The sequence below is a fragment of the Pelecanus crispus genome, chromosome 5, assembly GCF_030463565.1.
Source record: "Pelecanus crispus isolate bPelCri1 chromosome 5, bPelCri1.pri, whole genome shotgun sequence".
Taxonomy (NCBI): domain Eukaryota; kingdom Metazoa; phylum Chordata; class Aves; order Pelecaniformes; family Pelecanidae; genus Pelecanus; species Pelecanus crispus.
This window is the reverse complement of record NC_134647.1, coordinates 61239155-61361050: the sequence shown is the minus strand read 5'-3', so window position 1 is coordinate 61361050 and position 121896 is coordinate 61239155. Positions and strand designations below refer to the sequence as shown.

General features: G+C 41.5%; 4 protein-coding genes across 9 annotated transcripts; 2 read left to right on the top strand and 2 right to left on the bottom strand.

The window, feature by feature from the left end:
• Nucleotides 1-702: 702 nt before the first annotated feature.
• LRRC40 (leucine rich repeat containing 40) lies at nt 703-18494 on the bottom strand. The gene is made up of 15 exons (XM_075710920.1): nt 18329-18494; nt 17481-17662; nt 16938-17011; nt 15862-15991; nt 15415-15538; nt 14428-14570; nt 13163-13335; nt 12777-12867; nt 10230-10275; nt 7688-7796; nt 6650-6757; nt 4932-5042; nt 2947-3024; nt 2007-2192; nt 703-994 (listed from the first exon to the last, which is right to left on the bottom strand). The coding sequence occupies exons 1-15, from the start codon at nt 18477-18479 to the stop codon at nt 889-891; spliced, it is 1812 nt and encodes a 603-aa protein (XP_075567035.1). The 5' UTR covers nt 18480-18494; the 3' UTR covers nt 703-888.
• A 2461-nt stretch (nt 18495-20955) lies between these two features.
• On the top strand, nt 20956-42769 carry SRSF11 (serine and arginine rich splicing factor 11). Of its 6 annotated transcripts, none has more exons than XM_075710105.1 (12): nt 20956-21158; nt 27505-27638; nt 31637-31746; nt 33189-33281; nt 34779-34828; nt 36324-36451; nt 37456-37537; nt 38194-38325; nt 38890-38979; nt 39616-39705; nt 40359-40497; nt 40608-42769. In XM_075710105.1, the coding sequence occupies exons 1-12, from the start codon at nt 21031-21033 to the stop codon at nt 40800-40802; spliced, it is 1371 nt and encodes a 456-aa protein (XP_075566220.1). In that variant the 5' UTR covers nt 20956-21030; the 3' UTR covers nt 40803-42769. The 6 variants fall into 6 exon arrangements, with proteins under 6 accessions (XP_075566220.1, XP_075566219.1, XP_075566218.1 ...); XM_075710104.1 differs by having other exon boundaries at nt 20957-21158; nt 39610-39705; XM_075710103.1 differs by having other exon boundaries at nt 20957-21158; nt 39610-39705; nt 40605-42769.
• Nucleotides 42770-46123: 3354 nt separating this feature from the next.
• ANKRD13C (ankyrin repeat domain 13C) lies at nt 46124-72752 on the bottom strand. Its single transcript, XM_075710950.1, has 13 exons — nt 72407-72752; nt 66107-66148; nt 62073-62177; nt 61015-61100; nt 59615-59660; nt 57801-57867; nt 56187-56331; nt 55259-55390; nt 54145-54306; nt 53325-53404; nt 51691-51789; nt 50974-51074; nt 46124-49829 (listed from the first exon to the last, which is right to left on the bottom strand). Exons 1-13 carry the CDS (start codon nt 72750-72752, stop codon nt 49699-49701), a joined length of 1542 nt encoding a protein of 513 aa, XP_075567065.1. The 3' UTR covers nt 46124-49698.
• Nucleotides 72753-77301: 4549 nt separating this feature from the next.
• CTH (cystathionine gamma-lyase) lies at nt 77302-94618 on the top strand. Its single transcript, XM_009489818.2, has 12 exons — nt 77302-77463; nt 79126-79207; nt 79750-79845; nt 82789-82898; nt 83568-83699; nt 85709-85766; nt 86566-86643; nt 87847-87999; nt 88213-88334; nt 90153-90205; nt 91408-91546; nt 94002-94618. The coding sequence occupies exons 1-12, from the start codon at nt 77302-77304 to the stop codon at nt 94020-94022; spliced, it is 1206 nt and encodes a 401-aa protein (XP_009488093.2). The 3' UTR covers nt 94023-94618.
• Nucleotides 94619-121896: the final 27278 nt, after the last annotated feature.

The window sequence follows — 121896 nt, the reverse complement described above, 5'->3', positions numbered from 1 at the left end:
TCCATCTGGTTTCTGCTTCAATTCCATTCCCAATTCATAGGCCTGGAGCAGTCTAAGAGCGAAGCAATGGATCTGCAGTCACAGGGCAAGCAGCATCAAGCAGCCCTTCCTTTTATATTATTAATAGCCCTGATGCATTACTATCATTAATAAAGGTATCACTTTCAGGATGTGGAAATGTGTTTAAATAAAAAATGAAAAGTATCTAAATGTTACTGGGTAGAAAACTGAGTCATAGTGTAGTCTTAAAAAACTCAAAACATACATCCAACAGGAAACATTTATTGTTTCAGTGCAGCTACCAACATCAACCACATTTTGCTTACTTTTATGTGAGATATGCAGAGCCTGCAGTACATCTCGTACCCCGCCTTTATCATCACCACACGGTGTAAGGGTTCAAGCATTTTATCACATACAGACCAGTAACCAGTTTTTTGAGGCAGCAGTGAAGAGAGATTAAATACCTTATGGGAGATATAAAACAGGCACACAAAAAGCAAAGTGTCTGCTTCTGCCTTTCGCTCGAATACTTTGATGTTGACAATTCTTTTAAAAATTAGCTTAATTGTAGAAAAAACATTGTCACTATTACTACAGGCAGCTTTCAATGGCATTCTTTATTACAAAAAGTGTAAACATACGTTGTGGTGTTTTAAAATGCACTCTTGAAACATGCAGCCTGGAAGAGAAAAGAGTTCCTAGGTGAGTTCTTTCTTAACATGCACACTACAAACAGTATTAGAAATGCTTTATGGCGCAGGCCAGGTTAACAAAGGGTTGACGAAGAAGGAGGAAGGCAGTAAAACCATACAGCATCTGGTCGGATCGGGTAATACTTCGCTTGTACTTTGACTCCTGAGTCTGCCAAGGACGCAGGCTATCGTATCAAGTAGGAATGCGGCTTCTCAGATATTCCAGCACTGCAGCTGTTCCTTTTGCTAAAATGGCTGCTCGGGGCGTGCGGAATGGATTTCCTTCTAACATAAGTGTCCTAGAAACAGAGAGAGATTTTGAGTTACTTGCAAAAGACTTTTCCTTGTACCGACACATTCATACACTGCATATAGATTTTTGATTCTTTTGAAATTCGTAAGTAATTCCTCTTCTGTTCTGCTGAAAGAATTTTAATTTCTGCTTCCCTAGTTCACACTAACTTATCTTCTTTAGAGACAGCTGAATTTTAATTTATGCTAATAAATCAGTGGTGGTATAGCATTGTAGACACACAATACACACGTACCCTACTTCTTCAGCAAGCCTCTGCCAGAAGAAAAAGAACTTCTGAGATACAGAAATGGCACGATAAAAGGAGAGAACGATGTTAAATCGTAACCCTTCACTTTCTAACTTAGCTGCTAGCCCTCTCTTCTTTGGTACGCATAAACCTCTGCGGAGGTTTTTGCTTGGGGTGGTGTTTTATTTTATATTTTTGAAGTCCTTCTGGAAAGTGTCCTTAAAGGGGAAAACCACAGGGACCTATAATTTGTTGTCTTTGACATGACAGACTACTTACGCATAACTGTCGTCTTTGAGGCGAATTATGTAAGGATATGCACAGTCATGACTCTATACGTTATTTAGAGAACGTTCTTCTGTCTCTCTTGTAGCAACGTGAGTTACACGCACAGGTAAGGAGCTGAGCGTATTAACTGACAGACAGTGCTATGGCTCACCTACCTGGCTTGTCTGTAGGTGCACCAGCAGTCTGCCTCTACATACAGATGAGGTAACTGACCTAGGCTCTGAACATTACATTTACGCAAACCAACAAAGCCTTTCCATTTTTTTAAAAAATCATGAAACAACTCCCCCAGTTCTCCACAATATTGAGGAAATACGGAAGAAATTGCATTGTTTTAGAAATGGTAAGAGACCCTTTTTGTGCATTGAGACCTACAAACAAATATGCTGCCGATTAGTACTTTTTCCTCTGACAAAACCAGCCCTGAAGACATCAGTCGGAATATATTTTTATAAAACAGGTCATCACTTAAAACATTCACCTCAGAGTTTCACAGTTTCCAAGTTCTGGTGGCACCTGGAGGAGGTCATTGTTCTGAAGGTCCAGTGTTCCAAGCTTGTCCATCTTCTTTAGCTGCAGAGGGTCTATGGACCCAACCTGATTGTTGCTGAGCAGGATAGTCTCCAGTGCTATGATGTGATACAGGACGCTGGGAAATACTTTAAATCTTCAGGAAGAAAAAGGAGGCAAACCAGTGAAAGTCAGAAATAGGGCATTCAAAACATTAGCAGCCTTTAAAATCAGACAGCATTTTAGCTCTGTTTATTTAAGGTCAATGTTTAAACATGCTGCTCTGAAAGGAGAAAGCATCCATTATTTTACCTTGCACACAGTGAGCAAGCTGAACGAAAGCTGCTCAGTGAGAGCTCAGCACCTCAGGCCAGCTACGCTTGTTTGACGAGGCTGGCATGTCACACAAACGCGACTCACCCGTGCAAAGAAGGAGAACAATGGCCAATTCTCTGCGTACTTAAGAAATGCCCCGCTGAGTCAGAGGAAGGGTGCTTCCAGCCCAGCGCCGTGTCCCCGCTGTGAGCACCAGCAGCAATAGCAGATGCTCTTCAGAGACATGGCTGCTTCCTGCTGACCATTCCCCTCGTATTTTTCCATCATTCGGAACGGCTGTATTATGGATGCCAAAGGGTAGTCCTGTTGGTATCCATTTTTTGATATATTGTTCATAAGATTGTTTAATCTCTTTTTTAACCAATTGCCACTGTCTCTCTCCAAAACTTTTGTGGCAGAAAGTTCCAAAAATACACTACCCATTGTGTAAAGAGGCACATGCACTTCATCTGTTTCAAGCTCACAGCTAGTTGATCGAGTGCGTCCTCATTCCTACATCACAGGAAAACCATACTGACTTCAGCCCAGTTCTTTTTATTACTGTATATAAAAAAAAAATCTAAATAGTTGCTCACCTATTAAAAGAAAGATTTATTACTTGCAGTCTTGTCAGTGCCTCCATTTCCTCAGGTAAAGATGTCAAAAAATTATTTCTGTGTGTCAAATGAAGACAAACAATGATCACCAACTTCTACGAAGTTTTAGTTAAGAATCCACAGAGACAGAATATGCACATTTATCAGTGCTAACATGCTGTCTTAAACCAATTAATTGCTTCATAAATGGGTCAAGACCATGCTCAAGTACGGATGCTTGCTAATGCAAGCCAGGTTTGCAATCTCATTTCTGCCAGTAGGAGATTAAAGTCTGTCCTCTACAGATTCCCAAGTGTTTCAAAGCATCTAACAACTCCACAAACCCGCTTGGCAATTCAGCTCCTTGCGTTTCAGAGGAAAGCTTATGAAACTCCCCAGATCTTGGTGCCAAAGTAAATCTGTAGGATAACTCTAAACTTCTTCAAAATTCATTTAGCCTGGTATCCAATTGCTGTAACAAACTTGTTTATGGCTACTGTTACCCTAGTGTTTCCCACAATAGGAAGCCATTCAGAAGCTTCTTAATACAAGGAAGACAGGGGTTTGTAAGGGCAAACAAGGTATGTCTTGAGTGTGACACGAAGAGCCTTAATGACTCTATTCTAGTTTTTCTTTCATTAAAAAATAATCCAGCCACCAAGCCAGGAAACATGAAATTAATTATTATGCTACCCTTAATTGGTTTAGTGGTGGACTTGGTAGTGTTAGGTTAATGGTTGGACTTGATGATCTTAAAGATCTTTTCCAACCTAACGATTCTATGATTACAGGAAAATAAAGACCACTCACTAAAAGATGCCCAGACTTAGACTTAAATTCCTAATCACTGACATATTCAACCTTGTTCCCTTATCAATCTCATGTTATCATCCATTTCTGCAATCTTCAGCCTAACTCCTCCATCAGCAGCATGTATGGCACTGCGTCGCAGACTGGCTGAGGTTGGCAGGGACCTCTGGAGCTCATCTGGTCCAGTCCCCTAGAGCAGGTGGCCCAGGACCATGTCCGCTTGGGTTCTGGGTATCTCCATGGATGGAGACTCCACCACCTCCCTGGGCAACCTGTGCCAGCACTCGGTCACCCTCACAGTGAAAAAGTGTCTCCTGATGTCCGGAGGGACTCTCCTGTGTGTCAGTGTGTGCCCATGGCCTCTGGTCCTGTCCCTGGGCAGCACTGGGAAGAGCCTGGCTCCGTCCTCTGTGCACCCTCCCTGCAGGTGTTCGTACACATGGGTGAGACCCCCTGAGCCTGCTCTGCTCTGGGCTGAGCAGTCCCGGCTCTCCCAGCCTTTCCCCATAGGAGAGATGCTCCAGCCCCTTCTTCTTGGTGGCCCCTTGCTGGACTCTCTCCAGGCACAGGCAGATTACTTTAAACCAAACCGAAGTAAAAACCCGTTTCTGCAACTGTGCTTTGCTATTTTTCATTTTGTGAAACACCAAAGATAATAAATGCCAGCAAACTGATCCTCATGTCGAAACAAATGCCATGAACATTTTTCAGAAGTAGAGAAGGTAAAATGACAGTAAGTAACTATCTATTGCAAATAAAATACCTATAGACAGCTTCAGTTTCAGGCAGCACAACAGGGTTTGTACCTTCACTGTACTACTTCCCAGCTATCCTGCAGGATTTTTTGGTGTGGGGGTTTGGGGTATTTTGGGGGAGGAGGAGGGGCTGTTTTTAGACAGCAACTTAACATCTCTGAGACCCTTTTATGACTGAAGCAAGACCTTTCATCACAGTAAGTCTCAGAGCTTGTTCACTTGTTTTTTGTGTTTTTCTTTAACCAATGCCCACATCTAGGCCACTTGCTATTTCAGATCTGCCAGTCATTCAACTCTCATGGAGGCATTTTGGGAAATGAAAAATTATTTCAGTACTGCTATTCCACTGTAACAGATGGCTGGTTTAAAAAGGCATGAAAGTAAGTTACCAAGAAAGGAAGTCCAACACACGTCACAGACCTGATATCCAAATGTGTCAATTTATGGAGCATGCAAAGCTCCAAGGAAATAGATGAGATTTTATTGAAGCCAAGGTTGACATCACAAACCGAGTCTTTCAGCTCCACAATCCTGAAATCAAGTATGAATATACTTCTATTATTATGTAAGCTCATGTTTGCATTCTATCTTCTAAGTTATTGAAAAAAAAAAAACCCTGCTTTATCCTACAAATCAAGCACACTCTTTCTTGACATTTCAGAAGCATTTTTGTGGAGTGAAGATAATGGAAACTTCACCTGTGAAAGCTGCCTGTCCTGGAGTCTTACACTTGATGTAAAGACAAAGCTCAGAATCACTTTTCTAAAGTTATTAGAAGAGTACATTTTCTCTCACTGATGAGGAGAGTAAATTTTACTACAGAAGCCTACTCACTGAAATGCAGTTAAGACGTATTTCAGAAACCATGGCACAGATGACCATCACTGCCATCTCCTGCCCTGGAAGTGTTTTAACAACAAGACTATCCATCTTCTTTAGCAGCCAAACAAACAGAAAGACATTTTTATTTTATTTCCATCTTTCACTTCTGTTCCACTGTTCTGCTATTACAAATTCCAGGAAACACAGCATTTGCTGCTTCTTGTAGAAGGGTATTAAGATATTTTGATGTAAACTATTCAACAGCTCAAAAAGTTAGCTGTTGAATCCCTGTAACAGAACCTCTGTTTTAGCCCTAAAACCAAAAAGATAATTAAATGAGCTAAATACTCATCTCTCCTATCTGGATTGCCACTGAATCCTCTGGCACCTAGCAGCTGCACACCTACACCTTCCTCCTCAGTGAACGCAACAGCCTCTAATACAGTGAAAAAGCATGGGAGGCACAAGCATTATCTCACTAAATTCATTTTCTACAAATTGTACTGAAAAAAGATTTTTTCCTATGAGGAAGAGATCGCACCTCTTCAAGTTGTATGTGCTAAAGGTTAAATGTTCAGCATGCTTGGGTCCAAGAATGGAAATAAGCTACCCCCACAAATGTGGTGGTATCCTTAAAAATCAGCTTTCAGGATTTTCTTGGGCTACTGGAGATGCAGTAACCTTCCTCCTTACACAAAAAAGACTACTTATTCCCATTAGTGTCAGCAGAAAGCTTTTCCTTGGCTGTGGATGAAGTAACAAGTGCAATAATATCAAATGCTATGTGATGGGACACAAAACCTATCAAGGAAAGAGGCATGGAAATTGTTCAGGCTTTCTTAAAAAAAAACCACACAAACAATTATGCTATCTGAAGAAACCAAATTTATATAGAACCCCAGCTATAATACAAAGCTATCACCCAATAAAGTGGTGAATCCACACAGATTATCTTCATATGGGAAAAAGACTGCTTTGTAGCGAAAACAATACCACACTGTAGTTAAGTACAGCACTTCATTATTATGAGAAGTCACATCAGTCTCCCCTCATTCACTTCAACAATGCTTAGCAAAGCAAGATGAAAAACAACATGTAATGAAAGCACCACTGAGTATAGCCAAGCTTCTTTTTACTGCAATATTCATGCTAATCAATGAACCCAACTGCATGCTAGTCATACTAGAAACGCAAGTGTATTGTTCATGCATACATAGCAAAAAGTGTAAATATACTTGATTAGGAGAAACACATGATGCTGAGGAACAAAAGTAGAAAAGTAAGTAACAAATTGAGAATGACCTTTACAAAAGTACCTTGGAGGAATTTCATTCAGCTGATTCTTGCTGAAGTTGACGGTGGTGACAGGATTGCTTCTGACTGCATTGAACATTTCGTCAGGAATCACAACTGCCTTTTTCTCACTAAACAATGAAAAGCATTTAGCTGAGTAACACAAACAAGTTCATTTCCTATTTACTAACAAGACATTTTCATCTTCTTTTAGAAAATGAGTGGTAGAATAGATATTTATACATCTAGAATTTCAAGTCTTTGAAGGACTGTTAATCAGAAAGTGACCTATCACTGCACCATGCTACACGGCATCTGGGTGATAATATCATTTCACACTGGCACCCTGACCTGTTGTCTTGCTTAAGAAAAATCAGTAAGAGATGAGTTATGTCACTACCTCAACAAACATGTGAACGCTGCATACTGGGCCAGAAAGTGTACCAAGATTAGCATTAAACAGATTTCCCCCACTCAGCTTAGAAAATATCCCCAGCACAGTGACGTGTAACTTGGGTAACTACTCAGTTTGGAGCTCCTGAACATTTGTGGTGACCAAAGCCATCCCAGGCCTTTCACCACAGTGAGGTCCTTTCCACATTCCAGCTCTCAGCAGGACTATGCATTTCACCCGGCAGTTCTCAGCAAACAGGGTTTTCTTCCCCTTGCCCAACATAACAAGTGACATTGTTGGTTACATTTAAGAAATAACTGAAGAGATACTCACCTACTACAAGATGTTCTGAGACTTAATGAAAATTTAATTAATGAAAAAGAAGTTTAAAAGGTACTAAAAGCACCTGAAGCTATTAAGCATTTCAGTGAGTTAAAAGGAATGTTACTGCAGAATACTTGATAATACAATGAAATAATTAAAAAAATCCTTGCAATTCAAATCTGCCTATTCCTGAGCACACAAATTAAAGTGAAAAATGCACAAATGCAGCAGGATTTGCAGACAGTTTGGTAACATCATGAAGGGGATTAAAAAAAAAAAAAAAAGCAAAAAATAGAAAGTGTTCTTACAACTTTAGAAATAGGTAATATTTCAAAACACTTACCTATATTCCAATAATTTTAGTGAAGTTATGGCATGCATATTAATCTTTGACTCACTTGGAAGAGTCATGGCTGTCACAGGAGGCTCTTCATTTGGTCTAGTTACATCATCTAGAGATAACAAATGTATATAGTCACACAAATGACAGGCTACAGTCTGATGTGGTGTTCTGAATGACCTAGATGGAGGTGTTTAGTGTCCATAGCCACCTGCCATCACCCTTTTTCATTCTTCCTATATTCTGGCTCAATGAAATATAATCTGATTCAGATTATTTCTAGAATTTTCTCGTAAGGGGTTTTTGCAATCTTGGGTTTCTGGGTTGGTTTTTTTTAGGCTGGGTGGAGGGGAGAGAAGTTGACTTGCATTTTGAAAAAATAGGTCAGGAAGCCATAGAGATGTTACACTAGCAGTAGCTAGCTGTTATGTTAGGCAGTAGCCTCCAAGGGGTGGGGAGCTCAAAACAATGACAAATGGAATTGGGGCAACAAGTGATGATCCCGATCACGTATATCCAGAACAGCAAATCTGACCACAATTTTAGTTAAAACATTAATATTTATAAACCTTCACCATACCCTCCTCTGTAGAGTTCCTTTTGATTACTATCTACAATCCACACAAAAAAGCTATAGATGTTGCAAAACTACTTTGAATGTTTAAGAAATGCAGATTAAAAGCACTGTTCTGCACATCTGAGGTGTGGCATCACACCCTAGGGATTCACATATGCGTAAATAGGGTGAAGCTTAGCTAGAAGTCCAAACATATGATAAATCCAACTCCCACTGAAAGAAATTGAACAAAACTCTACGGAAATTCAGTAGTATTCATGAATTCATGTCTACTAACAATTGCGCCTAAACGCAGCTAGTTATCCTTTCATTAAGAAAGGTCAAAAGGGTCAAAAACAAGTTTAAAAAAAAAAAAGGGACTTTTTCCAGTTTAAACCTCTACAGAAATAGGACTGCTACTGGTTTAGCTCCAACTTAGATGCTATAACAGGTAGAGTAAAATGATAAGCATTGCTGTACATGCAAGACGTTAGCTAATTTTATTATCCACCATTATATAATCATTATAGTTCACCAGATAAGCTTCTGAGTATGTACTCTAGCATCCAATTAATTTTTGTGAAGTTAATAATATGTCAGATTTGCATGGAATCTGACATTTTGAAGCAAATTTATACACTGCAGTAACCTAATTAATACTGCCATCCTCTGGCAGATGGAGAGAAAATCCACATAACAAAAAGGAAAATTCACACATACCATTTTCAATAAAAGCTGCTCGCATGTATTATCAAGGCCCCTTCTAAATTAACAGGTTAAGCATTTTTTTGCCATTTAAGTGCAGCATAATAATTTCCATATTATATTTAACATGACCAGTGAACTCTGTCAGTTTGCCTACTTCATTTTAAAATTTAAGAAAGATTTCTAAAGATGGTAAACTGAAGTCCTGTTTTGAAAGGATTTCGTCTTCTCAGCATGCAAGTTACTTAAAGACTCTGACAGCCTGTTTCCTATACAATAAAAAAATAAACTGTCATCTCCACTATTTTGGTTAGAAAACACAGAACAAAAAGAAAAAACCCACATGCCAATGTATCTCAGTGATTTAGAAGCCCAGGTATCAATGTACAAAGTGACTTGAGTGCACAGAAGCAACTAGCAACTTTTTGCCTGCTTTTTTAATACTATTGGTCATTTGTACAAAGTACTGTATCTGTTAGAGAAATGCGATACAGAATCATCTAGGTGCTTTTTAATTCACAGAGGCAGAGCTTTGAAACCAAGAGAGTATTCTGCAAAAAACATACATCATTTGTGCAGAGAAGTAATCCCTTTGAAATATTTCATCTGATTTTCTGCCTTATGACTTTTTAATTATTTCTATAGGGAACGTTGGGATCAAGACTATTAGATAGTAGAAAGATGAATTCTAACAGGCCAGGATTAGAATGATGTTTAAAATAATCAGTTACTTTCTCCCCCAAAACTTTATATTCTTAGTCAGCTATGTGGTAGACTTCATGGCATCACTGAGACTTTAAGGCAGACTTTTTTATGCACATACTTTCTGGGAATCACAGGACTGTACTGCTCATGTTATTACATGAATGAATAACACACAGTACCTTTGCAAAATCTCACCTATTCTTCTATACTGTGACCATGCCAGCAGACAGATGGCAAGCTTAAAAAGAATAATCCCTTATGTAAACTTCCCATGATGTTCAGGGGGAAAATAAAAAAGCTACTGGAATTCCTCATGCAAAACTCATAAAGGGATCAGGGAAAAATACTTAAAATTGTTATTCTAAATTATAATCCTCAACAATGTTTGTTATTCAGTATTATCTAACGGAATAAGAAAACGGAACAGCACTGAAATGAGAGAGCAAACCGTTGAGCAAAGAAAACTATTATTGCAGGATAACTGAAGGCAACTGGATTGAAACAGCTTCCGTAGGTTCTACTTCATTTTAATTTCTTAGAAAGATTTTCTTTAAAATGCAATGCAATAGAGCAACATACCTTGCATTTTGCTTCTTAGATATTTCAGAAGTTCCTGGGTGCCTTTCTTTAAAAAAAAAAAAAAAAAAAAGAGTCAATAACCTTTTGCCTGCCAGTACTTACACAGCCGTTTGACAATGAAGAATGACAGTTCCAGTCACACAGGTGGAGCCCACAGCACTGCTGACTATAAAAGCCATCTAATGCTTCCCATAGAAAAACCCTCTTTGTAGCAACTTATGAACTTGCTTATTTACAATTTTGTTTATTTATTCCAGATGAAAATTTCCAATCCCATGTCACTACCTCAGGCTCCATGTTTTTAGCTTTTTCTCTAAAGCAGTTAGCCAGTTCCAAGAGCAAGGAAAAAATGTTCAAATAAACTTAACTTTCTCTTTAAAAAGGTCTAAAACAATTATGCTTTGGAGAAGAGACTTAAAATTTGTCAAGGAAGCTGACTGTTCAGTGTTCCAGTAACTGTTTATGTCCAAAATTATAAACTCTGGGAAAAACACTGCAGTTTACATAATTTGCATGGATTTTTAACAGCTGGGTTCTCCAACGATTTGACTTTCAGTCCTCTCATAGAAACTTCTACTGGTCAAACACAGTTACTATCTGCATAATCTAGGAGTAATTAAGCATAATCTCATCCAGCCTATTTGTTTTAGGATAAAGCTATTTTTTCCTTACAATTTTACATGTTTCTTCATGCTTTAAAGCCAGGGACTGACCTGAAGCACTGAATATGAATTAACATTTCTCATTCTAGCTGACAACTATATTACACACAGTAAGAGGTTGACTGATCTGAATGCAGAGGAGGTAAAGGAAGTGTGGAAGTGGGAAAGGAAGGAACTCTCACAAGGAACCTGGTGAGACAACAGAAACAGGAAAGACTGAGAAAGAGAGGCCAGAGGAGACTGGGACTGACTTCAGGCATGGCTAGGCGTGGCATGAGCTGAGCTGAGCAAGACAAAAGAAGCCAATATAGAAGAACCTGGAAACTTTTAAGGAAAAGGTGAAGGTCAAACAGAAAGCTAAGTAACAGTCACCTGGCTTGCATGGAGAGGAAAGCAGACAGTAAGACAAAGCTCAACAGCCAGGTGATGGTATGTTACGCAAGAAGGAGAGACTAGGATTTAACAGATGACGACTGGAAATTTATCAAGAAACAAGAATGGGTTTGGGACTTGAATAAGAGGTCTGAGGAAAAGGAAAAGATGAGATGGAGCAGGGATGGACAAGAGAAGAATCTGTGCCTGCTAGACTACCCTTACCCCCTGGTCCTTGCCAATCCTTAATCTCAGTATTCACCTGCTGCTAAGAAGTGCCTGGGGAACCCTACAAGCTTTATCAATTACTCCTCTAAATCAAGTGTAAAAAAAATCTAGATAGGCATGTAACATTCCAGTTACGTGAATTTATAGTGTTGGTAAGGGATCAAGACAATTTAAGTATAAAATGTCATAAGGGAATCCTTGTACCTGTCGTTTGCTACAAGTTTGAAATATACACAAGAAATTACACACATCTGTGCTCTTACATTTGAAAGACAGCAAATCCTTAGAAGCTAGGGAATACCAGAACTAAAGTAGCCAGGCAACCCTAACTCAGACTCCTTTGCATGTACATTTTAAGCCAGCTTTGAGCTCTGGAATCACATATGACTTCCATCCCCTGCTCATTAATTTAGTGCATACAATGTTCACTTAATCAGACACACCATGTTTTCCCTCTTCTGAGAGATGTTACAAAATTTCATTTCAACAGTCTTCACTGTTGCTTATTTTTAGAGAATTCCCAGTGCTTTGTAAACATTTATAACACTGGCAAAAGCACAGAAACAAGTAATGTATACCACCAACAAGAAGAGAGGGGCCTGCTGGGGGAAAAAATAAAAGGGAATTCTATAGCTGCGGTACTGCCCATGCTCCAGCCTCCCTGCTGCCCTATGTACTTGTTTTCTCATGCACAATTCACACCTTCACTTAGCTGGTCACCTACAGAGAGAACGCAGATCTGAGGTGTAGGTTATCTGTAAGAAAACGTAGTACATCAGCTTGTCATTGCTCAAAATGCATCTGCCATCAAATACGCTTTGGAAATTGAATCCTAGATCCTTAATTCAGGCAACTAGGAAATGAAAATCAGAAATCCATCAGAAATCCACGCTCATCTAGGAAAAGCCTGATGTAAAGTACTTGCCTAGCACTGTGATGAACTGTGACTGCAACAGGATTAGGCAGCAGACAGCTGCCTTATCCTTTTCTCCCCAGACATCCATTGCTTCATTTGCAATATAAAACTTCTGTAGCAAATCAGAAATGTCCTGTAACACAACAACCTCCTTTATTCCACTGTCCTCATGATCTTATGCACTGCCTCAGACCCCAGTGGAAACAGTACCCAAACCACAACACACAGGAACAAGAGAGGGATTAAAGTTGCACAGGCTACTTGAAATCTGGATGTTTTCTATTTTTTTTTTAAATGTTTTGTCTACACAATTTGGATAATGTACATATGCGACATAACCAAACTTTATATATTGTCTACAGCGCTTACTTGCAGAAGGTCTCTTCGAATGGTTCTCAAAGGATTTCCCTCTAATGCCAGGAATTTCAACTGAGGAAGGTTCCCCAATGTGTAAGGCAATCTGCAAATGGAAACAACTCATTTCAAAGCAGCTTCAAAACAAATTCTAAAGAATTTGCAATGGTTTGTCGGATGGCCTGGTATTCCGAAGCTCAGGTTCAAATAAAAAGATACAGAAGGTATTACATTTAAGAAAGGCAGTTTGATCATAACATTTACACAATATAGAAAAGGTTCCTTCATTTTATGATTGAGCCTTTTTTTAATTACATATTACAAAGTGAAATACATCAGCTATACAATTAGGTGTCATTAGCTATGCCTCATCACAGACATAATGCAGTTTTTCATATTACCTACTGATATCATTGTTGGTGAGGTCAAGTCGCTCCAGCTTCTGAAGCAGAGTAATTTCATCAGGAACTGATTTTATCTTGTTGTCTCTAAGTTCCAATACAGAGAGGGAATTCAGATGCTTCAGATTCTCTCCATTTAGTATTTCAATCTGATTTTCACCAGCATGTAATTCCTACAGAAACAAAGACCACCTACAATTATGCTACTCTAGTAAAATTACTTTATAACTTAGTAATGTCCTAAATCATGGCACTGGCAAAAACGTATGGTGACATGGAGAAAACAAAGTTCTTGATTCCCTTTCATCTGTGTATGAAATATCAAAGCCTCCAAAGATCCAGAGACATGAGTCTGAACTTAGCTTTTTCAAAACCATCACAGAAACCTCAACTTTGAGTTCCATTTCCAAGCTAGGAATAAATTTGCTCTGCATTTGTCAATGACGACTTTGCTCAGAAGTTTCTTAAATTCAAAGTTACAGGAAGTTGAGAGGGCAGCTCTCCATGTCCCTATTGGAAATGTTCCACTTAAAATGGGAAAACTGAATGGTTCTTTAGACCAAAACACATACACATGCTGCTGGACACACTAAGACACTGAATTTCACGTACCAACACAAATTTTGTTAGAAAATGCTGAAATAACTTGGGATTTTAACTGCTGAGTTCACAGTTATGCAGAACTAAGAAGGCATCTGCATTCTTTGATGGATTTGGTCATTGGAAACAACACAGCAATACAGGCATTCAACTGGCCCAATCCTTTTTCTCTTAGTTGAGTAACAACTTTCTGATGTTCTGAGGCAAGCGATTTTCAATTTTAAACATATTAGGAATTAAGGGTATAAAATAGTTGGACGATCTGACTACGCCAAAAGGGGGGAAAAAAAAAGTATACTTTCTCTGCAGTTACCAATAAAAAAAATGATAGTGAACAAAGTAAATTTATCCAGAAAATGGTCCTAGAGATAAAAAAAATAACTGTTGCAGGCAATATTAGATCTAGTTTTTTAGTCATTCCTCTTCTGAATAGTTCTTTTATTTACCACATCTGAAGAGTACTGCTGCAAATTTGTCTTCCAAGTGACCTTAAGATTGACCAGTGTGGACAGTAATTGCAAATGGGGATATATCAGAGTTCTACACACAGAAATAGAAACTTTTGATCACAGCAATTCACAAAAAAATGTGTTTAAAGTAACAGCTATTGTTTTAAAAGTTTACAACAAATACATTTACAGTATACCAACCATTTCAAACCTTACCTTCAGTAATTTGCATGAGGGAAATTCTGGTAAGGAACGTAATTTATTTTTTCTCAGATAAAGTTGTTCCAAAGATGCCATAGTTGCTAATTTAGAAGGTACAGTTTCCAGGTAGTTTTTAGTACAATCCAGTTGTCTTAAGCCTACAGAAGTAACCGTGCAAGTGACAAACGGAAAAGAAAGAGAAAATAAGTCGTTTTCTACAGAAGCATAAATATCCTGGTTTTTAAAATAAATGTAACAACATTTTGCCAATCAGAAGTTTAGAAGAAATCAAATCAGTTAGCATCAACATTTCTGAAAGCAAGGCATCTGCTTTTCATTTGTTCTTCATAGGGCATTTTGGAATGCTTTCAATGACACTGCCAGATACTAGCTCTTGTTTAGAGTACAGGACTGGAGGGAACAAGAAAGGATCCAATATTGTAGACCATCTCAGAAAGATCTGCAGGTAAGTTCTACAGCATTTATGAAAGCTGGCAGTCTACCACCTGTTCCTGTAGATCTTCCACAGCTATTAAAATACATGTTTCGTATCAACCACTGGACAGCTTGATATTTAACATTCAAATATTAGAATTCAATTTTATCACTCTCTAATTTATGGGGTTTTTGGTCTCCAGTAATTTCATCTCCCTCTCATTTATGCTTTATTTGCCACTCAAACCATGCAATAAAGAAAAAACAATTATCAAATTGCTTATTGCAGTCTTAAGGCTAACAAGTTCTAAGCAGAATAATATTAATCGTTACACTTTTCTGATCATTCCATGTCCCATTTATCAAGAAATGTGAACCATAAGAGAAGTCAAGTTTGATATACAGTAGCTGTAGCTGATTTTTTAAAAATAATTCTGAACTAATATTCTTGAGAATACAGGAACTCTTTAAGAATATGTTTTTTAAATCCTGAATAATATGCACATTTCTGAACACAAGTACACAACTGGCTGTATGGCATTTAATAATCTAAGGAAACTAATTTACTTTTCATTGCACTGATATCTGCAGGCAGGCTCTTGAGTTGATTACAAGCCAAACTGAGTCGCACTAAGTTAATGAGCAAAGCAAAACTTGTTGGAATGTCTGTGAGATGGTTGTTGGACAGATCCTGAAGATTAAAAAAAGAGAGAGAGAGGAAGAGAGAGAGGTTAGAAATAGAGTTGTTTAAAATATCCCACGAGTACTGCTACTGCAAAGTTAATTACTGGCAGAACATTAAAATTGGATGGCTGACATCTTCAGGATCTCCCTGGTAGAAATGTGAATGGAAGAAACAAGTCTCCCATGACTGACAAATCACAAGGGATCTGATTTTTCTCAAAATATGTGGCAAACCATCTAAGCTATGTTTTTTTCTAATTAGCAGTAGCAAAACATGGATAAATCAGCCTTTCTGCACAAATAAGTATTTTTCAAAAAGTTGTAATTTACTAATTCTTCTAAATTGACAAGCTGTCCAAATCCATCCGGCAAGTGACTCAGCTCATTGTGATGAAGAAGAAGGCTCTTCAAATGTGACAACTGCATCAACTCTTCTGGGATAGTTTTCAGTTTGTTGTGGCTAGTATTAAAACATGGAACACAAAGGGAAAAACCAATTACTAAGTAGCTTTAAGAACATAACTGCATAAAGAACACTTGTGTTACATATGATGCTATCCCAACTAGAGTTACAACACTTTTATCAGCCAGATTATCTTAGCCACACATGGCCTGTTGAAACACAAACTCTTCAGACCCTGGAGCAAGTACGAAGCACATCCAGCACCAGATACACCGGATATTCCGTGCTGGCACAGACTAGCTGTTAATTACCTCTGCAGTGAGACAGGCTTTTACAAAACATTCTCACATTGCAGCATGCACATATGCTTGCTGTTCAGAATACCGTCACCTTTAAGAAAAATCTGTCTCCTACAACTGTTACAGCCCTCTACAACGGATTAGTTCCCTAGAAGAAATTAGTTATGTTTGTTTATTTGTTCACAAATACTTTTAATCCTCATCTGAATTTACAGTATTCCAGATGGATCTTACATTCTTCTATGTAGTTCACACGCACAGCGGCAGCATACCCTCTTTCTCCTTGTGCACAAATTTACAAAAATTACTCCAGTAAATTGAAGAATATGAACTTTCCAGCACGAACAAGATCTATACAATTATTTTTGAATATATATTATTCATGACAAAAAGTATTTTTGTTCCTTTAAAACAAAACTGCCAGACTGAGGCACATGAATGTAGATACTGCTTTTGTGTGATTATTCAAAATACCAGTTTTCACCTTCCAAGCAAGACTGTGACTTCGAGTAATAGTGAAAATAATTTTAACAAACCCAAGACCATCAGTTTTGATCCAAAAAGTACGATTCTCAATATACTAATATCTCTAAAAATCTGAAATTAATTTTCTGAAAGAAAATTTGATATACTGCAATCTCTTATTCACACTGTGAAAGTCACTGCAATATTTCTCATGTTCCACTTTCGCAACATGTACTTACCTGACATCAAGTTTCTGAAGATTTTCTAATTGTCCTAAAGCAGAAGGAAGCGTTGTCAGTTGATTATCATGCACCTGGAAAATAAAGTTTTTAGAATACAGTTACTAATTTGTACCATGTATGTTTTCTTTCCCTACTCCAGAAACAAATCAAGCTAAGCTAATACACAGAATAATTTTGCATAAAATAGCTATGTACATACCTCAGTGCAATTACCAATAGCAGCACTGGAACTGCCAATCTGTCAAAATTCTACTGAATTGATAGTAAATGCTAAGATATGGGAAAGATGGTTGCATCCCAGTAGTAGCTCTTCCTTCAGTGTCCATAATAAAACTTCCTAGATCTTTCTACAGAACAGTACCCACCACCAGCATATAAACTTACTATCGATAACAATCTTTTCTTTATCCTGAGAATACACCAATGCCACTTCTACACATCCACCACTGCAGGGAAATGGAAAACCAAGAGCTAAGACCATGTTTTCCTACCTCCTACAGAGAGGGTACAGTCCTACTATAACAGGATCGTTGGACTTACATCCAGAACAGTGAGCGCAGGCAGAAGTTTGACATCCTCTGAAAGGCACTGCAGTTTGTTTGAGGCGAGTATCAGCTTGGTCAGATCTGTTTGCTCCCACCAGCGATCCGCCGCGCCAAAAGAGAGGTTTTGATGAGCTTCCTCTGGAGTATCCAAATTTATCCGCCACACATGTTGAGGCACTACATACACAAACACACACTGTCAACTAGATTATTCTGATATTTACTCTCAAACTTCCACTCTCATCGTGCTTTTCATATACACATATACACACAGTCAACTGGTTTTCTAGAGAGGTTTTTCTAGAGCTGACAATAACAAGCTGATGGAATCTGCTAGCAACAGCCAAAAGTAAGCTGAGCTGCAAACAGATGGCAGCAAATATTCATTGTTGCTGCTCCCTATTTTTGCTGTCCTGCCTGGATGACACTGCAAAGCACAAACCCAAGGCACAGGAGGAACACGAAGCCCGCGGAACGGGCCAGCTGCAAACCACCTGCAAACACGGCGCCTGTTCCCCCAGCCGAAGGGTCGTGCGGTTTTCAGAGGAGCCGAGAGCTCAGCACAAGCGCAGCCGCCTTCCCCAGGCTCCCGCCCCGCCACGGGAAGGCAGGGGCGGCAGGCCCAGCGCCGCCCCGCCCGCCCCGGCAGCACCGCCGCGTCCAGCGAGGCAGCAAGCCCGGCTGAGCGTGGCCGAGGTGCGCGGAGGAGCGGTGTAAGCGCCAGCTATGGCGGAGGGCAAGGCGCAGCGCGTCCCCGCCGGCACCGCGCTCACCCACGCTGCTCCAGGGCGGCGGCGGGGTCTCCACCGCCCCGCGGGTCCCGGGCCGGCTCCCCGCGCTCACCCTCCGTGAGGCTCCGGCCCGACAGGTTTAACTGCCCGCTCTTCCGAGCCGCCCGGATCAGCCCCTGCGGCACGGCGGGGCCTGGCTCCGCCGCCGGCCGCCTGAAGCCAGCGCGGGGGTCCCCCTCCCGCGCTTTCCGCGCCGCCGCCATCCCTCGCCAGAGCCGGGCCGGCGCCGCCCCGCCGCCCGCCGAGCAGGCGGGGCCTGGCGGGGCCCCTCAGGCGGGGCCCCGGCTCCGGCAGCCGCCCCGCGGAGCGCTCGGCGGGCCGCCGCCTCCCTCGGCGCGGCCCCGGCCCCGGCCATTTCCCGCCCGGCGCTGCAGGGCGGAAGCCGAAATGGTGCCCCGAAATGGGAGCGGGGCCGGCCGGCAAACCCCCCTTTGCCGTCCCGGAGAGGGCTCTCCCCAGTGCCCGGGGCTGCAGGCCCAGAGGGGGCCGTTCGCACCTCCCCGAGGGGTTTTTGGCGGTGTGCGAGCCTGCTCCGACTCCTGCAAAACTTAAGAGCCAGACCGTCAGCTTTGTGCAAGATGAAACCTGCCATTTCCATACTGATCTCAGCTCACAGCTGGACCGTAGATGCTTTTCATCATCCAGAGCAGCTTGCCGTTTCGGCCGTAGCTGCCTCCAACACACAGGAGGACAAAGGAGAAGCCCTGTCCCCTCAACAGCGGCGCTTCCCTGAAGAGCAGCCTGAACGCTTGGTACAAACCCACACAGCCTGTGAATGAAGCGAGACTAGAAACTGTAGTTGATGACACAACTGAGGACATCAAATTCTTACTAATTATTAGAAAGCGGACTCGGCCACAAAACGGCTGCAGCTGTGCACACTGTATCACACCGACCTCGCTTCGCGCTATTCCTCTCCCCCATTTCTTTTTGCTAAGCTCTTCACCTTTGTCACAAGTGCGAATCCAGACCAAATAACCTGGGAATATTTTATATGTACACACGAGGTATACTAAATAAAAAGGCACTTTTACATCAACTTACTGTTTTTCCTTTCCCCTTTAGCCCAGAGTTTGCGAACTAAATGAAAGATTATTACAGACTGAAAAATTCTGGCTGCCTACCAGTACTTGAGATTAGCAGGGACCAGTCATGGCTTCTACTGTTTAATCTGTGAGTCAGATCGGAGTCTGCCGGATCCTACCAGCAGTTCCTGGTGAGAAGTAAATTATGAAAAAGGCGCGTTTCCCCCTTAGTCATTGAAGTTTTTAGCTGCAGCTCTCTACACTTTCAAACACCAGGTTTGTGTTTCAAACATGACCCTTTTTGAAAAAAGCTTCTACAAGTAATGGCATTGAACTTGATTAGTTAAGGACCAAAATACCACTTTAGGCAAATAAGCATGTGAATCACATCATACCTCAGGCACTAGCTCTTGACTAAGGATTTTGGCCTCATGAGTTTTTTACCACTGTTCTTTAATTCCCCTTTTTTTCTGTCTCCTCTCTCTTTGGGAGTCACCAGGCACCACTCTGTAAAAAAATGCTAGGTATTTCAACTGAGTATTAAAAAAAACAGTGCAGGAAATCCCAGAGTCTTGTATGAAGTCTTCAAGTTAGGTTTATGTTTGTTTCCATAAGAGGAAGATGTATTTGGAAGGGCAGGAGTTAAGCAAGCCGAAGCTGGTTCATAACAGGCAGAAATCATGACAATGGATGGGAAGGGCTGGGGGTAGGGCTGAACTTCCTGGAATGATTAATATTCGTTACTTACAAATGGCTTTTATGGACTTTGGAAATAACCGACTGCTATATTTACAATCTGATGCCAGGAGCAACAGAGCAGAAAATGTAGACAGCACTCATAAAATATATTCACCTCAGTGAACCCAGGCAACAAAATACCTATTCCACTCACATCTACGTAAATCCAATTAATTCATGTACCAATTGATCTAGCCTGTCTAAAATGCGGCAATTTCAAGCTTAGAGCTCTGAAGGAGCAAGCAGCAGTACCAAGCCCACCAGGAACACCTCGGGCGGGGCACTATTAGCAAGGCACCAGCCCAGCTGGGGTCGAGGCCCATCCGCCCCTCTGAAGACTGAGGCGAAGTACTCTGGAACCCCAACCGCCACCTGGATGGGCTCTCGTGCTACCGGCAAAAAGGACAGCTCGGCTCGCTGCTCTCTGTCAGCAGCAGAGTCCTCCCGGCCCCGCAGCCCCTGAGGCGAGACGCAGGCCGCGCCCGGCGGCGCCCACAGCCGCCTCACGCCTTCCCGCCCTCAGCCAACCGCCGACCCCGCTACCGCTCTGCGCATGTGCGGCCCGTCCCGCGCGCACGGGGCGGGCCGCACGCGTGCGCGAAGGCGGGGCCGCCCCCCCCGCCCTCCTCGCGGGAGGCGCCGGGGCCTGGCTGCGCACGCGCCGCCTCCGCGCGTTCCCGGGAGAGGCCGGGGACACGCGCATGCGCAGGCGCCGCCGCTCGGCGCGGGCCGCGGGCTGTGAGCCTGCGTGGGGCCGCGCGCTGCGCGCCGTGCGCCTGCGCGGGGGGGCGGCGGCGGCGGGGGATTGTGGGATACTGCGGCCCAGGCAGGCTGGTGAGGCGGGTGGCCGTTTGTGCGCGGCGGCGGAGGCGGTGGCGGCTGGGCCGGGCCGGAGGCGGCGGCAGCAGGAGGCGCAGCGAGGAGCTGCTCGGGCCTAACGCGCTCTTCCTCTCCCCGATGTGTTTGTAGCAGCGGAGCGGACGGCAGCGCAATGGCTTCAAGCAGCGGCACCGACGTGATCCAGGTCACCAACGTCTCCCCCAGCGCCAGCTCCGAGCAGATGCGGACGCTCTTCGGCTTCCTCGGAAAGATCGAGGAGCTGCGCCTCTTCCCCCCCGAGTGAGTGGTGGCCCTCTCCTCTCCTCTCCCCTCCCCTCCCCCGCGGGGAGCGGGCCCTTTCCTCCGCCTCTCCGCGGCCCGGCCGCCGCCTCCGCCTTCCCCTCCCCTCCCCCAGCGCAGGCCAGCGGCCCGCCTCCTGCCTCCATGGCGGCCGGCAGCGGGCTCCCGCCGCGGCGAGGCTGCCAGGCCTCGGGCTGCCCCCGCCCCCGGCTCCGGCTCGGCGCTGACTCGCTGAGGAGCTCGCTCGATCGTGAGGCGGCGAGATCCGCGCTAGCCCACGTCGGTCAGCACCGTGTGGGCGTGCGCGGGGGAATCTTAGGGAGACGAGTCGGAGGGGCTGCTTTCTGTGCCTCTGCAGCCTCCTTTCTTCACAGATAGGATTGCTGTAAGAGTTTACGTGCTTATTAGAGTTGTAATTATTCACGTAATTACGTTATGCACGTATGCGGGGAAGAGACAGGAATTTACGGCATGCAGTTACACGCGGGATTCCTCCTGTCAAATGCACATTTTTCTCTAGGAGCTGTTTGTTCCAGGGCTGTATAGCTAACCTCTGCTGTCTAGCAGATCTCCAGAAGTGTTGGCGGTTTATGGGCAGTTGGCCATAAAACTAAGATTTTGACGTAAATATGCATTCCTTGCAAAGAATTCTGTGCAAAACGGGCAGGTAATCACTAATATACAAATAATACACATTTATTATGTTAGTTAGGTGATAACATTGATTTTGACCGTGCCAATTTGATTTGTTTTACAGAACCTAATGTCATTATATGTTGATCTTTTGCATATGTATTATGTAAGTAAAAAAGTTTTTTTCTGAATGAGGATTGTTTGATTGGAGAAAAACAAGAACACAGTCAATTATTTTTAATACCCAAGATTATTTGGATTTTTTTTTATTTTAGGGAAAAAAAATATCCTATCGCAAAGCATTCTTTTTTTCACTATTCAGTCTTCATCCCTGCTAGCACAAAACCAGGACAATTCCCCTATCTGCTAGCTGGTTATATGTGCAACAGTATTTCTGGTGTTCTTTCAGTTTCTTGCTTTGGGTTGGATTTTGGCAATTTTGTGTTGGAAATTGAAGCATGGAAGGAAATGGAATGTGTGTGTAACTGAAATTGAGGGACAGTTCCAGACATGAAAGTTACATTGTTAATAGCTGGGATAACCATACTTAAATGGCAGAACCATTAATGCCTGGCAGCCAGCAAAGTAACTCACCTTTAAACAGGTGCAGTTATTTGAGGTACTGCTCTGTATTTTAATATTTTGTCCAGTTTTTAAGGAAAGTTGTTTTAGGTGAATTCTATTTCGAAACTCTGTGGTTTTAGATACATATTTAACTAATCTCTTAAAACATTACTTTTGTGGTATCACAATGAAGCGCTCTACAAAAAATCCAAAGCCCAGCCCAGCAACTCTCCTTTTATCATACCCCAGACTGTCTATACATTCTTAATTTGTCTCCTTTGCGCAAATGTGTAGTGAAATACTGGCCCCATAAGACCCTACTCAGTGCAAGCATTGGATCTGTCTTGGGGTTGTGTACTGGAGAGAAGTCTGTGATGGCTATGTTGTAGAGCTGGGCTGTGGGAAGAGAAGAGATGGCTTCAGGGGGATTTCTATTGTGCCCTTGTTTCTGTAATGTTTGATACTAGTAGATACTGGTCTTTAGGGCAAACTTACTGGCTTGTATCCTGGTGTAAGTTTGTTTCTGCAAAAAGGCTGGGCTTCTGCATTTGACTGCTGACTTCTGCCTCTTTGTTCTGGCACTGGTGTTCTTGTCACTTCAGCTGGGTCATTTGGTTGGTATAGAAAAATACCGAGTTGACTACCTTTACAGCTGTGCTGGTGAGGCTATGTGCCGAGGGGGAAAAGGCAAGAAGATGCAAATAACTCCAGTAACCCAGGTGCCAGATATCTCAAATTAGATGACCAAAAATTACTTAAAACGTTAGGCTTAAACATCTTTTGTATTTCAAAGCCTTAAATGAAAGAGGAGGATAATAGGTCTTCATCTTGTAGGGATATTGTGAAGATTTCTTAGTATTTATGAAAAAGTTGTAGCTATAGAAAAGCCACTGAAGAAGTTAGTGAGGAACAGGAAATGTAGTGTAACTAAATAGGCCTTGTGCAGAATACGTAGAAAATACTGAATAGCTGTTGAAATGAACATATCATCATGCTAGAATGTATGTCTAGGTGGAAAACCAGCATTTTTTAAAATTGTATATAAAGGTTGGGTAGTTGATACTAGACCAGGCACTTTTTGGACTGGGTTTAATTTTTAACCTTACTATTTTAAGGAGGTTTTGTGTCATTTCCTTTGTGTTGCTGTCCATACAGAGATGCCAAGGGCTCTGGCACATCTAGATGCCCTGCAGGTTTCCGCTGGGGTGCTCAGGGATCTGATCTCTGGATGCTTTAGAGTCTCCAATTTCATTTAACACCAAAGAGGGGTGTATTTTCTAATAGCGGCAGGTTCTTTTAACTGCTTCTTCTAAAGTCTTTTCTGTTTCTACTCCTTTTAACTTCAGGTCCTGACTTTTCCATGCCCATGTTGTTCATCCATTTTCTGGGGGGTACAGGGTATAAATTATAATCTGTAAATTCTCTCCATAATCTGAATCTCTTTATGTCCCAGATTATACTGGGATTCTTTCTTGCGTATAGTATTTCTGAGTAACCAGTCTCATCTCCATTGTTCTACCTCCTTATTTGATCTTTTGGTCACCAAATCTGCTGTCCCCTGTAGAAGTTTATTGTCCCAGGCTTCCAGATCAGATAAAACTTCCTGAGCTTCTCTACATTTCCGTTTCTCTTTCTCCCCCCTCATCCATCTCCTTATCCCAGTTTATTTAATCAGCTATTACACATTTTATGTATACCTCAGCTTCGTATTACATCTTTAATCCACAACTATCTCTGTGACTTCTTCCATTTTTCCTCCTCAAACCCTTTCTTCCCTCCTTCTGCTTTTCCCCAACTCCATTGCCTGGTTCTTGTCTTTATTGTATTCCATATAGCTTCATCCTCCATGGGAGGCAAAACTGAAAGGTGGAGGGAATGGATTTCCAAGAGTGTGGGGTTTGTTTTTTTTTTTCTTGCTTGCTTTTTTTTTTTTTTAAGAGGTGTATGTGTATACACGTGTATGTATATAAGCTGATTTCAGCATATTCTGTTTAGCATATGAAAGCTGCATTTCCGTCAAAACTTAAGTTTCTGCTCTGAAACTTGGACATAAAAGGTCTTATGTCACTGGTGTTTGACAGAGAAAACAATGTGTTCTCTGGTCTTGCTCTTTAGATAGGAATGGTCCAGTCAAGTATTTATGGACAGAGAATTTTACCAAGAAAAAAACCCACATCTGATGGAAAATACAATCTACAGAGTTAAAATTTGATAACATTAGGCACATACTTAATAATAATTTCGTATGTTGGATGGCAGAGTAATTGGCAAGATCTTTTGCTGTCTCTAATAACTGCTGATGACAGCTATACAAGGACTCTATCAGAACACCAGCATTACTTGCAGTTGCCACTGGTCTGCTGAGAAAAGGATGGCAGCTTCTGTTTCAAAATGAAGCGCACGCATTGGTTCTTTTTTCAGGGTTTGGGGTTTTTTTTGTTGTTTGTTTGTTTGGTTTTTTTTAAAAAACTCTGTTTCTTCCCATGCAATGAACATGGTAATGTTGAAGAACATCTCTTGCATGGACAATCTATTCACTCCAGCCTGATTCTAACCTGATTTTTACATCAGTAATAATGTTTATGTAAGTGGCAGAAAGACCCCTGAAAAAAAATCAGATTTCATATTGAAGATGTTGATTGCAATATGAGGGAACTGTGGTGGAGTGAGTAGTTAGAGTTTATGATATGAAGGTTGGATTTCCCTGTTTATGTGGTGTATTTCAGAATCTATTGTACTTCAGAATGGGTACATTGTTCAGACACCAACCACGGTAAATTGTCATGTGTCTCAGCATTCATTGGCACGATGTCTGAGAGAGAATTACTAAATCTTTCGATCGCTCGTAAATTAGAGTAATGATGGCCTTTTTTTGGTAACTGTTGAGAACATTCTGTTCTTAGTGAATTTTGCTCAGCCACAGCTTGGATTTTACAGTGACTGGAATTACATTTATAAAAATGAAATACACTGATTTATATGAAATGTCAGGCTGCATAAGCATAGTCTTACGTATTTTCAGTTGTTTTGTAGATTCAGCTAGCTGTACAGTTTAGTATGTAGTGGTGCTCATGTATATAAACAGTATCTACTCTGTTTCATGTTTCCGTCTTATCACAGACATTTTAAGAATGTTTGAGAATATTGTACTGCATTTATGTAATAAATGGTTTAATTTTTTAGAACCTGGATTAGTATACCATTCAGGTATGCCATAACTCCTTGATTTACTTTTCTTTAAAAATTTACTACTGTGATTTTGTTAAACACTGGCTGCTAATGCTTCTTTGGTTTTTATGTTTTTATGCAAATGGATTAAGCAGAGGCACCATTTTGGCAAGCTACTGTGTATTCATAGATACAGAAAAGCTAATAGTTTAAATTTTTCTATCTTTATGCCATTTATCGCTACAATGTTACTTTCCAATTTATTAAATCTGCAAGATGTTGGATGAAGTGGATGTTTCTAATTTTAATATTTTAAAAGCTGCAATACGCTGGCTCCAGTCTAGTTTTTAACATCAGGTTAAATATAAAGTATATTAAAGTGTGATCTGATAGACGTTTAAGGCAGTTCTTGAGTTCGTGTAACTTGCATGTTAGACTGAGCCTATGCTCAGTGGTGGTGAAGGTTAGATAGTTTTTGGCATTTGCACTAACAAAAATAGATCCTGGATGTCTTGTTGATGTCAAAGTCATTCTCCTTTCTTCTGAATTCTGACAACTCTTGCTGCACTTCAGTGCTTAAGGACTTGATCAACATTCTTCAACGCAGATGAAATTGTTTTGGCAGTGGGATGCATTTTGAAGAGCTAGTCTTATAACTGTTCCTGGGAATCTAGTTAGTAAAAGTAGATCTTTGTCATGAAGAACTAGTGAATATTTTTCAGAGCTACCTCTTTAGGTTGATTTGTACCTCTGGTACTCGAGGGCAGAACTGAACAGCAGCACATGTACCCTGGCCTTGTTTACAAACTGAGGTTTTGGGACTTGCTACTACTTTCAGTACCTGCCCTGTGCCTTCTGGAGGCAGCTTTTAACTCATCTGCTGCACACTTGTGTCTGCATAACAATTTTTCTTGCTGTCTTTTAGTTTATACGTCCAATATCCTGCACTGTTTTCAGGATATATGGACTTTTGAAACCCATTCTGGACCTTTACTGGGTTGATTCTGCCTCTGGTTTTGGGGGGTTTGGTTTTGTTTTGTGTCAGGGAGAGGGAGGGGGGCACAGGTGTATGGCCTACAATTCTTTCCTATTGTAGGAAGTAGATATTTCTGTTTTTTCCAAGTGACTCAAAACTTCTGCATTCTCTTTTGGATTTTCCGTGTCTGGGATTTTTTACACAGCTCTGCTGACAGACGCTCATTTTGAGCTGTGGAGTAGCTACAGATCTATCTTGTAAATAGGTCTGTGTTTACTGAGTGGTTGTTTAGCAACTTTTCACCCATTACTGAGATTTCAACTGTGATGTTGCTTACCTGAGCTTCTTGAATTTCTTTGTGTTTAGTTCTGTTACTGCTGAGTGATAGACACATGTTTAGCAGTGTACAACCCTTCAGAATGAACTTGGCAGTTCTGTATGTGTGAGAAGAAACATGGTGGAGTTTGGTCTAGAAGGTTTTATGAAGTTGTTTTGATAAGTAAAATCATAGTGGCCTTTTAATCATTACCCTCTTTGTTTCATAATTTACCTTAGTAAGTAATTTGGGGCCTAAAGCAGAAAGTGTAAAACTACTGGGTTTGTTAACTTATGCAGTATACATAGTAGGTAACTTTTTATCTTTCTTGAGCAAAGTTTTTCGTTGTCTCCTTCCCTTCTCACAGACAGGTCATGAAAACTAATTTGCATTTAGGTGACTGGTCATAGATATATTGTGCATAATAGAATTAATGTCCAGTTGCAAATGAGGCAATAAAACTATTTTTGCAATTTTATAGTTAATTGGCTTCATTCAGTGTAATTTCATATTTGTGGTCATGCAAAATGATGTTTGATACAAAACCTGAAATTGTGTTCTTGCGTAGAGAAGTACCCCATAGCGCTCTGTGACTTCCTAGTTTGATGAAAGTGGGAGACAATAGAAGTTACAAGTTTCATACTGTCAGACTTGCTTCCATCTAAGTAATTTCTTTCTTTCTTTTTCAGTGATTCTCCTTTGCCTGTTTCATCGCGTGTCTGTTTTGTAAAGTTCCATGATCCTGACTCGGCAGTTGTGGCCCAGCATCTGACAAACACTGTATTCGTTGACAGAGCGTTGATAGTCGTACCATATGCAGAAGGTTTGTGAATTGTTTAATGGCCTATGAAGCCACCATATGATGGCATTTTATTCCAGTATAGTACACAAAAATGAGGATTAGTAAAATGTCAAACATACAAGATATGAACATTTTTAAACCCTTGGTATATTGCCATTGGCCCATGGATTAAAATTTTTTTTTTAATCTAGTGACACTGAATGAAAGGGGAAAGTTTACCTCTTACTGGTTTTGTGTGTCTTTAAGTTTAGAATATGAACGTTTTAGGCAGAATTATTTGCAAATTTTGCTCTTTATCAGTCTCAGTGAGACATTTTCCTAACAGACTTATGCAAACAGGTCAACATTTTAAGGAAATTTTGCCTTAATAATTAAGTGTTTGAGACTTTCATATAGGCGTAAATCTCTTCATGAGAATGGTTTCTCCCTCCCTGATAGTGCATGGGAGAGTAGATTAACATTTCTTTGAGATATGTTGCCACTGCATTTAGTTGAGAACTTCCCTGAAAAGGCACTCACTCTGATTGTGAAGTCCAGTATACCAAGGGTTTGAATAATTACGGTTTAATTTGAAAGTGAGATCTTCCAAGAGGTGCCAAATGGGCACTGGTACTAGTTTTTTATTCCAAGTTTTCTTGTTCATCCTTGATATATTTTATAGAATTTCACTAAATAATAAACTCTTCTCTCTGTTATTTGTGTGTGTGATTTTTGTAGTGGAGAAGGCAAATGCAAAGCCCTTCCAGATGACTGAAAAACAGTGGGTCCTCTGCAGCTACAGGGGATTCTAGACATTAACTAAAGGCCAGCAAGCACTCAAGTCCCCAAGTGTTTTCCTGGTGTAACCACTTGTTAACTACATTTTCTCTTCTTCTTTTTATTTTTACATTTTAGGGTGTTACAGTAATTTGAAAGGCAATGAGCAGGGTTTTTGGAACTTACCTTAGAAACAAAGTGCTGAGAAGACACCTCTTCTTACAGAAGTCTTATTAAACTCTTCTAGACTTGCTTTAGAAGTAATTGATTTCCATTGTACTGTTTCTTGATTTACTTCTGAAATAATGGATTTTCCCAGATCACTTGAATTAAATAAAATCTCTGCAGATTAAGTCCTACTACAGTAATAAATTGGTACATGGCCTGGGTTCAGACCTATAATCAAGACATTGTAATGCTGTAGGCTGTCTTTGAGGCCTGGGGAGCTGTCTTATCTTTGTATTCCTTAAACTTAAAAGATATGAAAACTTAATTTCTGGAATGTAGGAATCTGCAGCATGACCTTGATTGAGGTGTGCTGCTTTTTGAGAGTACAGAACACATTCTGAAATTGCCTTTGAGTTACTGCTTCTGCTTTCACTAGTCTAGGTATAATAGCATAGTTGAAAGGGATCTCGTACTCGTCTTTGTATTAAAGCATGGTATAGCAGCAGTCCATCTAAGTTAGTACTGAAATATTCTCCAAGGCCCATGGTGAAGAATGTTAGTGTTTAACTTCTCCAATAAGGATAAAAACATTTTTCTCTTTGTCAGTCTGACTTTGTCCATTGTGCTTGATGGTGGATAAATCTGGCACATAGAGAAATCTGCCCAGTAGTTTTGGTTCAGATTGTGTACAGAAAATAAAATTAATAAAGTAGAATATATTAATGGGCCTGTTTAAATAAAGGAGTTCCTCATGGGCTGTTTCTTGTGGTGTTCTAGCAGTTCAGAATGTTGATGTTTTTGGCATAATGATGTGGCATATCACAAGAGATATGTTCAGCCAATAAAGTTATGCCCCCTGGTTTTGTAATCATATGCTTTTGTCCCTGTACTGGAGTATAGTTTTCCCTGCAAATGCATACTGCCAGGGTCCCAATTCAACAAGCTATTTAAGCACGATACAGCAAGATTCTTAAAAACATAGTGAAATTGCTCATGTGCTTAAAGCAAGGCATATGCTTAACTACTGTGCTGAACTGGGCCCTTTTATCTTTTATTTTCTATTGTGATAATATTGTATTAATATTGCCTGTCACTAAAGTAAATGTTTATTATCTGTTTAGTGGAATAATTATCCCCTATATCACAAGCGCACTCCAGTCTTAGCATACACAGACATTTTGGTGTTGGCTGTTGCTTTGTGTTATAGAACTATACACAAAGTCTACGGTAAGGTTTAGTATTTGTAATTTTCACTGTGATATTCCTAGATTTGGAAGGAACTCTAAGGTTAAAGATGGCTGGGGGGGTATTTAGGTTCTTTGGTTAATGTTTGTTTCTTTTGTCTGTTTCTTTTTCTTTCATTTCTACACATTCATGCAGTATTTCATGGTTCTAACAAAGCAGCAGTAAAAAAAACTCTTGAAGCATGAAAATTAACTGGTGAGGGGCCTCATTGCTTTTTTTAAATTGTAGTTTATTTATTTCTAAATACTTTTTTAAAAAACAATTAGAGGATCAGATGCATGATTTTTTTAATGGATGCAGATCTTCTATGAGGTGTCTCAAGATAAGTCTGAGGATTTGTATTTAGATGCCAGAAATGTTGTAGTTGCGCTAATTTGAAATGTTTAGCTATAATTTATAAATATCCTCTGAGACATAATTTTGCATGCAAAATTACCCCATAATCTCTCTGTAGGTATGTTAATATATTTATGCATTAATGCCCTTTATCTAAATGACCTTTTTCCCCCCCTCTCCCTCCATAACTTTTGGTATCTAAATTGATGACAGCTCAATGACACAAGCAAGATAACAGTGCTGTGTATTATACATTTGTTTATATTATCGGCACTTCTCAGTATAGGTGGAAGGAACCATTACCTTTATTTAACAGTGGTTTTTCTTTTTTGTTGTTGTGTTTTACAGTTCTTTTCCCTGGTTCAGCCTGAACTATATACCAGGCCCTGCTGAAAATACCACCCAACAGTTTTCTTCTGCAGCTTATCCAGTTTCTCTTAAGTGCCCTGTACATATTGTATGTTTTATGATGAGATGCAGTTTCTTAATATGTATTACAGAAACACTACTGGTATTTGCAAATATATAGTAAAATTGTTTTATTGAACTCTCATTTTGGGGGCTTGGGCACATTAACAAATTAATCCATCTGTATAGGGCTTTTGCTGTTGGATAGAATAAAAATACCTACATAATTACTTGTTTCATGGTAGGACCCTTAAAATTATATGTGCAGAGCAGGCAGTAAAATAAGACACTTGTCTTAGTTGGCTGCAAGATTTTGGGCCAGAAGTTTCTTCTGAAATGGCAGTATGTAGCAGCATTGTTGGTACAATAAGCATGGCACATAATGGAACAAATGCATTTTACTGCACAGGTAAGGAATGTGCCGCAATATACTGTATGTATGCACCCATCCACCCATAGACACACATACACAGCGTGTATTTGAAGATCTGCAGAGACTTTCATTTTTATTTGACAAGTCAGCAAAAGCCCTACGCTTGATTCAACAAAAAAATATTTCCATACCTTCTCTTAAGTATTACAAAATTTGTATGGTAGGTGTAAAAGAAAACATAGTGAACTGTACCATATTATTAACCCCTAAATCAAACTTTTTTTGTCTTGTGTATCTTGATTTTTCTGTGTGCTTTATAGTGAAGCAGCCGACACGAGTCGTTGTTCATAAAACAGCTTTTGAAAGTTGAGAGCACACCCCTGGAGAACCGACTGTGCTTGCTTACGTTTGGTTCATGACTTAAAAATCGAGTACAGGTGATGAAATCTTGGCAGTGTTAACAAAAAAGTAGTGTGTATTGTGCTATTTTTTTGCTCTAGAAACTTAACCATTTGTAGAGAAAAAGGAACAGTCAAATTTTCACACGTTGAAGTTTCATTCTGACAAAAAAATTAATGATAAATATTAATAGACATCAAGCTTTGTATTTTAGCCAACATAAGTACTTTCAACAAACTCAGGTGGTGTATCAGGGAGACATTTTCTGGGTGTATTTGTGTATTTTCTGCCTTTGAAATGGAATGCATTCTAATGCAAGGCTATTTCTCTGCAGGAGTTATTCCTGATGAGACTAAGGCTTTGTCTCTCTTGGCACCAGCTAATGCTGTGGCAGGTCTGCTGCCTGGAGGTGGACTCCTGCCTACTCCCAACCCACTTTCTCAGGTAGGCTTTCCAGTCAGACTGAAGTCAAGCGAGGCGATTAGATGTATTCTGTTAGGTTCTAACTCACTTTCTGTTGTTTTTTTCAGGACAAATAGGCTGGTACGCTAATGAGTGTTTTAGTTTGTATACCTTGATGGATTGTTACAGCTATCTAATATGAATTGTGGCAAAACGGTGATAAGTTGCTAGATGGGATACTTGTATTTCCTTAATATGATGCTTCTGGTATCTCAGACCTTAGTTTTAGTTCTGTCACTCTGAATCCCAGCCTACTCCCAATCCACTTAATGGTAGAATTTAACACATCCATTTTATGGAAAATTGTAGTGGATGGTCATTTTTTTCAAACACATCTTGAAAGCTTATTATGTAGCTTCTTTTGACTGTTTCTGGGAGTTGGGCATCTAACTCAGTAAAAACAAATTAGAGCTGTAGTTTGTTCACAAAATCAGTATGTGAGAATGTGGCTTTTTCTTTTCAGACTGCAGGGAGAAGCCTATACAGTTTCAAGAGATCAGTTAACAAAAAAACTCATTGTTAAAAAGTGGAAGGTTCTGCTCCCTTGCTCCTGACTACATGCTCTTGCTGCTCTTCTGTGCTGGCTGTGGAGCTCATCAGATCCTTTTGTGAACTGTTGTGTTAGCTTGATGCAGACAGCACAAAAATAAGTTCTCTGATGGCTCAGTGGGTTGAATTGGTTGACAAATGAGTCTCAAGTGCCAGAGCAGTCAGAAAGGAGGCAGTGAGAAGGAAGGGAGAGCAAGACCTTGTAGCAACAGCACAGCATTTGATTAACATAAGATCACGTGGTTTTTAGCACAGTGTGTGGGTTTTTTCAGTGTATGTTTTGATCATCTTACATCTGGCCAAAAAATGAGGTTCTTTTATGAGTCTTCTAGGTTAATATAAGGAATTCAGAGCTGTGCCTTCATCCGACACATTCTTCTAGTAGTTTTTCAATCCATTTGTCAGTTTTAACCAAATTAGAGATGTAATAATATTATATTGTCTTTTAACATAAAACATGTTAATATCAATCCTAAATTGATTTAGGTATGTGGTAGTTGGCTCAGAAACTCATAATGAATTTTCATTCTAACACTGGAGAAGAATATAATTTTAAACTATTCATTGAATGTAGTGGAATGCTTTACTTTTTACTTCCCCCCAACCCCGCCCCCATCCCCCTGTTGGGATGCGTAGGAAACAGAATTTCGTTTTAGAATACTTATAGGAATTTTTTTTTTATATATATATAGTAAGCTTTGGAATACCTGAATAAGGAAAACTGAAATAGTCTCACTGACCTTAGTATAACGTTTCCTGTAGCTAGAAGTGTAAAACCCAGTTCAAGTTTCCACATGTCTAATGCTTGGGAATCTTTATCTAAGAGCTTTTTATCAATTGAATATGGCTTTGTCTAATTGCTGTCTTTGTTACAGATTGGTGCTGTTCCTTTAGCTGCTTTAGGAGCTCCTGCTCTTGATCCTGCCCTAGCTGCTCTTGGGCTTCCTGGAGCAAACTTAAACTCTCAGGTATGTCACACGTTCTAAAATTTTCTTTATTGTTCCTAGTACATATGTAGTTTGACTAGCATATGTGATGCTCTTAGTGTTCACTGGTATATTAAATAACAAGCTGAAGATCTGGAAATACTATACTTAAGTTTGAAGAAGTGTTACAAAATATTACTTTTTATTAAAGGCTTGGCTTAATGTAGTCTGCACAGGCTGCTGGTTCTTTAAATTTAGAATTGTTATAGAAGGCAGTCTTTGTTTCTTGGCATAGCAGGTTTATATACAAACACTTTTCTTTTGCTACCCTCTTTTCTGTTTTAAAAGTAATTTTCATTTATATCAGTTTAACACCCACTGTTTGAAAAATCCAGTGATTGCTTTTTCTGAGCACCTGTTTGGAATAAATAGTACCTGTAGGAGTATCAAATTAAATGCCGGAAGCACCCCAGAACTAATTTGGCACTAGTAATGAAGTATTTCAAGTATGTGTCATTATCAAGCTATGAACCTGTCTTGTACTTACAGTAAAAAAAAAATTGTTTGACTTTTTAGTTTTGTAGGTGTAAAAAATACTAAGGAGACGTTGGTTGACTGTAGTCTTTTTAAAACTGAATTTAAAAAAAAAGACTTTAAGTCCTAAGTAATAGTGAGTAGAATACTGAGTTAATATTTAAGATATAAGAACCAAATACTGTACAGAGAACACGTTTTACAGGTACAAGAAGTAGTAATAATTTAATGCATTGCTAAGGAATCCATCATTTAGCATTCTCTTTATGCATGCCACGGGTATTAACAAGCATATAATGGTGATAATGAAATAATGAATCAAAAAAAAAAAACATTCTAAATACATACTAGAAAACTACAAATTTGGTATGGTGAAGGATTGTTTCCTTTGTCCGTTAAGCCATCTGATTGTAACAAACTGTTTGGGTTCAGCACATGGCTGCCTCTGTATAAAGAAAATTAGCGGGGACTAAACATTTTGTTGTTAATACACCACTGGTACAGGAAGTGACCGATTGTAACAGTATCTGGATTTTCCTAAGAGCTGTAAAATATATTTTTTCGTGGAATTTTTAGAGTAAAGAAGCTTTTGCTTATTGTTCATAAATTGACATTGAGGACTTCCCATGGACAGGCAACTTAGTTCTCTGAAGAGGTCTCTATACTCTTGAAGTAACGGAGAAATAAGTTGTAAATACCAGAAGTGTATTTTTATTTTGAAGTACTTCGATTCTGTCCAGGGAAAGGGCCTATGTTTGGCTGCTGTGGAAAAAAAAGTACCAAAGCACCACTGAAATGTGATGGTCGCACACTCGCCAGCATCCACAAGTTTTAAAACAGAACAACATGCCTTTTTGTCTGTAACTTGTTTGGGGTGTGTTTTGTTTTGTTTTTTTTATCTGTAGAGACTTTTAGCTTTAGCCACTGCTGAGGGTACATTCAAAAAAGATAATCTTCTTAAGCATATGCATCTTCCAACATGATTTTAACTACTTCTTCTCACAGTCTCTTGCAGCAGATCAACTACTAAAGCTTATGAGCACAGTGGATCCAAAGTAAGCATCAGTGTTCACAAATATTTGTATTGCAATACACTTGATCTTGGGAATATCTGCTGTGATTCAGTATCCAATCTTTGTCCTGCTGGATCTAATTAAGGTCGGAGAAAACTAGTGTCTTGGGGATCTTGTGCAGACTCTATTTTCTGTGGTAGAGGGAGGAGATGAAGATTATTCAACCCTGCATCTACGAAATAACACCAATTAATCTCTGGGATTTCATTTTGCTAGAGACAGAAATTCATCTTTTCGTTTGTCATTTTTGTCACTTCTGTGTCCATAATGTAAAGGTGCAGCTAGCACCTTACATCCTGCAAGGTTGAAATGAAAGGGCTATGGTTGAGAATGAGCCGAGACTAGCAACTGTTGTAAAACGCAATAATAAAAGAGTCTATGTATGTTACAGCTGTCAGAAGATAACAAAAGACAGCTTGTCTTACTACTTGGTAGACAAAGGGTGCAAATAACAGTAAGCACAGGTATTTACTAATTTTTATTTCAGTATTCAGAAAAAGAATAGTTTTGTTCAAAATAGTATGACATGGGGACAGCAAGTAGGGAAGGATTGTAGCACTTAATGTATGTGTGCCGTTAAGCTACTGATAACATTGCAATAGGATGATGAAAGCACATGCCATGGAAAAAAAGCTGTTAGACAAATTAGTAGAAGAAAAGTGTACTAAATGCAAAGAAACCACATCTGCCTCAGAAAGCCCTTGTACTGCAAATTGCAAGAAGCTTTGGAGAGAATTCTTCCAACTCTCAGCTTTGGGAAAGCATATCAATATGTGCTTGCCCTGCTGCTATATTAGCTAAATTGACTTCTATCTCTGTTTGGCTGTTCCACTGTTTTTAAATTGTCAGAGCCATCTAATCTATACCAGGGGATAAAGCTATGTATGTGATCTGTCTTTGGTTTTAGTACTGTTCTGGCATATTATTCTCTATTTTAAATTGACATTTCTGTAAGCAGGGAGTGCATAAGTGATTGAACAAAGTAGTTACCCAAGATAATGGATTAGATAAATATCAGTCAGGTATATTGGGTATACCTGGTTGGCTTCAAAGCCACCTTGTAGAACACATCTTCTGAACTTTAAATTTCATCACTGTAAGCTTCTCAGTGTGGCTTATAAAAATGGAAACTGACTTTCTACTGTGTAATATACTGTTTTCTGTGGAGTTGCTCTTCTAGGTGATGAGAATTGAAATTGTGTTGTACAAAAATGTTCTGAAAAGTGTCATTAGAAACATACCTGTGCAAGACAATACAAACTTTCCTGCTATTTAAAGCTTACTGGAATTCTAAGCCATATGTGCTAGTGTTTTCAGCACAATCTTAGACTTACTACTCTGTTGTCTGAATGGTGACAAAACGCAGGCAGATTCTGATTCACTCAGATCAGTCACTTTGAATAGGCTGCAAACTGACAATGGAGGCATGTATTTCTTGGATTCATCAATACTGAATTTCTAAAATTTTGTTTACCAGGTTGAACCATGTAGCTGCAGGTCTTGTTTCACCAAGTCTGAAATCAGATACCTCCAGTAAAGAAATAGAAGAAGCTATGAAAAGAGTACGAGAAGCACAGTCATTAATTTCTGCTGCTATAGAGCCAGGTAATTTTAAATCGTAGAATACCGTATTCAATTCAAGATGGAGTTTTGATGTAGTATATGATAAAAACTAACGGTCTGCAAAATATTGGCATAATGCTTTCAAGTTCTATAGTGACTTAATTTATAGTTGACATGTTTTTAATTGTCATACAGTGTGAATGCTGCAAGTGTGCTGCAGAATGATGCAGGGAGTTAATAATCTCTTGTTTTTCCTAAAATTCACTTGATTTGAAGATTGCAAAATGTTTGAGCTTCCCCTGATTGAAGTTCGTACTGCCATCTCTGAGATTTCATTGGAAACAGCAAGTGGCTTAACCACTTGACATCCTAGTGATGTCTTGGGGATGATTTCCTTTCTTTTATTTCCTAATCTGTGGAAGTTTATAAATAATTCTTTTTTTTGTAGCTTATTTCAGTAGATTTTATTTTAGAACAAGATGCAGCAGTTCATCCACAAATGTCAGACCCACCAAATCTGAGAAGCAGTAACTTGGAACACTGAAAATACCGTTTTGCAGCCTCCTGATCATTTTCAGGAAAGAATAGAGCTCCTGTTCTTTTATTATACCAGAAAAATGTGCTGATTGTTTTGCTTGAGGCTTTTTGTGGGAAATTCAAAACAATAATTCGAGAGGTTCTTTAGCCCTTCACAAAGTGGCAGGGATTCTGAGTTTTTAACAAGATGTTTTCCATTGCCCTGCAGTTATCATCTTTTAACTGACTTAAATGAAACATTTTTTTGAATTTTGACTTCTTCAGTTTTGCATAAAACCTTATGTTGGTTTTATGTCACATACATGTCTTTGTCATGTGTTCATTCTTTGTGTCATCTTTTGAGGAAAAGGATAGATAAGCCTTAATTTCAAATGTCAAAGTATTCCTTAGGTTTTCTTTATCGTACTTATATCTATAGTGTGAAGCTCAACTTCCTTTCCTTTATAAAACCTTTTTGAATACTAAAATAACATCAGGGTTTTTACTATGCTTTTCCTTTTTAAATCCAGACAAAAAAGATGAAAAACGAAGGCATTCAAGGTCAAGGTCACGCTCAAGGAGGAGGAGGACACCTTCTTCATCTAGACACAGGTAGTTAGCTTATTTGCTTTAAAAAAGAAAACAAAAACCAAAACAACACATAGCTGAAACAATTCCTTCAAAAATACTTCTGGGAAGTGACTTTTCACTCGTGGAGACTGACAGATGGAAGAATTCAAATGGTCTGATGAAAGCTGAGGCTGTGATTTCGCTAGACTGTAGTGTGAGATGGAGGCCTACCTCTTTTTGTAGAAAGGGTGGGAGAGAGATGATAGCAAAAAATACCTCAAAAATACCTTACACTACTGCAGAAGGAACTTCAGGACACCTAGTCATAGCAGTGTTTGGACTCTGATTTTGTTTAACAGTAAATTGTTTGTAGTATCAGATAAGAAACACCTTAGCACAGAGCCTTGGTTCTACACAGACATCACTACTATGAACACCTAAGCCATTGTAGGCTCTCCATTTTACAGTAGTCCGTAAACCTCTGTACTTTCTTCAGTCTCTTTCTAGTGTGCTCATGTAGTAATTACAATTTGTCTGAAAACAAAGTACTAGAAGCCTTCTCTGAGCAATTGTGCCCCAGGAGGGACCACGATGGAGAGAAGGCATTACAATTCTGTTAGCACTGAGCAGATGGATTCTGAATAATATATAAAAATTTCATATATTTAACTGCGATGTACACACTGTGTTACTGGTAGACGGTCAAGAAGCAGATCAAGGAGAAGGTCCCATTCAAAATCAAGAAGCAGGAGGCGATCTAAAAGTCCAAGGCGAAGAAGATCTCATTCCAGAGAGAGAAGCAGAAGGTCTAGGAGCACATCCAAAACCAGGTAATCGCTTCAGTAAATCTATTCTATTTGCTAGAAATTAAATTATTAAATTTTGGTACTTAATTTAAAAAAAAAAAAAAAAAAAAACCAACTCAAAACCCACAAACAAACAAAAAAACTAGAGCAAAATGAACTAGTGGCTCTTTTTAAAGTCAGTCTCTTGTAACATCTATAGAATTATATTACACTTGCCCTGTACATGTGCACAGTTAGTTACATAAAAAGATGTAACTTCCTAAGAGTCAACAGATGCAGCAGGCATTGGCTGAATCGCTCAGCAGCTGTCTTTGGAAAGCAGGAAATGTGAGCATCTAGACTTGCAGATTTTGTGCTGTTTGCACACAGAAGCTAGAAAAGAGCTGTTCTTTTATTTTGCTGTAGATAATTGTAATCTTTGTTTCTGTTAATATAATGTGACTGTCCCCAGAAATACTAAACACTGTACGCTATCCAGTGTATTTGTTATGTCTTCATTTATTTTCCTACATAGCAAAAGTAGTGAATGCTACTTGAGTAGTTTGAAAATGACTTAAACTAAACTTAAAATCTGTATTTTGCTGAAAGGGATAAAAAGAAGGAAGAGAAAGAAAAGAAACGTTCTAAAACTCCCCCCAAAAGCTACAGCACAACTAGACGATCAAGAAGCACAAGCAGGTACAGTAACATGAACATTTTTCTTGGTCTCTATTTCCAGCATGCTTTATCCACTTCAATAGAAAGAACGTTCTTGTATGTAACAGGATGATGATTCTATTGTGGATGTATTGGCTATATGCGCAACTGCCTATGTACTCTCTCTACCTATGTCTACAAGATGCCTTTTTTTTTCCCCTGATACTGTAATTTTCTGGAGATACTGTTTGGGCTTAGAATAGTTTCTGCTTGCTCTATATAAAACAGAGTATGATGCTTTTGAGGTCACTGTTAAACTCTTTCCTGATTTATGGAATAAATACATGCAAAATGCATGCCATTCTTTTTTAAAAATCTTCCAAAATTAACTTGCAGTATTAACAAGAAAAAACTGTTCTGTTTCTATTTGCAAAAAGAGTCAGTATCCCTAATACAGCCTGAGCTAGCAGTTTGTTCATGAAGGTGGAGGTAGAACAGGAAACAACTTACTCTGCTGATCAGTAACTGTGGGCTTTGCAGTACCGCTAATAGTAAATATCCGTTTTGAGTTATATGTATTTACTACCTTCTGAGCAGTGGTGGTTTGGGAGTCAGAGATGTATTTGTAGCTTTAAAAAAAACCAAAAAAGCTTTGATCTCTCTTTCCTGCAGAGAAAGACGACGTAGAAGAAGCAGGAGTGGAACACGGTCACCTAAAAAACCCAGGTCTCCTAAAAGGAAAATGTCCCGGTCCCCATCTCCAAGAAGGTCAGTAAGCCTCTTGGCTAAAAAAAAAACAATGGTGTATGGGTGGAAAATTCCCAAGATGTGAACTATAGCAAAGATCACAGTGGGGTTACTTTGAAGATGATGTGTGTTTGGCTTGTTCCTTATGCCTAGCCCATAGGTTGACTTCTTGAGAGAGTGAGTGGATCTCTGCTGCCTGCTACCACTTAATTTAATAATACCACATATTTAATAATAAAATACCACAATTTAATCGGCTTCAAGCATAGGGCTTCTCTGTTAGTGCCCAAGAACTCCAAATGTGAGGTATTCCAGGGGTGAGGAGTAGGAGATACCCAGAGTTCCTGGCCCATTTGGCTCTGTACAATAGCAGTCAACTGACTTTTGGGTGGGCATGGGCATCTTGTGCTTCTCTCTCCCTAAACAGGGAACTTGAGGTGCTCCTTCATAAAACGCTATAGTGTTGCTATTCTTAACATGGCGTTTCTTAGACTTCACTTTGTAGTGGTTGTGTTTCATCCAGAGCCAAGAAATTGGGACGTTTGGTTATTTTCTGTTATTTCTCCCTTTATATTTGTAATGAACTATGGGTAACAGTCTGGACATGGTCTGTGTTCTAGTTATGGAATGGTGTGATTGTGGTTTTCATTCTTCTACATGCTTTATCATTGTAGACATAAAAAGGAAAAAAAGAAGGATAAAGACAAGGAGAGAAGCAGAGATGAGAGGGAGCGGTCAACAAGCAAGAAAAAAAAAAGCAAAGACAAAGAGAAGGATCGAGAACGAAAATCCGAGAGTGATAAAGATGTGAAAGTATGTTTAAAAACCTGTTTAACTTCACTGCCTGTACTGTAGTATTAACCTTAAACCAACAGGGGCTTTGAAAGCAAGTTTTACCTTTTTTTTTTATCTCGGCAAAGCAGGTCACAAGGGATTATGATGAAGAAGAACAAGGATATGACAGCGAGAAGGAGAAAAAGGAAGAAAAGAAAATGGCAGATTCTTCCTCCCCTAAAGTAAAGGAGTCTGCCGCTGATAAAGGAAGTGGAGATTCAGCAAGGGAATCCAAAGTAAATGGGGATGATCATCACGAAGAGGACATGGATATGAGTGACTGAATTTTGCCTTTGCAGTGAACACAGCTGCAGACGTGCATCAGTGTCATTCCTGTGTGATTCTTTTATGCTGTACTTGTTAATCCTAAATCTAGATGTATACAGCTCTAAGCTATACCTGGTTTGTAAGTCTCCTGATACTAACTCACATCAAAAGCTTTATAGAAAGGTAACCATTCTTGTTAACGGCCAAAAGGGATTGCATAGCCAAGCAATTTTTACTAACTTGGTGATGCTTCAAGCAACAGTAAAAAGCTGCATGCATCTACAGCAGGCATGGACTGTTTGTTGTATGATCTCCTTTAGTAAATCAGCTCACTTATGATAGTGTTTCTAGAATTTGATTCATTGCAGTAATAGAGCAGTATAGGGAATGCACTGACTGCATGTTGATTGTGGCAGAAACATCCTAAATGTTCTAAAGTCCTACAACATATGGTGGATCTACTTAAGGGTCTTAAGTGTGACTACACAAAAAAAAATTGACAGTACATCTGAAAAGAAGCATTCTGATATAGATAGTTTTTGGGTTGTTTTTTTTTTAAGCCATGTGGCTGGGGTTGTTTTTTGTTTTGTTTTGTTTTTTTCCCGGTGGGTTTTGTTTGGCTTTGACAAAGTTAAAATGCACTAACCTTTTTGAGGGCTTTTTTTAATCTGTCAGTTCAAATCCATCTCAGGTGACTTGTAATGGTTCTTAACTTTCCTTCTTGAGCCTTGGGAAGTGAAAATCTCTGATCGGTGCCCAGTGATTAAAGGTTGATTTGTGCAGTTTTCATAATCCAGGTAATTTTATTTGTTACGGATCTAAACACATTGCAAAAAGGTAGTGCATTTTAAAATTGACCTTCGTATGCTTTTAAAAGCAAGTCTACTTGATAATGTACTTTTTACTTGATCTCAAGTTGTATAAACTAATAAATTTGTGTTTACTGTCACTGCAGTAGTAATCTTATGCACACAGTGATTCCATGTTATATGCAAAGTAGTTAGACAAGCTGTTTTCTTAGTTACAGAAGTTCAAGAGCTTTTACTTTTGTGCAGGTAAAAAGACAAAAGTAGGCTACAGTCTGTGCCATGTTGATGTACAGTTTCTGAAATTGTTTTACAAAACTTTGATAATAAAACCCTTAAACTTATACTCATGTTCCTATAAAACTCTGCTGGTATTTATTTACACCACTGAATGTATGAAACTTTACCTCATTCATTTAGAGTATATGTTTTTCTTCATCTGCCTATTTTAAAAAGACCATAACAACTTCATCTCTTCAAGAACTGTAAGTGCAGTGACAATGCTGATAAGCCTGCCATTTTAGCTCTAGTTAAGTATGTTACACTAAAGAAAGAATTATTTTACTTTTGGGGGGAATGAAGGGAGTGGGCTTAAATGGGAATCTAGAGGTATTATGGGACAAGTACTTTTAAAAGGAAATACGTATTTGTAAAAATTTTTTGTATTTTCATTGAAATATGAACATTCACCTCTTCAGGATGGTAATGGAAGAATAGCAGAAACAGGAAGCAGTGAGTGCTTTGTGCATATAAAGCAGGCTGTTAAAGTCAACTAAAAACTTACTGGTTTAAGTAAGTTTTGGAATGAAACTAAGTGGTGCTTGAACTTCTTGAATCTGATGAGTCAAACCACCTTCTTAAACTGTCCTTTTGCCCCAGGCAAAGTGGAACTTGCCATTTAGATATGCAGTGTCATTTTTAGAATTTGTAGAAATGTAAATTTTTACCGACTGTTTTGAGTATTTTGTCAATACAGAGAGGTATATGTCATACAACCAGTTCTAGGTTTTTATTTCTAGCGGAGAGTGATAGTTCTTGTAATAAAATAAAACTAGACACAGACAAGGTGCATGATGTCTTCATAGATGTGCCTTTTTTGTTGTCATCAAGATATTTATATGTGAAGTACAAGAACATAAACTGATTTATAGTAATAAAGTAAACCTCCTGGATCCTTAGACCTTGTTGTTGTGGAAGTCATTCACATGCTGTAATGAAGGACCAAGCAGGGTATTGAGCTCAAGATGGTAGATCAAGGGCTACATGCAATTAAATTATCTTGTTTCTACTTTATTTTACTAACAAACCAAGTCTGTGTTGTGTATTAACTGCATACCTCCGGCTGCCCAAGCCCAAATACAAATGGGAGAAACGTGTGTGGTTTTAGACCACGTTTGCTAATTGTGCACATAACCTTAAGTATTTTTGGTTTATTGACTTTCAGGGTAGGAGTGGGTGTTGGCTGAGCCTGTAGAGCTGTGCTGCAGGAAGTGAAACAGCTGCTTTGGGGAACAGTCTGTAACCTGTTACAGTGCTCCCCTCCAGAGCTGTTACAGACAAGACGCTGCCCTCCTCCTGCATTGCTCAAACCTGTACGAGAGCTTCCTCTCCCAGGTATACGTATCCTGTGTCACACAGTTAGAGCACAGAGCCAGGAGAACAACTTTATTGTACTAATTTGAAGTTGGTTTGCTAATTATTATGGAGCATAGGCACACCTGCCTCTTGAGGTGAGGCTTTCCCAGTCATCATGTAAAGCCTCTCTGCATTACTGAAGTAGTTTAATCCTGATTTGGTAGCAGCTGCTCCTGGCCTCTGGCATTCTTACAGGTGGATTTAACTGACAGTGGTAACTTGGAGGAGTTTTTCTACTTTAAATCATACAGAGAACCAGGCAGCAATGGTTGGATGTGGAGGCAGCACTCAGTACTGGTTGGCTGGGTCACAGACAAAATATGTGCTGAAACATAGTAATTGAGTAACTGAAGGGTGAGGAAAAGTGGTTCCTTGCTTTTCTCCCACTGTCTGTTGGCAGGCTGCTACCAAAGACAGGCAACTATTTTCAGACCAAACCTAAAGGTGTTGGAAAATGCCAGCTAGGAACCACAGGTGACTTAATACTCTTTTGTGGGTTGCAGTTGTTAAAGCCCATGCTGCATTGAATGTTTTAGTAGCTGTTTCTACTACCAGAGTTCTTAAAACCCAAAACATTTTAATATCAAATAGGATTAATTTTTGCTTACGCATCAGCCTTACATTTGCTATTGTCAGATTTCAACTTCCTCTCCGATCCCCAATAGTCCAGCTGTTCCACTTGTACACCAGCATCAAGGTGGCCAAAAGCACGTTCTCGCTGATCTTGAGGAATGAGACAGCTGTTCCTCTAAAATGAAACTAAAATGGCAGTAGCGATTTTGTTCCAAATTCTCAGGTACCATGTCAGCATACAGCTCATTCTGCAATATTTCATTTCGAATGAATATATATGACATGTTAAATGAGCCTAAAGTACCACAATCCAGATGGAAAAAGGTAGATCCTGCTGTTGATGCTGGGGAATTCACTGTCAACAGCTGGGCCAGCATACATGGATGATTTAACCACATACAAAAGAAAATACCTTGCTCAGTCATACCTTCACAGTGATCAAGCTGGAAAGTCCCTAACAAGTGTTGTCATACTCATTAATAAGTACTTCATCATAGCAAAAGCCAGGCTTGTGGCTACCCACACGATTTAATGGTGTGTTGTGGCAACATAAAGGCTACAAGTGCAGAGTTTACTGAAATGTGTGTTTTTAACTGGTACTGTTTTAAGCACTTTCTGTAACTCCAAACATGAGTTCTCCTTACCCTTTATAAATACAAGAGTTCAAAAGTTAGCAAGACCTTAACTATAGAGGGATGTCCTGATCTCTGCTCTGCAAGCTCAACTTTTGATGCTTGCAGGAGGGCAGAAAAGCGATTCTGAGTCAAAAAAAAACCCAACAAAACAAACCACCACCACCCAAACCAAAAAACCAACCTCCCAGAAAACCCCAAACCAAACCATAAAAGCCCAGAAAACGTTCTACAAGGCAAAATGAAACTTCAGAAGTTCCAGGTTTTACTCTCCAAGTCATCCACAGTTCTGAGAGACTACTGTTACAACCAATTGTCACATCTTGTTATTTAATTTAGGAGATAAACTCCTGTAATTACAGCAAACTTAAAATATCTCCTTCCCTCCCTCCCAGGTAGCTACTTCTAAACTTCCGACTCCTCAGCTCTAGGTAAATGCCAGGAGCTACTGTGCATGCCCTTCCACCACTGCTATTCCACTACATACTAGACAGTCCAATAAGATTTGGAGCTTTACAGAGGGTAAAGAAGAGTCTATAATGAAAATGCAGGATTTTATTTAAAACAAAAAGACCAACAAAATGCCCTTGCAGAATGTAGCAGTGTGAGTTTGTCCCCTCAGATCAAATCCCTGCTCAGAGATGCATGCTACAGTGTGTGTATATATATACGCTGAAAAGTACTGTGACAGGAGAGTTAAAACTTGATTTTCACATGTTGAACAGTTTCAGAATCAATCAGCGTATTTTGGTCTTTATTCTAACAAATGATACAACCAAAAATTACTATTAGTAAGTTAAAAACATGGACCAGACAGCTAGTAAAATGCAAAAAAAGTGACATTGTTTCCATGATAATTACAAATTGTAAGGAAAATAAATGTGGAACTGCAGCATTACAGGAAATTTGTTGATACAGATTAAATAAGCAGTTATCCTTGCATGAATTACAAATCAAGAACAAATATATTTTAAAAAAAGACAGTTGCTTTGAGTATCAACTTAACAAGGTGGGTTTCCAGCACAAATATATCCAGAGGTTTTTGTAACAAATCATTCCAATACATAAATCAAGAATTACAGTAAAGTGAGTACAGTGACTGGAACAGCAGCTCCTTGAAAGGAAAAAGAAAACGCATTCCCTTTGCCACAAATTAAAGCAATACTTTGGAAGACCAGTAAATCAGTTTGGTTAAGAAACAACTCTAGGAATTCTTTTGCAACAATTTCTTATTTCAGTTTACCAAAATTAATGGCTGTCTTTTAATACTTATTCACAAAAAAATCCTCACAGCCATCGGGGGAAGAAGGGAGAAAAAAAAAAAAAAAAGGTGGCAAGATCAGAAAGAAACAATGCCCCAAACTCTGAACTGAGGTGGTCTCCCACAGCCCTGGCACAGAGGTTTCCTCCTCCACACGCGTCACATGCGCACCGTTGTGGGCTTCACCTCCAAGAGCACCACGGTGTCAATGTGCATCTGAATACAGTGATTCTTACCCAACCTGCGCAAGCTCCCTTTTTCATCCCGCTTACGGTAACCATAAATGATACCTCGGCCGGTGTGTCCAGAAAGGCGTTTTTAGTTACCCAGGTATTCTTACATTCCAGGGTATCTTGTTGCAATGGAAGTCCCTACACGTGCACTTGTCAAATTAACAAGTTAAGGGTGACATGCTTCTTGTTGCGGCAGCAGTGATGAGACCACCTCTGTAAAAACGCTGTGGATATGTATTTACTCTACAGGGGACCAAATCTTCCCTTAACACCCAACGTGGTCTTAAGGAAAAGATAAGGGGAGAAACAAAAATTAAGTTCTGCTAATCAATCCTGCTAGAAAAAATAAATTCCCCAAAGATATCTGAACAGGAGATCACAAGTGGTAAAGGACACCGGTGCCCACAGCACAGCTGTGGACTAAGGCTCCCTCTATATTAGAAACACTTCACCCACCCACAGCGCCGGTGAAGCTTCTGTGCAGACGCATCCGTACCGACAAACACGCACTTTGTGTCAGTACAACACAAAACCCCTTGCAAACAAAACAAATTATAGTGGATAAAACATTTATATCAGTGTGGACAGAGTCACCACTAAAGAACTGCACCAGCACAGCTACGCTGCCGGGACCACATCTCTTGACACCTGTGGATTGCTACAGTTGTGCCAAGACGCAAGTCCCTAAGGTAGACTCAGCCTAACGTCCCTCTTGCTAACGAGGATTCCTGCAGCTTGCAGTGTATCCATCAGGAAAGCGTGCCGCAAGTGCCCCTGTGTTTTAAGTTTCAAAACTCATCACTAGGAATGTTTCAGACAGAAAACACATCACCGAAAGTTGGAAAGAAATGTACTGAGAAACAGTTCACCAAGTCTTAACTTCATGAGGCTGTCACAGGAATCTGCAAACAGTCACTGAACTGGAAAGGACAATCTGGTTGGAGTCAGATATTCAGCTCCATAGTAAGAAGAAAAGAAGTAGCAGGGTAGTTCACCACAATAATGTAAAAAGACTACAGAGTCAACCAAATCTGTGTCCACTCTTCTCTGCTGACACTCCAAATAGGAGCAAGCCTTAATATAGCAACCCACTATAAAAAGTTTCTGCAAATCTTAAAATGTATCAAAGTTAGTAGTTGTGTAATCATGAAGGTTAAAAAAACCCCACAAAATCTGCAGCCAGAGTCCATGGAAATCACAGAAAACATTTCCACAAACTGCAGTGGGCTTTGAGTCAGACACCTCATTTGCCACCAGAAGACATGGGCTGTTCTATAGGCAGATGGAGATATACAGAACCCTCTGTTTTCATGTGAGGCTATACAAAAAGCTTTTTTTTTTTTTTCTCTAAAGTCTAGAATCCAGTCCAATATTGCCTAAACCACATAGCTCCAGCTACATATGCTCCTTCCTATGTCAGCAAGCTCTGTGACGGTAATTTGGAATAATCAAAATAATATGAAACACATGGTTCTTTCCCTGTAATACTGAGAAAAAGGATTTCTAACATTCACCTTATGGAGAAACGTTCTTCTGCGTTTGCTGAAGTTTCCAAGCAACTTGGTACTCCTGTACAGCACCTGCACTCGCTTCAGTTTCAAACCCAGCACAAGACCCCATCCAGCAGCACTACACAAAACATTCTACCCTGCAATGGGCATCTGTAAAAGAGGGCAACAGGAGAAATCCGTATTTGGCCCCACTGACATTTAATGCCAACCTCCAGCACTGACAGGATAATTCAGTCTCTACATACATTCAACCCTGGTCTCTCATGGTAAAGATCTCAGCTGTTTCTAAGGAGGAGCATGAGGTGGGTGTCAATTTATACCACAGATGTAAAACACTTTAGGAATTCATCATTACTTGGAAGAACAAGTTCTATCATTCCTACTGAATGTTCAACATCTGCTACTGATACAGTACTTTAAAAGTCATTACAATCCTACATTTCCCTTTGCTTTTTTCCCCTATAGTGTTATTTTCGATTTGATTTTGAATTAGTAACTCCAGTGTATCGATCACAGTCTGCAAAGTAAACATTACTCACCTGTCAAACTTGCAGGTTTATAGTGATGCTGGAAAAGGATCAACCTCAACTTCTTATTTTATCTGTACTTTGCTGACAGTGATTCACTAGGACGCCACCTACAGAGTGGATATTGTACTTCTCTAGAGCAGCCTCTTTGGGTTTTATACAGACGGATTCCAGAAGTTTTGCAAGAACATCTGCTTCAGACATGTATTTCCACATTCTGTCAATGTGCCTGACAAGTCAGCTTTTATTGCCTTGTGATAAGCCATCTCCACTTACCACCTGCATGGTTAGTTAGGTTGGTTACCTTTACTAAGCATTGATGGTACTCTTTATTATAAAGTTTGATACTTAACTCTATTGATTTCCAGAAAAAGTTTTAACTACAGTGCACAAAGAATATAATTTTGAAAATATTTACATTTTTGTACAATTACACCACAGCACTTTAATCTAAATTTCTTAATACAAACAAATAGCACCATTAGCCTTTTGCACAAATTCCTTCTAACAAACCAAAAAGCTGGATTATTGTCAAATTAGGAGACTGGAACCACTTGGAATGAGAATAAGCTCAAGAAGCCAGAGTACTGAAACACCTACCTATTCAAAATATTAAGAAGAATGAAATTAATCTGGAAACATCCTAGGCATTTGCAAATAAAATCTTCCAACGTGAGCCCTATTCAATGTGCACTACAATTAAACTAACTTCAAGAGAACCTTTTTCTTATATGAAGATTTAACGCTTGAGCTTATTGTTCTAGTAACTCTTTATAGGCATCCCATGTTTTCAAGTGGCTGCTGAATACAAATACACGATAACCTAGTTGATGCTCAACCATTATGGAGCAAGTCTCCTAAGTGAATGAGGAAAAAGAAGAAAAGTGACAATTTCTAGCTAATGAACCTCCGAGCATGCTAATCAACACAGCATCATGGACACAGCAGGGACTTCCAAGCCAGTACGATGGAGAGAAGTTAAGAGCAGACCCAATGAAAGGAACATGAACAAACAGCTCAGTGAAGAAATCAATGTTTCAGAGAGACATGGATAGCACCACAATGGATTGCACTAAGGTGCTAGAGGAGGTACCTTATTCCCTGCAGAGTGAATGCTATTTCTGAAGTGTATTGCGGTATGAAAATGCAATTGTTTAATGGTTACCATTTGGTTCGTTCATCTACAGAAAATGCATTCCTTCTAATATATGTTCAACTAACATTCAAATTACTGAACTATACATAATGATACATAGTTTACAATTCATGAAAACAAAGCTTGAAAGAATATAATATGGTCATCGTAAGTATGGTGGGATGTTTTATAGGGCTAATATCCAGCTAAGACAGTTCAACTTTTATGCTAATGGTCCAAGAGTGCTTTTTGTATCAACAAGAAATGTAAAAAATTTAAAAACGAATGATAGTCCTCACAGCTGTTAAGTATTCTCAGGGTCATCGAGGTGTCAGACTACCACACTTGCAGAACTGAATGTATAAAAGTGTGAACAACACATCAGGAGACTTGCTGTAAATCACGAACTAGATTAGATGCCCATTATAGTGAGTATCAGTACATCAGTCATTTGATGCATGTTCCCTTTTCTTCTGGATTATTAAGTTTATCCCTTCCTTTATGACCCACTTCTCTATCTATATCTGTGGGCTATTTGCATCCATTTGCTTTCACTGTGGTACGCTGGTATTGTTATTCACCATTAACCTTCCAGTTTAGTTAGAGATCAGGAAAACGGCTGGGGTCCTCCTTGTAGTCATCAGGAATAGTGAAGATGGATTCATCAAATTCATCATAACGGAACTCCTGAAAAGTCACAGTGGCTGTGATGGTGGGAAATACAGGAATATCTAGGTAGAAAGCAAAACAGTATGATGAAGAGCAAAGAAATACAGGCTTACCACTAATTATCAACTGTTACTTAAAAGTTTTGTAACTTCAGACTTGGTAAAGACGTAGAAGCTTGTTAGTTTCTATACAATGGCAATTCAAAGCTCTTAAAAGAGGTGGTTTAAAGAAAGTTACTTCAGAACATACTCAGATACCCCGAGCACAGAAACAATACCCAACTCAATACATCATTCAGGAAACCGTTAATATTATTAATTCAGTGGTTTTCCCTTCTTGATGCAGACTTGGAAACCAAGGTGCTGTGAACATACAGATTAATCTGTAAAATAGAGGACACTGGCCTGGAGATGATACAAGATGTAATAACCTTGCCACATGTAGGCTTCAGTTGAGCAAATCCACATGAAAAGATGAACCTTTTTAATGTTTGCTTCAAAATATAACCCTTTTCTAATTTGAATTGAGGTTGAACACTTAAGAGTTATCCTTAATAAAACTGGCTTGCCCATGAACTAACTTAATGAGCTAAGCAAAAATTCAATCCTCAATAAACAGAGTGTGCAAATATGATAGGAGGCAGAATACAGTCTGTTCAGAATTGTCTAGCTTAAACAGCTTACCGGTATGTGAGAAATCCTGTAACGCTTACAAAAGGTACTATTCCTTTTTGGCAGTTCATGCTGTGATAATCTATACCATGAATAAACTGCTTTATACATTTACATTTATTAGAAGTGTAATAGTTTTCTATTTATTTGTAAATGAAAAAAATATCACCAGTAATCCTTGAGGAAAAAGAAATACAGAAATGCTACAAAATACTTAACCCATGACTGAGATCATCCTTCAATGCAAGGATAATTCAGCCTATCTACACTACTCTTAGAACAAGACCCCAGCATTACGAAAATGTAAATCACAGATCTGTCCTCCTGACTAGAATTACATTCACCTTTCAGCTGCAGACTTCCTACCTAATGTTACTTCCACTAACTTAACTATGTTCTCCTGAAATCAACAGCAACACACTCTTATCTGAGAGAGTTCTTTTCCAAAACTCAACAGAAGTTTTGAACATATTGCATGAATAATTGCACACATTTTGGAAATATAAAGCCACAAGAGTTGCTGTAGTCATCTTACCTAATTTTACAGGAAAGCCTGGTGGAAGCTTCATTTGAACAAATTCTCTAAGTTTGTTAAAGTGCTTGAATGGTGCAATTACTTCTAAAACATTCAACAATCTGAAAAGGAAATCAGACTTTGTTACAAATTCTTGTTTCATAAGCTTTCCCTCTAGAAAAGATAAAAAAGACCCAAAGAGCAAGGTGATAAAAAGGGAGCTGAAAAATTACATCATGCTTATATACGTCCTTAGAGCTTCAATATCAGCATCCTCACATTCAGTTCTTAGTGATCCATATCACATTACCATAGCTGTACAAATAAACATCAAGATATTAATTTCTTGCCACACCCTCTTCTCCATGAACGTAAGGAACCTTACATGGTTTTGTGTTGCTTTAGAGGACATAACTTTGTGCTAAAACTTGTTATGGGCAAAAACGTTTTAGAATTCTGTAGAATCAGGCACATCAGTAATGTGACAAGTTAATGATAAACCTGGTCAAACCTTTGGTCTTATCAAGTAAGATAAGTGCTTGGCTCTTCCAATAACAGGCACACCAGCACTGAGGTCTCTAATTTTAACAGTTTACTTGCTCAACAGCATGACTTCATTCACAGGTTTTAAACTGCCAAATTCCCATACCTAAAGATACGAAGAATTCTGCAGTTCATAAACACATTAAAACATTTCCTTCATATACATAACATTCATGGCCAATAATTTTGACTTACGATTCAATTCCTAAGGGAAATTCTTGGCTCATAGCTATCGTAGCTTTAAAGGTTTTCTTGCTTTCTTTGCAGACCAGCTCTCTACCCAGATGAGGAGCTCTGTAAGGGGGAGGGGAGAAAGACAAAGTCAGTTTTTCTCTCAGTGAAACCTTGGTTTTAAAGGAAGGAAGAAAGACTCAGGTTTGAAAACGTCAGTAAAGAATCCCTACAATAAAACAAATACTTTAAAAGTAAAAGCTATGCATAGTAAAGATGAGTCAGTAACCATCTTAAATTTAGATTACTATGAGTTCTGCTAAACCAAACTAAACCAGTTAGGGAAACGACTTAAGAAAAATCTTCAAATAATTCCTCATAAACATTATATTAATAAACACTATAGAAAGACATGACAACTACCCAGAAATATATACAGCTGATTTCAGATATTAAAATAGTCTATATGTGAACAAAGTATCAAGTTGAACTAGAAAAAGATTAATTTGCTTTCAGCCTAAAATATGAAACAACCTCAGAGAAAGCAGAAAAGTTACTCTACTATCACTAGAAGGCAATACTGGAAAATACAGGATGGAAAATTCTGTTATAGGAGAGAAACAGACAGGTAACAAGATAACAAATCTTTTCCTTCTTTTGCTTTATATTAGCTAGAAACCTAGATTTCCCATTAAACTCCCTTCACTTAATCAGGTTATTAAACAAAGCAAAATCTTATATACATACATATTTCTGTCCCAATAGTAATAGCTATTCAAGCATAACCTATTTATTCTGCTTGGATACATTAAAAACTATATTAGTTAAAAAAAAAAAAAACCCAAACAAAACACAAAAACCCAAACCAGATCCATGTGCCTTTTTAGTAAGCCTGTACAGTAATACCATCATATCCCCTGGTAACATCTGACTATAGGCTAGTCTAATACCATTGGAGAAAGGACTTTTATCATTGGTACTTATGTGACACACTCAGTAGATTTTTTTGTTCCTTCTACATTCAACAGCTAGACAGCATGCAGTCCTAGAAAATAAACTCAACTGCTTGCATTTTCTACAAATGAAGCTACTGTAAATTAATTTAAGTTACGGCTGTTTGCTACCGAGTTACACACATAGAGGAGAGTATCTTGCAAAGATCTGGCTAGTACTAGGAGATCTGTATGTCCTTGTATTCCAGAAGTGTGCATTTTTGTACACTGCCACTGCTACTAGAGTCTCATTAAATCATAAACTTTTATTTTGAACATGGTGAATTGGATTATTTATTACTATCATAAGATAAATGAATTGCAGCAATCTTCCTTAAAAAAGAGAAAGCCAGCTTAGATGTGCATATTTTCAAAATGTTTACATTTCAATCCATGGGTATGTGGTAGATGCCCATCTAATATTTTTATCACCAGTTGATGCAATAGTACTGTTTTTGTATACAGGTATCTGCTTCCCAGCCAGCCTACTAAGAATGTTAAACATCTGAGACATCAAACCCAATGTTCCTCTGTCCACAGAAAACTATAAACAAAAAGCACCCACAAACTAGAGAACACAAAAACCAAAACAAAAACCCCACAACCCCAAACCAATAATCTAAAGGTGTCTATGGAAGTTAATGTCAATAAAACAAAAATACTTACTTTCCATTTTCAGCAGATATGTACTCTTCCCATGTAATTGTATTGGGTGATGGCGGAGTAAGTGACTGCCGTCTGACAGGCTGTTCAGAAAAACATGTCTTAACTGTTTATCTTTCCTTACATTCTCTTGAAATTTTACTATTCAAGAGATACAACTGTACATCAATTCTATGAAGAACAGCAATATAGTCTATCCAGTTTGTAGCTGATACTTCACTGGGCTTTTCCATCTCCTGCTCTCATAGTCTCCATTCATGTATTTGGCCTCAAACTGTATTTTACATAGAAGTTGGCTGTTTTAATACCTCAGTTAATCAGTTAGTTCAAGCATCTGAATGACAAGTAACAAGCTAAAACAGAAATAAATTAATCATTTTTAAAAGGCTGTATGCATGTTCCCAGATGATGTCTGGCTCATTCTGAATAGCTCTTGATTTCATGGTGATAATAACAGGCTTAGTCCATTTTAATGAAGCTAAAGGAAAACACCATTGAAAAGAAAACCAGAAAGGCATTCTAAACAATAAACATTTGGTCGAAAAGAAGTTAAAGTAATTTGCCACAGCCAAACCCATCATCTTTTACTAAGAGACAAATTAAGACTAAAATATCCAATATAATCACAGAAATTCCTCAATGTGTGCACTAATCAGGATAATTCATTAATGTATCACCATGATTATACTTGTAGGTCATATTTATTATTTTAAAATTAAGACAATCAGCATAAAAACATCTATAGATTTTGCTGAATGACTGGTGTGAAAGATTATTCTCCTACGCAAAAATTCACATATTGTGAAAAATTACTTAAGTATACCTCAAAATTTTGTTCCATTAAGTTGCCGCCTTTACTCAGGCTCTCCATGATAGCTTTATTTCGAAGAATATCCTCCTCACTGAGATGTTCTCTTCTTTTCCTTGATTCTAATACAAGTCCATTAACCAAGTAGAAATCTGCTAAAAAGTTTCCTACTCTTTCCTGCACAAAAAGAATTGGACATTAAATGACTCACAGAAGATAAAATAAAAACATTTAAATTCTCGTATATCCAAATAATTGCACTTCAGTGCAGTAAGATAACTTCAGGATTGAAATGTTGTAAGTTACACAACCAACCACATGAGCCACCAGTGGACAATCCCTGTAAGGTATGTACAGCACAAACACAAGAACTCCATCAGGAACAGATATTTCATATCCATGGAAACTTTAAGACTAAAAGACTGTTTAAGAATTTAAGAGTGGCCAAGGGAGATCTGACTAAAATCCTAATAAAATAACACAGCAAGCTGTGTTAAAGGATAATTTACACATGTAGAATACAGATTTGGTATTCAAAAGGCAAAAAGTTCTGAAACACTAGCTCAGAAGAAAACCTGCAATGAATGGCACTACCTGAACAGATCCAGATAAAAACAAAATCAGAGCGTGTCATAAGATAGCAACTTCCTACTCAAAGAAGTTATGACAGTGGCCATTTCAATTTTTTCACAGCTGAGAACTTGCACCTCAGTCAGACTGATAACACGGACAGGAGCACCCAAAGGAAACTACCCAGAACACTCCCATCTTCCTGCATTTCTCTGACATGGGAGCGCAGAGAATCCTTACTGCACACCCCGGAATGAATTTGCAGAGACCATATAGTCCTACAATAAAGCAACTTGCAGGACAATCTGTTCTCCCCGCTGCCCAATAGCTACAGTTTGTTACCCTTCTTCCAGGCTAGCTTCTTCTTATGAAGGCAGTCCATCATATATATTCTATGTGGTCAAACCAGTGACAATTGTAAGGGGTAGGGGGAGACATTTTTCCTCCGTCCTGAACATCTTATTCTTTTACTCCTTATTTCTTCCCAACCACACCATCCTAAGGCTGTCTGAACTATTTTGTCTCCAGTAATGCAGTCTGAAATTTTCTTTCAGCTTACTGTTTTGTCTTCTCGAAAAAGCCATCCCGTTTGGGCACGTGTGAAGGTAATTGATTTGGTTGATAATGTTGCTGAGTAAATATCACTGCTCATCAAAATGTCAACCTCTTCTTCTGTTTCCATCTCAGATTCCTAGAAGAAAAATTTCCAAATATTGATTAGAACTTAATAATGATTACTAAAAAAACAAAAAAAAACACAAAACAAAAAAACCCCAACAAAACCAATAAACCTTTTCCTTTGGAACTTTTCCCAGAACTAGCATTTTCCTGAATTTTCACACTGTTTTATACAGGCTCTGGCCAAATGGTTACCAAATAGTTTAATCTTAAACATTTTAATCTTAAATATTAATGCAAATTAAGCATCCAAGTGTGATTTATCCAGAAGCTCAGCAGCCACACCCTTTCCACAGGGAAAGATCCATATGCTTAAGTGATTGGTGGATAAAGCTATTACTAAAAACTTGACGAAATACAAGGGGACCAATGAGTCATGCCGTTGTACTGTTAACAAGTAAACTGGCCAGAGTGACTAAACAGATGCAAAGCAGTGGCAAGCAAGTTTGAAAACCCACCTGAGGACACTTAAATTAAGTGCACTGGAATGATTAGAAGTAGCATGCATCATAACTTAAAACATATTTGCCTATTCAGAATGAAAAAAGATTTTTCCAAAAGATTCACACTCTAGCTTTTTCCTTATTTAGAAATCTGTATTCAAAAGCACTGTTTTTCATAACAAAATTTTATGTCACCTACACAGCTTAAGTTATAACAACTGAACAAAAAATTCTTTGGTTTGCATTTCTCTGGAGCTTGTTTGCATCTTTCTGAGAGGCACATTTTCTTTAATACAATAAGTCAGACTTCTGACATGAAGTAAAAGCTTGAAGTATTTCACACCCTACATTCACACAGATCTTTACCTCATGATGTATTCGCTGGTAAACTTTTTGTTCATTGTCTAAAACTACAAAAGATTCAGAGGGTGCGGCATCACCATTAAAAATGAAGCTTAAATCCCCTCGTTGGCACTTCATGTCAGTAAAGTCTATGAGAGTTGTGTCCAGCCTGTGAAAACATACCAATACTTTAAAAGAAGTTACCCATAAACACTCAAATACAATATTAAGTTCAGTTTGCAAGCAGAAGCTTTTTTTTTTTTTAAATCACAACCAAACACGCTAAGGCCTAAGTCTTCATCGAATACTTCATAAGTAAAACCTGGATGCAGAAATAAAAACAAAAATTCTGTTAACAGGTTTCACATTATAACATCTCTACCATGATACATGAATTCCAAACTATACTTATGCTAACTTGACAGGAAAAGGTAAAATTTTCTTCAGAAAACTTTATTTCAAAATTGCCAGCACGAGGAAGTGACAGAATTTATACAGCCAGTATGTGCTACACATTGAGAAATACAACTACTCCATGTAATCAGCATTCTGCTCTACAATAAGCAGCCACTGATTTGAGTACCAATACTAGGCCATGACCCAAATTAGGAAGAGGACCAAGAAACAGACTGATTTTTTTTTTTTTTTTAATTTGACTTATTTTAGTTGCTATTTCTATTTTTTCCCCTCACCAACACAAAAGAAATGCTTCTGCTGACCTGAATAACTAGGATATGGAGCCAAGGACAAAAGATCTCTCTAGCAATTCATATCCATTATTGCTAGAATATTTACTACTTTAACAAAGATGGTTAAAGAGCCTGAATTTAGAGACCACTTCAGGTCTAGGGGGTGATTGCTTAATATTCATCATATATTGGCCTCTGATTTCAAGAAAGAATCTATAGCTATTTCCAGTCAGTGCCAGTCTCGTAGCTCTGTCTCACACAAGCAGAGTGCACAGAAATGGGAAGGAAAAAAGAACAGTCTCGGACTCAAATTTGACCTAAAAAGTCAGTTCACACACCTATGCTAACAGCTTTAATAGAACAAAATTTTCTACAGATTGAATTTTCTGAATAATATTCTTGACTTTTTGTTTGTTTTAAACTTTGGAACCTACAGAAAAAGACATTTGAATCCAAAACCCCAAACTAAACCAGTTAAAGAGCTGAGCTTGGAAAGACTCCTGGAAGCACTCTATTGAGTTTGTGAATCTGTCACATTAAGGATTTTAAACATAGACACTATACCACTTTCTTTAGAACATAAAATGGAGCAGCAACATTTCTCCACAAAATGCTGAAAGCTCATTTATTTGAAGTTGTGTTCAAAATATCAAATTCCTGTTTTTCAATTAATCATTGTCATGTCTGGTAGATAAAGCCTTATCTGCTTTTGCTTTATATTTTAAGTGACTTAGGAGCTGAAGTTAAATTTAGATCAACAGAGAAAAAAAGACAGTCTGAAGTTCAAACCACTTCTTGCCTCTAAATGCCAATGTACAATACAATGCTGTTTCACAAATGTTTGCAGACTCCTCAGTGATTTCTTTCAGACCACACTGGAACCCAGCATTTTCACTAACATGCAGATATTTATGACTTAGATAACATACACTGTAAAATCAGTACTTACCTGATATTTATACCTTGTTTGTGTATTTTACATGCATCAGAAGGCAGAATTCGGGAAAGTAAAGGCACTAAAGGTAGGGAGAGAGAATGCAATTATGACACTGAGATTCCTCTGCAAAGTATTTCTATTAAAACTATACATCAGTTTGAATCTCAATGTATTTTAATACAAATACAGCATACCTGTTTTCCATCATAATCTCAATACAAATACAACTAATACTAGGGTTGTTTCTACTCAATAGCTGCAAAACTGATTTGTAATTGTACAGACTACTTCCAGCATCAGGATATAATTTGAAATGTTCTCAGCCACAGCCAAATCATTTATAAATTCTAATAAGTTGTCTTCTAGCTGTTTGAATTTTTAATTCTATGATTTGATAGTTTACTTATATATTGTACCAACTGAAAGCCTAGCTAGATTTCAAGCAGAATACCCACAAACAGAAACAAAAAAATCCAATGCACTAAGCTTAAAACATCAAGCAAATATTAAACCACCAGTGGAACTGAGTCAGTATAGTATTAAGAGATGTATATATGAGACTGCAGCTGTCCTTATCCTAAAAAGGACCATTTACTTTATAGCAATAAAACCAATTCGAAGCAATGGCATTTCAACACTTTCTTCAAAATTAACTACAAAGAATTAAGACCACCTGTAAAATGTAATCAGCCTAGAGGACCAATAATTAGGACAGAGGCACTGGCCAGAGCATCTTTTTCTCTTCAAGAGAATATATAGAAAAACCTAAATAATGTAAACAGAGGCACAGTGAGACTCGTGGAGAAGAGGACCCCTAGGGAGCTGGCTTTAACTCTGGCATCACTTTTTCTTGTGCAATATGTGACTGCCACCATCATACTCTGCAAGTCAGGCTGCAGTCTTCATCACTAAGCAATATCTTATCTTACTCCATGCCTAGCTCTACTCTCTTTTTTTACGCTGACTCTTCATGAGTCATGAAAAAGTCTACTCATTAAATATGCAGCACACAGTAGGCCACCTAGAAAAACGAGGCGTTTGTTCCATATCTGTTCAATGTTTGATGGCAGCCTGACTGCTCATTCCTCCTCTGAATATTGGAAGAGGCATACAGTGCAGCAAATACTTAGACTACGCCTATATGAAAGTATATAAAATTACTAACTTAAATTTCAACCAGTAACAGAAGGTATAACAGAATGTATCACTTCCGATACATTGACATTATTCAGACACGTTAATCATTGTCAGTACGTTTTTTCTGATTTATTTAGATTTTTCTTCTACAGGTAAGAGGGGGTAGAAATTAAGAAAACACTAAACGTTATAGAGTCACATAAAAGAAACATTAAGGTGAAGCTAGGGTTTGAAGAACCCACCACACAGTTGCACTTCACTGGCAGTCACCATTCAGAACACAGGGTGAAATTCAGGAAATTAAATGCCCCAAGTCCAGTTACTCAACTAAGTTGTTCAAACCACTGCTCTATAGTGACACCAATTGACCAGATAGAGACATTTTAATATTTTACTCTTCTAATAATCAATTTCTTAAAGTAAACAGCTTGTTCCCCCCCCAAGTATTGTGTCATTGGATTATAGAATAGAATTCAGCTCCAAAAATGAATAGGCAAAAATAATTCAGAAAAAAAGTTGTCCATCTTTTCTTTATAACTTAGATTTTGAGAACTGGATTGTGAACTTTCCAACATGCAAACCAGACGAGAATTTAAGCTTGAGAGAACAGGCATGCTGAAGACTGTGATTATATTTGTATTTTATTTATATATATTATCTCCCTACGAAAGGAATATGCAATTGCTTACCCCAACTTTGAAAATCCCAGTGAAGCTCTAGATAGAAGTCACCTAGCTGAGATGAAAAGAACGTATTAACAAGCTTTTTAGTCTAAATGACAACTGTAAAATTTGCTGACAGACAGAAGTGTGTTTTGCCAAAGAAAACTTTTTCTCTAATGTTAGTATTTGTATTTATACTGAACTTAAACATTTCTGAAGCTTTAACTAGAGTAGAATCAATAATGATAAAATTATGTAACTAATTTGAACTACCCATTTGTAACGTTTTTTTAAAAAATAATAATTCACACAGCTATTAAGCCATGGATTGCAAAAGACTTATTGTAAATATGTGTTTAAAAAAAGATCTATGGAGCTCTTTGCTTGCTTTGATTGATCACATCCATCTCCATGGAATTTTATGTTCTGGCTTAAATTAATGAGTCAAGTTTCAGCTAGGAGTATTCACATACACAAACTTCAAATTGCCTTCTGGAGACATGCTTAAGTCATTACATAAAAATCTCTCTACCTCCATAAACACATGCCAGCCAACTCCTTTAAACTGTATGCAAAGCAAAAACAAAAGTAAGGAGTGACTCGATTAAAATTAGCAAATGTTGCAATACACTGACGTAGCCACACACTTCCACTCCACACAAGAAGAAAAATACACAACTCCAGGCCAGGTCTTGCACCAGCAGGAATAAGGAACAGCAGAGCTGTTCTAGTAAGGCTGTATGGATTAATTAACTTAAGATAAATAGCTGGTTTTCTACAAACCCATTCATATTTTACCACTTGACTAGGCAGGAGAAGCTCACCCCACCTAAAGGGAGGTAAATGCCTGCATTTTATAACCACAGTTTTAGCACACTAGCAGCAGTCTGAAACAGAGGAAACTGAGCTTTTCTTCCTGGTTTCCCTAAACTGAGCAATGTTTCGCTGTGCTCAAGAAGAATTGCCTGCTGCATGTAGACAGAGAATTAAACCAAAAAATCTCTTTCATTACCAAGCAAGAAGAGAAAGTGTCATTCATGATTGGTGACTAAATAAAATCAATAAATTATTCACCAAAACAAAAGATTTAAGAAAGCCTTAAAAATCTAATGAAATAAATACAGATTAAAAATGCATTCTTTAACTTTTAGGTTGCAAAGAAGACTAGCATGTCTGCCCTACATAAACCTTTCTATTTGAATTTCTAGAAGTTGAGAAGGAAGTATTATCTTAAAAATACAAATAATTCTGTGACCCCTTAAAATGGGCACTGTAAGGCAAGATTGCTATTAAGAGCAAAAGAGATTTGTAAAGCAAGTAAAAAAAAAAAAACTTTTTTACAGTTTGCCAGAGCATCCATACTAAGAACATAATCCACTGCTTTCCATCACAATCTGGTTTTGTCAACACAACTGCCTTGAACTTACCTCTTTCAGGGCTTTTAATAATCGAGGTCGTTTTTCTTCAACACTTTCCCTGGACTGCTGTTTAAGCTTCCTTAGGAGTGCTGTAACTAAACAGACATTAACTATAAGGTAAACGTATTCTATTTGTTTGTTAATTACAGGTTAGTGTCATTATTTGACATCTTAAAAAAAGAAAAAACAATGCAAATCTAGAATTTCATCAGACTTTGGAGAAATTCACTTCGAGTTATAGCCTACTACTATACATAGCCTACTCTGATCACAACAGGAAGAAAAGCCTCAATAATTGTTTATAATATAAAGTATACAATCATGTCAAGAGGTCTTTTACATGCATATTAGTAAACAAGTGGGTACACATGTACATTATTGAACATGAGCCTGTAGATTGCATAACATCTACTCCTACTGAAAAAATTCTTTATCAGTGAGGAGCTGACGTGCAGAATGTTGTTAGTATATTACAAACTAGTGCATCAATGTATTAATAATACATGTTTATATATATAATATATGGTGAGTTTTCTGCTACAAGACATGGTAATACCAAATACTATTAACATCCACTAGTGAGTAGCGGTAGAATAATTTCCCCTTTACTACTTCATGTCTGAAGTGAATAAGTAATCACTATATTTGTCCACTGGCCTGTTGAGGTGAAACATAAAAGTAATATCCCATTGCCAACTGATATATCAAATATACACAAGCCCACATGGAGCAGTTCCAATTAGATGATCCCATACAGCTCCATTCTGACCTTGTAACTCCAATTTTAAATACAGAATGCTAGTTTATAGCTTTTACAATCACTTCAAGCAAAATTTTAACTCTACTTAGCATTATGTATCCCAATGCAGTTTCTTTCTTATTAAGGAAATAAGACATGTGTAGAGGTTGTTGTATCATATTTAGATATAAAAAAGTTCAGCTGATTAAGATAAACTCTTCAGAGAACTAAAATAGGAGTATTATAAAAAAAAACTAGCTTGAAAACCTGTTTTCCTGTTCTGAATGAGGCCTCAATTTCTGATTAATTGGGAAGCAGAGGTTCTTACTCATTTGTCTGTCTCCATAGCTGATGGCTTCTGCAAGAGGGCTCCATCCCTGAGCATTTTTCACCTTTACTGGAGCATTATGGGCTAAAAGCAAGTGAGCACATTCTGCAACAAAACAGTAATAATTATTTACAGTAAACATCAAGGATGTAGCAATATCATTCTTAATAAAGGAAACAATAAAGCAAAAGTAGTAGATAATATATTAAACAGTTTATCAAAACACATATCTAGATTCTGACTCAAACTTTAAACAAAAAAACATTTACATACTTATAGCACTTCCCTGTTAATTATTAGCACTAAAAACATAATTGGTGATCAACCACCAATTACAAAACCACTGAAGAAATGTCCCTTCTGCTTCTTATATTTTGCTTTTTTATAAAGCTGTACTTCTGTATGTGTGTATACACACACACAACTATATAACATATTTTTAAAACTTTACAACTAATATTTTTAAAACTTTACATCAGCTCTCTCTACTTAATGAACAAAACCGCGTACTTCATGGTCTTCCACACATGGAAGTTGCGCATGGTCTTCCCCCTCTCCACCTCAACCCCCTTCGCCCAAAGGTCAACGGTGAACTGATTTGCTAGAAACGTGCATGGAGACATAGGCTGTAGGCAACTCTTGAGAACGTCACGTGTATGGGAGGCAGAGAGGAAGCTGTGGCACTAGCACATCCCCATGTGCTGTAACATCTTGTGGTAACATCATCTAAAGCAGGCACACAAGCACACTCTGACCTAGGCAAGCCTCAGAGTATGCACATAACTGGCCATACAAGAAGTAACAGGTATAGGAGGACTAACAATGTGGATATCTGGAGCACCGATAACAGAGCACACAATTCATGGTCCTGTGCTCCATCAATAGAGAGGTACACTTGCAACGCACGACATTTTTCATCAACAGCATCAGTAAGAGCACGCATCAGTGCTACCCCTGATGCACAGCATGCACACACTGTGCTGATAAAGCAACGTTAACATCTCATCAAAGCCACACAAGTTCCTAGCAGAGTCATAGCTCAACTTGCATTCCCTTCTCTGTCGACAGGTAAAAGGTGATAGTGGAATGATGAATAGTCCTTAAAATTAAGGAAAGAAGAAAGCTTTCAGTGTTTCCATGTTTTGAATAAACTGTCCTCATTTGAAACGGTTCTTCAGTTTCTAAGTACAGAAACTTTCCTCACCACATCTCATTAAAATTAAACCTGACCCATCTGCAAATGATAGAACAGTACCAAGCTGGAGCTGTAGGCTGAAGAAATGTCTCATTATGAATAGGATGGGCAGGCATGACAGATAGAGGAAACGCCCGGATTATTCTCCTACTACAGGTGTCACAGGAAACCATACTAGTCATTCCAGATGCAGCAATTGTGAGTCACTGGCAAGCACAGTGTTTGGAAAGGAAGAGATACTTCACTGGTAAATATACTATCTTTTGTGGTAAGTAAACAAAAGCCCTGACTACTCTGTCAGCAAACACAGAGAAGTATTTTTATGGCTGCTTAAATATAGTGCCTAACACAATAACACTGTACAGTGAACAGGCCAATAAGCTTACATTTACCAGAATACATTTTCAGTTAAACAAACAGGATGTAAATTCACCCTACACTTCAGAAAAGACTGGCTATAATGCTGCTATATACAGCTGAACAGTCTATATGCATCATTCCAGAAACACAGAAAACTGCCCTTTGATATCAGTGAGACAGACTAACAAGACAGGAAAGGACCTAAGGCTCTTGGTGGATCAACGACTATGCAGGATTCAAAGTCGAAACAGTAAAACTAGGTGTTGTGCTGGATGTCATGCACAAATAGCCCTGCTCTAGGCAAGCCAGACAAAGGCTCACCACAAGCATCCTAAAGGATTTAGGGCTTTACACACAGGATGACTGACTACACAGAAAGAAGCCAAGAGGTGAACTGCAAACTGAAATCTAAAACATGCAGCCAATGAGAAAAGGAGTAAAGGGAAGAAATGCCCCTCCTCTCCTTGCTGTACTATACACGAGGATAACTCATATTCAAGGAATCTGTCAGCACTGAATAGATTGCTTTTTATCCTGGAGCTGAAAAATAAAAGAACCAAAATTTAAGAAAGGCTTAGAATAAATATTCAACCATACTGAAATAAAGTTGGTAAACAATTTTTACCAGTTTTATTAAAAGAAGCATCTTTGATCAAAATTGTTTGTCTTTATTAATGTGGTATAATACTGTTGTAGTTACATGGAAAGTGTCCCTTCATGAGAGCTAATCTTCTTTTAACCAAAAACACACAACCCCTTCTACGCCCAACAGTGCAAAACTTGTAAATATTAACTAATGACCGTGACAAACTAAAGCTTGAAACAAATGCTGCAATAAGACACAACAGAAGTCATAAACATAGCTGATCATCATTGCTTGAAAACACAAAGTAGTTACAAAACTAAAATCTATCTTACAGAGAAAAATGCTTTATTTAAGGCTGAGAAATTACAGGAAGGCTTCTGCCTCTGTTTCCTTCTGTTGTTGTAAGCCCTACAGTCTAGGACCCTCACTGGAAAACAGCAGTTCTGACAAAGCACCATTTTTTGCAAGCTGAAAAAAAAAAATCGTATCTGTGACTTCTAGTAGGCAGGCACTTTAAAAACATATTTGCCTCACTGCTGTCTCAAAAAGTTTGTGTATCTTCTTTTAATTTTTTTTTTTTTATTTAAAAAGTATCACAGGCTACACCAATACTGGCAGATTCCAGCAAGCTCTACTGCTGCTTCTTCTGCATAAGTCACCTCTCTCCCTTCTTCCTTCAAAAGTACTTCCCACTCTAACCCTCAATTACCTTAGATCACTTCCTAGGTATTACAAAACATCTTAAAGACAACTTACTGCATTGCCTGCATTCCCCTCTCCAAATCTGCCAGGTGTTTCAGTTAACAATTCCTCTGTCATGGAGCAGTACCACATACCAGGCATAGGACTCACACAGCTGAATGAAACCAAGCCATTCTTGTTTCAGTAGTGAAAAAGAATTTTACTATCACGGAGACTGAACAACCATACCCCAGATTTCTTCACAGTCTTGAAACATGTCTACTTCTATACTTTCTATTTGAACTAGAAATTTAATTCCTATGCCTTGAAATCCTGCTGTAAAGAAATCCTCAAAGGATATCTGGAATGATGAGAGCCATCGTGAATCAACGGGCTGCACAGTCCTGTAGGCTGTCCTGTGCCCTGCATAGGGCTGTCTTGAAACACGAAGAAACAGCTAGGCAGTGGGTCAGAAATTTGAATCAAGTGAGTGAAGGAGTATGCAAAAAGCAGGTGAGCGATTACATTTCCACTCAGAGAGTCATTTTATTCTAGAGGATGTTATTCTGACTCACTTCACTGGGAAAAAGCTAAATGGGGTTATTCAACACCTCCAGTGAGCAGATCAGCAACAAACACAGTGACGCTAATAACCAGAAAAGTGTTGACAAAGGGTATCATCACACAAACAGAAATTAATAACCCTTCTGTACCATGATTCATGCACATTAAAATAGAGATCTGCCTGGATCAAGTCCCCTGCCTACACATACTGAGTATATCCCTCTGCTTCAGCTGCTTGGACACCAAAGGGGAAGCAGGCATGCATATGCTTGCCTCCACTGCTTAGAGCTGTTTCTCAATCTTCTACGATATTCCAAGTTTCCCAATTTCCTCCCAACTCTGCAAAAAAAGAGGAGCTCGGTCCACGCACTGTTCTTGTTCTAGGCTCATAAGGAGTCCAACTGCTACAACTCCTTTCCACCCTATGCCATTTACTATCTAGCTCCTTGATTTTGGCCTAAAGAACAGCTCTGATTTCTTCTCCAACTTTTCTAAATCTGCATGGTGTCTTCTTTTCAGAAAACCTCAACTTTGAACTAGCTTGAAACACAAGATCATGTTCAGGAAATTTGAAAGATCTTTTTTTCCCTCTTGCCCCTAAACCTTCAGAATAATTTAAGAGCTAACAAAATCGATGGTTTTACCTACCTTTATGTCCCAACATCACAGCAAGATGTAAAGGAGTGTTTCCTAAAATAACAGAAATAAAAAATTAGATTCAAGGTAACAGAATCCATTGCAACTCCTTCAGGCATTTGCACATACAACTCTAATGTAGCATGTTAAGAAACTTCAGTTACATGACCTAACCAAGGAACACACTAATACACACCAGAGCAGTTATATTTGTCTAAGCAAGCATTTGGATAATACTTGTTAAAATAAATATATCTGAAACATGTTTCATGGGCCAAGAAAGCTTTTTTTAGTGATATTTTGAAACTTCAGCCAAAGAGGTCCAACTGTATCTTCAAGAGATAACCCAAACCTCTATGCTTATCATGGTCTGAATAGACTGATATTTTACAAAGAATGACATATCTAGGTTAAAAGCTACTCAAAGATATGATACTGATTAAAATTTTAAGAGCCTTTTTTCTTTTTCCAAAGATTTAGTACAAGATTATTGGACAGACTGTGAAGTAACAGTAACTTCACTACAAAAAAGCCTTTTTGTTATTTTAATGCCTTGTTTCCAAAGAAAGCTTCTGAGATTATTAGCAGATATTACAAACATGACTCTATTTTCCTGGCTATGCATATGACACATTTTGTACTTCTGTTCTTAAATATGCACTGTAAGGTACAGAGAGTTGTTTTTCTGGATTAATGCTGCTACCAGAATTCTGACACGTTTTATTTATGTAGTAGCCTAAGGATGCAAAATTCTTCCATTTAACTGTATTACTCTGTTTATATGTGTAAAAAGTTTCTTAGTGGAGTTAACAGAAAAATTGCTGGAAAACAAATTTCTTTTGCAATTGTAACAAATGCACCTGATTTTAGGGTTATTTTACAGTACGTTAGCAATAAGTACTTGCTACGTGCAAAGGATGATGTACTGTACATCTAAAAGATGCAATCCAAAACACTGAGAGGTTGCTATACAAATTGCCAGCATACTATAGTATCATAAAATCTCTGATCAAGATAGGCAAGCAGTCAAAGGCAGGGTTTCTAAGTGGTTTTGAATAAGCTATTCAACGCGTAGTACAAATTATTCTTGCGGGTCACTAGCAACATCACAGACAGCTACATCCTAGTTCATTATGCACACTCTAAGCTAACCTCAAATTTTCTATTAATAGATTTTATAACATCTGTGAGTCAAAACATAATTTAGAATACCAGATGCAGCCATTCTTTATTAAGTGACTGAAATAATTGCTGAGGAACAAACTTGAGAATGAGCCAAACCACGTACTCAGAAAATTCAAGTTATGCAAGCAAGGGGTAAACATTTTCTTCACCTTATCAAGCAGTTAAACGGGAGATATCTAGAGATACATATATAAAAAAATAGCTTTATACTAAGTTTTCTCTTACACTAATAAACCTTAAAATTTAAAAAACCACTCCACCTTTCAAATGGTGAATAAAACGGAGCCAGGCAGCTGCAGTAGCTATGACAGCTTGGTATAACGGCAAGAAACAACAAAACGGAAGCTAACCAGGCCGATGACAGCTTTCCTGAGAATTTTGTCAGATTTCATTCAGCCGATAAGCAGAAAGTGCAGTTGTGCAGTAACATACATCATTTCAAAACTCCTCTGGACAAGGTTCTGAGCAACTTGATCTAACTCCGGTGTTATCTCTGCTTTGAGCAGGAGGTTGGACTAGATCGCCTCCAGAGACCTCTTCCAGCACAGATTTTTCTTTGACTCAATGATAGTCTTCACACCAAAAAGTATGCAATTCAAAAATTAGACAGGAAACCTGGATACAGCAGACAAGGGGGAGAGGAAGAGGAGCATGCAGAAAAACAGACAGTACAACAACTGATAAAGCACAGAAACTAGAATCTATCCATTCCAGAAGAAAAAAAAAAAACATTTATGAGGAAGCTGAAAAGAGGTAACATCCTGCTTGCTGGTCTTTAGCCAGTAAGTCCCTGGCAAGGAGTCGTCTAAGGTTTAACAAACATCAGCAAGACAAAATAAGAGGTTAGCTGCTGTACCAAAGGGAGAGGAGCCACACTAACACGTAAGCCAGGAAAGCGCCTTTAGGAAAAGGGGTAAGAAGGAAGGGCAAGGCAAACATAGAAAAGGGACATTATGAAACTTCGGAAGAAGTACTGTAGTTCCTACCATTCTGGACTACCTGGCCAGTCAGGCCTTTTTCTCACTGCCCATGATAAACTCCTCTCCAGACAACCTGGACCAGCCAAGCTCATCGAGAATGGACGCAACACCGGCTGCTTTGGAGAGCCAGCTGGAGCATGATTGCAGGACTGCAGATGGAGCGGTCTAACAACGTGCACACAGCACACCAAACCCTGTAAGCACCGCAGTAATCTCACATACGTTTTTGTTGCATCAAAATTCCACTGCTACTTTACAGAAGTACCTCCCTGACCCTCTCCCCAAAGGAAAACGGTCTCAGCAAGAGCTGAGACACAACACTAGCTTTGGCACATCCAAAAATCAAACCTGGAACAGCATTTTGCACAGTTCCATTACTAATCAGCTGTCTTAAGATCTGATAAACCTGGGGAGGTCTCGATGCTCTCTGGGCCGAACAAAATGGGTTTTATCAGTAGCAAATTTAACTTATCGAAATAAGCCATCCAAACTGTGTAAGGTTGTGTGTTGCAAAATGAAGAAATTATGGTGAGGAATCACTCAGCTCTTAGAATGCCTCTATGGAATCTTCAGTTTCTTCTACCCAGCAGGAGAACGGCAAGAGCTGTTCAAGCAGAAAGACTCTTCTTTTGTCTAATCATAGTCTTAAGCAGAGGTAAGTTTTCGCTCTGCCCAGGACAACTGAGGGAAGACAAATGCCTTGGAAAAGACGAGACCAGTGCTACCACCATCTCCCATCTAGCAACAACTGCCAACCATCAATATCAAGTAGCAGTGGCAGGACTTATCACGGTTTGAAGCAGGCAGCAGCCAAAGACCTTCCATACATTTCATCGAAACCTGGCTGGCAGGCACAACAGGACAAGCTAACTTCTACTCCTTTGGGAGAGATGGAATCTGAAAATGTAAACCCAATCCCAGCAGCTGCTGAAACAGTGCCACACTATCATGGTCTTGCTAGCATTTGGATGATGAAAGTCCCAGACTGATAAATTAACCAGTACCAGTATTTACAGGACTCAAAGGGAACCACTCCACTGGAATTCTGTTGCACTGCAACCTCAAGTTCCACTGACCCTAAAACACAAATCATGTTCAGTTGCTTCATCATGGCAGAAACAGCTGCAGCTCCTCTAGAAGATTTACTATCCAGAGCATGCAGAATAATTCTAAGTAAAATTAGTCTGATTTAAAAAATTGTGAACTTCAACACTAATCAGTTTTTCCTAGCCAGTGCGCAGCGCAACTAAGCATTTCTGCCAGGATAGGCAAGAGGGCGGGAGAGGGCAGTTTCACTCCTTTCAGTTGCGTGGATGGTTTTAACAGCTTGAGGTTTTCAATGAACCTCAGCTCAAGCCACAACAGCATGTGTCAGATTCCACGAAAACAAGTAGCTTACACAACACAGCTGCTGGAGAGATAGGGAGGGGGAGAGAGAGACAGAGAGAAGGGTGCAAGTATACAACTATATCATCTACCCATGTCACAGAGCTATAATAAAAAGGGATCTGTAAATAATTAAGTGGCTAACTTGTAGTTTTGATGACTTCCATGCAATTTAATCATAATGTGTTTGATATGATCATTTCTAGATACCGACTAGAACATGAATGGGCACATACTTGAACAGTTGCAACCAAATTCATTCTCTTTTGGCAACAGCTTGATTCACCATATTAAACAAATCTCACATTTCCCTTCCATCTAAAGACAACTTCATCAATATCTATAGCTTTGGGAAATGAGCATATATGCTTCCCTCCCCAAGTCACATAGCCTACAGGGCCTTATTCCAAGAAAGCAGTGATACAACAGTGCCTGAAATCCTGCACATGCACATCCAGGGCACGCAAACAAAAACTGTTCGCACAAAAACATACATAAAATACAGTACTTGTCCACATGCGTGTGCATGTGTAGCTTTTAACCTTTCGTTAGGCATCTGGCACGCCTATAAGGAAGCTGAGTCTGTTTTCCAAGAGTAATTCAGCAAGAAGATTTGTCTATTCCAGAATATAACACATTTTTATTCTGAATATGCTTTAGCTCATAAGTGCGTATTATAGTAAAAATAAAAGTAATCTAATAGGTATACATAGAAGCTTCTCCCAAGAAACTCATTGTTTTTGGAATAATGATACTGGCCTTTCGATGGGTAATATTTTTTGAGGTTAATTTAGAGAGCAAGGCAGGCTGCACCCAATTTACAGACACAGCCAGCATTTGTTTTATTAGAACACCGAGTTTAACATTCTACAGGACTTGGCTTTTCTGCACTTATCTGCACACTAAAAATTGGACTGAATTATAAACAATAACTGTTACTAGAAGTTCCTTCTCCCCTCTGACACTTCCTTATCATGTACTAGGATTCTTCTGGCTTATTTCTGAGTATAATTGTAAGCTGAAGTTATCTACCCCAAATAACTCACAATTTAAATATGTAAACAAGTGACAGACGGATTCAGGCAAAAAGAAAACAATAACAAGGAAATATTAGTCAGCCCTTTGGTATGTCAAGACATCAAGGGTTTTATTGTTGGGTTTTTTTGAAAACTTAATAGCAAAGGAATACTTAAAGTAAAAACTTGGAGGAAGATAATGAGACAGAAATCCCCAAAGCATTCCTTCTGTAAACAGCATTCAGAAAGACTTTCATTTGAAATTTATATATATATATGTGCATGTGTATATATATTAAAAAAAGGATGGTATCAATGTTTGTGATAAACATTGAAGATGATAGTGCAGCAAAGACAGATCAGGAAGTGCCATCAAAGTAAAGATATTAAGCTTATGATGACGAGTTATTTGATGAGGAATTGGAGGAGGTGTAGGGGAGAAGTCAGCAGAAGGAATACACTGAGTGAGAAAATTTCTTCCCAAGTCTGTTGCTTTCATTCTACCAGCTGCAACGTTTGGAATGAAGATGACAGGATAAATATATCTGTAGCTATATTTATAACAACGTACTTAGAAAAATGTTATGACAGTTGTAAGAAATACTCCTCCCTGTCTTGATTGAGAAAACTGAGCTGTGTATTACTCCGCATACATCAGTTTGTGTTTCAGAGTGCCTAATGTTATCGTGGACATAGCTTTTACTTTCCTTACATTATTCTTCCCATTGTACCAATCCCAAAGATTGCTCTACCTTAATGTTCCTTTTTATTTTACTTAACACAATTAAACAAAACAAAGGGAACATTTATCTCTTAATGAGTAAAAGAACATAACTGTACCCTTTAATCACAACTTCTCAGATACCACATAGGGTATATAACTTGGTGTTCTCCAGCAGAAACGTATCATGTTACTCTTGAAACAGGCAGGAAATGTAAAGATGAAAACTAACCATGAAACCTACGGTGACTGGACAGGCCGATTTACTTTTTACCAATCTAAAATATTCCCCAAATTAAATACATTATTTTAAAACATCTTAGCAAGATTTTAAATATTTATGCATTAGAGTAGCATGAGGATCGTATTTCTACCTCTGCTACTGCCACTTCTATGTCCAAAGCAAGCTTGTAGAGGAGCAGAGAACAAGATTTTAGCTCTTTCAAGTCCCAGAACTAAAGCATTTAAAAAAAAAAAAAAAGTTTTGTTTTGTTTTTTTAGCCTGGGGAAAAAAATCAAAGGTAGTTCCACCAACAGCCAAAGGAACCACTCCCGAGTGCACCCATCATCTCCGAAAGCAAACAGGTGACAGTTCAGACACTTTAAAAAAGTAATTTTTCTTCTTTTTTAAGTGAAGTAGTTTTTTGGACATGAAGCAATACCCGGCAAGAGGAAGCTCTTCCAGCATCACGCTGTTACAAAAGCCGGTACCGTGCTCACTCATATTACGAAAATCCCAAGAATTTTCGAAGCTTGCAGCCGCGCTACTCCGCAGACCCCATTACCACTTCCACCCCCGCCAACTGCCCAAACCCCAGGAGGGAAACACCGGCGGCAACTCAGAAAGCAGGGACGAGGTCTCAGGCCGAGCAGGAGAGAGGGAAGAGGCTGCGGCTGCCGCCGAGCCCGAGGCAGCTCCCCACAGCGCGGCGGGCGAAGGAGCCGCCACCTCCCGCTCGCCGGGCACCGGGCCCGCCCCGCGGGCAGCGCCGCTCCGCGCCCCCCCGCCGCCCGGGCCGCTCACCGTGACTGTCCTTCTGGCCGATGCCCTGGGTGCGGATGAGGGCCGAGAGCCGCCTCACGTCCCCCTTGAAAACGCACTCGTGCACGGGGAAGTGCGCCGGGCACTTGTCGGGCTCGGCGGGCGGGCCCGTCCCGCCGCCCGCCGGCCCCCCCTTCAGCGGCAGCCGGTGGTTGCTGAAGATGCGGTGGCCCCCGGCCCGGCCGCCCTTGCCGCTGCTCCCGCGCCCCCCGGTGAAGATGCCTCCGGGCGCGGCGGCCGCCTCCTCCTCGCCGGGCGCCAGCAGGTCCCCGTCCTCCTTGCTGGGCTTGTGGTCCCTGCGCAGCGAGCGCAGCTTCTCTCCGGTCATCGCCAGCGGCGGCCCCGCGGGCGGCGGGGCCCCGCCGGGAAGGCTCGCCGCAGCCGGAGGGTCGATGCGCTCAGAGCCGCGGCGGCGAGTCCCGTCCCGTCGGCATCCCCCGCCAGAAGCACCCGGAGCCCGCCGCGCCGAGGAGCCGCCTGCCCGCCCGCGGGGGCCCGCTCAACGGCCCGGCGCTGCCGCCATCTTGGCCGACTGCTCCCGCGAGAGGCGCGGCGCGCAGCGAGACTTCCCCGGGCACCGCGAGACTGCACGGAGGGCGGGAGAGGGCGGGAGGCGGCGGGAGGCGGCGGGGCGGGGGGCTGCCCCCGCGGCTGAGGCGGTGTGGCCCGGGCCTGCGCCTCGCTCGGCCCGGCTCGGCCCGTGAGGGCTCGGCGCTTACAGGAGCGGGCCCTCGGCCGGGGCGGGAGCCCGCGGGCAGCCCCTGGCGGCCGCCGCCGAGGCGAAGGCCGAGCCAGCGCTCGGAGGGCCGCGGGCAGCCTCTGGCCGGGCGGCTGCGCTGGCTTCTTTAAGTTGGGGCTCAGGTGTATCCTTCACAGGGACTTAGACACACACTAACACATCTCTGCTGCCAACATACCTGGCATTTCTAGGGAAGCGGCTGCTTACCCTGGCAGTAAGGGCCTGCCGTTGTCTCACGGGTGCAGGGAGAGGGACTACCTTGTGGGCCAGGCAGCTCGCCATTCTTCCCTCGGGGTGACTGCATTTCACAGGGGGCTGTGCCGTCCTGCAGACCTTGCAGCCCATATCCTTGGACCATTACTGCTGCTACAGCACGGGCTCTGGCTGTTGGGAAGCACTCCCGGCTATCCGGGCTTATCCCAGCCTGCCGAGGGAGAGAAGCACCATCTCTGGTGCTGCATATAATGAGGGAAGGACTCGGATTCTCAGTCCGTTGCAAAAATCTGCTGTGATGACTCCTACAGATTCCTCTCGGATTCATTTGTGAAGTGGCAAGGTGGATCCAAGAGTGTCTTCGTTTGAGGTTTAGTTATGCAACTGTATAGATTACAGCATATGTTCTGTACGTTGCTGCGTGCCAGAGGTGTAAACAAACCACAAAACAATGAAGTAAATGAGATGAGCCAATTCCCCTTGTTTGCTAAGACAACAGGAGCGCTGGGTTACTTCCCAGGTCACAGAAGGTCAAGGGATTTCTCAACGCCATCAGCACTCGTGTGCCTCCTCCAGCGGTCCTTCCGTGAATCTCCTTGTGAGCCAAGGAAAAGAGGCTGCTAATGCTGTTTCGAACAAAACGGCGCCCAGTCCCTTCACTATTCATCCATTTCCCTCATTCGCGTGGCTACTTCATTCACCGAGGGAGAGGGAAATAGAAGGAAAAGGCCCAGCGTGATACATGACTGAAACAAGAAGTTACCTGGAGAATGGTGGGACCTGTACAAGTGTCTTCCTCAATAGCACATGCAGGAAAAGGGAAAGACAAGGCAGTTGTCTTGTCCTTATGTCAGTCCTTGTAGATGCATTATCATCTTATGAAGTAACTGCGTTAGGTTCAGAGCTTCCAGATTTCCCTGCAGGAGCTCCTTCTTTAGTGCTAGTTCTGCAAGTATCTACTTACAATAGTGGAATGAATCATTTAAAAAATGATGATGTGTCAAATTCCAGGTAAACTGGATTTTTTACTAGTGCTTCCAGGGGAGACAGCCTACAAGTTGTCAGGAAGATTAGATCTGCTGTGATAAAAGAACTGCCTTTCTGGGTGACCTCTTTCTTTACCCAGTTTGCATCATCTCCTCTCATACTAAGTGGCTAAGAAGAATTTTAGGCAGAGATGGGAACTATGAAATAAGATTTCTGTGCTTGCTGTCTTCAGAGTGACAGAACAGCTGCTTCCTGCGCAGCTATTTACAATTCTAATACAGAATTTTAAATAATTCTAGGCAGGGGAAAAAAGTCACCTTTGCTCTATACTCCATTGGTCTTTCTGACAAAATTTTTCTGGCTCTTGTTTTTAGAGAAAATTAAAACCCATTTACAAACAGAATTTGAGAAGTTGACAGTGTTAGCAATTCTGATGTCTCGTCTGTTCTCCAGTGAGGCACAAGAGGCTGTTTGCCCCAGTGCCATGCTGGAAACATGTACAGCGCATAGCTAGTCTTGTGGAGGAGGTGTACTAGCTCAGGTTTTAGTTGATGTTGGAAGCTTCACGTTGCATTTTTAATTATTGGAGGCCAGCTAAGAGGAGACAGAGGCATGAAGTCACTGTTTACCAGCTTATTATGGAGTCCCTTATTCAATCCAGAAATATAATGAATGCATTACTAATGGGAACTGCTCTGTGAAAACTGGCATTTGTAGTGAATCCAGATGTCCTCCTGTGCTAGGACTGTACTGCGTAATTATATACCTACAAATTCTTTAGAATTTGTTTTTTTTTTACCATCTAACAACAGAACTTTGCTTTTTTATATTGTCCATCTTCTTAAGTTACTTAAATTGCTCTCTGCCAAGCACTAGGCAATTTAGATAAAAAGTAGTAGGGTCAGATATTGTGGCAATGTGGAACTGCATTTTCTACAGTTTCTAGGCTGTGAGTCTATGGAAACCCCACTTACAGAATTCCTCAAGTAGAAGATAAATAATGATTAATTTCTCATGGGTGTATTCCTCCAGGAAGGATGCCAACTTTTTTAGTATATAAATGAATAGGTCAAAAAAAAAGAGAGGAATAAAAGACTAAATCTGTACAAAACCCAAAGGCAGGCAGTAATTGAAAATGCTATACTGTAAGTGTGCATCTGCATTTATTGTAGCAGTAAGTCCAACAGTAACATTTAAACTTATGAAGAGTACCTAATAGAATATTCAAAGCATCCGAGTATAGAGAAATGCTCTCTGGTTGCCTTTCTCCTTACTTCCACAAGGCAAAACAAAAATAAATGAGGTCCTGGAGGACAGTGAATGGAATTTGCCAGCTCTGGAGAAATTAGCTTCTGCTTCTCCCAGGCATTCAGAACGACTGGCTTGAGGGATGCTAAGAGCAATACGTTTTTCAAAGTGACAAAGAACATTTAAGGAAATTAAACTTAACAAGAAAAAGTAGGTAAGAAATTTTAAGACATCATAGTCTCTGTTCGCAGCCAGCATAGGCTTCTGTTCAAGTGGAAGTATTCTCTTTTCTTTTCAGCTGGTGCTGTCCCAAAGCACTTCCGAAATTCTTCTCTCTCCTTATTAAAAAGAAAAAAACACAAGCTACTTACTCAGGTTGCTCAGACTAATCCATGGGACTATCATCAGCAGACGTCCTTTTTGTACTTACTTGGTGAAGTGCTTCAGCAGCCAATTGTGGGGATATTAGGGTGAGGATGTGTGTCCGTGAAAGGAGCAATAGCACCAAAGACCTGTATACTAACTTACGGGCAGAACAACCTCCCCCAGAAATAGCCACAAAAGACTATTGTGGGCTACACAGGTAACCATAACGTGAAACTGGAGGTAGAGGAAGAAATTTTGTATGACAAGGAAATAATTCCATTTTCCCCTTTGTCTCAGCTTGACTATCCTGAATTTCACAATACAAATTATTATAAAAAGAAAATGGACCCTTTACAGTACTGCCCGAGATTTGCTGGCCACCTGAAACTTTGTGACTTGGTGTCCTGGCATTGCGGCGGATTCAAAGCAAAGCTTTGCCCATGGGATTTCCGTAGACATTTTCCACAGACCTCCAGGAAACAGACCTGTCACCACAGGATTAAATTCCAACGTCCTCAATTTCAGGTTTCTACCACGTGTTGAGGCTGAAAAACGGGCCTGAGAATAATCCGTGTACTTTTTCCACTTAGATTCAGTTTTGGTCTAAATTTATCTGCAAACGGTATGAAAATTATTTCAAATTTGGCCTGAAATGTAAGAGAGGAAGGTGTAAGTGTCAGGAAAGTCCTCTAGCCGCACGTATCTCGGTTTAGGTTGTGTGACCTCGCCGGCCCAGGAGCATGCGGCGGGGCGACGGCCTCCGGTGCAGAGACCGGAGGAAGCCGCTCCCCGGGGATGGCTCGGTGGGGCCACCGGACCCCCTGTCACCTGCCGCCAGCTACGGCGCCCGCCCCCTCGCCCTCCTTCTGCCGCCTGCAGCCAAGGCCGCTGGTCGCCGGGCTGCCGGGCCGCCGGCTCTTTGCTGGCAGGAACGCCTGCTCTCCGGGACCGAGCCACGCTGACTCACTGCCTGACCTGCCCGCGGGGCCGTTCCGGCGGTCCGTGGGCTGGGACAGCGCTGCCGTTACCGCTGCAGGCACCGGGCCGGAGGAGCAGCCCCAGCCCGGCCGCCCCCCGCCGCCGCCGCTCCCGCCACCCCCGGGCCGCGCTGGGGTCCGGCGGCGCCCCCCAGCGGGCGGGCGGTGCCTCAGCGGGACGTCGCTCCCCGCCCTGCGGCGCGGGCGCTGCCCGGCCCCGCCCCGCCCCGCCCCAGCCAATGGGGGGCGGCGGCGAGGCCCCGCCCGCGCCGGGCCCCTGGGGGCGGGGCGGCGGCGGTGGCGGTGTCTGTGGTGCCGGCGGCGGCGGCGGCAGTGGGAGCGCGGCCATGGAGCGCGGCGGGGAGCGGGGCTTCCTGCCGCCCTTCGCGCACTTCGCCACGCAGGCCATCCACGCCGGGCAGGAGCCCGAGCAGTGGCGCTCGGCCGCCGTGGTGCCGCCCATCTCCCTCTCCACCACCTTCAAGCAGCGGGCCCCCGGGCAGCACGCGGTGAGTGCGGCCGCCGGCGGAGCCCCGAGGCGGGCTTGGCCCCGCTCGGCCCCGCGGGGGGCTCCGGGGCGGCGCGGGGGTCTGGGGCCAAAGACGTCGCGCTCGGACGGGGTCTGGGGGCGCGGCCGGGGACACCGCGAGGGCCCGCGGCCCGGCATGGCCCAGCCCGGCCCGGCGGGCAGCCCCGGGAGGTGCTGGCCGGCCGGGGGGGGGGGTGGTCCGGGAAGGCGGCAGGCCCCCGGGAAGGGGAGGGCGGGGGGGGGGTACCGGTTTGCAGCGCGTGGAAATGTTTTCCCTCGTGCTAGCTCCTGAAAAAAAAAAAAAAATGACCAAACGTCTTTTTCCCACTGGAAGAGAGGGGTTCTCCCGCGGTGGGCTGGAAGGCACGTTTAGGGTGATTTTCCATGTGAAAGCCCCACGAAGGGGAGCATCCAGTGCGCTTTGGGCTCGGCATCCTCCGCTCTGAGGCGTGCATGGGCGTTGGGTGCAGGAAGCTGCTGACCGCGGGAAGGTTCGCGCCTTGGTCGGGGGGTTTGCATGCAGCTGGGGACCTTCTTGAAGACTGCGTGATAACAGTGCTTTCACTTTGCCACTGAGCCCAAGCAGAATACATTTTCTCACTTACACAGACTGCGTAACAGGCTGCTTCAGTTGTCCTTCCAGACCAAATGAATATTACACAAGTATTTTGTGGATGTGTTGTAGAAAGTACTGGAAAGTGTTTGCGTTGAACTATCATGAAGTTTCGGATTGCTGCCATGTGTGTATGAGGGAAATAACACAAATTTGCAACTCATAAATCGGTATTTGTCCCAAACCTGAGGTTTGAACATCACAATGTGCCGGTTGGGCAATAGGAATTTGCCTTGTGATCTTTGATTCCACGCAAAATCACTTACACAGACTAAAATTGTGAATGCTTGTAAGTAGGTAGCTGTGTTGAAGACCACAGAAGAAGGAGTCACATGCTGCTGCGTTCATGTACTGATGATAGAGTGGCCACGTTCTTGCCGGAAGCTCCGTGAGAGCGGTCTGCCAGATTCCTGAATATGATGAGGTTGTCATTAAGCAGAAATCCTGAAAGTACGCAAATACCAGGATGCTTAGCCAGGTTCTCTCTGTAACAAGTGCATCCATGCATGCATGAGTATTTTTTTTCTTGTTAAATTTTCTCAGTATTCACATAAAAGCTGTTGCACTGAAGTGTGGAACTTGGCCTGATTGCATGCCAGGGAAATGTTTGAGCTTTCAAGAAGTTTTGATGGGTACAGGTTGGCACTTGCCCATCTTTCAAGCAGAGCATCGTGGAGATAGATGGGACACATTCTTGCTGGTAACATAAGAATGAGTGGACTGTGTCACACCAAGACCTTTTCTCCAACAGTGACTGGAGATGGATATCTAGGAAAAAGTAGGAGTGGCTAGCAGTACAATACTTCCCCCAGTGCATCCCCAGAAACTGTTTTCACGTTGGGGACACCCAATGGAGTGTTGTGTACAGCAGCTTGACGTAGCCAGAAAACCAGCCTGCTGTTCTTGGCAGAGGTGGATGTGTAACCTCAGTGTTGAGAGTGAGGACTTTTTAAGGAACCTAGGACTATTATTGTACAAAACTTTCTCAGTGCTCTCTCAAGTTGTATTTTTTTCTTGCTTTCACAATAGGGTTATGAATACAGCCGGAGTGGAAACCCTACCCGGAATTGCCTGGAGAAGGCTGTGGCAGCGCTAGATGGAGCTAAATACTGTAAGCAATTAATAGGTTCCTCAAGCAAGATGTCAGTGTGTGTGCCTCCTGACAGTGTCTACAGTAGGCATTACTTGGGGAGCAAGGACACTGAGTTGTCAGCAGCAGTTGTATGACAGCAAGGCTTTCACAGCTGCTGACTACTGGTTATGGGCAAGAGCTGTTTCATGGTGTGAAAAGAGCTTATTGTTCAGGAAAGTCCAGCTCAATCATTGGACTTCATGTAGTGACTTTGCTTCCTCTTGCTGCCTTTGATGCTTAAGCTAAACTGAATCCATCCTTGTGCAGCAGCGCTGAATGCATTGGGGAGCGGGAGCCCCGCAGCAGTTGTTACCAGACTGTGTTACCAGTGTTCATCCTGGGTTCCACCCTGTGTAAAATCAGGCTGCTGCTTTTACTGAATCAACTTAACAAGATAGCATAAGTGAGAGTGACAGAACAGGTTCCTTTTAAAAGCAAAGTGAGGAAAGCGAAGGCAAGTTTGACAAGGTTGTATCATGTTAAAATACAGTCTGTCTGCCATTTATTCTTTTCCGTTTTAGGTTTAGCTTATGCCTCTGGCTTAGCTGCTACTTTGAATATTACTCACCTGTTAAAAGCAGGGGATACGATTATCTGCATGGATGATGTCTATGGAGGTATGTAAAGCACAAGTGTGTTTTTGAACTTCATTGTGCAAATGATAAATGTACCTATTTGTGATTCTCATTAACTTCCTGAATTTTCCACGTAGGACCTTACTTTTCTTCAAAGCCTTTTCACTTGATGAGAACACAGAATACTCCTGTCTGATTCTGGTGTCAGAAATTCAAACACTGAAAGATTCTGTGGCACAACATGGAGGTTTAAAAAATATAGCGAACTAGTAATGTATACTTGAACGAGGGGAAAATAGCAACATGCTAGCCTTGCACAGATTTGTTTGCAGAGCAGGACCCCCTGCAGTCCAATGTAACACGGCTTTCCGGCTTCTGGTGTTTCTACTATTCCTTTCCCAGGTTTGACCCTTTGCCAACCAGCATTTTGTCTGGACTGTTTCAGACAACTATTCTGTCATCTTCCCTGAAAGCACAAGTTGCGTCTGTTACGCCCATGTCTTCTGAATGCTTCAGTGATGCTGCAGCCCACTATTAGGTTTTGATCGTGCAGGTTTTTTTTGATCCATTCTTCCAAGAAACTCCCTAGGAGCAAACAGAGCTCATCCACCTCTGCTGAAGTCCTTCAAAAGGTTGATGCCACCCAAAAGTCTGTAGCAGGGGAGTCTGGCAGCATAAGCTGTGACAGTCAGTGTCCTTAGTGCCCAACTCGTGTGTTTCACTGATCAGCGAAGCTTGTCTCCCTTCATCTGCTCGAAGGCCTTAGCACAAAGAGATCAAATCTGCTTTGTTTTCAAAGGAAAGTTAGAGAGGCCAGCAACAGGTAGCGTTTTCCCAAGCAATAGTTGGAAGACCTTTTAGCAAGAGTTAAGACCTTTCCTATCACTAAGAGTGATTACTGTTTGCCAGTCAGTTCTCTGTGCTTGTGCATATCAAATATAAATACACACATTTGATTTTAATGTCTTAATTCTGTCATGCCAAATAGCTCTTCTCCAAAGTACATCTGGAGCTAAGTTGAGTGAAGACAGCAGGAATCCCTACCAACAGTCTGCTCCTTTAATTCATGGCCATCCCACCACAGATCTCAGTGAATCAAAGTCATTTGGCAAAAGCATATTATCAGTTCCTCACTTCAGAAATGCCCATAGGTGTATTTTTCAAGCAAAACCAGTTCACCTACTCATTAAAGCCTCAGCCTGTGGTGGTTTCTGCAGAGATTAATTTCATTGTTTCTTCCCTGAATTTTTTCCATACTTTTGTTGTAAAGAGACTGGCTTCCCCACAGACAGCCTTATTCGGTAGAGTTCACACCCCATGGCATGGTACATCTGCAGATCTGCCACTGGCCGCCATGGCCAGTATGTGTTCAGCCCATTCATTCTTCCCTCAGATGTTAGGGGCTCCTTTTTCCCTATGTCCCTGCTTGCTTTTCTCCTAGACTGTGTTCTTCTGGCTGTTCCTAGTCATCTTTCTTGCTCGTGTTCTTGCACGCTGCAGCCTGGTCCTTTGTCAGCCACTTCCTCGCTGTTGCCTGCACCGACTCCTTTTTGCCGTGCAGGGTTTACTCCTCCACCATGCTTGCCCTGTGCAGCCTTTCATACTTCAGCCCTGTAATAGCAACCTTTGAGTCACTGGGTACTGAGTGCTGGCATGTGTCCCTGCTCCCTCAAGGGTACGCTAGCTTTGGTAAGCTTTTAGCGCGTTTTTTTGTAAAAAGCCTGGTTGGATAGGAAAGCAGTACTGCACTTGCTTGCTCAGATGAGTCCACAGTATTCAAGGTTGTCAGAGAAACAGTAAAAGAGAACGAAAAGCTCTTGGGCAATGCTGGAAAGCATATTGCCTGGGACATGTTTAAGAGACATGTGTTTTGGGAGGTGTGAGGAGGAGCTGTAGGTAGTTGACGCCTCTGAATTCTGAGCCATTGCTGTAACTTCTTAAAAGGGCTACTTCCAGTATAACCTCTCATTTCCATCTAAGGTTTTTTGTAGTGTGCTATTATTAAAAGTATGTAAGACTACTATAAAGCAACTTTTCTGTGGTTTGTATTTGTAGAGTTGACAGCCTATGTGCAAATTTCCCATGCTTGAATAAACTTCTTACAGCACAAGAGAGAATATAATATATAGCTTATTGTGGAAATAAAAGTGTTTTCTTTTTAAAAAAAAAAACATTCAGACATCATGTTCAGCACACAGAATCATACCCTGCATGTACTATGACTATGGCTAGCTGGCAAACTGCTGTTCTGCGTAAGTGAGTAAATGTCGAATAACCTTGGCAGAAAGACCTAATGAATTAATTTTTAATCCAGGCATTGTTGCCACATAGTCAGTGTTGCACATCTAGTGATCAACTGGTGGCTTCTGGTTTCTTCTTTTAATCTTTCCAATGAAAGGCTTCAAAGACTGAAAGGGAGGAAATAATCACTTTTTTGCATTCCTTGCTACATATGTATTTAATGGAATGATGAGAAACACAGTACCTGGAGTCTTCCCCTTGATTCTTCTTCTCCCAGATTCTCAATTAAGCTTGTTAAATAGAAAAAAAGAGTTTGAAAATATGTGGTGGAAAAAAGTTATTAAAAGTGGGGTGGGGGAAAAACGATATAAAAACTGGAACCACTAGCTTGTGCATGGCAAAGGGCTGGAGGAAAAGTTAGAAGCAGACAAAGGAGAAGGGGTCTATTTAATTTTCTGATTTAAAAAACCCCAACAGCTATTAATTGAAAGTACTTCATAAATCACTCTGATTCTATATTCCCATTATTACTTTACCATGATGTTTAAAAGTACAGCAATCTTTAAACTTTTTAGAAATGAAAAAACACTAATGTGCCATTTATGGTGTACAGCATAAAACTGTACTCTCCTGACTTTCTGTGGATGCGTACAAGACACTGGAGATCAGTTAAGGAAGTTGTTTCATTTTGTGTCTCTGATTTTTTGTGTGTTGTTTGGTTTGGTTTTGTTTGGGTTTTTCTAGGCACAAACAGATACTTCAGGAAAGTAGCCATGAAAATGGGTTTAAACGTAGTTTTTGTTGACTGCACAAAAATGGAGTGCCTGGAAGCTGCAATTACACCGGAGACCAAGGTAGGGAAGAGGGAAATTGCTGAACTTTGTTGCTCAATGTCGTTAAACAATTTTATTCTTGCTCTTGTTGTATTGTGTATATGTGTCAAGCAGAGAGGACTGCATGGATGGCCTCTGTGGGGACAGGTTGGGGCACAGCTGGCTCCAACACGTCCCCATTGCAGGCCACTTAGTGACGTTTGTGGTGCCTCATTGAAAACGTTTTAAGAAGGGAAAAAAACCATGATGGAGAGAGGGAGGAGGAGGGGAAAAGGTAAGAAACAACAGAGGGAACACCAAGGTTGGAGGAGGAGGAGGTGCTCCATGGCACTGGAGCAGATAATCCCCCGTTCTAGTGGAAGGTAATTCAGCTGGAAAAGGCTTACAAACGTTTGGGCATAAAGACTGTCTTCTAGCTATGTCAGACTTTCTTCAGATGTGATGCACTTCAGTTTTCAGAAGCTTTGATGTTCTTCCCATGTATCAGTTGTTTTTGTGGAGAACATTACCTCACTCAAGAAACCTTGCCTTTCTTCAGTGGGGACACTTTCTTATTTCCACTCTACAAACCTGCACAAGAAGCTGACATTCAGCGAGTCAACTTTTAAAAGCACTTATGACTTACACATGTATCATCACCAGCATTATAAAATCTCTAAACTGATGTTTTGTGTTGTTGAATTACTGCAGCTCGTTTGGATTGAAACGCCCACAAACCCCACACTGAAGGTCATTGACATTCAGGCCTGTGCAGATGTAGTACATAAGCATAAAGATGTTATTCTGGTGGTAGACAACACTTTTATGTCTGCGTATTTCCAGGTAAGCCCTTCCTTTGTTTACAATTACCCCATTATTTCAATGTATTCAAAGATACATTTTTAAAATGGAAGCACCACCAAGGAACTGTAGTTTTGATCTATGCATTGTAAAATTACCTGTTCTGTTCCTAAATACAACCCATGTACTGCCGCTGTTTACATTAGTAAAGATGGTGTGCAAAGTATTTTATAGCTAGCCACATACCACTATGCTACCAGCAAAACCAATATAGCTCAGCAGTCAGGTAAACACAGTGAATCAAGACAGTCAGGAAAGCCATTGGGAGAACGGCTTCTCGGTCATTCAAAAATCACGTTTTTTAGTTCTCACTGGTGGAAATCATAACAGGCCTGTTTTCTAACTTGGGCCTTTTTATACCAACTCTTTTGTATATGCTGTTTATGATCTGTTCTGAACCACTTGATATTCTGAAAAAGGTCGTGGAAGAAGAAGTTAAAACAAGCAAACTTTGTTAACTCTTTCTTTGAGACATTCAAGTTACCTTTTCTTCAATATTTTGGTTAATGTGTGGCTTAGACATTTGTAGTTTTGATCTTGAATAACTGGCATAACTCTTCTGCTTTTATAACTAGAATACATGAAGCAAAGACAATTTCTTAAGTTCTAAAAATGCTTTGGAATAATAAACTTTGAAGTCTTGTTCATCTTAACAAGGGCTAGAAATATTCATGTATATTTCCTAGGAGACCAAGTTAATCCCTTGTATTTTAGGTCTAAAGTAGAACTTTTTTATGAGTACAAAAGGCAAGGTGTCTTTGTTTTTGTTAAGGGTGCTGAGATCTTTATAAATTAAGAGAACTTCACAGAAAGTGTTAATGCTTAGCTAAAGCAACACTTGAGTTTGTCTTGTACATACCAAAGGCTTGGTGACCGCCCCCAATGCATATTACTTCAGAAAGACATGAGTGAAAGAAGAAAAGTGAGCATCTGGATATATGAGCTAGTTAATGTATCTTTTATTGGCCTGGTGCTAAAAGTCAGTGAGTTGTAATGATTAATTCTAGGAAGCATAATAGGTAATGTCTTTAAACCCCTCCAGACTGCTGCTGCTGCTACACTGTACTAAGCAGATCATAATTTTAGAGTGATTTATACAGCAATATTGAATGTAAAAGGCACTGGTGTTTATGCTACCATTCTCCTGGCTGTACATTGGGAATGCACATTATCCACATTCCTTGAATAGATGTCCATGTTTAATCTGACAGCAGCAGTCTTTTATTCTAAATCTGCTTTCTTTGTTACCTTTTAACATGTTGATACTCTTCGGTCTTTATAATACGTTTATATTAAGTGCAAAGTCCTTTACTTAGGGACTGATTTAAAAAAAAAAATAGATTGTTCATAACTTCTTGCCTATCAACATCTCAGTTTGCCTCACCTTAAAAAGACTTCTGGGGAGAAAGCTGGGAGGTTAGGGAAGAGACACCTGGCAAACAAGACCCTTCGCACTTTCTTCAGGTTTTCAATTGTTCTTCCAGTACAGTATCACCAATGCTGATATCTAGAAAACAATGCAATTTTTTTTGCTTTGCAGACTATGTTGAGGTCTTCATTTTCTAAGGAAATATACTTTAGAGTAAATACCATTACTTATCCCTGCCTCAGCTAAGTAATATAACTTTTTCTTTTCCCCCATAAATGTGAATGGGCTATATGTTAGATGTATTCAATCACTCCTCTCCCTGAAGCCAGTGGGAATTACACCAGTGCTTTTCAATCACATTTTATTGTGGGTTCTTTGTATTGTGCTTATCTTGCATTCAGAGTGCTTTCCTGTACTATTGTTTTTGTCACATATTCTATCTGTCTTCATTCTCAGGTTTTTATGTCTAAGGTGCTAAGTTTTGTGTGAAGTTTTGGGGGTTTTTTTAGTTTCTCCATCTATTGTTATTTTTTGTGTTCCATAACAGCCTTTCTGGATAGCTTGAAATGAACCAGAGTGCACACAGGCTTTAATTGGACCTATTATTTTCATTTCATTTCAGCGTCCTTTATCTCTGGGGGCTGATATTTGTATGTATTCTGCAACCAAATACATGAACGGTAAGTAGGAGAGTTCAACACAACTCAGGCTGGCTATTTAAAAGCCATTCTGGCTGTGGGCAGTTCACAAAAGCCAATGTGTCTGCCAGTAATTCTTAGATGGACCATTAGAGGAGATGGACCATTGAATAGATGATTAGTCTTCGTAGCTCCTCAACTATCCCTGGGAGAAAGAATATTGACCTGACTTCAAGTAATAGACCTAGAGGTATTTATAGCCATGTTGGCTTTAATTTGACTACAACAAAGCAAGTGGCTTCAGTAGAAGGTAGCTGCCAGAAGTTATATTAAGATTCAAAGGAGGTTTCATACAGCTGTGTTGGAGCCTGTCCAGAAGCACATTCACTGTATTGTTTCCCAAACAGCCCAGACTCGGAGCTAACATGACTGTAGTTGTGTTATAACCACATGTCTGTGGTGGTGCAGATAGAAGGGAAGGTTTTCCAGCTGGTGTTCACTCTCGCTAAGACAGCAGCCTGATGCTGCTCCGCAGGACACACCTGATTCCCGTACAATGTCCTGCTTTCTGGTAGTTAGTGGTGGCGGGCTTGGGAAGTGTCTGGGGGCATGCGTGCAGCACACAGCAGAGCACACTGCTGACCAGAGCTTTAGAAAAAAATGAAATCTGCCTTATCATTCATGTGCGGCACAGGGACGATGGCTGTAGCAATGAGAAGGAACCCAGTGTCTCGCAAAAATGGGACTGTATTAGCACCAAGACTGAGAAAATGGGGATTTGTGGCAGAACCGTGGAGCAGATGGAGTGGCTGATTCTGTTCTTGTCTTCTTGAATTTTTAGGGCATAGTGATGTTGTAATGGGACTTGTTTCAGTAAACTGTGATGATCTCTACGAAAGGCTCAAATTCTTACAAAACTGTAAGTATTCAACGTAGGAAATGCCTTAAAATGAATTGTATTCAAATATACCAGCTCATAATGGGAGGCATGTTGGATGCACACAAGTATGAAATCTATCTAGAGATGCAGCTCAGGCATTTAAATGTGCAGAAGTGTAAATGACCACAGAGAAAGCGGTAACACAGATGTAGGAACCTGAATTCTCTTCCCTGCCTTTCACTGGTACATAGGGTGGCCTTATGCAAACACAATAGCTTTCAGTATGCTTCTGTGGCTTCTCTCTCAAATAAAGTTAAAGACACTGGTCTCCACTTCCTAACTACTTCTAGGAAAATGCTGAGAGCAGTGTGGGTTGTTCAACATTTGTTCACCAGGGGCTGGTGAGTGGGTTGAATTGTCTGGTGGCAGGTGTTTGAATGCAGGCAGCACTCCGTACTGCAGGGCTGTAATTCCCCTCTATGCCTGCTTTCCCTGAGAAGCATGTGCCCCACTGCTCCCGAGGGAGGACTGAGCTGCAGAGTCTCTCCCAAGCACGCTTCCCAGAGCCCCATGCTGCTATGGCATGGAGAGCTCTGCCTGTGCTCTGGGCATCTTGTGCAGAGGCAGGAGATGTAGCACGTCTTGAAAGCATCAGATGCGGAGCAGCTGCAGCCTGTTTTCTGTGTGCAGCACGTGCAGTTACATGGGACATGACTGCTCACAAAATCTCTCTTTAGGTTATAGTTAAGACCGTGCAGAAAGAGCACAATCGTTTCCTATATTCACTTGACTTCGTACATGAAGAGGGATACAAACCTTTAAGTTATGCATTTATTTAATTTCATCTAACTCATGTCAAGTACATCTGGGTTTTTTTAAGCTCATTCACACATCAGAGGATATGCCTAAAGCAGAATTTTTGTATATAGGTTGATTTTAACAATTTTACTGCTTCTTATTTGTAATGAACAAATTTCTGTACAGTGTTCTGTCTGCCTCCTGTCTACAACAGGAGTAAATGTATATTATGTCTGCTGACTTTAATCCTCGAGTCTTCACTTTGTTAATTTGCCTCATTAATTGGCTTCCCGTATGTGTGAGATGAGGAAGACAGATCGCATCAGATGTCTTTCCACTTGTCTTGTTCTAACTTTAGAAATTTTGGAAATTAGGACTGTGGTTAGTTTTACTAAAGCCAAAAATCCCTTTGGTTTATGTGGAATTTTGTTTCAATTTCTGTAGCTCTTGGAGCTGTTCCATCTGCCTTTGACTGTTACCTGTGCAATCGTGGTTTGAAGACACTGCAAGTCCGGATGAAACAACATTTCCACAACGCATTAGCTGTTGCTCGATTTCTTGAGTCAGATTCCCGGGTGGAGAAAGTAATTTTCCCAGGTAGGTTGGCAAGACTTCAGAGCAGGTGACATCTTAGAGTGAGGCTGGATTTGGGTACTGTAATACTACGTGTCGTTTGTGCACCCTTCATATTTAGTGACTCTGGCTTAGGTGTCCACCTTGGCAATGGGCTGTTTCTGCATAGCTGAGGGTGAGCTGCTTTACCCTTTGAAGTGATGGTAATTAACTTAAAGGAACTTCTACAAATTTCAGGCTTGCCTTCACACCCTCAGCATGAGTTGATCAAGCGGCAGTGTACTGGCTGTCCTGGGATGGTAACCTTTTACATTAAAGGAAATCTCGAACATGCTGCTACCTTTCTCAAGAATTTAAAGGTAAATGACGGTAAATACATACTATCTTAGAGGGACTTGAGCCTGTCCTTCTGAGGGTGATAATGGAAGGAAGTGGTTTTTCTTGAGGTGGGGAGTCTTTCTCTATACTTGCAAAGCTCCTAAAGCCTTTTGGGTGTAACCATCTCTAAATAACAGATTATTTGTAAATGGGAGGCTAATGAGAGGGAAGAAAAGGATGTCTCAGCTCATTTGAAGTATTTGTTTACACAGTAGGGTGTAATATGTCCAGGTTAGCCCAGGCATTGCTTCTAATAAAGGGCCTGTATACCAGCCTTTTGCAAAAATACCTGTAGTATTTGAAAGCAGAGAAGCTGTGGCTGGTGTAATACTGTTGTAATATTTCAGAGTACTCGTCAAGATGAAAACCTATTGAGAAATTACATGAGTCTTGAAGCAAAGAGGGAGTCCCTCAGTTGGAGAATAGCTGTTTGTTTGAGTTACCTAAACCATAGGCTTTTGCCTTTGTCTTTGCAATGTATTAATTCTGCCTGTGCTATTTAATGTGTTTGCTAGTCTTGATCTCTGGTTAGTTTGCATCCGGCTCTTGTGTTTTTGCTGTTCGTTCTTGGAAAAACAGATCAGTAATAATTGACAAAGGTAAATTAGAACTTCCTTCTCCTCTCTATCTTTCTTACTTGTCAGTTAATGTCATCAACTGAAAATGAAGTTACTAAAAATAGGCTTTTCCCACAAAATATCCATTTACATGAGAGAGCATTTAATCCAGGCGCAGGAGATCTACCAGCTTTGACAAAAAGCATCAGAGAGTACATTCCAGAAGTAGTCCCTTATAAGTATATTCACTTCAGCCCTTTGACTTGGATAACCATCAGTTTGTCACTAGATTGGTACAAAAGTAAAGCCATTTCCTTAAACCAGGCTGAGAAGAGGATTCTTTGGTTGATAGGTTTAGTTGTTTTGTTTTTTTTTTTAAAGGGGAAAAAAGTCAATATGAGCAACCAGGGCTGGAGAGAAATGTTGAGGGCAGTAAGTGCATTCACAAAAGACAAATTGTGAATACATGTTTGAGTGCAGTTGGCTCTCTAGAAAGCCTTTTTGTCATCCAGGAATATATGTCCATAATTCAAAGAGCAGCTAAATAACAGTAAGCTTTTCACAAACACTGGTCCTGTTGGGCACTGAGAAATTTAGGCTGGTTTTCAAAATACTAAACTAACCATCAGACCCAAGCAATGAGTGAAAAGATCTATTCAGCCTTATGAGGAGAATCTTAAATGTTTGGGGTTTATCCCCATCAGGTCTGCTACTTGCCAGCCTGAAAAGCATAGGTGTTAAACGTGAACATTGATAAGTGATGCTGAAAGAAGAGTATGTGAGGATAGGATAAAACCACTTCAACCTTAACTGAAATTTTTGAGATCTCACTCTTACTTTGTTCAGGCAGCCTGCTCTAACCTTCCTCTGAACAGAATGAAGACGCTGGTGGTGCCCAGGCAGAACCTGCTCCCTCGTGTTGTGCATTTTCCCTTCTGCTCTTCCTCCATTGCTGCCCATGCATTCTAGAAACTACTCCCGAGTTATTTCAGTTTTGCATCAGCATCTCTTTAGAGCCTTTTTAGGATAAGTCTATTCTAAATCTTAATAGCTCTTACCTGCTAAATGTACACTTTTTTGGTAATTACAGCTAATACCTTTCATAATATAAAAGTTAATATAGAAAAACTTAGGGGGAAAAAAACCCCAACCACTAAACATTGCTTTTTCATTAACTGTCTCTTTCTAAGCATTCATAGGCTTACACTTCTTGCATTAACTTCTGTTTCATTTTTCCTGTAGGTTTTTGCGCTGGCTGAGAGTCTAGGAGGATATGAAAGCCTAGCAGAGCATCCGTAAGTCATTCTTCAACTTAAAAGTCTAAAAAAGCTGCAGAGTAACAAAAAAGTTTCTACTCTATTTTGATGGGAGTTCTAAAATTTTCTAGTACACAGAGCTAAGATATTTTGCATATAATTGAGATTCAAAAATGGTATGCTGTATAGCACAAAACCCAGTGGTTACTCCAGAAATGAGTGTGACTTTTGTGAATGTAAGAATGCAGTGATGAAAGAATTTCCACGCTTCCTTGTTTTAACTGGGAGACTGAGCTGCAATTTGTTGCTATGACAACGAATCCAAGAAATTAGCGTGTGTTTGAATATGTGGTACTGAGCAGATTTGGTCACACTGTTGAGGAAGGAGGTGTGCCATTCTGCCTGCTTACACAAGAGGGCGTGTTCAGTATGCTACACCGAATTGCATTTGTGTCCATGTCAGGTAAATTTTGTCGGGTTTTTAGTAAAGCTTAGTTGCCCCTGTCTAAATTAAAAGGCTAAAAATAGGACTTTTATGGAATTAGATTATTTTACATAAATCCATTTTGCTTTTCAAAAAGATACATGGAAAGTTATGACTAAACATATGCTAAATCATTTTAGTTGCTCATTTTAGAATAACAGCACATCTTGAAACACTCAAGCAGCTGAAAGGTAATTGCTAACTGGTGGATGTCAGTGACTGAGCATATGGGGGAAATAGCTTCTTACCTATATCCTCCGTAGCTGGAGAGAATAAACTCTTCAATGTAAGTGGTCCAATTTGATAAGTGATCTGAGAAAACAGAAGTTAAAAAAAAAACCTGGAGATTTTATACTGGAGATTGCATACTATAGCTGTTTCTCCACGTGCTTAAAGTAGAGCTTTTAAATACTATCTTTCAGAAAAAAAACCTAAAAAAAAATCTGGCAGGAAGAGGAATAGGATTTTTTTTCCTCCTTTTGCATTTCCCGATTAAGTATCCGCTTCTTATTCATCATTTGTAGCTTGGAAATACTATATTGAAACACTGGGATATACAAGTCATTGAGTTCTCCGGAGTTCGCATAATTTACAGTAGCTGATCTCTTTCCACCTGTGGGTTAACCAGCAAGTGGTGCACAAAAGGTGTGAAGTCTTTATGGTATTTCAGGAGATGCTGGCAGGAAACCAATTTGTTTGGTCTTTACCAATAAAAGTAAGCACTTCTTAGAAAAAAAGGCTATTTTTTTATCTCCAGGGCCATCATGACTCACTCTTCGGTGCCTAAAGAAGATAGAGAAGCTCTTGGAATCAGTGATACATTAGTTCGCCTGTCTGTTGGTTTGGAAGATGAAGAAGATTTACTGGAAGACCTAGACCAAGCTCTGAAAGCTGCAGTAAGTGGGTTATTACCTTAGTGCCATTGCTCTAAAAATAATTTCCTCTCTAGTCCTCTGCCTTCCTCACTAAACTGTCTGCTCGTAATTCTTACCTCACTTAATTTTTAAACTACTCATAAGCATACCTTGCAGAGTGTGTGTCGGGTTTTAAAACTTTCATTGTTAGGTTTTTCTTTCCAGCAAGGCTTACAGTCCTTGATAGTCACAATTTTGAATTCATGAGGATTCTTACAGCAGACGAGATGTCCCTGGCATCCAAGTGACAGGGATTGATGCCTATATGAGAGCCTCCCCTCAGACTCACTTCAGCAGCTAAGTGCTTAGTGTGTGCTTCCGATTTTTCGTGTTATAGTTTTAGAGAAGGTTGACATATATTAAGGACCTTCAAGAAAAGAGCTTCTACCAGACAGTAAGTCTAATATTTGAGTAACACTATTTCCTTTACACGCACTACTTCTACTCCTCTACCCACAATTCTGTATTTCAGACAATATATTAGAATTGTTCTTTACACGTGTTAATTAATGTAATGCTGTATTGGGTCTTTTCTTCTCAAGGCAGGTTTCCTAAAATACATGAGGTGTATATGCGTCTGTGTACGAGTATACACACATGCATATGTGCAGGGGAAAGGCTAGTTAAATGTGTATTGTGTTTTGGTCCTACACAGCTTTGTGCTATGCTTTGGATCAGCTAATGCTCTGACTGAAGGAATAATGGGGGGTTTTGCAAGCTTTTTTTTTTTTTTTTAAACTGGAAAGGATTAGTCATAACTGACAAATGTGAAGTATGGGCACTTGACTTTGAACCGGTACATCAGTCTGATTGGATTCCCTTTGGCAGCTGCAGGCTTGCAGTTTGATGTACCAGTATTTCATTGCAGAATATGCTATGTCATACTGTACCTCGTATTTATCATGCTGTGACTTATCAAGGGCATTGCCAATGTCTTTGCTTTCTGCAATTGCAGATAACTTGTTAGGTGAGTTTCCCAGATAATCCTAGGAAGTAGATCATGTCATGTGAAAGGTCCTTTCTTTTTCCCAGAAGGAGGTCCCTGACCTTTGGGTATGCAGAAGAATTCCTCTTGATGTGAAATCTCATGGCAGCTTTAGATCGGAATGTGTGAGCAAGGCAGGTGAACCAGATGCCTTAAGCCTACCCAGGCACTCTGCCTCAACCTCTAATTTTGTCTGTTCTCCAGAGCTTCAATGGAAGACTAAAATCCCTTCAACCTTCATAAGCATAATTATGTGTTGGAGAGAGGAAGGAGAATGTCCTTTTGATCCTGGTGGGCAACAAACAGAGCCCAGCAAGCAAAGCACCAGCCAGTCCTTTCAAATGCTGTTGGAGATCTCAGGATATCCGTTGCTTAAGGATGCGTTCTAGATCTTTGGATCTTGTTGCAAGCTTAGTTTTTGTTTTCAGGAACTGCTGACTACTGTCACACAATCCCATCCACAAAATTTGTTATTCTGTGTCAGAATTTTAGGTTCCTTTCCCAAGTATCCTGTTTGCCTGATAAAGAACTTCACTCCTGGAAAGTCAAAAACTTTGATTTACAAAATCTAAACATACTTCTAACCTGTTTGTATCCACTTGATCACATGTTGCTCCCACACAGGCAAATGTAGGTATTAGACATGTTGCTACCAGGCAGTGAAAACATTTCATCATGGCCGCACGCTGTCTGCCACACTGTGGGGTGGGCAAGGGGGTCAAAGAGAAGGAGACAAACGAAGGATTGCAGCAAGGCACGTGCTTAAGAGGGGTTTCGGCAAGTATTGGAATAAAGTTTAATAAATAACCACACTAAAAAAGCACAAGTTCCCTTCTTCCCTTCTCCCAACTTGTACTTTCATACTGTAGGAGCACCATAACTCCCATGGTTTGCCTGTTTTCTTTGGGTGGGAGTTCTGCAGATTTGGTGACTATTGAGTAGTCCTTGCAACGCTGAGGACAGAGTTCACAGTCTTTGGTGGACCTTGAATTGGCTCCAAGTCAAAGGCCGAGGCAGAACTAGGTTCAGCACTACCTTGTTCTCCTCTGCCACCTCTGCATCCCTGCAGGCACCTGCATCACAAAAAAGAATTAAAACAATAAAGGTGTTTGAAATGCAGAGTTTTGTCTGTGTGAGAGAACATGGTAGGTAAAGTTGCTAGGTACATTGGTAGGTAAAGTATAAATTTGAGTCCTGCAGCAATTGTAGCAGATGTATAGTAGTCTGATGTACTGTACAGACAGGAAGTTTTGTCCCTATATTTTTCTGTCTCTCTCTTTTTTTTTTTTTCTTTTTTTTTTTTCTTTTTTGTTTTGTTTGGTGATAGGGAAAATTAGCAACAGTAACTGCATGTATATCTATATGCCAGCACAGAGCATGAAGATGATCTAATACTAAAATATATCTCATTTATGAAAAAAAATTATATCTCGTTTTTCCTTCTCTTTGCAGTTTGCAGACCATAAGGCTTGACGTTTAAAACCGGAACTTGGAATTCAATGCTGAAATGGCTAAAGAAGATGACACAGAAAGCCAAATTGCTAATTATTTTCCTTTTATTTGCCTCTGAGAATTGAAATCTGTTCAATCCAACGCTGGATTCCTGGGGAGCTGTCACTTTGTGCTGTTATGTTTATTCTGCAGATGTCTGGCTGTACATGGGCCATGCACTGTGGCACACAGCCTGTGCTCTCCTGTGGGTCCATTTCTGTTGTATTGTAATCCTTTGGCTTGGGATTTATGGAGTCAACACGTTGAGTTTGAGAGCAGCCATGATGCACATGCAGGAATATTATCCTGGTTCTCTCAGTGGAGAATAGTGTTTCTCATTTGTCACCCTAGTGCTGCAAGGATGTCAGGCCAAAAGGGTTGGTTTCTGTTAGTGCTCCTCAGGATGCACAATTAATTTTTCTCATATCTTCTAATCTGACAGTCCAACTTAAAAGCTGTTGATTTAACTTAATTTTTTTTTTTAATTAGGTTGGAAATGTAGTTAAATGCTTTTTCACCTGTTGATATTTTATGGAGCATTGAAAATGAAGCAAAATCGATACCTAGTAAAGAACAGTAACTTTCTAAAGAGGATTCTTTCCCTTTTAAAAAAAAATCATGTAATGTTGATTGTGGTAACGATTTGGTTTGTCTTTGGAATGGGAATCATTTTAATTAAAATATGCTTTGAATTTCCCTGACGTATTACTTGTTTTGATATTTGTGTATACTCCTTGCATTCAAAATCAGGTGATAAAATGACCCTGGATTTGTTTAGATTTTCCTATGGGAAAATGGTGTCATTGCTGCTTGCTTGGGGTAGGTGGTGGGTGGCTGCCTGAAGCGCCCTGCAAGGTGTCATCTCTGAGCAGACATCAGCCCTCCCGCCCACTTCCCCGTGGCTTATCTAAATACCTGTGCTGAAGAACCACAAAAGAGGCACAAGTACTACAGGTATTTGTTACAAGACTGACTATGCAGATCTTTCGTGGTAAAAACATTTAGCTTTCCCAAACTAAATGAAAAGTAGACTTTCTGGGGGTGTATGTCTTTTTTTGTTTGTTTGTTTCTTTCTCAGATTGAGAGCTGCCATGAAATACGAGTTTGGTGACTTTCATTCGCTAGCTGATTAAAAACTGCCTTAAATTATGGTACGGAACACGCTAACACATGTGCAAGTGAGACGAGGGGGCTGTAGCTGGCTGCCAGTTGCCATGAGCCCTGGTGGTACCCTGAGCAGGGATAACTGTTGTCTGCTGTTGCTGTAGGAGAATCGAGCCCTCAGGGTTCTGCACGGTCAAGGCAGAGGCTGAGCATGAGATGGAAATGAATGTATTTCATCTAGCCCTCAGAGTGGTTATTCTGAGTCATGCTTGGTCAGCCTGTCTGTAAGATCAGCGAAACATTGCAGGTAGCTTTTTATTAACTTCTACAGGATAAATGTTGTGACTGTACTGTCTGGATCTGTTTTTGACTCTAAGCATAAGCAGCACATCAGTGTCAATTTCTGTGGAAAGACTTCAGCAAATAAGGTTTTGCTGATGCAATTATGAGTACAACTTTAAAAACCTCGACAAGCTCCAGATTACCTGCGTTGGCATTTGTGCAGGCGCGTGGCGCATCACTGAGGCTGGCGGCTGAGTGGGAAGGTGGGAAGGGGCTATGGCGGGGGAGATCCACCAGCAGACAGATCAGATGGGTCAGAGAGCAGCGGCGGATGCCAGCTGTGGTGCGGGCAGTGCGTTGAGATCCTAGGGCCTGGTTTTGGGATGATAAAACAGGTCAGAAGTGGTGGGGCTGTGCTCTGCACAGCAGCGATAGTGGTGCGGGCGTGCTGCACCAGTGTTGCAGCGCATCGGTCCGCTCTCCCTGAGAGGGGAACCAGCCCACAAGGTGCCGGTGCACGTCTGCTTGCAGATGACCGCAGAGCCCTGCCAGCGTTGCATGGCCCAGCACAACATCTGAGCTCAGGCAGTGCTTCTAATAGGTAAAGACTTCTATTTGTTGTAATTAAAGTTAAGACTGTGCTTTCTATAGTGGATCAATACAGCATTGTACGGAGTACAAAGATAGTCCTATCAACCTGTCTAGGCACTGTGCCTTCTGAGCAGCAAACAATTATGTATATCAACACACAAACAGAATAGTCTTGATTATCTAGAATGATTAAACCCTGGGAAAACTGAGATGAAGGTATGTATACCAAACACCTCATTTACTTACCTGCATTGCAGAGTATATCATAAAAGCATGTGCAAAATGAGTAAGATGCTGTAGGGGATGTAGGCTTGTAGGTGGTATGAAAATGAGCTCTTGTTATTTTTTGAGAAGCTGACAACTGGTGATGAAGAGTCTCAAAGGCATCATGGTTGTATTGTGTGAGCTAGTAACTCTCCCTGCTTTAGTGAAAACTCTTCCATGTTAATCTCTCCCTTAAATTTTCATGTTTGTGGTTACAACAGTTTTTGACTAAATATCTGATTTAATTTCTATGTTCCCAGTCTGGATAGTTTTTGTAGTGTCTTCACCAACACAGATGTAATGAGTGATGAATATCACAGTTTTAGACAGGATAAACTGAACAGAAAGATGTGTCTGCATCTGTGGGGAATTGATGGGGAGATGTGAATGTCCCAGGGACTGTATGCACCCTTAGGTGGCAGTGATGGGTTGGAAACCCCAAACTCCCTGCTTGTGCAGAGTGAAGCAATAAAAGGTGAGCAGCCCCCTTCCCAGGAGAGCAGGAACCAGAAGTAATTTTTCCATTATTCTTTATTCATCTGAAGAAAGATTGATCAACATTTCCAAATTAGATCACAAATGTCAAAATAAGATTTAACTGAAATGTCAAATACAGGAGCTGCCACACTGAAGTAATGCCTGCGCTTGGTTCATGGCTGGGTGAAAAAGTGAGAGCAGAGCCCCGGGAGACTGAATTGCAGGTCAGGGCTGTGGAGGGGACAAGAAATCAACACCAACCAGTCCTGGGGCAGGGAGTGGTGGTGGTGATGGGCTGGGTCCTGCCATTCTGGTATGAGCTGTGGTCTTGATGTGGCTCGTTTTGGTGGACCAGGGGCTAAGCTGACCCCTTCCAGCCTTGCTCGAGCTCAGGAAGTATTTATCTTCTTGCAATCAAGCAACAGGTTTAAGTGCTGCTACATAAAACAGCTTTACAGTCATGATACCCTTCCTCTGCTGAGGTTTTCCCAGGTCTAGCACACAAACGTGAGTGCTCTGTTAACCACAGCTGCTGTCTGTGGTCTGAGACCACTCACCAGGATGATCCTCTGAAGAGCTATAATTTGAGGGTTGGGGAGATCTGCTTTTGTGCTGGATCAGTTGGCCCCACCAGAGCTGCCATCCTCTCCAGGCCAGGCAGGACACTCCGCAGCTTGTGGCAGGTTCAGTAAGGTTGCTGGGTGTCATGTGCAACATTTTGGGTTTTGGTTTAATTTTTCTTGTTCCTCCAAAATGTTGGTTACTGGTTATACCGGGTCAGCAGCTAGTAAAAGCCAATCCATAGAAAGTCAGATACATATGCTTTTCTAGTAACTGTGCAGCCACTACGTTTGCAACGAGCTCCAGGTCCCAGTGTGGGAACGGTTGGTCTTTGACTGCTTGCAAAGGGGCACGAGTGTCTGGTTTCTAGCAAAAGAATATCTACCACAAAATTAATAGCTCGTGTGTTTCCTAATTCTTTGGCTGCTGCCTTCTGCAGACATGAATTTCCTTTATACCATTTATTTGGGGAAAGGACAGATGAAACTGCCAGCAGCTAAATGCTCAATGCATTGTTCAATGTTTTTCTTAACACGTGCGATATCAGCCTGAAGTTGACTATAATGTTGTCCTCCCTGCGACTGGGGGGTGGCCTCACGTTGGCCCTGCCAGAAACTGGTCTCTTTATGGGGAGGGGTTGAAGTGAATGGCAGGAGAATTCAACACGCTGATTATACATCTGAACAGAAGATAATCCTGTGAGATCTTCTCTAAATATCCCTTCTTTCTATGACTTTCCCCTCTCGTGGGCTGACTCCAGATCCACGATACATTTCATTTATCACATTCTCTCTGAAGTTAAAAGGGTGTGTCTTATCCTTTGATTAGATTTTGCAGATGTGGATTCAGATTGCATTACACTTCAAGGGGAGTTTCTCTTTTATGTTGAGGCCCAGATCACACTTGTATTGAATAAACATTACATATGTTCCCTGGAAAATAATTGCATAGCACTAAGCCTAGAAATAAGACCAATTAAACCAAAAGAAACTGCAGCCTGCAAGGTGGCTTAATGGCATTAGGGGGAAAGTGGAAGTGCTGCGGTGTTGCAGGTCTGGTCCTTGCCCTGTGAATTTGACGTGCTGTGAATCTGTGTGGTGGGGGATGCCAAAGGTCCTTGTCCTTACACTGGTGGGAATCTGCTGAGGAGAGTTGGGCGTCTCAGGAATAAATGAGAACAGAGTTGGCTTTTGACGCTGAAAGCTCTGCCAGCGCCTGCCCTTCCTCTTCTGTAGTGCACTGACTCACTGGCCCGGGCCAGAAAGCGAAAGGCTAATGCAAAGGCCCCGCTGGAGCATAGCGTCACCTGCTACAGAGAAAACCGGGCACATGCTTACTTCTGTGCACCAGCGGTGGTGGTGCACATTTCAGACCCCTTTCTCCATTTGGGGTGCTCCACTCATGCACATGCGCAAGCGTGCCGGAGCAGAAGCAGCACCTCGCTGCTCCTCAGCAAGCCTCCACTGTGCCAGCTGTGACAAGGTGGTTTCTGCTGGGAGAAGCTAAATTCTGAATCGCAGAGATCACTTCATTTTTGCCACAGGTGCTGCTCCTGCCTTGCCGGCTGTGGGGCTGTGCTCACCTTCTCCCTCTCTGCCCTGGGCGCTGCCGGTGGAGTGCGGCTCGTTTGCTCTCTCCTGGGCTTGGCTATAAGAGTTAGTGGACTCTGCTGAAATAAAATGACATCTCTGCAACCTGTGCTGAAAAATGTTGGGCGAGAATGTCATTTTAAGCTGTATACAAGAGTGATCCCCATCTGGCTGTTTTCTGACATTTTCACCATGGTGAAGGAGAGGAGATGCTGCTCTTCTTGTACCAATTGACCACCTTGCACCAAAGGTAGATGTGGCTATGAAACACCCCTCCGCAGCCAGGAAGGGTACTTGGAGAAAGGACTGTGTGGGCATCTCCATCCTAAATCACCTGTGGAGGACACCAGGAGCAGCCAGGACACGCTGCGGGAGCTGCTGAGCAGTGTGGGACCGGGCGAGTGGTGACATCTTCCGTGGGAGGTTTTGGGACCTTTGCTCCCCATCCCTGCAGTGCTGTGCAGAGGGGAGACAGCGCCTGGCTCTTGGCCCCCAGCGTTATAAATGGCAGCAAGTGCAGGAGTCAGCACCTCCTGTGCTCTCTCCCAGCCTCAGATTCCCTTAACTTGAGCTTTTTTTGGCATTTATTGGCTGCAGTCGCAGTTGCAATTGTTTGATGAAGGGCTTTTTTGTTTTCCAGCCATAGCACAGCCAAGAGCTGTACTCCATTAGTCAGACTAGGTCTTAGAAACTTGCAGCTTTTACTTACAGGAAAGTTGCTGTAATTGAAATCTGCTATTTGTCAAAAGTATATAAAATTGTATATATAGAAAATGTCAAGCGATACTGTGCATACTTTCCATTTCAGCAGAGACACCCATTTTGCAGATTTGCAGACTGGCCTTTGCTGTCACCACTGACCATGAACACAGAAATATGAAGATGCTTCATCTTGTCCTGCTGCTGTAGGTCCGTGTCAGAGCACGAGCTGGGAAATGGCAGTTCAGTATCCTGCGTAGCTGGGGATTTAGTGGACTCGAAGGCATTAACTGCAGCAAAGCAGATGCGCTTTTGGAATTACCGCAGCTTCCTAACTATTGCAGGCATGCCTTTGCAAAACACTAAACTGAGTTTGAGACTGATAAGTGCTTCATAATTTTTTTATCTGCTGTTGTGTGCAGTAACTGACTTACAAATGCAATTTTTGTTCCTCCCTTTTATCGTCTTCCATTAGGAAAATACTGATTCTTTCATGTCTTGTTAAAAAGCCAGGTGTTGTAAAATGGAAACAGAGCTGCAGCTCTTGCCCTGCCAGCCTCACCGTGGCCAAACCCAGCTCTGGGTCCCCAGAGTTTCCCTCTGCTCAGCTCGTGTGGAAGTAAGAGCATCTCGGTCTCCACAGACACCCAGCTCGCTCCGGGCAGTTGCTGGGGCTGGAGCCACATCCCCATCCCACCAGCTGGGAGCAGGGAGGGGGATTGAAAGATTTTTCTCCCAAAGCTTTCAGCCATCATTTCTAGCTCTATAAGCAACCATGGACATTTATTTTTCCTCTATTGCATAACACATCTTTCATCTATTATATTCCTGCTTTGTTAAACCAAAAGCCTGTGTAACTGCCCGCGTTTCCTGCCCGTGTGTTTATCTACACAGGTGTTTGCACAGCATCCGGCACCGCTGTCCCCCAGCTTACCAACGAGGCCATTAGCTGCGGCTTGCGTCCCCTTTCTGCCCTTGTCTGGTGCCTGCTCTGCACCCCAAGAGGCAGTGGAGCCCTCCCCAGAGCCAGTGGCTGCTCCCCGCAGAGCAGGGAGCTTTCCTTCTTTCACTTCAGGAGGAAACAACGTCCTGGCTGTTTATTTCTTGCCCAAGAGTGCTGCTTCCTCCAAGGCAGTGTGTTTAATGGAAATGCTGACTTTCTTGGTGAAAGTTTTCTGGTTCAGACTGCAGCTGTCAAGGCATTGCCAGGGACAGAAGTGGAAAGAAAGGGAAAGATGTGATGAAAAAAAGAGATGTTTTGAGCCTGACACCGTTCTCTGAAAATAGTCCAGCGGCTCAGGGCTTTTTATGTCCCTGTGGAGTGGGAGCAGATGTTTACCTCTCCATTGCTGCCATGAAACCAGCCGGTCCCCTGCCAGCCCTCCCCACAGCCCCCGGCTCCCCTTGCACCCAGGACCGCACCTCCTGACTCATTGTCCCCTCCTCTAAGGGTGAGCGATGCTCTCGCATCTCCAACATGGGCTGCAGAAATGGAAACAGGAACATTTTTTTTTTGCAAAATGGAGAAGAGACTCCTGGCTCTCTGGGACCCTGCAGCACCATGTCCTCTCCCAGTGGTGCATGAGAAACAAATCCCACTCCATCCCTCCAAAGTGCCAGTCACACACAATTAAAGATGGGGCATCCTTGCAGTGCAGTCCTGCTAGTTACAGGAAGAAAAAAGATCCAGTTAGCAATGCTTATTAATTAAGAGTATTTGATCTATTAACAATGCAAATTCATTTGCCAATCAATGCACAGTACTTGAGAGAGTGAATATGAATTAATGACTATAGATCATTGACACCTTTTAGAAATCACAAAGGATTCTGCAATCATTTCCTCTCTTTCAATTAGGTTGGTCAATAGAAATTTCAGGTACATTCCTTGCATGTGGAATGCTGAGCAAGCTGCTCTTAAAAAGCTTAAAAATCGTAAGTCTTCATTAGTGTCTAGAATTAATGAAGAAACTGGAGTGCATGGCTAGAATTTCACCTGTATCTTGGCTAAATATCAAGGTTATTTGGAATGAATAAATTAAGTCCGAACAGCTTTTTAGTTGGATGCGACAAGTGGGAGAACTTGAAGCTGCACTAGTGTGGAGGTGGGCACAAATGTGTCTCATTTTTCTTCTCTGTCCCTAGGGAATGCTGTATTAATTTTTTGAATGGAATTAAAAAAAAAAAATTTCCCCCCTACTTTTTTGGCTAGTGCTAAAATGGGCTGCTGTGGGAAGATGCCCCTGTGCTCCCCTCCTGGGTCCCCATCCTCTCAGGTACACCACAAATCCACCTACTGAACCGAGTCTGGAATAACAAAGATGCTGAAGATGTGACACCTCGGAGGCATCGAGAAGGTTTGTCATGGCACCAGCAAGACGCCTGTCTCAGATAACGCTCCAGCTTCAATGCAGTGCTGCACTGGCGCAGAATTAATTCCTAAATTACCGGCCTTCCTTCATAGAAAATTATGTTTTTTTCCTGATTTATCATCCCTGCAGTTATTAAATCTAGGCAACATTCATTTAAATTTATTTCTAAAGTATGTAGAAGTATTTGTTAGATCCCAAATCTGTGATTTTCAGAGGAGCATGAGCACATGAAGGCCACCAATTCCCTGAGAAATCGGACACCTACATTTCTGAGGTAAGTCCAAGCTTAAACTGCATTTTACTCTTAGAAAATGTGTTGCAGTTCTTAGTGGCAGCAATATTTATTCAAGGTACAACAGTACAAAGTTCAGATTGTCTTCCACATTCAAGACCAAATCCCATCTGATTTCTCAGACATATATTTTTCTTAACTTTGTCAAGTAACTGTCCATGATCAGTTTATTTGGATTTGCAGAATCCTCACTTTGGAGACCACTATATATAGCTGAGATGATCATCCTGGCAGTAGCAATTTCAACATGAATTCATCCTTTGGCAGATGAGCTGGAAAGGATCCTCTGGGGTCCCGTATAAGGAGCGGGAATATCCACTCTGCTCCGCAGCCTAGCTGCAAACCTCATTTAATAAGAAGTTTAGGTCAGTTCCACCATCTGATCGCGTGCAAAGTCTTTCATCACCTATTTATTGGTTTTGAGTGCCACGGCACCATGATGGACTGGAGCTGGAAATCCCTGCCTTTTCACAAGTTTAATGTTTAAAAAATTCTGCCTAAGAGTAACAGGTTATTGAAACACTGGTAAGGAATTTTATGGTCTGATAGCTGTGTTTTAAAAACCATCTGACACTATGGAAGAAAGTAGCCAAGCCCTCTAATTGGCTGCACTTTCCCTTCTTTAGGTAATTTACTGATTTGGACAAACTCAATTTTATAGGCAATTCCACAGACTGCATTTCCTCTCCCAAGCATGTGAGGAACTCTTCTACCTCTCAGAAATTACAGTGCCTGGCTGCAAGACAGGAACAGGAGTTTTGGCAGAGTCTTCAACCAGTCTGCAGGTCTGCACCCGCAGCTGAAGCACGGCCTCTGTGCCAGTTAAAATATATACATACATTTCACCGCAATGGACCTTCAACCAGATCAGCGGGAGAGGGGAACAGGATGAGGCCATAGGTGCTGGTGATGCTGGTGCCATCACAGGGTGTCTGCAGATAAACTGGTTCCCTTGTTGCTGCACCGCAGAGTTTGGGTAGGAAAGTTTAATAGCTAGGGTGGTTTTTAATATTTCCATGCCTGCCTGTATTTCCAAGATGCCTGTTGTGTTCTCACCATGGCACAATTATTGACATCATAATTACTGACTTTAAAAGGCTTCATGTGTTTCACAAGAGCAATATGAGATCTGTGAAGAATGGAGCGAAATTCCATTTCGGTTGGGAATATTTCCCAAGAGAGCATGTCACAAAGGCTCTAAGAATGAAGAAAATCTTTATATTTAGATTATGTTAATCATTTATCTCTTCTCCTCTTCTAGGCTTTCATGAGGACAGATGAACGTAAAAGGAATTCTTTTGCTTGGACACATAAAGAAGAGCAGAAACAGATCAGTTCCAGCCACAAGTAATGCTTTCTGTTCCCAGGCTTCATTTCAGAATTGGTACGCCTGCTTTTGGTAAGTGATTTCATCCAAGCAACAAGTTCACAGATAGTTTCAGCAACATGCTAAGATGAGGAAATGGGAAGTTTAGATTTAAAATTTAGGGACACTACTGTGAGTTATCAAACCAAATATTTGTCTGAAGAGAGAGTTATCTAAGAAAGTCAGATTAAGATGCTTCTGCTTGTAGGCAAAACAGAAAAGAGAATGAACATGAAAGGGAACAAAGATAGAGAATAACATAAGTAAAAGCAAAAGCAATCAGATATCACAAATCCTAAAAATTTCCCCAGATTCCAAATATTTGTCTCATTGAACTTGGTTTTATCTTGTTGCTCTTTCGATAGGATGTGGTCTCCTTGGACTCATTTTGTATTTCCTACAGGGGCATGTTCTGACCAGCAGCCTGCGGTGTGCAGTAGGTTTGGCTTGGTGATGATATCCTTTCACATTCACCGCTTCCACGAAATAACAACTGCATAGCGAGTTCTTACTGACCCAGGTCCAAGAGCCCATGCTTCTGCCTAGGTCTCTTTGCAGACTCCCCAGTATGGCCATGTCACTGATGCCTCCCATGTTGCAAGCTCACGTGAAAAATGAAGCTAATGAGCTTCATGACTAACTCAGTTAAATCACTTCTTTCATCTATTAAAAGTGCATTGCACTATTACTAAAACGCTGTTCTGATTTGTTGAGCTGTCTTTACAGCAAATGCAAAGGTAGCTGCATCTTTCTTTCAGCATCAGGACGTGCCTGTGCTCGTTCAGTGTTTTCCTTCTGCATAGCACTTCTTGTCCTGCGTCTCGCATGTTTGCTTCCACAGGCAGGGGGGAGAAGCTGATTCACCAGTTTCCCCATGAGGAAGACTGCCTTCCTAAAAGAAAGTAATTATTTTTTAAAAGGAAAGAAAAGTTTAACTAGCAAGTTCAAATCCTTCCAGAAATGTCTGCACTTGGAGAATTGTGCTGGTGTCCTCCTTCACGTATGGGCTTTCATTGGTGCTGTTGCCTTTTCCAGAGGCTTATTGTGAAATAGCTTCGGTTCCTAATATGAGATCTTACATGAGGGCTTCAACACTGAAAATAATTCACTGAAGCTTTAGCTGAAGTGATGTCTTTGTGAACAGCCACAGCTCTGCATTAGCAGCACTGCCTACGCCCATCATGGATTTCTTTGAGCAGCTTCTCCTGAAGCTCTTTCCAGGAGCTCCAGGCACGTCTCTGGCAGGAGTCCTTGTGTTTCCCAGCAAACTGGTGCCACTGGAGCCCTGCCCTCGCACCTCCAGCCCTTGATGAAGCAGACCGGAAGATGGAGGACCATGAAGAACTTGGTGGGACTCAGTTGAACCTCAGCATTCCTTGGGAGAAAAGAGAAATCTGGACACTGCTTGCCAGGAAAGGGGCTTTTCTGTCCCAGGCTCTGGACTTGGCTGGATGGGAGCTCCAGGCTGTGGGCAGACCACCTGGGAGGAAGAAGGCTACTGCACCATGGTGCATATTGGTAGGTTTTGGGGGGCTGGGAGGATCACAAGCAGGAATGAATTGAGTCTGGTCCATGTTGGGCACTACCATCCTGCAGCAACAGCATGTCCCTGTTAGAGCTCAGTCCTGCCTCTGCTCTCTGGAGGCAGATTGCCCACGGTGCCTATAATTTTCAGAGATACCTTTCGGGTGGCAAAATTCACTGTTAACCCCTAATGCTGAAATATTTTTTAATATTGTATATGAAAACCACCCTGAAGTCTATCTTTGGCTTCCTTTTTTTCCCTCAGAAACAAATTTCTTGCCAGCTTGGCCATTTGGCTTAGTATAATTAATGAAAACTCCCCCTGAGACTCAAAGAAACAAATGCCTCCATTTACAGCAAAGGTTAAATTCAATTTACTCAATATTAAATCCATTCTTCAAAGAAAAATCCAAACAAAACCACTGCAGGATTTTTAGCACAGGTGACTGGTGCCCTGCATTTCATATGTCCCACATCCACAGAGTTAGAACAGCTCTCCACGTCCCCAGACGTCTGCTACCATCCCATCTGAGGATAGCGTCTGCTCCATTATTTTCTGCAGAGTACTGTTCACACAAGCCATCCATGTATGGATGTGCCTGTGCTGGGAACCTAATAATGAGATATGAGGGGGCATGCAGGGGAGGAGAAGAGCTGATTTCATCAATTGTCTGAATTACTCTAAGTGGACACGTACTATTTCATTACTTATTGAGAAATGAGTTTTATTGATCCCATTAATAAAGGAGATGGGGCTTTCTATTAGGAGGCTGTGAAGCAGATAATGAGGCAGCAGCTCTCCTCTGCCCTTGGATATTCAGGTACATCGCTTTTTACCACCTTCTTGAGCACTGATCCTTTTTGACACCAAATTTTCCCCTTCAGAAAGGATACAAACGTCACCTCATCAAAACCCGTCTCCTGCAATCTCCCCGCACATCGTGTGCTCTCATTTACCTCTCTGCGAGCACAGCCACTGCGGCAGAGCATCCTTTCTGCCTTTGAGGCTTGAACCAGAGCCCTTTAATTTGACGACTGCTGTGGGAGCTGATAAAGCTGGAGCCAGATTTAGTCCTTCCAGGGCTCCTGTGAGCAGCCAAAGAGGAAGCAAGGGTCCTTTTGCAGTTGTATTTTGGAGTTGCTAAAAAGTCAGGGTGGGCGGCCAGCCCGAGGGTGCAAGGCTTTCATGCCTCCTATGATCCATTGGCCGTTCTTTCCTTGAAATGCGAGAATGCCCTATGGTGCAGCTCGTACAGGTCCCCTTTGCCTGCTCGCCTGTTTTCCAGGCTGTGCTTCCATCCTGCATGAGGTTTGGTGGCAACAGCAACTCCTGCTGAAGGGACGCCTGACTCTGGGGCCACATTCCTGTTCCCAGCAGAGGCCAGGCCAGCAGCAGGGTGGCCCTGGGCGGGTGATGCACAGTGTGAGGTGCTCTGCTTTGTGGGGACACCCCAGCACCGTGCCCTCCTTGCTGCAGGGGTAACCCCGACCCGAGCAGCTGTGCGTCTCCTTGCTCATACTCTGCTCATCTTGGTTCTGCACAAGCAGGCAGCTCTACCTACCAATGGATGGGTTGTGCTGCCTAACGATGGCTCAGGATGGCAACGTCAGTAGCATCTTGAACAATGTGGTATTAAAGCACTAACGAGGATGAATGCAACAGTCTTGTGAGCCTCCTTGGCTCACTGATTGTGGCAAGTGAATCCATAAGGCTCCGTAAGATGGGTGGGATTGCTCCATTGGAAGTGATGCCCCTATACATCAATCTGCAGCCGGTGGAGCTGGCAAACACCAGCGTGACAAACGCACTGTTAACAGTTCGGATTAAGCACATTTTACAGTGAAATATAAGACAGCTGATGGCTAGCACCCTGTCAAAGCCATGTTTGGGATCCTGCTTGCAAGAAGTCCCTCCACATTTGGGAAGGTATGTGCAAGCCCAGTCTCAGACTTGATCTGGCAGATTTGGGCTATGGCAGAAATTCAGCTGCCCACGGGGTTTGGTGCAGTATGGCTCTCATGGGGGCATGCCAGCTGCGGTCCATCTGCCTGCACACTGGGTGTTTTGGGTGGGTGCCACGAAGAGCCGGCCAGCTGCAAGGTGCTCTGCCTGCCCTGGACATGCAGGACTGTGATCACTTTGGTTGTGTTCAGTTTTCAGACAATTCACAGGGTATTCCCTGGATTTCCTCCTGAGAATGTCGCTCGTCGTACTGCCAATAGCATGGTAAAAGACAAGTAGCTGTTAAGAGACGGATATTTAATACCAGAAGGAGCTTCCCTGCTCAGAAACCAGGTGGGAGAGGTGGAAAATGCCTGCTTGATCTGATTGTGGTGCCCCATGGGGACCCCGCTTTTCCCAGCAGCCACAGTACCCCTACCCAGGGCACGTAAATATTCACGGGGCAGAGAGAAATCCTTATCCTAGCATCTTTTATATAAAACCTCTCACTTGTATTTGCTTAGCTACACTATGTTTAAATGAGAGAGCTGTGTGTGAGTAGGAGACTCACATGAAGTCTATTTATTTTAATCTCTCACTGTCATTTTAAAACTTGGAGATATTATTTCCAGCCCTTCAATTTCCTTTGTTCTAAATCCCAGTTTATGTTTTCTTTAAAAGGTTATGCTAACACGTATCAAAAGCCCCACAAGTCAGTTTGAAAATTTTGCTGCCAGCCCTTAATGACCTGCTAAAAATAACGTGAATGATTCATCTCCTAATCTATGGAAACAGTAGTTATTTGTTCTTGGCAGCTCTCTTGCGTTTGGTCTGGGCTGCAGGAGATGACAAGTATTGGCAAATCAGGGAATATTGAAGTGATTTTTCTCCTTTGCGTTTCAGGGGAATGCAGATATTTTCTACAAACCAAGGTGGGTTTTCCATGGCTGTGGGAGATGCCCCCGGAGAAGGTCTCAGGACTTCTCAAACCCGCTGTCTGAAATTCAGACACGAACGTCTAATGCTAATAATGTTGGGTTAGACAGAAGTATTTAAACAGAAATAATTTTAAACAGAAACAATTTTAAACAGAAATATTCTAAACAGTGTGTTTAAGAAGCCCTACAATACTCAACATTCTGTAATCTTTTAATAGGGGCTGCTTAAATGTCCTAATAAGAAAATAAGGACTATTGTAATAACATCTTTTTTAATTGAAATCAACTCATCAGTTTTATTAAAGCTATTTAGGTCTTAATTCCAAGCCTCCTCCAGACCTGCAGCATACTTTATTGCAAAGGTTTCACAATGCCAGCCCTTTTCTGACCCCTGCCACACAGTGATGTGCAAAACGGCTTAAATTCTGGTCCCTTCTAAGGTGCAAGTCCCCAGTTTTTCCAGGAGAGGGGCTGGAAAAGCTGACCCCTCTCTCATGAGTTCATGTTGCAACAACGGGTGACTTTCTTTTTATCAGATTTGGTTGAATTCAGTCAGAGAAGAGGAACATGGAGTTAGCAAAGCGTACTTGGGCTGAGCATAATGTTTATTCCTCTGTCCATAACCCTTATTAGTTGCGCCTAGGGAACATTTACGTTAACTATTTTTATCTTTTCCGTGCTGGGATGTGACTGTGTTGCACACAGTCAGCTGTGCTCATGTGTAAACTAGAGAGTTTATTGCTCACTAAATAAGTATGAAACCATCTATATTAATATTATATTACAATTGTGTGCAAAGCTTTGACAACGTGACCAGAGCAGCGCACAGTACATTGGATCAATGCGAAACCGCCTGACCGAAATGGCACTGAACAGCCTGCAAACATAAGTGGGGCTGAAATCTGTTTGCAAATTATTCTACAGCTGCTTACTGAAAATAAATAGACTTTTAGAAATCTGCGGCAGTTTGTGAATGTCTCCTTAATGGAAAAAAAGTCTATTACCTCAAGTAACCAATTTAGTGTCTGTGATTTAATCATCTCCATTAATGCCAAACTGCCAAGGCTGTCAGGAGGAGGCTCTGCGCCTGAGTTGGGGGGATGCTGAAGTGAGTGGTGCGGGGGATCCCTGCCAGGCTCCCAGTCGGAGCTGACCCCGCAGCCGGACACGGCAGCTGTGCACCAGGTGGGACTCCTAGTATTTAGCAATGTGGACCAGAAAAAAACATGGAGCAAGAAGTTATAGCCTAAGTTGTCTTTTTCACAAACGGTTATTTTTATAGTTTAAACCAAAAGGTAACCCCGAATTAAAGGATTTTGAAAAACATGATGTGTATTTCCAGATGTAACTAACCGAGCTGGGGGGGTCTCACCTGTAGTACTTACAGCCAGAATATATTCCAATGAATGACAAAAGGCATGAAGCAGTCAAAATCAAAACATCCATTTGAAACCCTGTTTGTTTAAAATGCGCTTTTTACCTTAGTGCTGAGGAAGGATAAAGTGGTTGTGTTTAACCGTGTAAGAAAAATATTTACGTAACTCCAGAACTTCCACCGCTTCTCCGCAACTGGCTGTGAGAGCTTGTCAGAAGGTTCCCTGCAGATTTTGACATCTCCCTAGAGCTCAGGCTCGCCGGCAGGAGCAGCAGCCTGCAGCACACACGCTGCAGGGCGGAGGGAGCTGTGTGATGTGGTCCTGATTCTGAGCAGGAGCGACCCCACCTCACCCCCCAGACCTCACGCTCCGAGCATCTCCTTCTCGCTGGGGGCACGCGTGTAGGGGGAAAGGTCTTGACATGAAATGGGATTATTTATTTGCTGCTGGGTACAAAATAAAAAGGGAATTATGTTCTGAATAACACCAAATCACATTTAACCTGCTGCTATTACTAGAACACATTTTAAACAAACAGGGTTTCAAATGGATGTTTTGATTTTGACTGCTTCATGCCTTTTTTCATTCATTGGAATATATTCTGGCTGTAAGCACTACAGGTGAGACTTCCCCAGCTTGGTTACTTACATCTGGAAATACACATCATGTTTTTCATAATATGACGCAATTCTGCTCTAAACTCCTTCCTCTGATCTCTGATGGTTGCGTGCCTGCTCCCTTCACATAAGCCATGAATAAGTTTTTCTGCCCAGTTGAGTTATGGTATCAGCGTTCAGCAGATTTTATTACTTGTCAAACCAGTTTGATGTGTGGACCATAACTACTGCTGTAATCAAGGGTGAAACTCCTTTTATAGCACTTAATGCTGAGCTCTTTGTGTTCATCATGACAGCTGCATGTAGGAATCTTGGATTTATTTTATTTACTTTTCCGTGACTATTGTGTATTGTAAGTCATACAGCTTGCTAACCAGGCATTTTTGCAATCGGCTAACACTAACAAAAGGGAATCCAGCAACTTTTTGGCTTGTTAATGAGCCATCACGCTCTGAACCTCCCTGCTGGAGCAGACGGCTGGGAGGTGTTGAGGGAGGGATACTTTGGGTTTGCATATCAGTGGCTTGTGTCAGCTTTTCCTGCTGTGTTTGATGGACATCTGAGAATACCGTGAGGAGGAGGAGGATGTGCTTTATAAAGGTGATTACTTGTGGAGATTTCTTTCTTCTCTATGTCTTTAAAGGACTAATGAAATAAAACTGTGCACGGAAATGTATTACCCAGGGACTGAGGTGTTGAGGAACACTTTTGCTGTGAACTGTACCCATTTGCAACACATTAGAAACGGCATCCACTTTTCAAATGAACACTTACTGCCCAGTAAGTGCATGTGAAGCCAGTGTGATGCTGGGATGTTCCCCCCACCCAGCTGCCTCTGGGCTGGGGGGGTCCCATCGCTCTCCCATGCCCGGTGGCAGCACAGGGCCAGCTCTATCGCCCATGGTTCCTACGCGTTTCGGTGCCTCTGACTGTGCTCGCCGAGCCCGGTGCCTGGCTACCCAGAAAGGGGAATCATCCCCCTCAGGTCCTCCTTCCCTGGTGCAGAGCAGGGTGGCTCTGCGGGAAAATTACAGCCCAGTGGATGTTGTGCCGTGGCAGGGTCGCATTGCCATGAGCTCCCTGGAGGTACCTGTCTCCCAGGGAGACTCCACCGGGAATATCATGGAGAGAAGTCCTGCCAGCTCAGCCAAAGCTTTAACATGAACATTTTGTTTCTGACAGTGAGACTTCAGTGTGCACTGAGCTGTGTGTGAGCGGCTTAGTTCTGTGTTACCATTGCTGGTTACCCGGGTGGCCGAACCCTCGCAGCTCCTGGAGCATCCCTTATGCACACAGATGGGGTGCAGAAGGAGCCAAGGGACCCAGCACTTAATGCCCCAGGCCTTTCCTTATTCATATTCAGTACGGATTCCTGAACTGGAAGAAAATGCTATTTCTTCTTTCCAGACTCAATGATGGAAAGCAAGAAGCTCATTCTCAGCATAACTTGCAGAAAATATATTAAATATTGACACTAAATAGATTAGCCTGGCTCAGTACAATATTGATATTAATTCAATTAGATTGAATTTAAGAGGAAACAATATTTAACTTAATGCTCGTAATAAATGAGGAGGAGGGTAGTGAAGCTTTCCTCCTCCATTAAAAAAAGACAGATCAGAAAATAAATAATCTTTTAGGCTCTGAAGAGAGATAGAATTTCAGGTGGTGGGTGCGACTGCCCTTACGGTGCGCTTCCCTGCACGTGAGCCATCAGGTGAGTCTGACAGGGACCTGCCGGTGCTCTGCTGCTGAGCGGAGGAGAGCCATCCACCCGGATCGCACACATAGCAGCTGTTCGTGGATGGATGAAGTAACAGAAAAGGAACATCAGGGGAAAATGGGAGTAAGGCCAGTGGCTTTGTGCACAGCCTGAGCCTACGTGGCTCAAAGCCCCTGTGGCTGCACATCCATCAGCTGTGGTTGCTACTGGCTCCGGTGAGCTCTGCGGCTGGGCTGCACAGAAGATGAGCTGAGGCTGAAGGCAGTCTTTAGACCTTCTGGTGTCTTGCTTTATCCTCCCGTGACAGCTGTTTTTCTCCTCCTTTTGACTTTACTCCTTCCTCCCGATGAAGGTCTAGCAGACAGGAGCAAATGGGTTAGGGGAAGCAGTGGAGAGCATTCACCCTGGCAGCAAGCAGAAGCCTGCGGAGATGGCACCCCTGCCAATGGCCCAACCAACCAGTCCTCGGCTGGGTTAGGGACTGCCCCTCATCCCACACAAACTCCCCTCACCCCCTGCCATGCCTCCTGGAAAAGGAAATACCAAATCTGTTATCGTACAATGCTGTGATAACAGAAGCAGATGACATCCAGCTTCGCTGAAGCACCCTGGTCCTCCCAAGAGCAGGACCATCCCTCACCTGCCCGGGCAAGCGGGTTGCTGTCCCTCCTGTGGACACACCCTCTGCCTGGGGATAAGGAAGGTTTTGGGGATGCTCAGAGTGCTTCTCTTGGGGCAACCCTTGCGCAGGGGAATGCTCCACCGGTGGGACCTCCTTCTCCAGAGGCTCCTTCTCCAGGGTCTCTGTCTCCAGAGGCTCCTTCCCCTTGCCCAGCCAACCCTCCCCATGTCTGGCCGGGAGGAGAGTGCCATCATTTCCCAGCTATCTCCCCTGTGCCACAGCCGTGGCACTTAAGATCCTGCCAGTAGTTTTGCTTATTTGGTTACTTGCCTATTTGGTTATTAGTGGATTTTATTAACTTTTTGTCACTTTTCAGAGGGAAAACTTTAATTTCAGAGGGGAAACCTGTCCTTTAGGTTTTTTTAGGCTAGGTCTAGTTCTGTGGTTTGAATAGAGAGATTTAATCCCACAAATAAATGTGCATGATGGTAACTGATGAGGACATAATTACGTCCTGTTTAATATTATCATCTCATAATAGTGAAAACAGGATGTTCCTGCTCCCCTGTGCAGATTTGCTACAAGAGCACGATTTGACCCTACTTTTCTGCATCTCATCTGGATCAGAAAACTACATGGTAATTAATACAGACATTAATTGTCACAGACAGTTGGCATTAGCTGCATGTGACTATGCAGAGACAGCCAAACAGAGATCCTGTGATCTGGCAGCAAGAAGGCGTGTTGCAAAGATGGCAGGCTGGAGTTGGGAGGATTACTTGACTTTTTAGCCTGAAAGCTATGTAAAAGTTCAAAGTTGTTAAAAGCAAAGCAACGGTAGACGTGAATGCTATTCATCATGCAGCCAAGTGGCCATCTCTCAACTACTTCTGCCCCTGCAGCTGGAAGCACATAAGACCATCTCTTTTAGCGGAAGGGGAGAGAGCAGGGACCCCTGGAGGAGGAGCACTGCAGCAGAATTCAGATGATATATGGCTTGCTTCAAGATGGGATAATCTGTTTATCATGGCTTTGTTGCTATAGCAGCAAGGTTTTATTCCAGAGATGTTGACTGCAGGAAGGAATTTCAAATGTTGGATGTGAGAAGGGGTTTGCAGCGGTCCTGCAGTCAGGGCACTGGGAGTGCAAAAACGAGAGGTGAGAAGCAATATGGAAAAGTCTGGATCTGAATTCCTCCTGCAGCATGGAAGCTCCCAGGGATGTACCCCAAAAGGAGCCATGGTCGCTGTGTTTTTTTCAGAGCCCGTCCCTTCAGAGCTAGACCACAGGACCAGGCAGTCCCGCAGTAGAACAGCGAGCTGGAGGCATGTGAACTGGCAGGGATGCGCAGAGGGAGCTGATGGAGTCAAGCCCCTCATGGCAGAAATTCTCTCAGGCTGGTTTGTGACACTTTGCACTTTTTATGTTAATATCAAAAGGGTGCCTACTCAGCTCTTCTCTGAAATCCTTGGGAGAGAATTTAGTTGTGTGATTTTAAGTTAATTTAGTTTGGGAAAAGAAAAAGGACATCGGCATTCCTTTCTCCACTTGCATAAAACCTCACATGTGCAGTTTAAGTGGCTGCTCTGGATTCCCGTGTCTGTGTGGCCAGGTGCACCCGCTCCAGCTAACATGGGGCATTCAGCTTACTGATCTGGCTGTAGGTACAAAGATGATCCTGTATCCTCCTGTTCCCATGCGTCTGTACAAACAGTAGTAATTTTCCTAGTGGTATATGTGGAAAAAATAATTTTTAGGTGACTTTGGTTTGTCCAGCTTCTCTTTCAGGTCAAATACAATGTTTTTTTCATTTGTTTCGTTTGTGTGTGAGAAAATTTTTTTAGTGCAACTACCAGTGGGGTTCTGCCTTTGCTTGATCTTATTCTTTGTTTGATCAGTCTTTTATTGAAATGACTTCTGTAGATATGAAGGGAAGTGCCACAATCATCCCTAGACTACAGCAGCAATACTATTCTTGTAGTGCTACAGTATTACTGTTTTCGCTGCTTTTATAAGCAGACCATAAAAGTTATTAAGTAGCTTCTCATTAAAAGGTTGAGATACTGTCATGGCCCAATAAATCATTTGTATCTCTGTAAACATCCTTGTCTTACAGGCAAATAATGAACTATTTAATTTATTACTAATTCTTTATGGACTTGTTGATTGATCCCTAGTACTGAAGACTAGCAATAATTTTTAATAGACAAGATTCAGAGTCAAATCCTTATTTTCCTGACACTTTCCTGACACTGCTGAATATGGCATGGAGTTTGTGGTGAAGTAACCTGCTCCATGTGGGTACACGCTCTGCCAGCAAAGAGGCTGCCTGCATGCTTCAGTATGCAAGCTGGGCGTCTGCAATAGGCAAGTTGAGGGGCTTCTGTATTTCAGACTGCTTTGCAGCTAGAAAACCCCGCATGTATTAGATCAGGGTGTTAAGCTCCCATGACAGCAACTTTGGACGTTTCTGTGAATGTCAGTGTGCTGGTTTTTGCTGGGATAGAGTTAATATTCTTTATAGTAGCTAGCATGGGGCTATGTTCTGGATTTGTGCTGAAAACAGCATTGATAACACAGGGATGTTTTTGTTACTGCTGAGCAGTGCTTACACAGAGTCAAGGTCTTTTCTGCTTCTCACCCCACCCCACCAGCGAGCAGGCTGGGGGTGCACAAGGTGTTGGGAGGGGACACAGCTGGGACAGCTGACCCCAGCTGACCAAAGGGATATCCCATACCATGTGATGCCATGCTCAGCATATAAAGAAGGAAGGGGGGGACGTTCGGAGTGATGGCATTTGTCTTCCCAAGTAACCATTACGCGTGATGGAGCCCTGCTTTCCTGGAGATGGCTGAACACCTGCCTGCTGATGGGAAGTAGTGAATGAATTCCTTGTTTTGCTTTGCTTGTGTGTGCGGCTTTTGCTTTACCTATTAAACTGTCTTTATCTCAGCCCACGAGTTTTACTTTTTTTTTTTTTTTTTTTTTTTTTTTTTTTTTTTTTTCCCGATTCTCTCCCCCATCCCACCAGGGGGGAGTAAGCGAGCAGCTGTGCAGGGCTTACTTGCTGGCTGGGGTTAAACTACAACAGTCAGACACAGTGCCACCTCCCCTTCACCCCGGCTGACGCTCCGAACTGGGAGGGGTTTACCATAACCCTACTCCCAGGATTCCTTAATTTTAAAGTTTAAATAAATATGATGAGATTATGAATACTGTATTATTGCTCAGCTTTACAGAAGGCTGAGCTGACTTTGGGCAAGTATCTCAAAATTTGGCATTGTGGTGAACATAAGGCTGCATAGAAATCACGGGCTTTTGTTAATCTCTTGACCATTGGGACTCGAAGCGACACCTTCCTCAATTATTTTACATAAAGGAGAAAGAAAGAAATTTATGTGCTGCAATGGAAACACACTCTGATGAGCTGCAACTGGACATCAGTGAAATGTGATTTCCTGGGAAGGACTTTTGCCAGGCTGGAATGCTGCTGTGATGAACCCCATGTGTGTCCTACAGGTCAGAGCAAACAAGCCTCTGGTTTTAGTGGATGGCGACCGAACACTGTTAAGGCAGGGATGCTGAATGGCACAGCGGGTATCAGCATTTGCACACATTACCCTAAACTCTGTCCAGCGGCTTTCTGACGTGGAGGACCAGAGGATCCCTCTTGCTGAGCATCCGAGGCTGCGGAGCTGCAGAGCCGAAGGGAGAGGCTGGGCGCTGCAGTGGGGAGAAGGTTTTGCCAGACCTTGTTTGGAAACGAAAGAGATCTTGGCATGATGGACCCGATAAATGAAATCCATAGGAATTTAGCTGTCTAGACAGTCCTCCACACTTAATCTCCACAGAGCAGCATGTTTATCCTATACCTTTCCTTGTTGCTATGTTGAAAATTATTCTCGTTTCTAACACAAACTCCTATTTTCAAATTATCATTAGAAGTTACAAAAATAGTGGTGGGAAAAGGATAAAAATAGATGGAATACAGAGTGAGGCATTCTTGACATGCACAAAATAATTACTGTGTGCTTCAGACAGGGTGGATGCTAACTTTTGTTAAAGTCCACATATATATTCCTAGAGATATTTATCTTGTTTCATAGAGCAATAATGTATATTTACTGCTTGCCTGCTCATCTTCATGTATTCCAGCTAAGATGATGTAGTTAAATTTGGTATGGCATGTGCACCAAAACTAGTGTAAAGCACTGAAGAATTCACTGCTCCCACGGCTGTTGAAGCAAAGCAATTATTTAAAACACCCCTTTGTAATACGCCTGGTTCAAGTTGAAAAGATTAGAGAATGAGGTTTTCATGTATCATCCCGCTCAGGATCTTCCAGATCTGGCTGTAATCATGTAATTACTTTATCATGTGGAGCAGCCAAAGTGTTGCCCTCACATGCACCGCAGTCCTGCTGAAATACCAGGAATCTGTCCATGCGCCCTGGCAATGCTGCAATGAAACACCCCCAGCACTCCCAGACACCGCAGGGAAGAGACACATGGAGCTGTGTTTAGGAATGGAGTGGAAAAAAGGTACTAAACAGTTTTGGGGGTGAGGGATGCACTGATGGTTATTATGGCTTAGGCTGTATTTTATGTTGTGTCTTTTTCCCTGGCTGTGTTACTTCCCTTTAACAGAAAATAATTTTCACTACAATGAATTACTGCTATTTTATACTCCTCCAAGGGGCTATTATTCATCAAATTACCTGTGTTTAAAGAGCTGTTTAATTTCTCTAATTTCTATCATTTCCATACCCCTGCAAAACTCTCCCAGAAAGATGGGTACACACCGAAAGCCCAGCCCATAATGATGCCGGCGCGACGGGTCAGCACTAAGCTGGAGCCCACAGCTGCAGGGAGCTCAGCACTGAGTAGCTGCTTCCACGCTTGCATTTTGGATGCACTTTGCAGCCAGGCTGGACTCTTGATGCCACAGCCACTTGCTACCCAAATTACTATTTAGGGCATATAAAAGCTTTCACTATGAAAACTTTCACTTGTTGCAGTATAAAAGCTACAGCTCTGAATGGCTGCAGGGGAGGTGGGATACCCACTGGGATTTCCTTAGCTGAGCTGGAAAATCTGCGCCTGCACTTCCAAAGAGTGGGTGCCCATCACTTCTGTTGAGGAGCATTGCTGTGGGTTTAGGGGTACGGCAAAGCATTTTGGCTGTGGTGCTGGCTGCCCTGTCGGACTGGCTGGACGGGGGCAGCTGATGGGGTCAGGGGACCCCTGCCCTGCGAGGGGGACGGGGCTGCAGCAGGCACAGCTGCCGTGTGCCATCAAGGCAGGTCTCGGGTCCTGGGCAAGAAGTAGCTAAGAAAAACATGTCCAAATGAGAACCACAGGAGGGCTGGGGTGGGCAGGGGCCTCTGGAGACCCTGGCTCCAGCCCTGCCCCAGCAGGGTCTCCTGGAGCAGGGCTGCCAGGCAGGCTTGAGTATCCCCAACAATGGGGACATCGCAGCCTGCCTGGGGACCTGCTCCAGTGTTTTGATTAAAAAGTCTCCATAAAACAATTGCATAAAAGTACTGTTCACATTAAAACATTTATTTTATCAATACTGAGTGACTATTGGCACGTCTTCAGGTGGATTTGCTTAACAAACTGAATTAGTCTCATTTGGTGCGACTTGCGATCCTCCAGCAGACTCGTTAAATGTAATCCCCATTTCTCTTTAACGAGAAACAGACCACAAACAAAGCCCTGTCATGGTGGTGAGTTTTGGTGGTACTGGGGTGGGGAAGAGGAGGTCTTCTGAGCCCACAGCAAAGGGCAGGCCTGGATCTGTGGTGCTGGGGAGGTGGGATGCTGGGGTACTGCGGTGAGGTTCATAAAGGTCTCGGGGGAGCAGAGCAGCCCCGGGGTGCTGCAGTGGTCCTTGCTGCCCTCCAGCTGTGCAGGGATGCCCCAGCCTCCTCTGTGGCTGCTGACTGTGAGTGCCAGGTACATCTCGTGATCAGTTGGTTGTTTTACACTCATGGCTTCCTGCCTTGCAAAAAAAAAAAAAAAAAAAGCACCAAGGCACTGCAATTTGTCTTCTCTAGTTTAGTCTTTAAAACAAAAAAATTACTGTTGGCCTCTGGACTTAGTCATTAAAGATGCAATTTAATAACCTATACTTTCAAACTGTGTCTCACGGGTCAGAAGGCAGATATGTTTTTCCAGGCTTGTGTAAGAGCATAAACTGCTTGGCTGCAGATGGGAGTTGGGTTTGAACTGGCCCACAGTCGTTATAACTCCTGTCGGTGCTCAGAGCGGGGACAAACCCTCTTGTCAGATCATCCCTCAAGTTTGCAGGGAAAACAATGCAGACACAGCAAATGCAGAGCCCCGCTGTGTCTGGAGAGATATTTTTCAGTAAAGACATGGGATTTGGGGTCCCTTTTCACTCTGAGCAGGGCTCCCCTGACCTCACGTGGCCCATTCTTCAGGTCCCTTGTTCCGTGATTTCTGGCATGGCTGGGGTGTCATGGCACGGGGCCATGCTCCTGTGCTCAGTGCACCCGCTCCGAGCTTGGCGCAGGCAGCCCTGCCAAACTCCTGTGGATTAAATGGAGATAATTTGGCCTCTGTGGGCTGTGTTTTCGGAAAAGCAAGGCACACTGCCAGAGCAAAACCAGCTCCCACCAAACTTGTGCGTGACAAATGGGTCGTCTTGCTTCTGGAAAGGTGATGTTTGGAGGTGAGTCCCCAGGAGCGGCAATAGCAGGGGCACAGCGCAGGCTGCAGCGCCCAAGCAGTGCTGCCGTCTTCCCAGGGCATTTCGGGGAAGCCGGGGCTGCGTTGGAGCTGCGAGGTGGGTAACATGCAGGTAAAAGCCTGCTGCTGCTGCTGCCAGCCAGCTGAAGGCAGGGGCTGCCGGGAGAGCGTGGTGATCCCCTGTAACATCCCGGGTCACTTACGCAGGCAGGTTTGGGTGACTAACTGTCCCCCTGGGCCAGGAAGGAGGCATGGCCCTTGCCAGAGGCAGCCAGGCTCATGGAGCTCGCCAGCACGGCTCCCCAGCACAGACGCATCCCAGCCTCTGTGCTGCAGCTCTGGTTGCGCTCCAGCTGCAGGGAGCTTTGCCGTCAGCTAGAGCAGGATCAGGTTCTCCTGCTGCATGTTCAAATGTACCAAACAGGGTGAGGCCATGGATATCAGCTACATAACTTAATTGTTCATCGTTTGCAACTGCTGTTTGCTTACTTTCAGGTTGGCAGGTTTCCTCATTTGTTCTGTCTGATGTGAAAGAGCATTTTCCTTACACTGTTATTTGGGTGAAAGTGTTTTTCTCCGCAAACTGACAGGGATCTGATGTGACTGTGGAATATTTTTTGCATAGGCTACAGTAACGACACTCCTCATTTGGAATGAAATGTGCTTGTTGTTGTTCATAGGAAAAAACTAAAATTTGGAATTTCCGGAAGATATCCAGTTTGTAGAATCACAATAAACTTACTGACTGCTGGTAGTCTAGGAGTAGCCAAGGAAATGAATTTTCTGCTAGAAATAGATAAATGTATATAACAAAAATATGTATGTTAATCACAGAATCATAGAATGGTTTGGGTTGGAAGGAACCTGTAAAAATCATCTAGTCCAACCCCCCTGCCATGGGCAGTCACATCTTTCACGAGATCAGGTTGCTCTAAGCCTGATCTTGAGCACTTCCAATGATGGGGCATTCACAACTTCTCTGGATAATCTGTTGCAGCATCTCACCACCCTCACCATAAAAAAATTCTGCCTTAGGTCCAACCCAAACCTACCCTTTTTCAGTTTAAAACCATTGCCCCTTGTTCTGTCAATACAGGCCTTGGAAAGAAGTCTTTCTCCATCTTTCTTATAAACGCCCTTTATATATTGAAAGGCCACAATAAGGTCTCCCCGGAGCCTTCTCTTCTCCAGGCTGAACAACCTCAACTCTCTCAGCCTGTATTAATGCAAAGAAAATATAGAAACTGATTGTTATTTACAAATGAGGAAAGAATAACATTGTCCTGAAACATGTTTCTACATCCTCTTCTTTACTTACTGGTGAAGTGTGTATCTGACACAACTAAATCCAGAAAAACTGTGTTTGGTGAGGGGGAGCATAAAAGCTGACTGCAGAGACGGAGTCATGCACGTTAGCTTTGTGCTGTTAATTTCTGTTGCTGGTACTCTTTGAAGGGATGGCACAAAAATAATTCAGCCTTAACAACTGGGTGAAGAAGGATGTGGCATAAAGCATGTTGGTCAGATGTACCACAATAGCACAGCTGTAACTTTATAGCAGATTTGGCATAAAATAAGAGAGAGGCTAACTTACTATGGTTTTAGTTAATATGCTGTTTAAAAAAGATAAATTAGTACTTTTGTATTGCTGTGTATGCACTTTCCTGACATCCAGCAAGATGCTTTTCCCTTGTGTTGTGGTTTAACCTGGCAGGCAGATAAATACCACACAGCCCTTTGCTCACTCCCCGCCAACATCTGTGGGATGGGTGAGAGAACAGGGAAAGAAAAAAACCCAAGATTTGTGGGTTGAGATAAAGACAGTTTAATAGGACATAAAAGGAAGGGAAAATAATAATAATAATAATAATAATAGAATATAGAAAACAAGTGATGCACAATGCAATTGCTCACCACCCACTGACCAATGCCTAGCCAGTCCCTGAGCAGCGATCGTTGCCCCTCGGCCAACTCCCTCCAGCTCATAAACTGAGCATGACGTCATATGATATGGAATAGCCCTTTGGTCAGTTTGGGTCAGCTGTCCTGGCTGTGCCCCCTCCCAGCTTCTTGTGCACCTCCAGCCTTCTCAGTTGGTAGAGCATGATAAGCCAAAAAGTCCTTGACTTCATGTAAGCAGTACTTAGCAACAACTAAAACATCAATGTGTTATCAACATTATTCTCGTGTTAAATCCAAAACACAGCACTCTACCAGCTACTAGGGAGAAAGGTTAAACTATCTATCCCGGCCGAAACCAGGACACCTTCACCTGCCTGCTGACTGGTAAGGAGGCAGGTCTCCACTCCTAATTTGACAATGTTTCCCCCTGCAGGAACCAGGCTCTGCATCAGGGTCGCCCACCGCTGCACAGATGCTGAGCGCAGGCTGAGTCAGGAGACATCTGGGGCTCTAGGTACATCACTCGCTAATGATGCTTTGCCTTTAAAGAGCCAAACCCAAAGTCACTGTCTGAACCTCCCCCCGGGGATTACAAGGTAAGAGGGAAGAAAGGAGATGGGAAAAACAAAACCATTGATTCAGAGAGTGTGGGTTGAGCCTACCTGTTTTCACATCTCCACTTCATAAGCCTTGACTTGCTCTGCTCTTCGTCTGCCAGCCATGAAGTAGCACTGGAGCTGCTTCTGCTCCATCCCATCTGTGTGCAGCATCTACCACCTCTGCTGGGGCAGTGATGGGGTGAGGATTTTGGACATCCTGCTTCGGTGAGATACCCACCGCCAGTGCATGCTGTGATGCTCAGGCAGCTGGAGAGGCCTTGTGTCCTATTTTTCTCTACTCAG

Coding starts and splice junctions, on each gene's coding strand:
- LRRC40 (XM_075710920.1), bottom strand. CDS start 18,479: ATGGCGGCGGCGCGGAAAGCGCGGGAGGGGGACCCCCGCGCTGGCTTC. Junction 13,336..14,427: donor CCTCATGCAAATTACTGAAG/GTAAGGTTTGAA, acceptor TTGTTTCTGTAG/GAATTACATGCTGGTGAAAA. Junction 6,758..7,687: donor CTAAAATTATTGGAATATAG/GTAAGTGTTTTG, acceptor TTCATTGTTTAG/TGAGAAAAAGGCAGTTGTGA.
- SRSF11 (XM_075710103.1), top strand. CDS start 21,031: ATGGCTTCAAGCAGCGGCACCGACGTGATCCAGGTCACCAACGTCTCC. Junction 34,829..36,323: donor ATGAGCACAGTGGATCCAAA/GTAAGCATCAGT, acceptor TTTGTTTACCAG/GTTGAACCATGTAGCTGCAG. Junction 38,326..38,889: donor AGGAGCACATCCAAAACCAG/GTAATCGCTTCA, acceptor TTTTGCTGAAAG/GGATAAAAAGAAGGAAGAGA.
- ANKRD13C (XM_075710950.1), bottom strand. CDS start 72,752: ATGACCGGAGAGAAGCTGCGCTCGCTGCGCAGGGACCACAAGCCCAGC. Junction 61,101..62,072: donor CTATGGAGACAGACAAATGA/GTAAGAACCTCT, acceptor ATGTCTGTTTAG/TTACAGCACTCCTAAGGAAG. Junction 57,868..59,614: donor CTGGGATTTTCAAAGTTGGG/GTAAGCAATTGC, acceptor CCCTACCTTTAG/TGCCTTTACTTTCCCGAATT.
- CTH (XM_009489818.2), top strand. CDS start 77,302: ATGGAGCGCGGCGGGGAGCGGGGCTTCCTGCCGCCCTTCGCGCACTTC. Junction 86,644..87,846: donor GCTCAAATTCTTACAAAACT/GTAAGTATTCAA, acceptor CAATTTCTGTAG/CTCTTGGAGCTGTTCCATCT. Junction 91,547..94,001: donor ACCAAGCTCTGAAAGCTGCA/GTAAGTGGGTTA, acceptor TTCTCTTTGCAG/TTTGCAGACCATAAGGCTTG.